This window comes from Perissodus microlepis, chromosome 8 (assembly GCF_051167445.1).
Source record: "Perissodus microlepis isolate ML-2025 ecotype Zambia chromosome 8, ASM5116744v1, whole genome shotgun sequence".
Lineage (NCBI taxonomy): Eukaryota > Metazoa > Chordata > Actinopteri > Cichliformes > Cichlidae > Perissodus > Perissodus microlepis.
Genome location: NC_140468.1, coordinates 21,298,753 through 21,421,413, shown reverse-complemented (window position 1 = coordinate 21,421,413; position 122,661 = coordinate 21,298,753). Strand labels below are relative to the sequence as shown.

The window sequence follows — 122,661 nt, the reverse complement described above, 5'->3', positions numbered from 1 at the left end:
TCTATCTGTTGATAGGGAGAAGGTGCCAAGTGCTTTCACAAAGAGAGGCATTGGAGTTTTCCTCTTTAATACTGTAGGGACTTGACCTTACTATATAAAGTGCCCTAGAAGACTTGTGTTGGGGCTATCCTGGCAAAACTGCATTTTAAAACAACACTTGCACTGTTGCTAATATACTGGAGGTTGCTTGTTCAACCATGAAAAACACATATTTGAAACAACAACCTTGTAACACAGAATTAGATATTACTACTGTCTTAGTGTTTACCCACATAGCAAGCAGGTCTGGCCCAGATCTGGTTTCAAGCCGGATCTGCTGGCTGACTTCTGGCATGATAAGACGTATGTCATCCAGATATGGGCCAGGCCTGGCATAAATGGCACTGTCTATGCAATGGCATGCCATATCTGGCCCGATTGTGGTTTGGTGTATGTGGCCCAGGCCCATAGAAAACAGGTCTTCCCTGGATCCGGCATCAAGCTGGCACTTTCTGACGGACTGGTGTCATGGCAGGGTGTATGTCAACCAGATGTGGGCCAGGTCTGGCAATGATGACACTATTTATGTTCCTATTTTTCTATTTTAGTTAGAAGACCCAAATGCCATTTGCAATACTATACTGCTATGGTAGCCAACGTTTCAAATGCAGGTTTGACAGGTTTGTGAGTGTACACTTTATCCAAAACCTAGTAACGGTTTGCTTATCTTTGCCAGTGGGTGGCTGTAGCTCAGGAGGTACAGCAGGTCACTTACTGATCAGAAGGTTAGTGGTTCAATCCCTGGATCCTCCAGTCACATTTGTCAAGAGAGTGTATGTAGTTAGGAAGCACTCAGTTAAGAGAAAGTGTTTGGTTGGGTGAATGTGGCATGTTTTATAGAGCACTTTGAGTTATCCGGGAGAGTAGAAAAGTGCTATATAAGAATTAGTCCATTCACTGTCTGAACAGAGTTTTGTCATGTTTTGCACGTTTTGGCACATGTTGTTATTGCATGGCTTGATTAAGGTACACATTAGGCTGACATCTGGGGCCAGCACAGGGCCAGCAGTGTGTCTACAACTGGGCCGTGGCTGCACACCACTTACACATGGCCCACATACTGCAAAGACTGACGGCCCTTCTGTGGCCCAGATCAGGTTTGCCAGAGGTAATCCACACATGGGCCAGCACAGGACCACTAGTGTGTCTGCAACTGGCCTTGTGTCTGGCCCATGTGTGGGCCACCTCTGGCAAACCAGGTCTGGGCCACCGAAGGGCCTTCATTCTTTGCGGTATGTGGCCATGTGTAAGCACATTGTGTGGGCCAGATCCAGGCCATACCAATTTTGCTATGTGGGTATATGTTCACTTCAGCTGCAGTCAGTTAGCCCTGGGTGATCAGAAAAATTGTCTTTTTATATCACTGGAAGCTTTATTACTAAAGCTAGATCTTCCAAGCTTAGAAAAGCTGAACCATGATGAGTGTTCAGACAGGAACTTCACTGACTGATGGCCGAGTCTCAAGGTGAAACACGTGTCACTTTGTTGCCTGATAGTTTCTTTTAGGCAGCGAGTAGCAGAAAAAAAGGAGAGCTGCTTTGTGTGTTTCTGCTGTAGCACAATGGTTTCCCTGTAAGAGACGTGCTCTCACCACCACGGGTCAGACATCCATTAAAATACCTCCTGCTGGTCCTTGAGAGGGATCACAAGGCACTCTTTGACACCACTGTGTCCTACATCAGAGATAAAGGACTCTGCTGGGACTGGGATCCCCTTCAGTAAAACAGTGGCGTGTTAAAAGGTCGTGCTGCTTCAAGAAAAGAGCCAGATAGTATCAGCCTCCTCCCAGAGAGTAATCAAAAGATGTTATCACTCAGCGTGGGGCAGTCTAATTGGTTATAATAGGGTTTGAAAAAGTAACATTGCTCTTGTGAGTCTTCTTTTTGTGGTGTTGTGGTTTTTGTGCCTCATTTCAAAGTAGGCATATGTGACTGTGAAAACGATCGGCACAGTTGTGTTTGTCCTCATCAGAAAAAAAGGTAAAAACATTAATAATTTGACCAAACACTTATCAAAACCCTTAAGGTGAAAAAAAAAAATAGCCTTGGCTGGATTACTATCTGCCCCCTCTGGGATTTACAGCCCTGGAATTATCTGGAAGTTGTTACAGTGCCACAAAACTGATGAAGAAGCAGATCAGTTAAGATGAATGGGGGCACAAAGTGCATGCTGCTGATATTCGAGACCACCGTTCACATTTAATCTGTTAGAAAGAAACAGCGGACCTGTGGTTTCTTTGAAAAATGACTACAGTCGTTTCCGACTTTTGGCCTCATAGTCTTGGTCGTTCAAGGGCTGTTTTCCATCAGGTGGTTTTTGGGTGGCCCCAACCTTTACGTGTTTTCTCACCGTGAGGTTGCCTGTTGAACTTCTTACAAGGCCATCTAAAGGTTTGCCTGAGGTTCGCTTTTTGGGGGATGTGATTGGTGGGAATAAATCCCTTTTTGCTAAAACTTGTCAGGCTGCTGCTTTTAACTTAGATTAATGAATGATATAAAATATAACCCATTTCCAAAAATGGAAAACAGTTGGTTGGTTTTTGTTTTTTTAAGTTAATGGAACTTCATAATGACACTTCATTCTACAGCCAAAACTTTCCCTGTTCTGATAACAATATATCTAGAAAATTCTTGCTTTAACCTAATGGTGTTTATTTATTTCATGTGTCATGATCATTGGCTCAGGGATCTGGTCGATAGTCATTTATCGTCCAATATTTTTTCACAAACTCCAGCAGTGTCATCAGTTTTCTTTCACCTGGCCAAAGAACCGACGAGTTTGCACCATGGACAGGCACCGTCATTCATCTGCAAAAATTCACTACTCCAGTCACTTGTCACTACCCCTCCTTCAGTGCTGATCAGATTTCAGTGAAACTTGCACACAATGATAACCTAATAATGGGTTTTCATATAAACCCTGCTCAGGGTCAGTGTCAGATGATTTCTTTTTGGTATAAATAATGTCTTAAACTCGGTTAAGCCTGCCCAAAAACAGGGCTTCTAGCAATTGCTGTAAAATTGATCGATAAAGCCCTGATCCCAGGCCAAGAGATCAGCAATTGACACTTTAAAAACCGGTTGCTTGGGAAAAGTGTTCTGCATCTGCCAGGTTGTAAAGAGGTGTACAATGTTGCACCAGTAAACCTCCTTGCAATAGAGCAGATTTTATACAAGCACCAGTCCTTTTAGTTTATATGTGGAAACTCTTGTTTACCTTCAAAGTAAAAATTGTGCCTCACTGCTGGAACCAACACTTTTTAAAAGGCATAACTTTTACTTTGACGCAAATGTTCTGTTTCCTGTTTGTGTTGCACTTTTATCAAGTTTTACTACAGCTTGGAGATTAAAAGGCAATTGTTTGCAGACTAGTTTGCATCTTCCATGCATAATACGTCACTCTGGCAATTTAGTAGTGACCACAGCAATCACTAGCATTAGCAGAAGCATTATCTTTGTGACCAATAGTGACAGCCATATGACATATTTTCCTTCCTTTCCTTTTATGGCCATGGTTTCTACGGGCGATGTACCCTGTGCATGACAAAAAACCTTCTTTCTTTCTTTCTTTTTTTCTGTACTACACATTTTATGTATTGTGAGCTGGATGAGCTACTACATAACTAATATTCTATTTAACTTTATGCTTTTGTCAACTCATGGTCCTTTCAGGTACAATAACACAAAGAGAGAAAACTCCACTCTGTCATAGAAGCTCAGTAAATTGTGTTTAATACTCACCTGTGTTATTACAGAATCTTTCTCTATCTACTGTCTTTCACGTCATGATTTGTGCCTTCTTACACTGAATACAAGGTGCTCATTGTGCTCCTCTTTTTATTTCTGGTGAACACTGAACACAGAAAGTGAGTCATTTCTTCTGAGGAGAATTTACAGTTGATTTTTTGACAGTTTTTGACTATGAAACTTTAAGCTCTATAGTGATGCCTGTGCACTGAGCCAGGACTGCTTCAGCACAGTCATTAGCCACATGTTTAAAGGTAATTTAAACCCCCGCCAGTGTTTGAGACACCTGCAGCAAAGTCTGTAAGAACCCTCATTCAACACCTTACTGCCATAGGAGAATTAAGAAAATCTTAGAGAAGACATACCTCTTCATTTTCTGTATTTCAAACTGTTCTATCCAATGAGCATAAATTCTCAGTGATTATAAAGTCGCCTCGTTATTGTGGATTTGCTGCCAGACGTCAAAGGCCCAGTGTCCCACACACGCCATCCTTATTAGCAGTAAGGCCGCTAATAATTAGGTGTTGAAGCAGAAATATTAAATGGGTTGACACTCTATATTCCACAAGGACTTATTTGTACTTGATATATGAATAAAGCAGTGGAATAAATATCCAAAATGTAATTTCCATTCTTTGTAGTTGTGGTTTTGGCTAAACAGAGGAATAGCTTGAGTTTTTTTTTAGGAAAAAGGCTAATTGTCTTTCTCACTAACAGTTATTTTAGAACACAGATCCTAGTTTAACATCAATAGAGTGGTGCCTTGAACATGCTTGCGTTTTTCATGAACATGAATGAAAACCTTTTTGCAACAAAACTGCGTGAAAGGGAACTAACATGCACGGTGAAGGTAGCTAGTTCAGAGTCATAGGGGCTAAAGCCTATCACAGGGTGAGCAGTAGGGTTCACTCTGGAGAGTTCTTCAGTTTGTAAGGACAGCTTCTGTTTAAATAAAAAATCATGTTGTGCTAAACTGAAACATGTTGAACATCTCTGCGCTCAATATGAAGCCTAAAGCCTAGACTGGCCTAAAGCCTAGACTGGCCTAGCTAAGCATAAAGGTTATGTGTGAGGTAACAGCTCATCTTGTCAAACCTGACAAACTGTGCCTGTCAGCCTATGTGAAGTCCAATAAGTATGAATTTATATGTCTTTTAATTTATTTGTGTAAAAACAGAGATGCAGAAATGTCCAACTTCATTTGTTAAGGGTACCCAAGACTATGGCGGCATAAGCATCCACTCAACATGTCTGACAAAAATCCAGTTCTACATGTGCAGGTGGTTCAGCTAAACTTTTATACACCATAGTATAGCATATAGCATATTCTGTTTCTTTTTTACAAGCACGTGGTTTATTTTTCTTTCTGTCCTGACCATTTACCTTCTTAATCCATAAATGTGGATTGCACTGACTTAGTATACCCTTCTACATATACCCTGTAGTATAAATATAATCATGTTCAAAGTCTGCATTTTATCCATGCGTTAAATAGCCTTAGAATAGTGCTAGGCTAGCTTGTCCTCTTTTCAGTCCTCTTGCTAAGTTACGCTAACAGCTTTAGCTTGCAGACAGAGAACAGAGAGCAGTATCAGTCCTTTTATCTAGCACTCTGAAAGACCTCGAATAATCGCCACCTTAACGTTTTGCATGTACCTGTGCATTGTAAGGGCCTTTGGAGGTTTTTCAGCAATATTGTAAGTAATAATTGTACAGCAATATAACTACCAGATGAATAAGCAAGCCAAAATTCACATCCTCTATTGCACACCGAGACTCATTTAACATTTTTCATTTGTATGACATCATCGATGAATCACCTCTCCACCACCTCCTCCTCTTTCTTCTGTGCAGGGTGAAATTGAAGTGTAGCTCCCACAAATATGCTCTCATTCACAGAATATTTGCCTGGGGTGCTCATCAGGACACGGGGAGGAGGACAGACGAGCCCACCATGTTTCTTTTGGCGTGAGACCCCATCCTTCATCCTCCCCCTTTTCCTCCCCTTGACTTGTTTTCATACTGCTGGCTGGTGCTGAATGACCATTCATGCTCACCGATGCTGGATGTGGCTGTTTGTGTTCGAGTGTGTGAGCGCCCGAGGGGCATGGCATCCCTTCATCTCATGTCTGCCAAGCCACACACAAACACACGCATTCACACACACAAACAGCATAACCCAATCCAGTCTGGGCTCTGTGTCATACCTCCCTCATAGCCAGCCAGAGTCATGCCACTTCAGCTCACATCAGCATCACTCAGACAAGAATGACAGGTCCACACACACACACACACACACACACACACACACACACACACACACACACACACATAGAAACCTCTTGCTCTCTGGGAGATATCCGGTTGTCTCATGCACAGTGGTGCAAGTAGGTGCAGCAGTGCCAGCTGGAGTCAGAGGGGAAATTTGACCATGACAAATTTACGGCTGCAGATCGCGGTACTTTGCCAAACTTTATGGTAAAAAAATAAAATAACTGCAGACATGTGAAGAGGTTTAAATGTCATTTGCGCATTCCTGCACCACCTTGCATCATGACAGAAAACCAAATCCACAAAACCTGCGTACGAGTCTGATGTTCACTGTGCATCCACAACATTCAGTTTAACTGTGTTTCTTTGACTGTTGTATTTTACAGTGTAGTCAGAGAGAACATAAAGGAAATCTTAGAGTAGGCGCAGTTGGAGGGGAAACAAATGGGATGGGACAAAGTTACATGATCTTCACAAGTTCAAAGGCTTTCAGTTTAACCAAAAGATCTCCCTTTTGAATGTCAAGAGAAAACAGAAAACATCAAGCTATAAGCTGAATAAAACCCAGAAGAACAGGGCACTGTTTTCCAGTTTAAGGTCTAATGATCAAAAGGCAATACGGTGCAAAATTTAATTATATTCAGTTTTATTTATATAGCACCAAATCACAGCAGCACTTACCTAAAGGCACTTTATATGGTAATGTAAGGACCCTGAAATAATAGAGAAAAAACCCCAATGATCAGACAACCCCCCTATGAGCAAGCACTTGGCAACATTAGGAAAGAAAAACTCCATTTTAACAGGAAAAAACCTTCAGCAGAACCAGGCTCGAGGAGGGGCGGCCATCTGCAGTGAGAGTGAGGGGAGGAAGCCAGGACAAAAGCCACACTGTGGAAGAGAACAAAGAGTTATGTATAGCTCCAAAACTGATCTATCTATCTATCTATCTATCTATCTGAAATTGAGTTATGCTGAATTAGTGATGCGGGTGCTATGCATAACAAATGTGTGTCATTACATATTTTCTTTTTTAGCTCAGCTGTATTAAAAATACTATAAGACGTCACCTGATTATCTGCTTTTTCTATTTCTAGTTAACCAAAATTGCCATCCAGTTTAATTTGAGTTGCTAAACCAAAATAGCTACCTAGTGCAAGTGGCCTAGTTCTGCCAGTTTAAACCACTTCTGCTGGTATATATTTACAAAACAGCTGTATTTAGCTTACCAGGTTTATTAGATAAGCTAGCAAATAGTTCTTACCACTAATTTAGGCCATTTTTCATTCAAACTTCACCTGCCTTAAAGGAAAATGATGGCTTTCTACAATGTGGACTGTGATTATCCAAGTAATCTGGCAATTTTGCCAGATGAGCTAACACTTACAGAATATTACACAAATTATATTACATAATCTTGACCTGTTTTGGCAGTTTTTTAGTAGTAATGTGATAAAGTAAATATAAAGTAAAGGGTAATGGGTTTTTTCAACATTTATCAAAATACCAAACTGCTCATTCACAGATAACCAATGAGCAGTTCGATGTTAAGCAGTCACACAACCTCTGCTGCCAGAAAAGAGTCCATTATACTGACTAAAAGTTGTGCTTGAATTCCCAGAAAGTCCTCCCATCACAGGTTCCCTGAACTGTGGTAGCTTCTTGTTCAACCTGCGCCCCACGATCAGTGTCAGCTTAACCCTGTGCCACGTGTCTGTCAGAACCACGCATGCAGACAGGCTCATTCATCATCCCACTGGAGACAATGGGCCTGATGACTAACCAAAGTAATGAGCAGCTCTCGGCTGCGCAAGGGCTTCCCTCCTGAGATCCAACTAGCATGTGCAGAATCCAAAACCACAAGAACCCCAACACACCCCATGCAGCACCACCGCCATGTGGCTCCACGCAGACAAGGCCAGCAATCAGCATGATGGATTTAAGCTCTGACACGCTTTCCCTCAAGCGACCCAATTAGAAAAAAAAAAAAACTTTTGCGGGTTGTTTTTCTCTTTTTTAACAAAGCTCAAAGTTCTCATTGTGTCTTCCTGTCTGATCCAGTGATAAATGTGCTGTGCTGGAGGAAGATGGATTGATTTTAAAGAGGAAATTAAGTTTCATTATGGTTCAGAATAAGGAGTTGGGGAAATCCCTTTGCACAAAAGGAAAGTGAGAAAGCAGATCTTAAGCTAGGTGCTGAGCTCCAAACCAAAGAAAGACAGGCACAAAAAGGCTTGAAAACTTGCAGACAGACCAACATGCAGTTTTGAAAAATGAGTCCAATATGCCGTCCAACAGCAGATTCCCAGTGAGGAGTCTCTGGGATTCACTCACTCTCACTAAGAAGACATGTCATAAGGAGTCCCAGACCTTACAAACTTTATCTAAATCTAATCTCAGTCTGTGACTGCGTGACAGACGAGACTCAATGTCTCCCCTGAGAAGACCGCTCATTAGAAAATGATGTTCACTCTTCTTGAGTGTTGTCAGGACTGCAATTTTCTAGAAGGGAGTTGTTTTGGCAATTCCTCCTCAGAGGCCCCTGTCTGAGAACAATCATCCAAGATGTGTTTGTCAGTTATTTGAAAAATTCACAACAATCTCAAATTGGACCTATTATTCACATCTTAGACTTCTGCACCAGCTGTATAAAAAAGCAAAACAAAACAAAACAGCCATGATTGCATCTCTCTCTGTGTCAGTAGGGATGTTTGGTACCATCAAGCTGATCTCAATGTGGCTCCACCTTCACATTAAACTGTTCTTTTGTCAGGAAGAAAGATAGGGATGGTTAACCCTGATGGAGCACACACTGTGAAAGCCAGTAATGCCTTATCACAAAATTTGGTTTGTGATAATTTTTTTTTTACATCCTTTGCATAGACAGAGAGGAAAAAAAAAAAAAGATGCATAATCATTAAAGTAAAAGTGGAAATAAAATATGCACACAGGTGAATAAAGCATGCTTTTTGAGTATTTTAAATTTTGTTTAATTAATAATTAGTCCAAAAATGCTTTAAGTTAAATTTTGATTATTTAGTGTTTCCCAAATGGTGGTACAATCAACCATAAGCATACTTATTTAGTGAATGGGGTATGTACAATTTGTAATGTTAAGTTAAAATCTGAAAAACACCTATAACGAGTTCAATAATAAAAGTGTAAGTCAGATAAAGTTTACTTTCTATCAAATATTCCTGTTTTCAGTTTAGTAATTAAGTGATGCAAATGATTTGTGGTTGAAATGTAAAACATGAAACAAATGAAAATCTGAACAAAGAAGTTAAAAAGCAAAAATATAGAACAAAATATAGTTTTTTTGCATTCATGTGATCATGTTGATTCAATGGATTTTAAAGACAACCCAACATTGTTTGACGTGCAAAATCCAAACTACATATATATCAATTTCCTGTTAAAACAATTACATTAAATCAAGTCCACGCAGCTCTAGCTGTTTATTTGACATCACATTAATGGTAAGACTCAATCTCGTGTTACTGTGGCAGTAGAAACTCAAGTTACAGGTTGTTTTGTCTACCCTACTCAGGCACCAGTTTTCATTTGAGATATTTGGCTGTACTTTATATGTTTCCCCTCTGAATGCACTGGAAGTGAGGACAACCACATACATTTCCTTTGTGATGCACTGTGATTATTTTGGATTCACCCCGTGCTGTTTAACTTCTAAACTGGCTCTGGATGTTAAATAAGTGTTCGTTTAGAGGCAGTGTGCTCTTTCTTTGCAGTAAGATGATGAACAACCCAGGATATTGGAAGTGTGCTACTGCTTGTTCAGCAATCATCAGTTAAGAGGTCTTTACACAGCATCCCAGAGGAAGAAAATATAGGAATTAGTTAATGGCTGAAATTTATCTTTGGAGACAGTCTTCTACTGGTGACCAGTGCTTAAGGCCACAGTAGATAAAAACCCTTTTACTTTTTTCACATACTTAGACATAATAATACCATGATGAAACATTCTACTCAGGTCTTAAATGTGTAACACCATACTCAAGTTTAGAGACTATGGTGGAGGACCAAATGGCAAGCACCTGGCAACCACTGGTTGCTAGGGAAAAATGAGTATTCCCTCACAGATCACGAGCAGCTGCTGTGCAATTGATTGCTAAGCCCCAATTGAGACCAGCCTGTGACCTCCTTGTAAGCACCAGTTGTTAAGGAAAAATGTGCATCCTCGACTGGTTGTTGAGTAGTTGCTGAAGGTAAGAGAGTTGGAAGAGTTGCAAAGAGATATATGGTCCTAAACCAAAAAACAAACAAACAAAAACCCATGCAATTGCCCTGGTTGCTAGCCGATTGCTGTTCAAATTTTGCATGGAAGATACCAACTTGTCTGCAAGCACTCACCAACTACTCACTAAGCGACAGTGAAACAGTAAAGAGTGTAATGAAGATTGGGCACTTGGCCTTCAGAGTATAAATTCCACCTTTTGAAATATGTTAGTCTTTTACTTTAAAGGTGAATGTTTTCAGTTTCCGGTTTGTGCCACACCTTTCCAAGTTTTTTCTAGTCACATTTGACTAGCAAGTTTATGAAAAGCAGTTAGCATCTTCTGTGCAAACTCTGGGCAATCTGCTAGCAAACAGGCACTCTCTTTGCAACCAATATCACCTATTAACAATAGCCACTCGCCAACTGTTTGGGAAACATTTTTCAGTTGTGACTGAAGGTTGTCAGGGGCCCAAATCTTACTTGCCCTTCAATTACTTCTTGTGTTAAATATATGACAAAAGCAAGTTATTTATTTGGTATTCTTACTAGTTAGTGGCAAACCTGAGGCCATATCACCATCTAACATGCACCCATCCATTCTTACAACTCATGTGCCAAGATCTACCTCTATACTGCCACCTTTTCCTGTTTCTCTGGGGGAACATCAAGATCTTATCTAGCTAACTGTTGGTAGTTGTGGGACACACCAACAAACCTCACCTCAAGACACACCCTAATCAATCACCTGAACTACCTCAACTGGCTTCTTGTAGAGAACCAGTGGCTCTAGAGTGAGTCCTGAACAGCCATGCTCCTTACCCTATCACAAAAGCTGAGCCCAGACAACATTTGGTGGAAGCCAGTTTCCACCACTTGTCTCCAAGATGTCACGACCCACAGGTTGTGACCACAAATGATGGATGCTAGCTCTATATTATTTAGTTCTACTACTTTCTTATTTTGGAGACAGCAAGTCATGCATGTACACACGTACTGTGTTCAGCCACTTAAGAAGTAAATGGAGGTTTTGTTTAGTTTTTCCTGTTTGATCAATAGCTAGGGTAAGGCTGCTGTTTAGTATAGCTTTCTCACTCATATGGTGCAGCGGTTAGAGAGCTGACTAACATGTTTGAGGTCACTGGTCATGTTCTAACAAAAGTGTGCATTAGTTTTATCCACAAGGGCAGAAACAACAGCCTGCATTAACCTTACATTGGTGCAGTGACATTTTCATCCTGGGCAAACGGACTGAAGCAGCAGCAGTTTTAACAGACAAATGTAAAGTTATCGGGCTAATACAGTTCATCCACTTTGTTGTGTTTGCTTTGGCTCGGTATTGCGAAATTGTGCTGTCTTTATCCAAAGACCCCGCGATGTTTATGCAACTGATGAGCTGAGAAAGAGGGAATGCTGCACTCTATCCACGCTTCTATACATCACTTCGAGGGCTACCCTACCGAAAGGGGCCATTTTCCCATCATCTCTCAGTCAGTGAGGCAGTTACTCTCCACATTAATGGACCAAACGGACCTGACGACTGGCACCAAGAGCTCTCAATCTTCCTCTCTCCCCCGCTCGCTTTAATACTCTATCTTTGTATACTTTTTTTCTTTCTTTCCCAGTCTGCTTATGGCTCTCTGCCCCCCCTCTCGCCTTTTCTCTTTGTCCTGTTTTCAGCATTTTGGGCCTGCTGTCCATAAATCACTTGTCATATCACTGTGACATACTCTGGCCCCACTGAGGCAGCCTGTGGTGTGATTTAGCCTCAAGTTGATTTTCGTGCCGAGTGATACTTTGTATGTCAGTGCCTCTGTCAGTCGCACACAATTCGGACGCAGCGAGTTTTCCAGCCAGCGCTCAACTTTTTATTCTCTTTTCATGCGAGAGAATGGAATTAAGTCGGTGCATTACAGACTTCAGTTTTTCTGGCCAGGCATATTGTTTTCCTTGGCCGCTGCACTTAAAGTCTGTTGAAACAGGCCTTTTTTTCATGTCTATAAATGGGCTCCTTTCATGAATCCATGAGGGAATGCTTGCTTTTTGAAGCAGTTTAAGAGGATACTGCACCGTACTCAGTCAGGGGGCCTAGATTTGCGCTCGGTATTCACACACTCCATCATATTGAGGTTAATATAGTATGGCAGGCCCACTGTATATGAATTGTCATGGTATTTATCAAAATGGCTTGCCAAAGTGCTGGAGACAGAAACAACTGGAGTGGTGATGAGAGGAGTTAGTGAATTGCTTCCTGTCTTAGAGAGCTGATGAGTGAAAGATAGGAGGAGGCACAGAACACAGATAGCAGGGACACAATAGCTTTACATGTCCTATCGTTAAAACAAATAGCTCAGCTTGAAACAATATGAGCCACAGTCTATTGTGTCTCTGACTACAACTGTATTCATTGTTGAGGCGTTCACACCAAAAAAGAGCTGTGGTGCATTACTTACTCTGAAGAAAGTAATTTGTTACACTACTAGTTAAAATATTTTGGTAATGCTGTGTTGTGTTGGTCAACCTCTAGTGCAGCGGTCGCCAACCTTTTTTGCGCCACGGACCGGTTTATGCCCGACAATATTGTCACGGACCAGCCTTTAAGGTGTCGCGGATAAATACAACAACATAAAACTAGTACCGGTACCGAAAAAAAGAAGATTTATTCATAACACACGGGAAAAGACCCAGGAAAACCGAGTAAACGATAAAAACGATAACAAAATAACGCTGAAAACCGATAAAAACCCTGAAAACCATACATTTCACACCTGAGCCTCAACTCTCGCGGCCCGGTACCAAACGACTCACAGACCGGTACCGGTCCGAGGCCTGGGGGTTGGGGACCGCTGCTCTAGTGGACCCGTAGACCCATAGACCCCAGAAGGTGTGCTGTGGTATCTGGTACTAAGATTTTTCCAATAGATCCTTCGAATCCTGTAAGTTACGAGGGGTGGCCTCCATGGATCGGGCTTGTTTGCTCGATTAGATTGCGATATGGAGACGTTGGAGGCCATGTCAACACCTCAAACTTGTTGCTGTGCTCCTCAAAGCGTTCCTGAACACTTTCTGCTGAAGGAGGATACAGCCATCAGGGCATACTAGTTCGAAGAAAGAGTGCACACAATCTGCAACAATGCTTGGGTAGGCAATACATGTCAAAGTAACATCAACTGAGTGGTCTGTGGCTATGCAGCCCTGTACTCAAAAACTGCATTTTGACAGCTTTCTATCAGAACCAGCGTTGGTCAGACTCACTAAAATCCTTACATTTGTCCATTTTTCTGCTTTTATCAAATCAACTTTGAGGACGAAATGTTCACTTGCCCTCTAATGCAGCGGTCCCCAACCTTTTTTGCGCCACGGACCGGTTTATGCCCGACAATATTTTCACGGACCGGCCTTTAAGGTGTCGCAGATAAATACAACAAAATAAAACTAGACATTAAGGATTTTTGATACTTGTTTCCAAACAAGAAAAGCAACACACCTTAGGAGGAAATCAATATATAAAACACCATAGCTGCTTACAATAGTTACTGATTGTTTCATGCTAAATTAAAATGGCCATAAAATGGCTTTTAGTGCTGCAAATACCGTACAGAAAGAATCCTCTGTCCAGGCCTGCATCAAAGCTGAGAATTTGAAAGAATAAGTAAAAATGATGCAATAAGAAGACATCTTTTAAAGAAAAGACAGAACAGCAATGACCCAATCCTGTATGGGGGACTTCTCATATCATTGGCAGCTATTGTTGTTGATTTTTACATATCATTGATCTACCTGTAGATTAATTGACACATTAGTATCAATTATAGGGGCTTTTAATTCTAAACATGGAAATAAAGAGGGAATTGAATGAAAAGGTAAGGAAATACTTTACCTCACAGGAATAAACGGCCACGGTTCTTTGGATGTAGCATACAAATGTCTCTCTGGTATCTTCTGTGACTTTCACCCTTAGCTAATCGTGTAGAATAGTAAAGGTTTACCAGACAGGAAATAAAAACTTAGCTACTTGCTTAAAACTTAAACCCTCTGGTCACCGTTAAGATGTGCTCGTCAAGTCCATGCAACGTCCACGTTCACGTGGGTAAAAACTGTGCAGCTTCACGACCTGCCTTGATCATTTTATCTTAAGTAAATATTTTAATCAATCATCACATAGATGTTTCGAGTTTCAATCAGCATTCATTTAGCACATTGTCTAAGGCAGGGGTGGGGAACTCCAGTCCTCAAGGGCTGTAGTCCTGCAGGTTTTAGATATTACCCTGGGTCAACACACCTGAATCAAATGATTAGTTCATTACCAGGCCTCTGGAGAACTTCAAGACATGTTGAGGAGGTCATTTAGCCATTTAAATCAGCTGTGTTGGATCAAGGACACATCTAAAACCTGCAGGACACCGGCCCTTGAGACCTAAGGGGAGTTTGGGAATGAACATAGAGCCATGCATGGCATTATAGTATGACGATTGAAGCACTATAAATAAATCGAAACTGGAATCTATTCTCATGACCCTTTCCATTGAAAACATACTCAAATATATACAGTACATATTGCTGGATTTACTCTTTAACCTCACAGGGCCTCATTCATTCTGAACTATCTCACCAGAAAGGAAGAGGAACAGCCAGCTCGGCTTTCTTCTCTAACAACTGAGCAACAACTTGGCACATATTCTGGGGCTTTATGAATTTCCCCCATAAACATACATGGAGCTGTGATAGACTGGCAACCTGTCCAGAGTGTACTCAACCTTCTGCCCTGTGTTAGGTGAGACAGGCTTCTACCACCTCGTAAAACCCAAAATTAGATAAGAGGTTGTGAAAACGGATCGATTGGATGGAAATACACACAAAAATAAGTGTTGCAAAATGTGTTTCTGGTAAGCTCTCAGTTTTTCTGGGAGCTATGTTTTAGTAGAAGCACTCCACATTTAATGTTGTGGTAGAATAATTAGAAAAATTATTTCCAAAAGGCGCAAATGAATGTAAACGCCACCACAAATCTGAACAACTTGGAAAGTCAGCAACACCTTTGGGACCTGCTTTGCCAAGTTGATTAAATGTAAAATTCACATATATTGTTTGCTAACATTTCATTTGCAATATGGTGTCAGGACCCCACCATTCACTGGATCTGAATCAGAAGAGCTATCGACGACACAAACACGCTGGTCAAAAAGAATTACTGCTCATTGCACAGCTTTTAAATCTGGACAAGTGAGCTAATACGTGTATTTTTTACCAAACAACAAGCTGTTCCTTTAGGGAGAGCATGCCACAGTGCATGAAAATGTCTAACATTACATCTGTCATCTTTATTGTTGAGCTCCACTGTTGGCTGGGAAAAAAGTAACTTAATACTTTTAATAGCCACATTCCTGCTGGGACTACTCCAATTGAACCTCTCCACAGAGACATTATTTAAGTTGCTGTTATATTAAGATGGGATGAACAACTGTAAGTCTGGCAGCGTTTTGACCTTTTGGGGGAGTTTGTTCATCTCCACGTGCACAAAGTCTGATGTGATTTTCCAGACTTCCTGTTCCTGTTGTCTGTCTGCCTCTCTTTAGACACTGCCTTTAACTGCTATGTATGTTCATTTTTATAAACTGTTTGAATTATAATACTTACAATTCACAGCTAATGGTCAATATTAAAGGTTTCCATATTATCTGTAGTTAAAGCTCAAGGATTGACCCTTTGTTATTGTGGCATAATAGAGCATTAGTTCTTGCTTTATTTGAATTTGGAAGATTTTACTGTTCTGATGTTAGTTTTTATCAGTTGTAGAATTGTGAAATATAGAATTTTTATGACTTTGTTTATTCTTGTGAGTTTCCTCCTTCTGTCTCATCTTTGCCCTCCCCTATCCCGCCTGGTATCTGGCATCCTGTTTCATCTTCGTGTATCTGTGTTTTACTTTGAAAGTTGGTTTTCTTTCATGCTTTACATTAGTTTTATTTCCCCTTTGTGTTTGTACTGATTGTGTTCACCTGTTTCTCCTGAACGTGACTTCCCTTTGTCGAGATGTTTGTTAAACTACCTTATGTGATCCCCACTTATACTCCTGTGAATTTTGCTTTTGTTATTTCTACTATAAAAGCATAAGACCTCACTTTTTGGCATTCTGGCTGCTAGTGTTCTGCATTTGGTTCCTCTATGTTGTCCAGTTTGGTCTTTAGATTGAGGAACTCTTACCGACTCAAGTGTTCTAGGAAAAGACCATGATTTGTGCTAAAACACAACCTTAATGTGTTTTAAACATCATTTTTCTAGATCAACAAGGTAAGTGTTTACCCATCATACTCTTACTATCCATCTTACTCCATTATACTATACGGCTTGCAGCTCTCTATCTCCAGCATTTAAGAATAGGCTAGTGTAAATCTGACCATTTCATCTGGGTGGACGTGAGTCGTTTGGCACCGGGCCGCAAGGGTTGAGACTTGGGTGTGAAATTCTTGGTTTTCGGGGGTTTTATTGGTTTTTAGCGTTATTTTTTAAATTGTTTTTATTGCTAACTCGGTTTCCCTGGGTCTTTTCCCGTGTGTTATGAATAAATATTTGGTTTTTTGGTACCGGTACTGGTTTTATTTTGTTGTATTTATCTGCGACACCTTAAAGGCCGGTCCGTGAAAATATTGTCGGACGTAAACTGGTCCATGGTGCACAAAAGGTTGGGGACCGCTGGTCACTTGATTGTACTCTACCTGAGCACTCAAAGTGCCAAAATATACTTGGCAGCAGACTGGAGCAGCCACGGTTCAAACCACAAACCTTCCAATTAGTAGGTGACCTTTTCTAGCTCCTGAGCTATACTCATACAATCAGTTTCAGGCGAACTGCACCTTGGGTAAATATGCTGACTACGATAACTATGGTACTGAAAATATGCCATTGTGTTCTCAGAATTTTGGTATTGAAAGGTATTTTAAGTACCATTTCTGGTGACATCGCTACATGGTTAGGATTAGGTAATAAAGCTACTTGGTTAGTTTTAGCTTACACTGATGATATAGAGAGATCTTCTTGATTGCCGGGATTATGCCAAAACCAGACTGGACTATCCATCCAGAGGTCTCCTACATGCTCTGAGGTATTTTCTGATTATCAGTTGCATGCTGGTTACAGGAGGGGACCTACTAGCCATATGCATATTTGCCATCACAATGCACATACTGAGATGGTACCATTTGAAGTAGGTACTTGCTTATCACATAAAGACTTGCTACTCAACTCTTTAGCATCTTTCAAAAAACTTTTTCTGCGACTCTGCTGCTTTGTTTGACTGCTACACCAACTGCAACTCCTCTTTCATTCAGAAAATACTTTCTGAATCTGCAGCACAGAGTGACAGTATTTAAGGTGATATCACTGTAGGGCTGTTTGTTGCCTTCTGCATCTGTAACTTTCTTTTTGTAGTTACTGTTCTGCACTTTCACTGACACTAATTAGCCAGTGTTGCTGTTGTCGTAGATGTAATAGTATGTAAAAGAGCCTGAACACATAATCTAATCCTTAAGAACTGACTTCAGCTGAGAGAAATTCTCATTCCAACCAAACTCGTAATCAGACTTCAACTTCACAATGCTGCTCCCTCTGTTTCTCTCTCCATCTCTCTCAGGTTGCCATTAATGATCACATGACCCCGTCCTGAACCTTTGATACTAAATACTCCAAATGCAGTGTGATGGGGCAGTAAAACCACAGCAGACTTTCCCTCACTCCATTCTCCCCCCGTCCTCTTTCTTTTCTTTCACACTTCCTGTCAGTCACTCAGTTTTCCTGTGCGTCAAGTGTGTGTTTACAAGTGAGGTCAACCTGCCGCTTTCTGCCAAACACCTTTAATTAAGACATTTGATATTGCTACCTCATATTACTGTGGGAGAGTGAAGAGGGACTTAGCTTAATGTGTCATTTCATAATTTACCCCACCGTCTGTCCCGTCACGAGACGAAGACTTGAAGGAATGGAAAATTCCATCCGAAGCATTAAAGACTAACATGTGTAACTAGTGTGGTTCAGTCTAAAATGGTCAAATATGATAAAAACACTAAACATAAGATTAATTAAAAAAATAAACACAAGTGTTACCAGGTAACATAGTATACTCTGCCAGCTCTTCGATGTGGTAAAAAGGACACAACTGCTAGAATGCAAATAAAATCACGAGTGTCCGTTTGATGTTTAGTTTTCATCAATTAAAAAAACTTAACAATAGCTACAAATATAACAGATTTTATCTCTAACACCAAAACAATTTTCATTACCTTTAAAGTTGGAATAAAATGTGATTTGACACAAAACAGAATCTTCCAAGTGTTGAAAACAGAAATTTGTGCACAAAAACTACAGCAGACTGTGTTCTGATTTAAACTAAACAGGAAAATCACACGTTTTCCACTTAACACATTAAAATGAGTAAACCAGTGCAACAGCTTACTATGATACATGAAATCTCAACCCCTATATCCTGTATGCACACAGTGATTTTAGATATTCCAGCTTTGACACGCAAAAAAAGACTTCATACAGTAGCAGAAATTAAAGATTTTTTTGCAGTCGTGATCGGCACCTTCATAAAAAGATAGAACAAAGACAGGGGGAGGCTTGGAGAACCAGTAAGTAAAATTATAGGACCTCCTGGTAAGTTCTTAAAATATGCTGCTGTAACTTGATCCCAAAGATCAGTTGTACTCCTTCTTCTCTCGTTGGCTTTTATGGGCAAATATTTGAGGTTTTCCAAAAATGCACCAGCAGCTGTATTCAGGAGTCTGAACACAGTTGGAAGGTTGATAAAGCATACCTAGGAGATTTTATAAAAGGTTAATAAATCCTTAGTGAATGCTTTATTAAACAGTTATAACCCCATTGCCAGATTATTAAAAAAAAATCTGAATATAGTTGCATTTGTGTTAATCAAGAAATTATTTAAAGCCAATTTTAATGGATATCTTAGCATGAAGTACATATTTCTGTTGGGAGTTGTCACTCGCATTTTCCCCCAAAACCTGAAAGCTGACAGGCCTACAGAGAATTACCCCACTTTTCACACCACTTTAGCATCTTTCAGCTCAATGTTTTGGTTTTATTATCCTTGTTTTCCAGGCAGCAGGTAAAGAAAAGCCTTACCAATGTGGTGAACAGCTTATTTATCAGCTAAGGAGCCAGGGAAGACAAAACTGAATCATGCAAAGGACAGAAAAGGTTTGCTATCATGCACCGTTTGCACCACTTTTCCCCTTCATAAATTTAAGTTTTCCACTGGAGCTCCAATTTCAAAAAAGTATTAAGACGTTAGGGGAGATTTTTTTGCTCAGTGTATCAGATTCAACCACGGTGTTGCTCTCTAAATCAGTTTTTCTCTTGAAAATGGGATCATTTTTTGTATCCTGTGGACACAGGTTAAGACCCCCCCCCCCACATCGTAAAATATGAAACCAAGTCGCTCAAGATATGCAATGTAAATGTGGTGTGAGGAACCCCAGAAGCCATCGCCGTCTGCCTCCCCCTGTTAAATCTGTAGCTTATCCTTATTTATGAGCACAGGTAGAGGTGGGTTTAGGAGATGACAGAATATGGATATCATATATGGACGCCGAAGCTACACTCGGCAGACAAAACCGACATCCACGTGGAAATGACCCAGACGCACCCTCTTCATCAGACGTCCAGGATGAATCCCACAAGCAAATATCTGTAGGAAACTGAGCATCTGTGCGTGTGTGTGTGTGTGGTGAGGATGTGAAAGAGAGTGATAGCGATTACAGGAATGTTTCAGATGCCAAATAAAATATTTGGTTATTGCGTTTCAGTGAAGGAGACTGACAGAGTCAAACACAGTTATGGTAAAGAACGAGAGAACATAAAAAGAGAGGAAAGAAGGAAGAGAGGTGGAGAAACAGAAGGAAAAAAGAGAGTCAAAAAAAGACAGATGCAAGCAGAGGCAGAGAAAGGAAAGCTTCCGCTCTTGCTTCATCTCATCAGTCAGACAGGTTCATGACTGATAGCAGCCAAAAGCCCAAGCGAGCAGCCTGTCCCCGCCGTCGTCCGCCCTCTGCTTTATTTCATTGTGAAAGTTTTATACTTGGAAAACTAACAGGACGTGGAGCCAAGCGGCTCAATGGTTGAAAGAAAAGAGAAAAAAAAAGTCTAAGCCCTGTGAAACAAAAGGCTTCTGTTGTTTCTAAATCAACGTTAATTTTTAACTTGGCGATCCCCCGCCTGGAGGAAGCTTGCGGTAAAGAAAAGAAAATGAGGGGGGTTATTTTCCTCACATTTGCCATCTGAGGTCCGGGGTTGTTTTTTATGCAAACCTTGTGGCTTGGCCTTAAAGTTTTGAATTTCACCTCTGTGCCCTCTAACACCCGCGCCCCTCCAAGCCCAAAACGGCTTTTTTGACCATGTGGGAACGAATGCAGTGATGGCAATGAATCAGAGCGAACGCTCATCCTGGGATTTGTCCACATCACGACAGAAGCCTTGGTGGAAACCTTTGTCCTGCATTTGTCTTCCAGATGATTTGTTCTTAAAGGCCCAGAAAACAGACTGAAGTCAGTGTATTTTAAATTCAGTCTCGGGCGCAAATGTACGGTAAAAGGCAGGATTTGAGCAGTCACAGAACATTTAACTTTATGGATCTTGGTAGGTTTCACAGAAGCAACAATAACAAAGAAAAAAAAGATACGCAGAAGGAAAACTCGAGTGGTGAAAGCGAGACGTGAAATGTGCATATTCCATATCTACATCTGTCCCTGAGTTGGCTGCTTTGACTTTCAAGCAGGAAGCATTGCTGTTTTAGTTGGAGAGTTGGTTTAAGTTAAATTAACTAGATGGATTAATGGACTAGTATTTTGCTAAAGTACAGATAAACAAAATCTGATCTGCATTATTCACCGTACACTACGGCAGTACGGGCTGGTGTGTTAATCTAACACTTCAGATGGGTTTGTCCAAGTCTTGCTGCTTGCTGTACCAAAACAAGGCAATGAAGATCATACACTGGGAAAACTGACTGAAAGAAGCCAAAATGAATATCTGAACTCAACATTGTCTGAATTTTCAGTTAACATTATTCAACTTTCTGTGATGAAGAAGTTAATAATTTTACATATTTCCGTCTTTCATGAAGTATAAAGATAATATACAGTTATCATTACAAAAGAGGAAGGAACCTCACTTTTAATATACTTTAAGTCCCCTAACCGCTGTCACTAACCTCTGATTAATTTCTGCAAACGGTCAGAGAAAAGAATCAGATGATAATTGCCTACAGATCTGCATTCTGCCTCCAGGTCACTAGATGGCGATAGGTGTGGCTTTTTGTCTTGACATTGGGGAAACACAATCACATGATCATACTGAAAAAAAAAAAGAAAAGTATGTCTTAAATCTTGATTGCATCGTTTTTCAGAAGGAGACTCATCTGTGGCATGAAGCTGCACAATCAGTGGTTAATTAAATGTCAGTCACAAGTCATCAGCCAACAAGTTTGAGGTTTCAGAGTCAGTCTTCATTCATTGTTTTTTTTCTGCAAACAAGATGGCGACATACGTTGAGGCTTCCAAAGAGGACTTTAAAATAATTCAAATGAGCATTCCTCCTAAATTACTGTATCTCTTTCGTGCTTTACCTATACCGATTCCTGTGAAGCAATTCAGGGAATGGAATAAACAGATTTCAAGATTCATTTGGCTCAACGAAAGACCAAGGATGAAGTTCTCTACTTTGCAGTCGCTGAGGGAAAAAGGGGGCTTGGCTCTACCTTCTTTAAGGGATTTCTACTTGTCTGCTCAGTTGAGATCTTTGGTGTGTTGGTGTAACCCATCTTATTGTGCAAGGTGGATGGCGATTGAGATGTCTCATCTCGGAGACACCGATCCAGTCTAGGCTTGGTCACGCAGCTTCTGAGTTGGACAAAATTTTGACAACCAGCCAATGGGTCAATTTGACATTAAAAACATGGAGGGGAGTGGTTAAGCAGGCACAACTTCAAGAGGAGATAAAACTTCTGAGGTGGCCAGCATAGGACCCTGAATTTTTACCTGCCTCCCATGACAGCAGATTTAGACAATGGGCATGGCATGGTATTACTGCTGTGTGTACAGTTATCGCAAAATCTAAAATTATGGCTTTTGATACTTTATGTAAGACTTACAACCTTGAGAAACAAGACTTCTTCCGATACTTGCAATTTCGTCATTGTATTGGTAAAAAAATAAACAGCTGTGTCCTTGGAGACTTCTCGATTGTTAACATCTTCATTGACGCTTATGACTCTGGGAGTAACAAAGCCCTGATAAGTAAACTGTACAAATGTATGATTAAGCTTAAAAAGGACTCAACAATTTACATAAAACAGAAATGGGAAAGAGAAATGGACATTGAGATTACAGAAGATGGGTGGACAAGGATTTGGGAAACGCAGTTCACCACAACTAATTCCAACACGTGGCGGGACTTTTGTTGGAAGAACATTGTGCGTTTTTTCATAACACCTAAACAAAAGTCTAAATTCAGTGCTACACCTGCGCTGTGCGGAAACTGTGGGGAAGTCATGGCAGATCATGGACACATATTCTGGTCCTGTCCGGCCGTACGAACCTTCTGGTTGGAAGGAATGTATGACTTTCACCCTGCGACTTCAGGGGGACTTGGGAAGGAGAAAATGGCTGGGCTTTACAAACTGTGGCAGCATTCTTTAATGCATAGAACTTACAATATATAGTTTTTATGTATGCATGTATGTGCAGATGTATATACGTGCATATATTTGTTTTCCCATGACCTCATATTTTTTTTTGTTTCCCTTTTTGCTGTATAAAAATTTTTCTAAATAAAAACTATTAAACCAATAGCTGCCTCCACTTTTTTAAACTGACTAAAATTTCATGATATCGCCTATTGATGTATGTATATCTTAATTTAGCTGTTAATCATTTTCGATCGTGGCTCAAGAGTTGGGAGTTTGCCTTGTAATCGGAAGGTTGCTGGTTTGAGCCCCGGCTTGGACAGTCTCAGTCGTTGTGTCCTTGGGCAAGACACTTCACCCGTTGCCTACTGATGGTGGTCAGAGGGCCCGGTGGCGCCAGTGTTCGGCAGCCTCGCCTCTGTCAGTGCGCTCCAGGGTGGCTGTGGCTACAATGTAGCTTGCCATCACCAGTGTGTGAATGTGTGTGTGAATGGGTGGATGACTGGTTGTGTAAAGCGCTTTGGGGTCCTTAGGGACTAGAAAAGCGCTATACAAATACAGGCCATTTACCATTTTCAATTCAGATTCATATTATTCCTGTTACACAAACTTAAATTACAGAACTAAATGTGGCCATGCGAAGTCATGCACGACACATTTTTAACATCAAACCCTAAAACTCACTGGATTTAAAATTGGGCAATTTAGTTTAACTCAACCCAGCTTACAGTTTACCAGTTTGATTCTAACCAGTTTTGGTTATTTGACCTTATGTTTAAAGGACACTGGGGTAAAATGAGTGTTGGGCTGACGGATTCCTGGAGGATTGAAGTAAAAGCAGGGGAGGCACACAGTCCTGCAGGCTTTGGCAACTCTAGTACTCTGGGAAGAAACCATAAAGAATTTACATATATGTTTTTTTAACAACCAGAAATAAAAAGTCACATGTAATAACAGTTGTAAAGAGTCAAAATTACCTTGGCACTCTATACAAGGATATCCTTTAAACTTTGTACAGTCACCCTGGGTATAGCTCTTAATATAATCTCCAGGTCAATGACTTTTCAGTATTTGGAAGATGGAAAGTGGTATTGGCCATTTTAAAACTTTAATTTCCTAATGACTTATAACTCTGTTATAAACTGACCTAATTACATTATCACTGTCGTCATACTGTTGGGTAATGTCGATGTGTTACCCAACAACTTTAATAGAATACAATGACTTGGTATTAAGATTTAAACCTCAACCATCAGTTTGATCAATCAGATGGAAAATCTGGTTATAAGTCAGCTGACCTATATAGTGTTAGCGCTATAATGACCCAAACTTAATAAAAGTGTGTATGTAGGTTCTTCTTATATAGATTAGCAGGGTGTAAACATGCTTTAAAAGCTGGACATTTTAACATGGGATTCTATGGGGACTTGAGCTTCAGGTGGCACCTAGCAGAACTTCAGTTTTTGTCACTTCATCACTGGCTTCATTCTTCAGCTACAAAGGTTGCCCCTAGGTTCAACCCTCACAGCTCCCTTACCTAAACCATAAAGTGTTTCCAGTCATGCAGTATTAGAAGCTGATTGTTTCCTCTTGTGTGAGAAAGGAAAAAATCCCAAACCGATTCTCCCAGAATTTATGGCTGTTCAACAATTTTGAGCGTAGACGCTAACAACAAGTCAGTAGATTGGTACGGCTGGCACGCCAGCTCAGTGAATAAGTAGCCTAATTTAATCCATAAGTGACTGAAGGAAGGACAACAAGATCAAACTTGCTTCTCAGTTATTTCCGCTTATCATATGCCAGCCTCTTTAGACATGATGTAGATGAATATGTATGGTTTGAGAATGAAAGCTAAACGGTAACAGCTCCATGAGAGGTCGCTATCCAAACATACTCTGTGTGAAAGATGCAAAGCATGACAGAGAGACAACAATGGTTCAGAAACGTGAGACAGAGTAGCATGAAAGAAAGCAAATATCTCGCTCCGAGTTCCGCTCTACTTTCTTTAAGCTTCGAGGCATAAAATGAGAAAATTCCACCCATTGCCGATGATAAAGACAATGTTATTGCAAGACTCGCGGTGTTGCGTTACATGATGTTTGTCTCCCTGGAAACGAGCCCGTTGGAGAGGCGGATGGGTTAGCAGTAGAGCTGAGATCAAAAACAGGTGAAGACTTTCTGCTGGTCATACTATCTCTGCACCTTCTGCCATATAAATTGGGAGCAATTGCATTCAATATGGTCAAATATGACAATTTTCCTGTCAAAAGCAGATGTGTTCAGTCTGCGTTCTGGGTGAAAAAGCATAAGGAGCAGCATTTACGTCATCACCAAACATCCGATAAAGTTCATATCTGGAGGCTAAGCAGATGTACGGTGACAGAATTCTGACTTTGTGTGACTGAGCTCGGCGACTGAGAGCTTTACCTGACTGCCATTGATCTCCATTTAAAAGCCAGGTCTGGACTTGATTGGGAGGTGAGCGGAGAGGCGGCCAATTTGTCATCATTTGGGTGACAACTTGTCTGACTGACACACTCCCTCGTTGACCTCTCTGTGCTTTGAACTGATAACAAAACTGCACGTGTGCGAGGAAAGGGCGGAAAATGAGGAAAAATGACAACAAGAAGGGAACAGGAGACGTTAAAGAGAAAAGCAGGGCTCCTGGGTTAAATTGTACAATTTCAAACTTTTCCAGACCTTCGTATCATGATTTCCTTTGAAGGTATTGATATTCACCGAAGTCTGTGTCGACTTCCATCGCATGCTTTTCCCCCACAAAGATAGATATGAAAATATGAGATCATTTGCATTTGACACCACATTCAATCACATTTTGGTAAAAATGTTTCACTTTCTAGTTTAATTTTATTTTTGGTCTATTAATTTCCAGACTTCATGCTGTTCCAATTTTTATTTTTAAATTTTGCTCTAATTGAGGAAACACTTAATACGCTAATGGCTTTAGCATTATGCCACATTGGGGCTATGTTTAGACTGTATACAAAAGATGGAAAGAAATCATGACATCACCCTCTGGTTTATGGATATTTAGAGCCAGAAGTGACCATATTTGAATGAGGTGAAGTGCTAAGTTATCAGCTAAGGCCAGCAAGCTCTCTCCAAATTTCACACACTGAAAATGAGGCAGTTTTTCAGCCCAGGAAGCTGCTGCTCAGTGCTACACACAGCTGCGCAGACACACATCTACATGCTGTAACTGGGTGCTGCCACTTGAGGGCAGTATCAGAAATATGTGGGACAATGTGTAGCCTGCTATGTCTGTGCAGTCAGAGAAGACAGATGTTACAAGATATACAAAGGAGTTCTTTACAGTGGATTAAAGCCAAGTGCTAAACACAATTAAAACTGTCCACTGCAGTCACTGCCTGTCCTTTAACACCAGGAATGTTTCATATCTGTTGTTTATGCTCTTTATGGTGATCTCCACTGTTTTCATTCCTTATCCTGTCCAAGCCAACTTCGCAACCAGTCCACAGTGATCCTAAGCATAGCATACAAACAGGCTGATGTTGGCTCACATGTGGAATACACACACTCAAGTCTCTCTGATCTATGTGTTGGTTGTATTCCATAATGGGGGGGTTTTTCTGTGTAGGTGGAAAAGTCTACAAATTGATGCCAACTCAGACCATAAATCACCCTTAAGGCAGATAGAGGAGGACTGCGAAAACAGTATTGCAAACGCTGGAGTCCCAAGTTAACCAAAGAAAACAACTTAAACAGAGTTCAGCAATGAAAACTTCAAGTTTGTATGAGTTTGTGCTAATAACACTGTACATTTTAGTATATGAATATTATGAACAACTGATATCTTAAAGGCTGGACACTCATAAATATCCACCAGTTAGTTTTTTAATCACATTTTCCAACAAACACTGATGTGTTCTCATAAAATTGAGTCATACATTCCAAAAATCTCATCATCTTGGAAACAGTGGCTGAGATGAACATCACCGTTCTGCATAATCACATTTCTTTACCAAACAATTGAAAACATGATGGAAAGAGAGAACACAATGGATAAAATGCCATCTTCTTCATCTTTAGCCTCATCTCGTGAAATGACGTCAGGGCTCTAGCACATGGAAATGTTCACAAATGCGTATTTATTCCAGATATCGTGGCACGTGCTTACTGCCAGCAGATTAGACATGTCCATCTCCGAACAGCTGACAACAAATCAACAACAGCTGGTTATAAGATAACCAACAGTCAGCTGTGGCTGTTAGGAGATACAGGCTAAATTTCACGTTTTTGATCTCTCTGCAGTGGCGACCACAGCACTGTGGACTTGAATTGGGAGGATGATAATAAATTATAAAAACAATGTGAAATCAGTTGCCCAGTCAGTCTAAGAACAAAGCCAGTCTGCTTTGTTGGCTTACCATCCTCATCCTCGACCTGTGCCCGTGCTGACAAAGCAGCCCGTCAGTCGCCGTTGGTTCTCCATCAATTTTTGTGTTAAAGGTGGGAGGAAAACACTTTATGCTTTACGCTCTTCAGCTACTGGTCTCTCACCTTTCAAAGTATCTCTAGGTTTGCCTTGCCTAGATCCAGTCACCCAGCTTGTTTCATTTGCTAGTTTCAAGACTTCTTTCAATACAGCACTCTTTTAATACACCATGAAGTTGATTTTACAAATTAAGAGTCCAATTCAGAGTAAAATTTGGTGTCCTCTGTGTAACAAATCATATGGACAGTGTCCTGTTTCTCAGTTAGATCAAAATATTCAAGATTCAAAGTGTTTATTGTCATGTGTCACAAGAGAAAAAAGTTGTTCAGTGTTCAGTTGTATTTGGAGTTACCGTAAGGATCTGAATGTTCATTTTTTCCCCCCTATTAATATTACCACAGTTAATAATAGCTTGCTACCCAAGCTAGCTGGCTAATTTGCTGATCATTTTCAAGCTCTCATCCACATATTTAACTCAGTTCAATTAAATTTTATTTATACAGCGCCAAATCACAAAAACAGTCACCTTGAGGCGCTTTATATTGTAAGGCAGACCCCACAATAATACATACAGAGGAAAAACCCAACATTGAGCAAGCACTTTGGCAACAGTGGGAAGGAAAAACTCCCTTTTAACAGGAAGAACCAGGCTCAGGGAGGGGCAGCCATCTGTCGCCACCGGCTGGAGTGACAGAAGGAAGAAAGAACCAAAGGCTGGGTCTTATCTCATCAAGACATGCAATGGGTAAAACTTAGCTTTAGCAGCCCCGAAACTGAGGGGTGAAGTCCCGTTTGTGTAAAACTTATTGACACAATCTGTCTTTTAGGCAACTTAACGATGGGGATGCCAGTGACAATAGAAATTAATGTAAATCAGAGATCTTATGATTGCCTAATTCTTCACAGGAACTCTGTGTAAAAGCTTTTTAAATACAGCGATGAAACAATTATTAACATAGCACAAGCCACAAGAGCACTGCTGAGAAAGTCCGTGTGAATGTTTATGTTTCGTGTGCCTTTGTTCATATTGGTAATTAAACTGTTTATGCATTAACATTTGCGGTTTGTGCTTTTGTTTGCTTTTTATTTTTGCCCATTTACTTCTTATATCAAACACTGTGCTCAGTCACTGTTTAGTTTATTGCCTGTGATTAAATAAACACATGCCCGTGCCCTATTACTCACACAAACAGTTCAGGACCATCAACGTCTAAATTAGAAGAAGATGACCACCTGGTTTTCGTAACGCCACGAAAAATCAACAGTTAATAAATAAACCAAAATCTGAAGTTGATTACGAAAGTAATGAGTTTTCTGTTTCAGAAGCAGCTTTTGTATTTTTGAATTTTTTTACAAGCAGTTGGTAGCTGTGCAAATAACCCGACATGGGGAGCCAGCCAGGTACTTAGATGAGGTTGCAGGCATTGTGAAAGCAGAATAATTACATGGGATAAATGTTTTTTTGGCTAACAGCATGGAATGGAAGATTAGCTCCCCAGGGAGAGAATTAAAAAGATCCAACCTCTAATACTGCTGGCTTGAGGACGATCGCTGAGGCAGACAAGATGTAAGAAAAGAGCCTTTTTCTACATTTCAACATTTTGTCTTTCTTAGATTTGGATGGATATATAATTTAAAGAGAACGGTAAACAAGAATCATGTGTGCACCAGCAGCTTTAAGAGTTTCCCACCTCTTTAAATTGCTCCACGGGTCTTTAGCGGTTGTTGCAGGCCAGCAAGAACAACTGATGAAAAGAAGGCAAAGTTCAGCTACAGCCAGTTGTGACTTAAAGTCAAATGACCTATTTAGTGCAAATTTGCCTTTTGAACATTTCTAATGGTGTGTAAAGAATTATAATCTGGGACTTCAGAATAGCCATTTATGTGTATACGCCCGTGTTTGCCTCTGCTACTGATATCAGCAAAATTAAGAGGATAAGGGACCAAGCGGTAGGCGTAGGCTATGAAATTTGTATAATTTTTTTAATTCTCAATGGCGTAGATTCAGCAGGGTGCTGGAACCATTCCTCACGGAGTTCGGTCCATGTTGATATGATAGCATCACACAATCGATGCAGATTTGGTCCGTTTCACATCCTCGATGCAAATCTCTCGTTCCACCACATCACAAACGCTCTATTGGAGATCTGTTGACTGTGGAGGTCATTTGAGTACAGTGAACTCACTGTGATGTTCAAGAAACCAGTCTGAGGTGTTATGAGCTTTGTGACATGGCACACTATCCTGCTCTGCGCAGTCATCATTAAAAGGGTACGCTTTGGTCACAAAGAGAGATTCAAGAATGTGCTGCTACACCACCACCAGCCTGAACCTTTGATACACGGCAGGATGGAAACATGCTTTCATGCTCTTTATGCAAAACTATTCGAATGTTGCAGCAGAAATTGAGAGTCATCAGTACAGGGGCAGTTTTTCTAAGCTTTTGTTGTCCAGTTTTGGTCCCAGTTTCCCACTCGATGGCATCTTCTTCTGCTGTAGCCCAGCTACTTCAAGGTTGTACACTTTCAAGTGATTATTGCCATCTTCCCTTCAGTCTGAAGCAGTCTAGCCATTCTCCTCTGAGCTCTGGCCTAGAGAACTCACCAAATATTCTCGCTTTATCTGGATCTTTCTTTTCAATTGTTTGTTTGCTTTTTTGGACCATTCTCTGTACACCTTTGAGATGGTTGTGTAAGAATATTCCAGCAAAAGTTTCTGTAGGTATGTAAATGAAAACAGTTAGTAGCTGCAAATACATTCAATACAGATATTTATTTTTGATATTTAGTGTTGATATCATATTATGCTTCTATGTTGTTGTTATCAGCTTGACGATTTGTCAGTTGCTTGATTTACTTGGTATTACTCTGTAGCACTAATAATTTTATTGGTATCAGCTAGGTGCAGTAAAAGAGCAGAAACATTCTGGAGACTAAGGTAAATGTCCTTTTTTAACCCTTTAAGGCCGGTTTTGCATAACTATTTTTAAATCCCCATAGAACCGGAACCACGTAAGCTAGCGCAATAATTTTTTTTTGCATATGAAACCGGAGGAGTTCTACTTACATCTTATGCCATCAGCTTGTCCTAGGTCACGGTTTCCCTCCACATATAGCTTTGCAAAAATTGCATAAAAAGCGGAAAAAATGCAGGAAAAAAAACATAATATTCCAGAAACACGTTTTGCCAATCCGATCAGCTGTTCAAAACACTTCCTACATTGGCTGTATCCCAATTCAGGGTCTGCAGCCTTAAAGGCCACATTTTAAGGCCGATTACGTCACAGCGACGCGACGAAGGCTGTCCCAATTCAAAGGCTGCTCGAAATGCAGCCCTCAAATACGTCCTTCATTTCCCTGAATTTTAAGGACGTGGCCCAACATATCCCAGAATGCATAGCGCGCCGGTGGGTGTGGATAATTTTGCCGAAAAAAAACGGCGGATGAGGGGCGCCCGAAGAGTAACTTAGTAAACTAAGTACTGAATATTATGTCACTTATTTATGTGCAAATGTTTAATAACGAAGAACATTAAAACATTACTGTTGGCCACATGTCGGCAAAGTTATGTGACATTAGTGACGTTTGTACTAACTTGGTTTTAAAGCCTTTACTTTAAAATATACGCCGTTCAATAGCTGACCTTAATCAGAGAACGATCAAAGCTCATGTAGAAACAAACAAACAAATGAACAAAAGATTTTCTCCTTCATTTCTGTCAAACAAAGCTGTATGAAACGTTTCCAGCTGTTAGTATCATGGTTGCTAGGCAACCTGGGCAGCGCAACGGAGGCTAGACCGTCCCATTTCACAAGCCTCGCATTTCCGGCCTTAGCGGTCTTTAAGTACGCGGCCCTTGAGGATCGTTGAGGCTGCGTACTTTAAGGCTGCAGACCCTGAATTGGGATACAGCCATTGAAATAGACTTTAGTGCGTGTCCGAAACCGGAAGTGACGTCATTTTCGCGGGAAATGTAGTTTTTTACTTGTAGGCCTATACTGCCTACTGGTGTTTTTAAAAGTCATGTTTGAGTTTATGCTTTTCTGAATAGTTGAATGAAAAAAAAACCAAAACAAAAATTTTTTTGTAGTTTATTGCAATGTTTTGCAATTTGTGTAGTTACTATGGACTTAATGCATACATATTATTAAAACGTGAAATGCTCCCAGAAATGGCACTACAGCATGTAAAAATATAAAGTAAGCTCTGGCGGACTTGGTTCTATGGTAGGTCTTAAAAGGTTAAAGGTTTTTTTTTTGAGAATTTTAGTGCCACAAATCCTTTTTAAAAAGTATTAAACATATATATATAAAATATTGGCCAAAAAGAATGAGGTTTGTGTTTTCAGCTTTGAAATGTGTGAAGACTGGCATGCACAGCAGTGTTGGGGATTAACGGAATACATGTACCGGCGTTACGTATTTAAAATACAAAATATGAGTAACTGTATTCTGTTACAGTTACCGTTTAAAAAGGTGGTATTCAGAATACAATTACTTTGTTGAAATAAAAGGATTACACGGCGGTCTTTTCCTGTTTCATATGTTAGATTGTGCCCTCTCTATTTGTTACAGGCATAGCCCTAGAATGTAGCCTCATGGGCAGTGTAGTCCAGTTGTAAGTAAGCTATTAAGACTCGACTGTACACTGTGTTCGTGTTTTCCTCCGAAACAATACGTTCTGTTGAAGCAGCCTTTCAACGCCTCTCTTTGTCTCTCGCTAGCAAAGTTGACCCAGACAAGAAAGTAAAGCTAGTTTTCGGCTACGAGCCCGATACGAACCCGACGTATTAGCCAGAGGTCCCTTTACTACGCTAACCTGTTTTATATACGCACGGAATAGTTTTCTATATGAGATCGCTGCAAAAAGTGAAGCCTTACCTAATGTCCACCCTACTGTTACTCATTTTATAATAAGATTTAAAAATCTAGTTGGTATTGGTATGACGAGTAAGCTTCAGTAATAGTAATAAATCACACAGCAATATAACACTGAGCAGTTCCACTGGGTTTTAATAAAAACTCACACAATGTGATCTAATCTTTATCAAAGTGAAAATAATACAAGCTGTCACAGTTCATCCTACTTGACTCGATTTGGCAATGAGATTCCTGTCAGGTTAGGTGTCTGACTGAATCTAAGAAGTTCCTTGAAAAACGGGCAAACACGCCTGTCATTCACAGGTCTCTCCAGCATCCCTCTTAATGACCAAAAGGTGCCCTGACCTTCTGTGGATATGTGTATGCGTGACACTTCACTGCCAGCCTCCTGCTTGGCACCTTTAGGGGTTCTTCTTTCCTCACTGGTCACGTCCAGCCTCCTTCACCTCCACCTATTCTGTCTTCTTCTGCCTCTGCTGCTAGTCCAGCCTCTACACTCCTCACTGTGCTCTTCTACATTCTCTGCTTGACAAAGCTGAACAATTTCATAGTTAATATTGATGTCAGCTTTGATTTTACATAAAAAGCTGAACGTTAGTTCCACATACTACCAAAAACGTGGTATTATAGGATACACGAGTAAACGCATGTTCAGCAGCATGAAGCAGAAACCACTGCTTTTCTGCACAGTTCAGTGTGCTAGCATGTTGAACAGTGGTTCTTTGTTAGAAGACAGAAACATTCTCCCTGTGTGATCACCACAGGCCTCACACACACACACACACACACACACACACACATACAAACTAATGGAGCTTATGCCTCAGAATAGTTGCCCTCCTATGAAAGTTTAATAAGTAGGGAGAGGGGCCAGTCAAAATTCACACACACACACACACACACACAAAACACACACACACACACACACACACACACACACACTTAATGAGGGGTGTCTCACACGTAGTGGTTCAACTGACGCCAGCAGTGGTGGGAGAAAGGAAGGTGTCTGAGTGTGTGTAAGTGCGTGTGCGTGAGTGTGAGTGTATATACATTGCGGTGGGGGTATTTGAAGGTGTGAATCAAACACTTAACTAAGCTTCTCCACTCGTGCTCTCCCAGGACTTACACAAACACCTTAGGCTGCCTGTCATATTTCTGTACACTGACTATATGAAGCAATTCCTGACTACATCACACCCCAACCACAGTTTTTAGTAGTATGCTCAGCTTGTGCTCGACTAAGCATAAGCTTAGAATAACCTGCAGTAGATGCACTACTGCACATTTCATTCACTCTATTCATTTCATGATGGGGCAGCGTAGAATAAGACTACTGGAGCATTTATTTTTATTCCAGCCCATTCATTCTCTTTCCTTCTTAGCAGACTATGCCTTCCTAACTTTGACAATTACTGAAGCTGGTCTCAAGTATTGCAACTGTATGATAAGAAGATTTTGATATGCGACGATAGGACTCGTGCCTACAACGCTGTGCTGCTCCAGTTTTGCGTATTACGACACAAGCCAAACTGAAAGTTTGATATGATGAAGTGTAAAATGAAAATACAGAATTCACTGTCTGGGAACCAGAGACACCTGACTGAAATTTAATGGCATTTTTGAGTCTAGATCAAAGCAGCGGTCTGACCAAAGCGCAGGCCAATACTGCTATATGAATCCAAGCTACAGTTATGTGAAAGAGAAGGTTTTCACAGGAGTCTATACTGAAACTAAGCTCATGCTCACGTCTAGAAATTTGGAGTAAGTAGGAGCCAGGTGCTGCTCATCAGATGCACTTCATTAACTGAGCATCAGCAAGTGTGAGCTCCTATATAAAAGCAGAGGTTTTGGTAGTTTACAGGTCTGGAGCTCTCAACTGCGTGTTAGCACAAAGCCACAATCAGTACTGGACAACACAGCAAACTGTGCAATGCTCGGAGAAACCGCACAAAACCTCAAAGCGAGACTGCACTGGTGGAGGGGTAATGATATGGGTTTGTTTCACAGCTACAGGGCCTTGGCACCTTTCAGTCACTGAAATGGGCAGACTTAAGAGCGACAGGACTATGTGTCGCTTAATCTTTGATTTTATCTATTTTTTGCTGTGTTTTACTTGCATCTATTTGAAAGAGTGAGTGTAAACACAATTTTTTTTTCATTTCATAAGCTCAAATATGCAGAAAATGGGTTTAAATGTTAAACAAATGTCTTCAAGTCAGAGACTGTTGCATATAATTAAATTTTTGCTTAATGCAATGTGCATAAAATTAAAAGATTAAAAGTAATAAAACGAGTTTTTAAAAGAGACTTTTTCATTTGATTCAATTTTACATGATGGATTATGCAGAAAAAATAGAATTTGGCTGAAAGGGCTGAAATTACTTTTGAAAAAAGGTAATCAGTAAAGTAACGGGATTACTTTCTTGGAGAAGTAATAAGTAATTAGTACCTAATTACTTTTTTCAAGTAACTTGACCAACACTGACTGGGACAAAGATCTCAAGCAAAAAGAAACGAATGAAGGTCGAAGTTTAGACCTCAACACGACTGAAACGGTGTGGTTGGACATTAAGAGAGTTGCATCTACTGAATCATTGGGTGAACTTTTTCACATGGCACTATCAGTATTGTTAGATCTCACAGGACAGTAACAGATTTTGAAAATGTTCAATAATCAAAAATATTTCAGATGCTATATAATGTCTTGGGACTACCACAATGGTTTTTGGGACATGAAAAAAAAATTCTTTATAAAAGTGTTGATTTTTCTCATTTCTTTATTGTTTACCTCTTTCAGTCGCCCTCTGATGAGTGTTTGCCTGTTTGATATACAATGCGGTGACTCGTGACGTTATAATTTCAAATGCATAACATCAGCGCACAATTATGTATTCACTGGTTTTCAAGCAAGCAAACAAATTTGGAGTGAAACCTGTCGACATATAGGAGCTTGTAGCCCGGAGCTTCTGGCGCGGTTGCATTTTATGGGAACTCAAATGATAATAATTAGTCGGCAGAAGAGTTTCTGATCTTCCAGAGAAAATGAGATAAAAGCTTTTGGAGCTTCTGTAGGAAAGCAAATACAAAAAGAAAGCGCTACCAAGTTCAGGTTTGTATATTTTGAAACCCTAAATGCATTTCACTGCTCCCGCTTCTTCTCCTGTCAGAGTTACTTGTTGAGTATTTGCCTCTCCCTCAGGCCTGAGCTGTTGCTGCAGCTTTCAGGATGTGTTTGTTGTTTCTTGAACTTGCCCAGCCAATTAAGGTTAATGTGACAGACATGATTTAAGTACATGAAAGCATCTGTGGCTTCCTGGTAAAATACCTCACTGGAGAGGTACTCCAAAGACGCGCGTGTGTGTGTATATGTGTGTGTATGTGTGTTAGGTAAGACACACGGGAGCTAAAACAAGCCCCGAGGTTGTAAATTATCAACGATCTCGGGAGAAAACTCTCTCTTTGATATAAAGACATGGCACCCAGGATTTGTGGAATGCACTGTCAAAAACTGCCTGATACATCCAGACATGTTTACTCGGTTCATGTCTTTCCACAAACCAATCAGCGGGCAATAATGTTTAGGCCCTGGGTAAACTGGGTATAGTGTTTCGGTTCATTTAGCTGTTGATCAAATGCAGATCTTGAATTTTATCATTAAAAAAAAGACAGTTTTCCATTTTCAGCATTTGTTTTAAATTTATGGTAAACACAGTCGTGGCATATTGAGTAAATCGTAAAACATGACAAAACAATATTAAAAAGATGGAAGAATACAAAGAGCAAACAAATCTGTCCAAGTTACAGTGGCTAGCTGCAACGGGCCATACTGGGGCCTAAATGAGCTTTGCAGGGAATGTCCAGTGGCCCATTTTCTCATAATGAGCATGGTTAAAAAAAGAAGAAGAAGAAGATTTTTTTAAAGCTACATAAACTGATTTATAGCTGTAAAGTTGCAGGTTTGTGAGCAAGGTTTGCATCGTGTATGGACCTTTTCAGTTTCCAGTTATTTTGCACTACATAGGTTTGGACACTTTCGCTAACTGATTGGGAAAAGGCTGTTTGGGTTAAAATACATCCCTTTAACTCTAGATGACATAGCACCAGGTTATATCACTGCCAAAGGACACTGAGACACACCAGTTGGTTTGGCATAACAGTTCCATTTAGGTGTCAGGAATGAGCATGGCTTTGGTTCTTCATCATCAGACTCTGGTCCATTCATTTACAAGATAGTCTGTGTAACTTCTTGGTGTCTGTGCTGCCATGCTCCTAGTGTGATCTCATCTCTGGCATTCATTAAAATCACACATGCAGACCCACCACATGTCCAGAGCAATGGTGGTCCACCGTCTGATGATCTGCAGCACCCGGTGGGAAAGTGAATCCTACACGGTGTGCAGGAGATTCGGGACTAGTCCAAGTTCTCACCTATTAAAACGAAACAAATCACCCCCTCAAAGAGAGGGCAAAATCCCCGCTAATAGCTGCAAAAGCCTGTCGTGGGCCTGCACATTCAGTCACTCACACATACACACACAGAAAATAGAGACAGTGATGAATTGTACTGGGAAAATCCCTGCTGTACGGATCCTTCAAAGGCTAAAACCTGCAAAGCTCTTCAAGCAATAGCCTCACAGCACTAAAAGTGAGCTTGCTTTCCCCCAGTAAAGGGAATTAGGCTGAATGAAAAGCACTGGAAAGTCATTCAGACACTTTATTAAGATCTCAAGTCATAAAGCCACTGGAAAGCCATCGGATCCATGGCCATTTGGACTCCGTCTCCTATGGACAGCAATCAAAACGTTTGATGCATACCGTACATCTGGCATAGTGCTTGAGTACCGTGTCTCCTATATTGGGGTCCAGTTAAGAAAACAATTGCAGAGGTGAGTTGCAACCAGTGTTTTCTGTAAGGCAGTGGAGTTCAGTTCACCTAAACAATCCAGCAGCTGAAACCTGGAAACTTTACCACAACACTCAATTGGAAATGTTGGACACATAAAAATTTCAGTTAAAACCAGGCCAAAGAACTCTTGGACACTCAAGGAGTCTCTAGATACAGTCATAAAGCATCAACATGTTATATCATGCTGATTGAGCCAGCATGGAAAGGCTGAGTTTAAAAAAATACTATAGATAATTTTAGTGGACTCAATGTTTTGTTTTTCTTTTCTGTCAATCTGAACATTACACATATATATATAACATCATGGCATTCATATACTACATGCTAGGTGAAGTGAATAACACAGATTATCTCTTCATCGTGGTACCTGTTAGTTGGTGGGATATATTAGGGAAAAGGCGATATTTTGTCCTCCAAGTTGACGTGTTAGAAGCAGGAAAAATGAGTAAGCATAAGGATTTGAGAGTTTGAAATTGTGTTGATTAGATGACTGGGTCACAGCACCAGAATTGCAGCTCTTGTGAGATGTTCCTAGTCTGCAGTGGTCAGTGTCTATCAAAAGCCATACAAGGAAGGAACAGTGGTGAACCAGCACCAGGGTCATGAGCGACCAAGGTTCATCGATGTATGTGGCGGGCAATGGCCGGTCCGTGCGGTACTCCCATGCCTCGACGGGTCAGGGCTGTTTTGGCAGGAAAAGGTAACCAACACAATATTAGACAGGTGGTTATAATGTTATTTCTTATCAGCATATAGTTCTTGTTTATTACACTTTTTAATCCACTTCCCATACATTTGCAATACAATAATCATTCTATCTCATAATTGACATTGGAAAAAATGTATCTGGAGTATGACTAGTGGTACAGTTAACAGCATGCACAGACATCAAAGAGTTAAAACTGAGCAAACTGTGTTAAAATTGTGGAAATTGGTGATGACTATTGATAGCAACTCAGCTAATCAAGTGTTTCTGGTAGCACAGGGTGGCCCAACACCTTACTAAGACAAATGCAAACCCCCAATAATCCACAATTTTTGTGAACAAACACACATCTATGCTGCTCAATTAACTTTAAAATAAGAAAAAATTCTGAATTGCTTAAATTTAAAGCCCTATTCTACACTTCCTGTACAAAGCTACACTTCCGTAAGCCATCACATCCTTCTATCCAAAGTCTTCTGACGTTCGGGTTGGTTACTGTAAAACAATATCTAATGCAGCCTGCATTTACAAAACCACTCATCTTCAAAGACTCATGCGCAGCTGTGATGGGAAAAGTCATTTCAGATCCAAACAAAGATTACAATAAAATGCAATTGTGATGTGAGCCTTCACATATGTTCAGACCTTCAATATCATGATGTTTCTTTCCATTAATTTCAATTTCAACTTTGTGCATCTGGCACTGAGTCATAGGAAACATACAAATCAACAGACAGCACAGCAATAAGTGGAGATACAGTTACAGCGTCTTGTGCTTACACAGGAAGTCTGTGCTGCTTCGGCTCCACTGGCTGACTGAAAACCTTTCATATCCTTGAGTGACGCATTTTATCTGTCAGAGGAGACAGGATGCCTTTGCAGTTATGTAGTGGCAATCTGAGAGGGTGGGTAAAGAAATGAAAATATCCTGGTGAACATCAGGCGTCAGACCAAGTCTCTCTCTTTGTTTACTTAAATAAGATGAAGAGGAAGGAAGACAAGAGGAAATAAAAGAAGAGACCAGAGCAGATAGTGTTGACGTTATGCTAGAAGTATAAAAACACAAGGCAGATGATATAATACAAATGATGGAGGTGGAAAGATCGATCCAAATATCGATAAATATCAATTAAAAAGTTGGTATTGGTATCGGCTCGATACTAGAATGATAGGATTGATATTTTAAGTACTCTACTCTAAATTTAGTCTGCAGTCCACTAAATTATGTTGATTACTTGTCTTGTCTTCCTCCCCTCACCCCCAACTAGTCACAGCAGATGGCTGCCCCTCCCTGAGTCTGGTTCTGCTGGACATTTCTTCCTGTTAAAAAAGGGGTTTTTCCTTCCCGCTGTCGCCAAGTACTTGCTAAAAGGGGGCCGTCTGATTGTTGGGTTTCTCCTTATCATTGTAGTCTTTAACTTACAATATAAAGCACCTTGAGGTGCTGTTGTGGTTTAGTGCTGTATACAAAATAAAATTGAACTGAATTAAATTATTTTTCATGGAAATAACAAGCCGTATGAAAAATGTCTGAACCTCTTTGTGTTGACTGTCACATCTATTTTATTTATAGGCTATGGCACATTTAACAAAAGACATTGACCCATAGTATTGCCTTTATAGGATCAATGCATCAGTATCAGCTGACCCTGTATATTCTTGGTATCGGATCAATACCAAAATTTGCAGTATCGCATTCCACTTACAAAAGAAGTGCCTTTTAAATTTCCTGAGAACTACATTCATTAGAATTAAAATAGAACATGTTAAATATGAAATATTATGAATATTGAAATATAAAAAAATGTAAAAATAATAACATTCAGTATAATAATCAAACTATTTTGTCTCAGTAACCCTGCATGTCTGCCATATGGACAAGCCAAGAAATATCAGTGGTGAATCGACGACTGCATAGAATTTTTTAAAAATTAGATGACCAAAAGCAGATTGTTGCAGTGACCAAATGGTTGACTAGACAACACTTTTAACCTCTGTGCGACCACTTTCGTTCAAATGTCTTGATGCACACTCAATCATCCAGGTAAGTAAATCTCCAAAAGTTGATTCTGTTCATCTGGGCGTAGCGTTTTCAGTGGGAGAAACATTTCGCCACTCATCCAAGTGACTTCATCAGTCTCAGCTGACCTACAGGTTTCTGAAGAAGTCACTTGGATGAGTGACGAAACATTTCTCCCACTGAAAACGCTACGTCCAGATGTACAAGTCAACTTTTGGACACTTTCGGTTCAATTTTAAGGAAGTTGCAGGAGTGGCATGGTGGGAGGCAACTTGTCTCCAAACAATTGCAGTCTGACTCAGACTGGCTGGTGATGGTTTAAAGACAAGTTGCAGTTGAATTTTTAAACCCAGACAGATGAGTGTAACTGATGTGCAACGTGTCACTTCACAATATGCAACCAGTTCAGGCCTGCATAATTTTGCAGTGAAATTGTCATTCTGCGGCAACTACATCAATATTTGTCGTAGAATATCTGTTACAAATCTACATGTTTTTAACTAGACTCTAAATGCAAGTTTATGTGAATTGTTGCTATGTTGATACCAACAGTTTCCACAACACAGGTGTAGTTTTCATCGTACCACAGTTTATCCATGTATTATCACAAACAGTTGCCAACTTTACCCTATTCAATCTCAAAGAAAATATAAAAGTTCCCACACGTGAGTCACACATAGCAGGAGGGGGGTTGGTTCTGGTTATTTGTGCTTTACTAATCCATTTGGTTGTAATGTTAAGTAATCGGTCATATCACAGCAATTAAAAACTTGGCAATTTCACACAGACGAAAACATGATTGCAGGAACTGTGGTCGGTAAAATTCTCCAGGACTTACCACACATACCTGCGGTTAGCTTCCTAAATTGTTGACTTCATGTTCGACAATGCAAATCTCATTAAACGTGCTGAGCTGCACAAAGACAAATGGGCTGAAGTTAACAAGGCGGAGAGCATCTGGTAAAAGGAAATCTTGGATCTTAACAAGGCCAAGCCACACAGACAGAGCAACGTGGTGTAAAAAGACGTTATATGGAGATAGGAAGAGGATAGCTTTATGGGACAGCTGTTTAACCCAAGAGCAGAAGGAAGTGTTAAAGGATGCTACCGAAGCGTGCTGGCATCAACAGTCCTTCATGACTTTATCCTGCATCCTAAAGAGTTTGTGGAATAGTTTGCCAGGATAATTTCATCAAGACTTTCCAGGATTTCTGGATAAAGACGGCACATGTTTCTACCTGCCTGCGTGACTTTGTTGAAGAGGGAAGACTCTAATTTTAAGTGAAATTACTGTAATTGAGAGTATTGTTGTTTAAAACATCTGAATGAAAATGATACTGATCTTCATGACAGCGTCAACATGGCTTGAAATGAATGATTCACGTCTGCCTACGAATTCAGATGGCTGGTTTCTCTCGGTAAATCTAACTTGAGGGAACCTCAAATATTTTGGCTGTTAATTTTACTGTTGCTGATTAGCATAACCCAGCGTGCAATTTAGCATGCAGGAGCAAATCATTCCAGCTTAACAATTTCCAGACACATTCAACATCTTATCGCACTTGTACACGCATAAAAGTGATTCTTCGGGATCTTTGAATCCCATAGCATTCCTCATTTCTTCGTGGGCACTGTAGCTGTTGTCTCCGTCTTTCCTGACTCATGGGGGCCGGCTGGCTGCCATGAAAGGAGGGAGGGTGCTGTCCTTCTCGTTAGCATTGGGACCATTTAAAGCTGATTATATGGAGCTGGCTGTGCCATAAAGCTTCCCTTCATGAGAGATCACCCAGGCAAACCGCACGTCCGACTGTCAATATGATGGCCGTTGCCGGGTCGGCCAAACGCAGATTGCTGGAATGCGGGGGTGTTTAATCAGAAGACAAATGCCATATTTTGTGCAGTTTGTTTTTAGGGCCCAGCAGGCGGGTGGTTATGTCTCCTTAAATTTGTGGTGTTATATAAACCTGCATTAAGCACATTTTTCTCTCATGCTTCTGTACTTACTTCATATTAATATACCTGTGTGTTTTTGTGTGTGTGTGTGTGTGTGTGTGTGTGTGTGTGTGTGTGTGTGTGTGTGTGTGTGTGTGCGTGTGCGTGCGCATGTTTGTGAGAGATAATTTGTGGCTGATTTTCTAGAAGTGAGAGAAAGTTAATGCACACGTGCTTAAGTGCACTGTGTGTATACATGCAGAAAAGCATAGTATGTCTAAGTTTGTGCAAGAGAGATATAAAAAAGGAAAGTACTTTGGGCACGTTAACATTTAATTATATGTGCATGTGTGTGCGTGTGTGTGCGTGCATGCTGTGCCAATGGCCCAGTGTGGCCACCCATGATGACTGTGGGGCCTCAGAGTAACACAGCTTGAAGCAACAGTGAAACAAAACACACTTGAACCCCGATGACTTTCTCTGTAAGTAGCCATTTAATGGTGCTGCCCTGAAAATACAAACAGCACAGTAGCAACCATTGTGTGAGACTGCCTTCATGCATCTAGCCTGTTTTGACACTTCTGTCCTCCATTCAGCAGAATGCATAAAGAAGGGCCATAGAAGAAATGTTCTCTGTGGGAAAACTGACCACAATTTAACTGCTGATCTGGAGTCAGATGTGCTCCTTGGAATTCTGTTTGTTATGCTAGCTAGCCAGCAGGGTTCAGTGTTTATGGCACTTGGATAAGTGCAGCATAGAAATGTACATTTAAAACAGTATTTTTTTAATGGTTTAGAGCACGTCACTTCAGGGCTTTGATGGAAATGATAATGCCGATCCACGCTTAATTTTCAATTTTAGTGATTTACACTGCTATTCAAATATAGATTGAATTCCTAAATACTGGGCACGCGTTTCATTTTAAACACTTGCTATGGTTTTATGGACCCTAATATTCCAGTTATAACCAACATAAAGGGATCTTAATGGTTTGTGGACTACCATTCTTAAGCCAAGAGTTTAGCATGTTGGCCATTGCCTTGGATATTTGAAATCAAAGTAACTAGTAGGATGAGAGGACGCAAACTCGCACAAGATAGATTGGTAGCAAGGTTCAGCCATTGCTCATTAATAAAAATCTACCAAAAACTAGGAAGGATTTTTTTTAGCTGAGCTGAACACCAAACAACAGGAGGGACCTGACTGAGAACTTGTGAGAGCATTAGTTATTTTTCACACGGTCGCCACAGCCTAAAGCACTGCCAGCTTTACTGTCCGTTCAGCACTAAATGGGACCAGAAATTAAATCAGCATCATACTTGATCATAGATGACACATCAGAGTTGACATTTGCAATCAAGACTATTAACTGTTCAGTGTGGAGTACATTTTTTTTAGTCTTTAAAACAATCCGGCTTCTTATCATAAGCAGAGAAGTCATTCCCCGACATGCACTTTGCAGCTTGGAAAAATTGGCGGGCTTTTGATCACAAGGTGATTGCACAGGTTGCAACCTGTCTCCAAACAATCAGGGTCAGACTGAGTGCAGTCACTCCCAGACAGATCGGTTTGAAAATAGTCTGATTTCTAAACACAAACAGATTGCTAAACATGTTGCAATCGATGGCTGGTTGTGTCATTGCAATGCAGCAAATATGCCTAAATTTCTGTTTCAGGTCTATGAGGTACTGGCTGAACTTATGATTTGTATGTACACAGCAACAAATTTGCTACAGGTGGCAACAGTTTTGTGATTTTAACCAATTTTTCTCAGTGAATTGCAGGATTATCACAAACAGATTGGATGTAATTGACAGCTTGACCCCATTCAGTTGCACACTGATGGCAGGCTGATTTTGGATTATTGCCATTTAATCGCAGTCTTGACGCACCAAACTCCCTTTGAAGACAGCAACCGAGCCCATTTTTCAGAGGCAATGGGATAGCAAGTTTATTGCACATGATTGGAATCATTTTTGATCATGCCGTGGTCTCCACCACCATATTGATCTTCTGTTGAGAGTGTCCTTTTTAATGGAAAAGTTTGCCATGTGTAGATTTTGTCCTTTTGTGCACGTTAACACTGGACTCAAAATCACATTGTGTGTAAATGTCTAATCCAAAATCTTTGATCAAAAATGAAAAATGAATGATGCAACTGGAGCCAAATTTGCAATCTGTAGCTTTCCAACTACAGTGACAATGACGACTGAACATCATTACAGAAAAGCCTCGGAAAAGCTACAATTACTTTTACTTTATTGTTTTAAATCCCTGTGCCTGGCACAGCTGTCATTTTCTTCACTCCCAGTGAACCAGACCTTGGCATTATGCATTTTCTGAAATGCATTTGAACTGGATAATAAAGTCGAGCATTTATCGCTCACGCTCATGTTTCATACTTCGTAAATCTCTGCGTAAAATGCATTAGAAACCCGCGGTTACGTTTAGTTTTAAGACATCAATAATAGTAACTCCATGTTCTGAAGAGAACTTAAAAAAGAAGTCATGTTTTTGATTTGTGTAGGATTACTTTTAACAAAAGACATCTGTCTTTAACCAAAAATGTGGAGTACCATTTGGGCATACATGTTTTATAAAACAAACAATAAATAAGGTAGATTTACACTGGATTAAAAACGTACATGACCTCTCCAAACACTAAATAAGAGCCGGGCTTTTGGCAGAGAGGCATTTGTAGGAGACTGTACATTTTGTTCCAGGCCTTTTGAAGGATGCAGGATAAATAAATGCATGAAGGTTTTCATGGCAGTTTTTCCTTAAACACATTTAAAAACCTGCGGGTGGTGGTGCCAGGTAGCCTGGGCTGGCTTCTGGAGATTAGGAAGACTTGTTATGTCTACCATTCGACTTTTTCATTCCGCGTAGCTGCATTTTGTTCTGTAATTGATTGCTGGTTACTTTGATTTGGGACAGACCTATGATGACGGCATGAAGAAATAAACCTGAATTTGAAGTAGAATTTCAACTGCTACCTCTATTACAGCCAGAGAATTAGAGAAAATATGCATTAAATATAATAATATATTATTATATAAATAATATGCATCCATGGTGAACATATAAACAGTATTTAGCATGATTAGATGCACCAACTCTAGAATGGATGTGGATAACTCAAGGCTTTACTGTAGAGGATTTTCTGTGTTGTCCAAACCTTGAACTCTACGACGTGATAAGACCGCATTCTGGCAAGAGACAACTTTTACTTGAAAATCTTTGTTGGAAACCATCCGGGTCAGTCATTCTTGGTCTCCTGGGGCTCCGGAGTACTCTTACCAACCACTACTTTGTTTCTTAAGTGGGGAAATAAATAACCGAAATTTGTGTCTTCCATGTCGATAAGCTCAAACCATTTAACAGGAATGCTGTTTTCCGCTTCTCGCTGGACCTCAGCGACCTCTGAATATTCTCAATGTGCATGAATCAAAAACCACGGGAGTTCAGCCAGACACGTACAACGATCAGAAATATGTAGAGGGTGACACACCCCAAATCGCTTGGAATGTCCTGCATTTGTGGGTGCAGTGTTTTGAAGAATGATAAATGAATGCAATCTATAAATCTAATACTCTTTCTGTATTTTTTTTGATCAGCGCGGCATGATATAACAATGTTTTTTCCACCTTCAAAAGAATCCATGTGCTCCTTTGCACTGTAGCTCACTGTGAAAACAAATGTAAGAGTGTCAGAATCTAACAGAATAACCATAAAGTGCACGAGTTGTGTTTTCATATCAGTAAATCATGAGATTACACTCTGCTTCCTGCCAGTCATTTGATGCCCACAGGAAGAAACCGAAGTGCTACAGGGAACGCTCCGTCAAAAATGTGCAACTTTATAGACCCTGGCACGTCAAGGATCCAACGGGGTCATATTAGTATTTTAACATAAACCTGCAAATGTTATCAAGTTATTGCAGAAAAAAGCAGCTTTGGTTCAGATGCTGTGCAGACCTACTTCCTTGTTATATAATTGGATGCAAGCAGTTAACAGCAATCCCCATGTAAATGCTTACACAGCATGGCTTGATTTCCATTTCAAAATTGGGTCTGATATCAGCAGTGCGTCAACCCTCTTAGTGCTTTGGTTTTATTCCCCACAGTAACTGTATTTGCATTGTTTCGTGTACTTTGTGTGGTAGAGCTATACTGTGCTATGCACATTACAAAACTGCTGTGAGATTGCACTTAATAGAAGGCTGCTGCTTTGGAATAACATATTTTTCTTCACTGAGTTGCAGAGTGCCAGTCTTAGTAGCTGCTGTAACCCTGAAATATACTTTTTGAGAGGCACATGTTCGTTACAGCATTGCTTAATTATGGGAAGCATTTGATAGCTTTCTGTGATGTGTGATTTGGAGACAATGGCACTAGTAAAAGACAGGAGGCCAAGCTGGAAATTAGAAATGAGTGCATCAGACAGGTGTTCTGAAGATAAAGTTAAAGAGGCAAAGTTGAGATGGTTTGGGCATGTGCAGAGAAGACAGAGTGGATACACTGGGCAACGGATGCTGAGTATGGACCTGAGGAGGAAAAGAGAAAGACCACAGAGGAAGTTCATGGAGGACATGCAAAGGGTTGGTGTTACGGAGAGGGATGCTCTCCCCTAAAGGCAGCAGCCCAAATAAAAAGAAGAAAAACAGCAATTTAATCCAAGTCTTTAAAAGGACGTATGAGAAATATGTGAGTGAATGAATGAAACTATGGATGTGCCAGTAAAGTCCAGTAAATGGGCTGTAATAGGCCCAAGATGTTATCCTTTAGCAATGAAAAATAAATGGCTTTGGTCACGTCTGTTCAACATTCGTCTTCCTCTTGCTGCTGCACTTTTACCCAGCCGGGAAACCACATGCATAGTCTATATGATCTAGTCCATATCTAAAGACAATACAGGATGGGCTTCCGTCTGGAGTGCCACTGGGGTTTTTGTATTGGCAGTCTGAAGAGATCATGTTTTGTATCCCACTTAGTGGTTTTGGGAGAGCAAAGACACTTGCGGAAATTAAAGAACTATTTTTTTTGTGGAAACAAAGATCATCTGTCTCTCGTCTTTTTCTCTTTTGACAGGAAAAAGAATGTCTGAGGGTGGTGATTAATGAAACCATGGCGAGGGTACAGTAAGTCAGGAAACATGCTCACACGCAGTCAAACAGAGCCCAGGCACCTGGAAGAGGCATGGATATAATATCCATCACAGTGAGAAAGGATGACACATTTTATGTAGTGAAACGTTAGCCTCCACCAGCCGGCTCAGCTGTGTGTCCTGGGGCATATGTCTTTGGCACACACACACACACACACACACACACACACACACACACACACACACACACATATGCTGGAGCTGAAGGAGCCTCAACTGTCATCTGAAGTTAAGGATGGAATCTTAGTTAGAGAGAATAATGGTGTCATTATTACAGTGAGGTCATCGCAGATGGAGCAACCAGTGTCACATCTACACACATTCATAAACACAGAAGCAGACAATAACCCACTACACACCTATTCATACGGAAAGACATAATAATAATAATAATGTATACTTTATTGATCCCCGTGGGGAAATTCCTCTCTGCATTTAACCCATTCACTCAGTGAAGCAGTGGGCAGCCACTGGGACGGTACCTTGCTCAGGGGTCCCTCAGGGTAGCCGTTCAGTGGATTCGAACCCCCGACCTTCCGATCATGGGGCCACCATAGGCATCCTTACACATATAGACCTGTCCACAGTCCACACACATGGGCCGCAATGGAAATATCACTTTTTACTGCCCCTCACAGGTTTGTGAAGCACCATGAAATGTTCAGGAAACAGAGCAGCAGCAACTGAGCGTGCTCCCAACCGCCAACCGCTAGGGTCTGGAAAAGCTGTGGTCGCTGTGGCTATCCATTGAGGTTTGATGGGAGAAACAGCAACTCAAGATCAGTGACGTAACCTCCCAGGTTTGTCCAGATGAAGTCCAGTAGGTGTTTTTTTTCACCAACTGTTGTGTTTCAAGTGTGTCTGATTCTGAACAGAATGCTAGAGGTTGTCCTAAAAGGGAAAACTCAGAGAAGCCTGTTAACCTCACTCAAGAATGGAGCTTTTTAACACATGTATAATGTAGAAAATCCTTTCTAAGGCTCTGTGACTCTAACCAATCGAGAAAATTTGGAACACTATGGGTGGCTGTAGGAGGTAGAGCAGGTCATTTACTGATTGGAAGGTTAGTGGTTCGATCCTGCCTCACTTTCTGATGCATCATCAAAGTATGGAGTTATTGAGCACTTAAAATCATAGAAGAAAGTGATTATGTGAATGGGTGAATATGGCATGTTGTATTGAGCGCTTTGCGTACTCTGGGGGAGTAGAAAAGCGCTATATAAGAATCATTCAATTTACCATAACAGTGGTGAACCTTCCCAGGAGCGGCCAGCCTACCAAACTACTTCAAGAGCACATCAACGACTCATTCGGGAGGTCACAAAAGATCCCAGAACAACATCTAAAGAACAGCAGGCCTCGTTTGCCTCAGTTAAGGTCAGAGTTCATGATTCAACAATAACAAAATGGCATCCACGGAAGAGATCCAAGGAGAAAACCACTGCTGACAAAAAACAACATCATCTCATATTTGTCAAAAAACATCTTGATGATCCCCAAGACTTCTGGAAAAATATCCCGTGGACTGACGAGACCAAAGGTGAACCTTCAGAGAGTTTGAGTCCCGTTAAAATTGGCATAAAACTGACAGAACTAACAGAGGATTTAATAAAAAAAGATAACAGTCAAACATGGTGGTGGTAGTGTGACGGTCTATAGCTGTGGTCAGGATGTGGACGACTTCCTGTAATTGATGGTCTCTAACAGAAATGCCTGAAAGAAATGTTTATGCCCTGAAGTTCATGCTCACTTGGGTTATGTGCAGGACAATAAGAAACAAACCAACAAGTCCACATCTGAATGTTTCAACAAAAAACTACATTTAGAGTGGTCTAATAAAAGTCTGGATTCGAATGAGATTTAGCTGTATTGGCATGACCTTAAACAGGCTTTTCACTCTTGAACCCCCCCCCCATGTGGCTGAATTACAACAATTCTGCAAAGAAGAGTGGGCCAAAATTCCTCCACAGCAATGTGAAAGACTCGTGGCCAATTATCATAAACGCATGATTGTAGTTCGTGCTGCCAACGGTGGCACAACCAGTTATTAGGTTTAGGGGGCAATGACTATCACTCACAGCCAGGTAGGTTTGCAAAACATTTAACCTTAATAAATGAAAGCATCATTTAAAAACTGCATTTTGTATTTATCTTTGTCTAATATTCAATTTTGTTTGATGATCTGAAACATGTAAGTGTGACAAATATGCAGTAAGTTAAGAAATTTCACTACACTGTACACGGATATTGTGATGATTTTTTTTAAATGTATGTTGGCCAGCATGTAGATGCTGTTTTATGTCACTGAAAACTGAGATTTTGAAAAATTGCAGGGTGAAGATTTTCAGCAACTCTATTTCTGCGTTTATGTGTGGAAGGAAAAACACAGATTCTCTATTGCAATGTCAAAGGTGTGCACTTGGTCTCCTTTTTGACATCAGACACTTCTCTATTTTGCTTTGCTCTTAACAGTACCTGACATTGTTTTTTGGGTTTTAAAGTGGCTGGAGATATTTTTCAAAAGAATACCAGAAAATGGCGTTATTTTAGCTACCAATTTTAGCTATTCGTTCATTCAGCTAGAGTGTATTACATATCATTAACATTACTTTGGCTAACATATATGCCACATGTACATACTTTTAATTCAGTATGTTTATTTTTATGTGAGCTGAAGACATATTGACTTACCATTAGTGAACCAGAATAATTGATTCCACTCTGGTTCCATCCTTGGATCCCCAATTAGGACGAGAGCACAGATTTTCACATAGAGTCACGCGTATGCAATTACACATGCACATCCGTGCATTCACATGCGCACTAAACAGACAGGAATACACACACTAATAACACATATACTTTACCAATCTGATGGTCTGTCTGCTCCGCTAATAGCCAAGCAGACAAAGACAGTTAGACTGATAGTTCCTGCAATTCTCTGTAATGATGGACAGAGTTGAAGTTATAGAACCTATAAAAAATTGAGAAAACTAAAGTAACAACAACAACCACAAAAACATACATACTTACAGTTATATTAGGATCAACTTCAGGTAGCGCTAAAGTTACATTCATATCAGTCTTGAGTCCTCAAGACTTCCAGAGACGCTACTGAGCACAAACTGGAGCACAAGATAATGTCAGGCTGTATTACTGACAGTAGCTGAAGCTCTGCACTGCCATCTTCTGGATTTGCATATATTGTAATAAATGGCAATGAGTTCATGGGACACATTTGGTTGAGAAACATGAAAAACAGCAAGGGCTGGAGAATCAAATGGAGAAATAACAGATCATTTATTATTCAAATATCAATGGCAACTTTAGAATTCTTCTCTCCTGCAAAAGCAATAATCACAGGCTTTATATTTTTTTGTATATTTCAATATATTGTCCTACCATACAGTAACAAATAAAGCATTAATATTTTTGATTGTTTTATTTTGGTCATTTCATGTCTGTTGATTTTGATCATCCTCTAATTCATACTTTTTACATAAATTCTAATATTGCCACCCTTTCTGCAAAATTATATGAAAAATAATAAAGACTTAAATTTGTGGTTTTGAAAGGCACCATATGTTTTTATACATAAAAGGAGAAAATACATATAAGGAAACTTGTTAAAATTAGAAAGAAGTACATTTCTGTATTTGAATGTGTAAAATGAATCTTGGTTTTGCTGCATTAATGACCCCCATATGTAGAGTCTTTATTGTGTAATCGAAGCTAACTTTGCTGATCCAGCTGAAGGATTTTATGCAAACAGACCCTTTCATCCAGGTTTCTTTCTATGGTTGAATTTATTGGGTATGAGGTCAAAAATCATAAATGATTCAGAACCTGCAGAAAAAGACTCTTTGTATCCGTAAATTCCCAAAAGGAAAAGCAACAGAACTGCCCATAGGAGCACAAATAAGAGGCGGAGATAGCTTGACCCCGCAGGTCAAAAGAACGCCTTTGCATTATGCAAAGTCGCTCTTTTTTCTGCACTTGCATGCGTGCATCCATCCTTCAATTCAAACCCCAGTCCACCTTGTAACAATCTGTGCATGCTGTGCATCAAATCATCCGTTCCGGGGAGTGATTGAAACAAGATGGACATCACACGGGGTGCACGATTTGTAAAATACATAGCAACAAATTATTTACAGGGATCTTTGCCACCCAAAAAACATTTACAGGGAGAGGAGTCTGAGTTTCTGCTGGGACGAATAAGACTTTTATGAGATGTGATGGACAGATACAAGGCTGAGATTTACGGCTCTGTTCATCCACGGGGATACATTAAGGAAGAGATGGAAAGGAGAAAGGAGCGAGAGAAAACGGCAAAGGGACGTGAAACGGGAAATAAACTGGAGGAACTAGAAGGGTGAAAAAAAGGGTAAAAGAGTTCTGTGGGAATTCCTTTCATTCACTGCCATTATCTTAATGTCAAATAAAAGAACAGCGAGGGCAGTGAGGTGTGGTCACACTACATTCCTCTGCAGTGTTTTATTTCCAAACCCCGAACATGTGGCTAATTTGCCCTCCAATGTTCGACAACTCTATTCCATCCTGCGCTGAAACTCTCACTATGTACACATTTCCAGTCGTTGACCCGCGTCCTTACTTTATATTACAGATTTGAATAGCACCGTGATCACAGCCCATCTGTTTAAAGAGGTAGTGAGAAGCTAATTGGGCTATCAGTTTGCTATAAAAGCATATGCTGTGCTGAATGGAAGCAAGAGAATCAACCACAGAACCACAATTTTAAGTCAAAAAGTAGCAGCAGAAGATAAAGTTGCTGCTTTGTTATCCTTAATATGGAGTTTGCCATAATATAGTAGCACAGTGACCAAAATCTCATATCCCAGTATAACCCAATAACATAACAATAATATATATAACAACATGGTACATTTTCTGTCAGTTCAGTCATTTAATAGATTATATAAAGACCACATGGAAAAAGCTATTTCTTTTATACATTTTTTAAGTATATCTTGAATCATCATATGTTTAATTCTGAATAAAAGAATACTGTATATCAAATGTGAAGCACTCTTCACAAACAAATGGTTAGATGTCCTAACGTAAAATATTGTGATCTAAAATACAAATGTAAAGATTGTAATTTTAAGTTTAAACGGTAGCAAAGATTCTAACGTTGACTTTTTTTTTTTATTCGTAAACTCTCTCCAGACTCTTTCATGTGGTTCTTGTGTAGGTGGTCAAAGGTTTGTGGTGTCTGAGCCTGTTGCTGGTGTGTGGCATGATTTGCAAGCACAGTTTTCTTGTCTGTGTCAAGCTTTCTGTAGCCCAAACCGCATCCATGCTGCAAGGGTGCCCACTCATTAAGGAACGAGCCTCTTGCTTGGCTAGTCCCACTCCTGGTTGAAGTCACCTGGTTTTACCTTATTTTCACTCATTATGTCAGTATTCACTTTTCTGCCTGCATCCGTGTGAGACTGGACGTTATCACCCAAAAATATTGCTGTCAACAGTTTATTTTACAACTCTGAAACAAAGGCATAACATTAAATGACACAGAGACCCAGCACTGACACTTGTCAACTCCATGTCTAGAATCGTGAATTGCATACAGTAAAAAACTAACAAAGGCTGATCCCTAAGTCTGGTTGTGCTGGAAGTTTCTTCCTGTTAAAAAGGAGTTTTTCCTTCCCACTGTCGCCAAGTACTTGCTCAAAGGTGGCCGTCTGATTGTTGGGTTTCTCTGTATCATTGTAGTCTTTAACTTACAGTATAAAGCACCTTGAAGCGACTGCTGCTGTGGTTTGGTGCTGTATAAAAATTAAATTGAATTGTCTGAACCTCTTCGTGTTGACTGTCACATCTATTTTATTTATAGCCTATGGCACATTTTCCTTCCCACTGCCAAAGCGCTTACTCATAGGGGGTCATATGATTTGGGGGCTTTCTCTCTGTGTATTATTGTATGGTCTAACTTATAATATAAAGCACCTTGAGGTAACTGTTGTTGTGATTCAATGCTGTATAAATAAAATAAAATAACCTGAATTTTCTGCATACCTCTTGTAAGAAAAATGTAAGAGGTTCAATATGCCAACCACTTGCTGTATAGATACAGTGTAGCTCTTTTTCCATTTGATGGTAGAGATTTCTGGCTGTATGGCTGTTTCATATGTGGAAAGAAAAGGCTCCACATAGAAGCTGTTACATTTTATTTTGAGAGCAGTTTAAGAAAAAACTAGAACAAAGAAAACATGCACACATTTGCCTTAACAGAGCCAAAAACCGTAATGCTTTTTAGCAGTTTAAATCATTTAGGAGTTATAAATCACAGGCAGAAACCTCAAATTTATGATGTGGTCACCACTAGAACTAGAATCAAAACATTTCCAATCTTTGGCTACTGCCCTGTCTAAGATCTTTTTTTTTTTTTCTTTAAGTAAAACCTCAAGCTGTGAGTGCTAATGGGCCCCAAAGGAGTGGTCTGACAGAGGACAAAGGGCCTTTGGGGGAGACGGGAGGGCTGATTGAGGCCTGGACAGAGAGCGTATTGGGCTTGTAAAACTTGTCTGGGGCTGATGCAGTCTCGCTTTGTTTCACTGGGGCTGATGTTAACTGCCCCAGCGAGGTGGAGGGTCCAAGCTTAGTCTGTTTCTCCTGGACACGAAGGTAGCCGGGGGCTTAAAGAGAAAAAGAGACAGCTCTAGAAGACACGGCTCTCACAGCAGATGGGCTGGCTTTACAGTACGAGTGAGAGTTGTACTTTATGGATTTGACCCTATACATTCATGTGGTGATGCCACCCGGATGACAGTTATTGCTTGAGTTATTGCTGGAGTCACAATAGCCCTCATTTACTGACAGTGCACATGCACCAATTACACTAATGTAATCAGTTATTCATTGACAGTCTCGTACCTGAATACGCTTTTACGTTAAGAACATATTTAGAAGTGTCTTAAACCATATGTTCAAATGAATTATGAAGGCCTGGCTGTCTTAGAAAATTTAAAAACATCTTTAAAATTACTACTACTACTACTACTACTACTAATAGTAGAAGTATTGCTTTTTGGTCAGGATTGATAGTTTTCTAAAGTACCATATGCCACAACATTCTCAGAATTACAGATAAATAAAAATAAATCAATTACACAGAAAGAATATGAACTGCTGCACTGAAAAGTGTGGGCTTTAAACTTTTAATTTAAATATATTTCAGTATTATTATTGTATCTTATCTTAAAGTTACAGTGTGTAAAATCTCACAGTTTTTGAAAGTAGTTCCAGTGAGCAGCAACGCCCAGAGGTTGAGTATGCAACATCGTCAACCCCTACTGATCGCTTTCAATTGCAAGGCAGTTGCACAGGTTCCTTGAGGAGAGGCAATCTTACTCTAAACAGTCACAGACTGAGTGCAGTATTTTTCATACAGATCAGCAAAGGTTTTGATAATAATTACCCTCTTATTTATTAACGCCTCCTGTCTTCCTTCTCCTACCCCAACTTGTCATGGCAGATGGCCCCGCCCCTCCCTGAGCCTGGTTCTGCTGGAGGTTTCTTCCTGTTAAAAGGGAGTTTTTCCTTCCCACCATCGCCAAGGTGCTTGCTCATAGGTCATATGATTATTGGGTTTTTCTCTGTATGTATTGTTGCAGGGTCTACCTTACAATATAAAGCGCCTTGAGGTGACTGTTATTGTGATTTGGCACTGCTTAAACAAAACTGAATTTAACTGAACGCAGACGGATTGCTAACAAACTGCAATCAATCTGAGTCAGTCTGCACCAATAAGTAAAACTTACTGGTTATATTCTTATGTAAAAACAAGGCTGCTATCATTCTGTTGTTTAATTGCTCTCCTGCAGCAATTATATTACTATTCTTCGAGGAGTTTTTGAATTTATTTCAAATCTGTGAGGTTGGCTTGACTCCCAATGTAAGTCACTAATGTAAATCTCTGTTTGATGTGAATTTCTTCGTATGCAAATGGAAACAGCTTTGCAACAGACAGTAACAGATTTGAAGTTTAAGCTGGTTTATAACAATTCATCACCATATTATCACAAAGTGCATGTAACTGGCAGTATGACCTCATTCTACTATAATGCCAGATGTCTGGGCACTCAAGTTAGCTGACAGCTAGCCAGCTAGTTAGCGTAACCTATCTTTCCATATTAATACTTTAACGTTTACACCAGTACTGTTTATTGGTGAATTTAAAGCAGTGGTCATGAGGGAAAAATTATAAAGAATGAAAATGGTTCTCATGTTTATTGTAAAGTTAAAGTACTGTAAAGTTCGTTTTTTTTTAACACAGGAGTCTACTGGATAGACTAGAATCCATCCCCATTTTCAGCACTTCCATACAATTTTCTCATTGAAGTGACAAATGTTTTTATTGTTATCAGCTATTAACAGCTGAATCGACGAAAGGTTAGCTTCATGCGTTTGGCTGAAAAAACAAGCGTGGCAGATGCATTTCAGACAGTTAGTCACTCCTGGAGTAAGGAACCAGAGTCAAATGCTGACCTTATTTTGGAAAATATACACTTTTACTGCCTATGCTACTGCTGCCAGTATTAGTAATTTAAAACGGCTGCTTAGACAAGCAAGATGCCAGACAGATTCATTGTTCATCACAATTCATTTCCTTCTTCATATCATATTTGAATCATATCCCCCCCTTCTTGACACACCTCATGTGTCAAAGGTAATTATTTTAAATTCAATTTCTAGGTTTAATTTTAAAGTGAGCATAAATTTAAAAGAACAGAAATCAAACAAAATTTCACAGTTTCACCATTTGACATTTTTCCTTTGTACTATTTTATTTGATTGACCTCTTGCACTTTTGGAATACAGTTTGTATCTAAATTTTGTAAATTGGTATGTTAACTTACATTCTTATATTATTCCCCCTTTATTAATGTAAAACTGGGGCAGATTCCTCTATTTTTTGGCAATACTGTACTCCTTCTTCTTACGTAAGTCTCATTAAAGCTTCTGGAAAAATGAGTTAATTTGTCACACAATACCTTATCCTTCTGGTCTTATCATCACTGTAAAGGGATTCAGGCAAATTAAAGTCCCATCACTCCTCTGTCCACGTCTGTAACGAGTACCATTCCTCCACCGCTGTAAGTTCATAACCAGAACGTTTGGCCTTGAAGCATGAAGAACACAAGGTCCTGCAAGAGAGACTGAGCCTCTTTCCTTTTGGCCACTTCATCCTTTGCACAGATGGTTTTCTTCTGGGAAAAGGTGTTGAGTGAGAGCTGAAAAGGCTGGTTTATGGCATTAAAAGAGCCCAAGAATACTGAAGACTGTTCATGCTGTTCTTCCAAGAACCACTGGGGCCAACAGTGCAATGAGCAACGCAACAGGAATGAATGTGAGAATAATTGGGTTTTATTTTTCTGTCTTGAGACCTCAGATTCACCATCTTTACATTTACGAATACAAATAATGAAGAAAATTTGGCAGCTCTGCAGTGTGGCACATGGTAAGTGAATTGGCAATGAAACAGCCGAACCTGGCAGTTAGCAATGCTCATTCACCACAACTTCTAAAAATTTACCTCTTGTTTTTCACCTTTACTTACTTTGCTTTTAACATTTGAACAACTTGCTAACTTTCTTTGTAACTTCTCAGACTGCTAGCTAGCTAGCACCAAACATTAGCACCGAGAGAAATACATGATAATCAGCAAATGTGCTGCAATATCAAATTTGCAAATGATGAGTTTTAAATGCTTTCGGAGAATGGCCTTAGGGTGAGCTATGTACTTGTCAAATGTCTTGCGAGCTGGACGTCCTCTTTAGCCACAATACTTTTAATTGGGCGTGCTGTTGATGTAGTGTGTAGCTCCCAGATGTAAATGGGTGTAACCAAGTGTGAAATTGGTGTTGCTGAGAAGGAACACATGCACGAGACACATTACCTTTCCCAGGATAGGTGGATCCCGTCAGTGTGTGGACAACTCCCACTGGGTGGAACTAAGAGAACATGAGAGCTGTAAATCGCATCTAATGAAGTAACTGCTGAACCCTTTGACACCAATCAGAGAGCTTATCATCATCCAGTAGATGTATAAACAGTCATTTTTGTGGTAGGGGGACATAAACAAGTGACAAACCAACCTTCTAACTGCCATTTGATAATGTTTAAATGCAGTATCTCTTTCTTCTTAGCTTTGACACATGAGCTATTGGATTCCTGTCATCAAAATGAATAAATCTTTCATGATCCTTTCCGCCTCATGGACTGGGGTCTCGTCGGTCCTCTCGTTAGGCTGTTTTGCTTTCTTAAAGAGATGTATGATGAGGATTTCCGTTGAAAGAGCTGCTGAATTTCTCCCTTGAGTTCCAGACAGGTTCGGGGCGACCTCCCACACCGAACGGTGTTGACACATTACGAACTAGCCGAGTAATTCTCCCATTTCCTTTGATTCTCATGCTTTCCTCAAAATGTGTCTGTGTGTGCACATATGAATACGCACCCACTTAGTCCTTCACCCTCTATTCATCTATTTGACATATTGAACTGTTTTTTTCTTCTCTTTTGACTGCTTCCTTTTTACTGACATCCCCTCCATTACCGTTTCAGTCTTCTCTGCCATTTTGACTCCCCCAGAAATGTGGATTTCTTTGGCAAACACCTCCATTAGGATGTGCAATTACCGATGTTTTCATTTTTAAATATTGTCCCATTTTGGTCAGGATATAATTATAATTAGGATTTCCTTTTTCCACTCGCCAGTAATAAGTCAAATTTGATGATTTCCCTTTTATATTTCAAGCAGGGCTGGAGGGCTTTTTCCAAGCACAGAGTTTGTGTCGCTGGATGCTTGGCACCGCAGCCATGGTGATGGATTTGAAACCGTTCTCAAAAACAACACAGCTTACCTTTAATCGCGGCGGCCCACTTTACACATTAGCACAATCAATTTAATTGGGGAAATAGCTGAGCGAGAGGTGACATCAAAGACGCGGGCAAGCAGCCAAACTCATGCAATCACTCGGCATCCATTGCTGCCTCTGGATGAGGCTGTGTGTCACGGTAGCTACAGTGGAAAATGTGAACCCCGCACAATGTCCTTTAATAGGCAAGAGAGGTCTTTGAGGCTTGCCAGCCTGCGTTACGGTGCCTATTTGTCTTGGTGGAGTTTATCAGGTTATTTTCAGGGCTATAGAACTCAAAGATGTGTTAGTCTCTCCACAAGAGACACTAACTGATGAGAGTGAAAATGTGCACCCTTTGAAGGTTAAAGTGTGGACCAGCTTTGTTTTCCAGGAAGCAGAGCTTAACCTTAAAGCAATAATACTTTTTGGAGCTTCAAGTGCCACATTATAAAACTGACTCTTAGCAAGCATGCCTGGTGTCATTCATTTATTGCCAAGTTTCTGGCCACACACAAACATGAACACAAACACACACAGTTTAGGTCCATTATTCATGCTCTGTTTTACTCCCCACCAGGTTTGGGGAAATATCTACTAAATGTTCTACTGCCTTCATTGGCTAATAATGTCCTTAGCTGCTGAACCTTGCCACAGAGAAGTGTGCAGAAACCATAAGATGTAAAAATATAAATGATTTTTTTAAGGAATATTATTTAGTTAGTTATTTAACCCATCTTTATTCAAAAGTAAAATTATTCTTTAACGCTATAGTTTGTGCTAAGTAAAATTCATGATATGATCAGGTCTGCAGCATAAAACTGTATATAAAAGATGGAAGTCACTACTATTGGTTTTGCATTGTCATTTTGAATTAAACCACCGGTAGTGTGTCAGAAATGTCACTGTTGTTTTTGGACTTTTGTTTCAAAGTCTCCAGTTTAGCATTTTGGTTCTTTCCATCAGCCTGGGGGGTTTGTCAGCTGACTAGCTAGTTTGGTTAGCAAAGCAGCATCCTTAACCTGCTGTTAAATGGGATGCTAACCTTTACCAGCAGGAAAAAAAGAGCTAAGCAGCCAAAACCAAAATGTACTCCAATTACAAACTGAATTGATCGTTTAATCCACCCCCAACAAGTAGTCATGGCAGATGGCTGCCCCTCCTGAGCCTGGTCCTGGCAGTGGGTTCTTCCTGTTAAAATAGTTTTTCCTTCCCACTCTCACCAAGTGCTTGCTTACAGGGGGTCTTCTGATTATTACAGTGATTATAGCAATCATAGTTATCACAACAAGCTTTAATACCATTTACACATTTGTCTTGTATGAAAAATTGACCATTCATACGATGTCACATGAATGTGGATATTACCTATATGACCAAAATTGGTTTAAGATGTTGGCTTTGTTTTTGTTTTCCACCTTTGGAGGTTGTCACTTGGTCATTCAGCTGTCGCTTTTTATTATGGGCATTCTAAGAAACTATTCCTAAAGAAAATCTAACAAAAGGGAGTTACTTTATTAACTTGGAACACCTGCTTCCAGAAACAGCAACTCTGGTAATGCTTTTATTGCTAAAACTGGGAAAGTCACTCATTAATGGTTGTTACCTTTTGTTTTTCAAATCCAACAAAGTGCGACTTAAAGAAATGTTCCCTTCTGTGTAGAGTCATGCACAAAATCCAAATGTATGGAAAACGTATGTGGAGGATTTTTTTTAAAATTATTAGTACACCACAAGACAAGGGTTAGAAAACATCTGAAAGGCCGCACAAATCCATCTCCAGCCCGTCTTTCACTGATCCGTCATCACCACGAGCAGTGACCTTAGCAGAGGCTGCAGAGGTCAAACCACGCTGTCCATCTCCGTTACTCAGTTCATGAATAAACAGAGGCCAGTGTATGGGCGTACACGTCTGCTAGGGTGATTACACGCACGCAGAAACATACGCATGCATGCTCATACATCCTCGTGCCGATTCCACTGGCATAATTAGAAACATTTGGGATCATTTGCAAAGAGAACACAAGCTCTGATGGGATCCAGATGCACTACTGGGTTTCACTGAAAATACAGGAACCCTTATTTATGAGGGGCCTTTGCTGGCTCCTCACTCAGGGAAGTGTGTGTGTTTGTGTGTGCTGCCCAGTTTGTTCATATACTAAATGGGTGTTTGGGAGCAGATCATCCGTATTCAGGTCATACTCAGTTTAATGGTTTTTGTTTTTGTGAGAAAATGAAGGTTTGCATTTCTCAAAATTTCACTCAAATTAAAAAAAGAAGCAGTTAGTGGATCACAGAAATGCCTGATGACGGTTACGTCCCTCTGAATGGAAATATCCTGTCACTTCAAGAGGTTTGCTCCAGTCATCTTCTTGTTTTGATGTCACCAAAATGTTTGCTGTGGAGAAAAATAAAACAAACCATAACCATTATGAACTAAGTCATAACCCAAGACTCAGTACTAGTGATCTCTGGTGCAAGGCACAGACAGTGTTGTTACATGTAGCACAATGCTTCCACCCTGTGGATAAGATATGAACAAACACTATAAGATCAGTGGGAGTTGATAGATCTCACAGTGAGGTATAGGCAGGAGAATTATGATGACGCGTGATAGCCAGTAGCAAGCTTCTGGTGCAGTTTTGGAGGGTTTTGGTCGATCTTCTTATTTAAATTGGTTGGTTTTCTGGCACCAACCAAGCTTTTAAGCATAGTCTAAAACTTTTAATAGGTTTGAGTGTGGGGCTTTTTAAAGGTCAATGTTAGTCTGCCTTATCCATTCCAAAACTGATGTGTGTTTGGGATCATTGTTCTGGTGGAAAACCCAGTTGTGTGCAGTTTTCAACCACCCAGCTATAAGAATAATGTGTGGTTGTGTACAGTTGTTTGAACCAATGATCTTAGAATCTGAACTTGTTTAAAAATGGTTGAGAGAGACCGTCCCAACCTGTGCAAAGCTACAGTTCTCCCTTTTATTCACTGGGATGCCTGGAGTTTCCCATTGTTCTGAGTATTGGTTAATCCAATAAATGCTGTCAAACATATCCTTTTTATGCTGGCAAAGAGAAACTACCAATAACAAGAAGTTAATAGATCTTGCTGAGTGAAATTATATGAGACATTATAGAACCTCCACCATGCTTATTAAAATACTTCAGTGGGTGTATTTATATATTTGAGCGTGTTTGCACACTTTTAATCCTCTGTCGATGAGGAAAAATCCTAAATAATTTTAAATTCTTGTTTGTTTCTTTTTAATGACATTAAAGATGTATGCTTTTTAATCATTCCATTTTAAAAGCATTTTACAGAAATGATGTGCACAGTCTGGGTGTAACAATCTACATCAATAACATTATTATTTCTCATTATCCAGACACTCACCTATACATCAGATATTCTGTCCAGAAATAGCCGTACTGTGTCTCCAGCCTCTCTGCTCTTCTATCCCGTCTTTATTTCTTTGAAAAACAAAGATAACCTTTCATTATTAGTTAGAAGCACAGCCTCTTAATCTAATAAAAGTTACATTCTTCATGTCATGGCACGTTATGTAAGATGTCAGTGTTAGCAACATTATGCCAAATTACAATGTTAGTTATGTAAGAGTAGTGTTTATCCCTGTGGACTATCAAACACCATTAAACAGACTTTCCAGTGTCTTTCTGACAGTGATAAAAAGTGACCGTGTAATCACATATGACAAAACTCCCACAGGCTTTTTATCACAGTGTTGCTGTCAAGTCACATCAGCTGACGCTGTGGAACATTCCTGACCTTTCTACGGTGTTGGAGTCCATTCATGAGATCAGCTTAATGTTCCTGTCAACTGATCAAAACAGCTTTATCGGCCGTTCTCCCTACAGTCTCCATCGCCACCTCCTGCTTTGTTCTAAAGCACACGGTTGCTTCAGACGATGCCGGCGAAGCAAGACGATGAGGTCACTCATGAGCCAGCGAACTGATCAATTGTAGGAAGAATCCCTGGTAAACAGGCAGACAAGTGGGTGAAGTCAGTGCATGTAGAAACGTGTATGTGCGTGTGTGTCAGAGTGCGTATTTACCCGGTGGAGGACGACAGAGGGTCAGCTGGACTTCAGGTGGAGAAGTTTTGAAAAGCTTTAGCACCTTCTGCAGGATGAATAGTTGATAACAAACAAAAATGCATGCAGATATTTTTGAGATTTTAATCATCGTATATACTGCATAGAAACCAAGTTCAGTAGCATTCATACAGCTATATAAAATCCATCGTATCGTAAGACTATATCTGATTTGAATGGAAGAAAATCAAAGCCCACTAACAAAACTAGCAAACACAGATGATTAAGCTTAAATGGACGGTTCACACCAAATTAACAAATCTTCCCTCTTGCCTGCAGTGCTGTTTATCCTACAGATTGTTTTGTTGTGAGCTGTCCACTTTTGTAGATATCAGCTGTAAAAATGTCAGCCTGCTCTTGAATATAACAGAACTAAATTGTACTTGCCTTGTGCTGCTCAAAGCACCAAAAAAGTACATTTGAAAAACTCAGCAGTGATGTCTCTTTCCAGTAATCATGACCCAGTTACTCAAAAAGATTCTCAAGTAAATCTCAATGAACATCTACCACAAAATCTACAGCCCCGAGGATGAATTTGCATTTGCACTGCCTACTTTAATTTAGCATCTCCACATACTGGATAGGACAACTCCTTGAGCGACTGGCCATTGATGGCCAGCAGGACATCTCCCTCCTGGATTCTGCCGCTCTGCTCAGCAGGCTGACCCGGGAAAAGGTGCTTTATCCGGACGAGGCTCCCAAAATCTCGGGTGGGCGGGTCCAGCTCACACATCAAGAAGCTGAAGCCCAGCCCACTCTCATTCTTGATCAGAGTCACTTCCTTGGTGTTGTCTTTGAGGTCGAGGATAGGGCCGGTAATGGGATAATGATAAGGTGAAACATTGGAAGGGCAAAGGAGAAGAAGAAGGAAGATAGAAGAGTGTGTAGTAAATGCCTTCATTCAATAACGTCTCTGTTAATTCATGTTGCTTAAATGCTTACGAATATGTTACACCAACTCCTAAAAGTTCACTTATTCACCTATTCCTTTTTCCTTTTTTTCCTCTCTGGAAGGATTATGTGATAGGGCAGTCTGAATCTGTATTGTTTGCTCTTCAGTCAAGTCAGAGTGATGTATCCTGTTTTCCCCACTACACCTTTTTGTGTAACAGTTTTTGTAAAGATAGTGGTCCAAAATCCCTCCTGACTAACTACATGAAACATCTCATTGATGTGCTTGTCATTAAGCATTTTGTATTAATTTTGTATTAATGTATTAATTTCTAAACCTGAGCTGAGGTGTCGTACCATCAGTAACAAAGCTGTACTCGTTGGGCCGATCAGATATCGTGTTTAAAGTAGTGCTCACAGATGAGGAGCTGTTGAGTCTTAGCTGGCTGGTAGATGAACTCAGGCTCGGATTGGATACAGTGCTGCTGGTGTCAGCAATAAGAGAGACCCTGGGTAGGTTGACCAACTCCCTCTCCACAACCAAGGACACTACCTATGATAGAAGAAGACAGGATAAGATTGGGATTTGGTTAAAAAAAAAGGGGGGGAAAGGAGATATGAGAGTAACAAAAGGAAAAATGTAAATGGATGGCCACGGTAGAACAGAATTCAGTTTGATATGAAGCAAAGAGATGAGACCGAAAACTGACAGGATAAATCCATTTGCACCTGGACTGCAATGGAATTCATGTTGGATTTCTACTAATGTGGCTCAGTCTGGACGCTGTGCTCGCTCATATCTCATCTTTAAGTGTCTTTGGAGACACAATGACCACAGGACGTAGAACTCAAATCCAGAATCATGGAAGTGAACTAAATCCATCTTTATACTGTCAGGGTATTATAGTTGGCACCATGGACAGCAGCATAGACAGAGTGCAGTACCGGCACTTTAGTGAGAGATTATTTTAGACCTTACTTTAGATCGCTTGAGATCCAATAAAGATACAAACTGTATCTAATACGAAGGCAAATGATTTTCAGGAGTTTTTTTTAAGTCTGAGCACACAAATCTGATTCTATAATTTTGGATAGTTCATCATGCAGTAGTTGTTTCTCACATTGACATCCACAAATCCACATTATTAGTATGGCTAAATCATAAGTCACCATCAAATGCAGACACTGGTAATCCTTGGTCCCTTGTAGTCGCATTTCATTAATTTACCTCCCCAGTTTTACTCAAGCACTCCACAGCCTGCTGGTAGGTGAAGCCCTGGAAGTTAGTGCTGTCGATCTCCAACAGTCTGTCACCTGAAAATGAAAGAGTTAAGAAACAGTTAACTCTTACTATAACACTTCTTCTTTTTACAATTACAAATGTGTGATATTGTAGTTTTGACTCCTTTGTGCCTCCATGTTATTTGCTTTTGGGTTGTTGTTTTTTTTTAAATTTATTTTATTAAACCATTAGGTTTTAGCATTGCTTGATTTAACACAGAGTGTAAGAGATGAGAGATGTTAGCTGGCAGTTTTACTGTGTCGCCTTGGTAGTCGGCAGCATGCAAAGTGAGAAAAATTAAATATCTTCATAGGTCCATCTAGCTGAACTGGATAATTTAAACTTAAATTATTAAAACAAACTAGTGGGGCTTTACACAGTGAGACCTGACCTGAGCATTATGATGATGATGATGAGATAGCCTTTATTTGTCAGTTGCAGTTTCTCACAACCGAGATGACAGACCTTGCCGACCGTACATACAATACACAAACATCACATTGGGGAGACAGGTCAGGCTAGGTAGCAAGGGGAAAAAAAACATTGAAATGTGTAACACAAAAGGATAATCCAGGAATGCACAGATATCAACACACCATAACACAATAAACCACAGACAAGCAACATACGAGAGTATTCCAGTGTGTACAGCTGATCTGGGACCGCTGCAATCTTCGATTGCGCCTCCAGCTGATCCGTTGTCCACATCAGATGGGAGGTAAGCAGGAGGCGTTGGATTCGGGGGAGGGAGGGTGATAGTGAGGGCGTATCAGTATCAGTGTACATGTTTCGTGCGTGTGCATGTGTGTATCCCGTGTTCAGCTGAGAGAAAGTGTCACCACGCCCGGTTAAGCGAAGGTCAACAGTCTCCAGTGGATCCAGGTGGCCTTGAAGGAGGGACAAAGAGTTCTGACAACAATCCTGTTATCATGGGAAGAATTTGTTGTTCCAGTCGGCTTCAACCTTGGCAGGACTTCAGGTGGCGCCAGGGGGGCCGCATGAGTGAAGATGATGAATGTTTTGGTTTAGTGCGAACAAATGCATCCAATTTTTACAGTTGGTCTAATGTCCATCACTGGTCACCAATTATCTCAATTCCTGTTGTTCTTCTCCAAGATCTTATCCATATTGCATTCAAAACACAGTCTGAGTACTCAAAGCCCTGCCAATCGTCTATCATGTCGGCCAGCCTTATGGGATTTTGAACAGCTGTAGCTGCTTCTTGTTCTTCGATAAACCAGCTCCAAGCCAGCTCCAAGCCAGCTCCAATCAGCCCAAACTCTGTTATCGTGGTTCCAAATTGGTAGATGTCGTTCATTGTCCTCCATCGAGAGTGTCGCCAGACACACGACGTAACCGACCATCGAGTATCCGGCAGCAAACGTCTCCGCAGGACAATCGGGCTCTCCCAAGCCTAGCAGGGTGTCAATTCCATTACGGGAGCAGTTGATCAAATCCATAATTCTTTAGGTTTTAGAGAACAAGACTGGGAAACTCTTTGAGGGTTAGAGTTAGACGAGACTAGACAAACACATAGAAGCAGCAGCAGGGAAGATAAGGGAGGGAGAGGGGAAAGATGCGTCCACCTCCTCCGAGAGCCAAAGAGCAAAAGAGTGTAATACCTATATGCAAACGTCCATCTCTCTCAGCGGCCCCTCCTGGAACAAGGCTCTTGATGTAGATTCCTCCATTAGGAAGGTTAGTGTTGATGCCACCCTAAACCATCATTAACAGAAGACCTTAGTTTAACTTGATGACAACATAGATATATCGATAATTATACTGTGATATACTGATAATAAAGTTGCTTAAAAAGGTTTATTTTGAATAAAATAGGAGAGCAACCTCTGTGACAAATTCTCAGCATACTCCAGTCAATCTGGGTCAGTCTCTTTGCAATGGAGAACTCAACTCAGCTGACTGTCAACTGGTTGTATCCTAGTTATTTTCCTAAATCGTCCATTCTGCATGTTTTTATTGAAGAACATTTATTAAAGGAGCTTTCACTACAAAGTACTTTACAGTGTGGTATTGCTTACTTTTCCGGTGCAGATCAGGTCAAGAAAGGTAACTCTCTCTAATCCTGTCAGACCATAGATGTTAATCAGATTGGCTGCAGTCTACTGCTGGAGATGAGCTGCTGTACTAATTGTCCTCCATGACTGTTAAGCCTAATGTTTTTAAACGAATTATTGCCTTCTTAACACATTAGTTAGATGCGTACAGGCTATTGAACGCTAATACCAAAAAAGCTATTTTCAAAATCTCAGTTTGTAGTCCACATCTTAAAAATGGGCAATTTCCTGCCCAATCTGTTCATTCTATATTCATTCATGTCACAAACTTACAGATATGCTAATGCCCAGATTTCCTGATATCTTCCTGAGCTCCATGCTGATCTCTTCCGGCTTCACGCAGTTCATAGATGATGACAGAGAACAGCTATCCTGAACATAACACAGACATTAACAACACAAAGTTCAAGCTTCGTCCTTACCTCACCTGAAGTATGCTTAAAGAAGGTTGTTAAACAGATATTTAGCAATTAACTGTGCAGAATTATCACAGTTTAAATCCCTAAACTGCTTGGATGTTACCTGTGTACTTTGAACTCGAACTTCAGGGGGGAAGTGTAGTTTCTTGCTGGTCTTTGGCGTCATCATGACTGACACAATCTCATCGAGGCTATCATCTCTCGATCGTCCATCTGTCATTAGTGTTGTCTGGGATATATATTTTCTCACCCCAGGAGAACGACAATTATTACTGCTGGGACTGCTGGGAACTGTGGATAATGGCAGAGACACTGTAAGACAGAGAAACAGTATTCAACGAATCGTAAATGAAAATGTACAGGATAATTTTGCAACAGCAAAGATGGTGGTAGTGCAAAAACTTTTTAAACCCTACTTTATTGAAAAAAGTAGGGTTTAAAAAAAGTAGTTTTTTTTTTAATTTATCTAAGCTAGCTAGTTGCTAGTTTTTACCTTTCTAAAAATATATATACATTGGGTACCAAGTCCCATGTACGATTGAAGGAGCGCTGAGTGCGAGAGCAGCTAACATGAAAGTTCGGATCTTGCGAAGCTGGAAACCTGGACCCACTGTAGACAATTACCAAGATCCCTACTGTAATCATCACCGAGACAAATCCGCTGATAGCAGTGATCACAGAGATGCTTTGCTACAAGATGAACAGCCACAAGGAGCAGTACCCTCCATGGAAAAACAGACTAGTGTCCACAATCACAAGGTAGCACGGAGGGAAGTTAGCCAACTGTTGGACTTGCAGAAAGGTGCAAAGAAGAAAAAAGGGGTGCCTAAGAAGTACAACAAGCTGCCCATAGCTGAGGCCTTGGAAACTACCAAGCAAAGACTCACAGCCTTGGCTAACTGCTTGACGAGATGTACCACGGAGATGGAAGACAGGAGAATAAACCAGCTGTAATCCACCATACCATCCAAGGTATACTCTCAGTGGCAGGAGAACAATATGAAAACAGCCCCACCAAGACTGGAGATGGAGAAATACTGGAAGAGCATATGGGAGAAGGACGCAACCCATAACAACAATGCTCAGTGGCTATTGGACCAAAGAGCAGACCATGTCAACCTTCCTGAACAGGATTCAGTGACCATCACAGTGGCATATATCAAAGAAAGGGTCCCAGTGTGAAGAATTACAGCACTAGGCCCTGATATAATTCATGCCTACTGGCTGAAAAAGGCTGACTGCACTCCGTGAGCATCTGGCAGCACAAATGAACCAGCTGCTTTTAGATGAGAGACACCCGGAATGGCTAACTTGAGGCCGGACAGTCCTGTTCGCCAAGGACCTCCAGAAGACAACGGACCCATCCAACTAGCAGCCAATAACCGGCCTCATTACCACATAGAAGCTCCTGTTTGGCATCTTAGCAGCTACGATGAACAGGCACATGGTTCAATAAATGAGCGGGATACAGAAAGAAATTGGCAGGAATACCAGAGGGGCAAAACAGCTACTGGTAGACCGAGCAGTCGCTCAAGACTGTAAGACCACATCCTGGATTGACTACAAGAAAGCCTATGAATCAATACCCCACACATGGATGCTGGAATGCTTAGAACTATACAAGATCAACAGGACCATGAGAGCCTTCATCTGGAACTAAATGGCAGCACTAATAATGGCAGCACAGTAGGGTTGGTCGATATAACGATATATATCGGATGACGATATAAAAACGTCTATCATTTCATTTTACGCTATCGTTTGTTTCGTGGTGTCGCAAAATAAACTGTTTACGGTAATATTTTTTCATCGTTTTGATGGTCACTGTAGTGGCTATATTAATTTCTTAAAGTTCTCTCTTTCTCTTATATTTAATATAACCACACTACGTACGGACAAGTGCCTGTTTTTATGCGTTTTTGTTAGCAACAACGACGGTAAAACCATCGTCCGCTGGTTTAGTTTCCACATAAAACTTTCACAATAAAGCTCAAGATCCTGTTGAGACTTTTCAAAATAAACTGAATCACGTGAAAGAGTATGCAGAGTGTTTAACGATGAGAAGCCAAAAAGAGCCGCCAGGTGCTAAAAAATAAACCTTAGACTCAAACGTTAGAACAGGCGTTTCCCCGCAGCACGCCGTGTAATAAATACTCACAAAGAAAATGGCGACCGTTACACCTTATGTCTAAAAATTAGGGGTGCAACGATACACAAAATTCACGGTTCGGTTCGATACTTTGGTGTCACGGTTCGATGTTTTTTTGATACAAAAAAAATGTTCATGCCTTTTTAATTTGTCATTTATTAAAATTATAAATATATATTTTAACTCAAAAGTACAGTTTTTAAATTTAATGTTGCTGAAACAACAAAGTAATAAAAAAAAATATATATATCTGATTGAGGAATCACTCATCTTTGGAAAAGAGAGTTTATTACAGAGAAATGGCTCTTTCCAAAATAAAAGCTATACTATACGCTTCTTCTGGGCTATATTCTCAGCAGCATATTAAACATATCAGGTCCCCATAAGGAGAATCCTGTGCTAACGGCTGTCTAAATGACTCGGGTAAAGTTTGTTGCATGCGTGCTTGTTGTTTTTGTCTGCTTCCACTTGTCTTTGCACTAGGATGATGTTGGAGTAAATGTGCAGTCATATCCGTTGTGTTCCCACTAGTGCTGTCAGCGTTAATCTCGTTGAAATGACGTTAACGCCACAACACGGCAAATCTCCGTTAACGAGCTAACTGCGCTAACACACTAGTTCCCACTAGGGTTGCCAACCGTCCCTTAAAAAACGGAATCGTCCCGTATTTAGAAACAAAAGTACACGTCCCGTATTGAGCTAATAAGGGACGCACTTTGTCCCGTAATACAGTGAGAATCAAAAGTAGTCTATAAATGTTTATGGAATTAACGCTTTGTTTGAAAACATAATTCCCAGCCCCTCTCCTGCTTTGTGACCAATGAGCTGACAGCACACTTATGACAATTCGAGTATGACAATTCAGATTACCGCTCATCTCATTGGTCGAGGAAAGGTCGCTTACGGAGAAAATACCGGAAGACAACAGATGACCACAACAACAAGCATGGCCAACAGGGAAACAAACGCTGACACTGCGGTGCAAGTCTCGGACGACAGTACACCTAAAGCTGGGCAAACACTGTGCGATTTTTTTCAGTCACGTTATTCAGCTCCTGCTCAAACTGCACGATTGACTCACAGGGGTTAGAAGTTGGTAGGTCACGATGCAGGGTCTCACACTATACTCTGATGCGACCTGAGTGCTCACACTGTGCCTCCATAAAATGAAGGTTATAACAGAAAATCTGTCGCTCGCTCTCCCTCACTGTCTTTCACTCACACAGACACACCACCACCATCAACTTTGCTAAATTGCTAATGAAAAACATTCATCAGGCAGCTGTGATTAAGCAGCAATGTAAATCCAACTATTTTCACGGTTGTTGTGGTCGTGATAATTTTGTGACGCCACATCGAAAAGGCTCGGATGAGCTTTCCAAAGTTCTACAAGTTGTGCCTCCATTGCTTGTGTCCAGATCACACGCTGCACTGCCGTGCTGCTCCGTCTTTTTCACCGACGTTTACGTGTTTGCACGTGAGCAGTGTGAGCGGCTGCGGTGACACGTCACGAGCGATTGATGATCGGGAGCTGGTCGTGAGGTGTTAATCGCTTCTCGTTACCCCACGTATACTACACGATGCACGATGAAGGCCAAAATCGGGCCGATCACCAAATCGGTCGCACGACTCAAAAATCGGCTCAAAATGGGCCAAAAATCGCACAGTGTAAGCCCGGCATTAGAGCAGCAATGTTTGTTCCCCTCAGAGAAAGAAAAAAAGGCTGCAAAAGTACAGGGAGGAATGGGAAAAGGAAAACACCTGGCTGGGAAAATGCACGATAACACCTATAAAGCGCACTGCACTGTGTGCCGGCGCACTTTTTCCATAGGCATGCTTCTAATGGTGGGCACATGAAGAACATGAGGGGCGTGAAAGCTCGGGGAACCCTTAACCAATTTTTTGTCCACCAGGCCACGGCAGAAGCAGATATGGTATGTAAACATTGGTTTGTTTTTTTAAACCCTCTGGTTAAGGTTAATATGGGCATGTGCAGTGAATATCAGCGCTATGTGGCCAGAAGTGTGATAATATAATTTATTTTGTGTAATAAACAACTGCAAGGATAGATGATTACAACAAATAGATCACTAATACATAAAAGTAATACATAGATTAATAATGATGATGAGTTATGATGCGTAATCATGGGAACAAGTGGGTTTACAAACAGGAGCAGCTGATTAGCATTAGAAAAGCTGAAATAATACCTCAACTGAAGCCAATTGTACTAAATGCACTATATGTGCACTGTTACAAAAATATTTTTCGTTCTATTGTTTTCTATTAATTTATATAATTTTAAGTTAAGCAGGACAGAGTTCTTTTAAAGAAAGATTTACTTATATTCTTAAAAGTTAAGCATGACAGGCTTCTGTTTAAGAAAGAGACCTGTTTTACTGTGTTAATGTTGTCATTTTGAGCTAAAAATAAATGGCTAAATGATCATTTGTTTCCCATATGGTCATATCACAAAGAATATGCATCTGCTTAAATCAAATTCAAGTCAAATGGTTAAAAAATAACTTCACACACAAAAAAAAGAGCTACCACACTGGGAAGGGTGAAGACAACTGGGTTGCCCGGCCCTGGCCATGAGGTGTCCCTTATTTATTTTTCAGGGAGTTGGCAACCCTAGTTCCCACCAATGTAATTGAGCATTGCGTGGCACATCCAACATACTGTTTTACTTTAGTCCATGATGCGCTTACCTTCAGGGTCATACGTCACATGAAAACCAAAATAGTTCCAAACGCCACATCTGAATTACGGTGGGGGAGGTTCAATTTGCCATGTTGCAAGGAGAGCTTAACTTCTGTCTCGCTAGCTTGCCCTGCGCTCAGTGAATCTGCGTTTGACTACTCCGCCTAGGCTGCACTGTCGAGCGCAGATCCACTGAGCGCTCAACACAGACAGCATCGACAGAAGGAAAGTTGATAAAATAAATTTAAAATTTTATATTGTTCGATACATATGCATACCGAACCGAAAGCACTGTATCGAACGGTTCAATATCGATACGAGTATCGTTGCACTCCTACTAAAAATGTATCGTTTCATGCATCGGTTAAAACACTCGACTCCAGCTACATGACGCACAGCTGGAAACACTTCACGCAAGTCGAGCTGCCCAAGAGTCACAGAATTTACAGAAAATGTAAGATTTTTGTGATTTATATCGTTATCGGGACAATAGATGTCTTATATTGGGATATGAGATTTTGGTCATATCGCACAGCCCTACAGCACAGGAACAAAATCTCAGCACAAGATCCATAGAGGCTGGGATCTACCACACCAGGCAAGACCCCAGGTATGGGCTGTGTAATGCCCCACATGCCCCAAAGACAATCCAGCACATATCAGCAGGGTGCAAGATGCTAGCAGGCAGGGCATACATGGAACGCCATACCAAGTGACTGGCATAGTACACATAACATGTGTGCCATGTATGACCTGGAAGTCCCGAGGTCAAAATGGGTAGTCAAGAATGACTGAGCTAAGATCCTGTGAGACTTCCAGGTACAGACAGACAAACTGGTGATGGCTAACCAACCAGCCATGCTAGTGGTGGACATGCAGAGGAAGATGGCTGTAGTGGTAAATGTAGCTATACTGAGCAATAGCAAAATCAGGAAGAAGGAACACGAGAAGCTGGAGAAATACCAAGGCTGAGAGAAGAGCTCGAGAAGAAGTCGGGAGCGAAGGCAACAGTGGTCCCAGTGGTAATCGGAGCCCCCTGTATTAAGTGCTTCTGTAGTCTCTTTTTGATAGCTAGGTCTATACAAGCTAGCACATGAACTGAAACCTGACTAGTAACAAAAGAAGTCTGTTGGGTACTTGCTAGTCTTGCAATCTGTCATCAAATCTGCTTGAAACTCTTGGACAGAGCAACAGTGGGCAGTTTCCCATTATAAATACTTATTTTTTCAACAAAGTTAAACAGAATCTGCTTGAAAAAATATTGCTGGTTTTAAATAAGAACATGTAATAAAATTATTCATTTACATTGATCTGAGTCTTAAAATCTTAACGTATACAAGCCATTTACGTAATCCTGTTTTATGTTTCTTCTTTTTAGGACTTTAAATGTAAGGCAAAGCAGAAAGAATGAAATGCTAACACATATTAACACTCTCAGCCTTAAGTCAAAATGGAGACTGCGGTTTTAAGCTTTTTATAGTGACAATGGAGGCTGGAAGGTGGAATCAACAAAAAACTGAAATGTTGCTAGCAGGCTAAAAGGTAGAAAAAATATAAAAAGCAGCTGAATCCTCAATATTACACATAAAAGTGGTCAAAGGTCACAAGTACTTAAGTATTATTACACACATACAGTAACCACACACACATATACATCCATCCACACATGCACACAAAGCACCTTTCGGCTGTGAGATAATAAGCTGCACCTCCTCTGGGCTGTTTTGCATGACCTCTGCTGCCTCGCTGAAGGTAACACCTTCCAGGCTGATGTGGTTCAGAGAGATCAGACGGCCACCTGTAGGCAAAGGTCATGGTGAAATTAAATGGTGCTAGTGTCCAGTGGCAGTACATGTACAGACTACATGTGACCTCAAACACCCCATAGACACCTCAAGTGCCATCTTTGTCCTCCTTTCTTCTTACATGCTACATATTCTCTGCATCATTTAAAAGACGATGCTGGATGAAACAGTCAGCATAATATATTGGAATCCGTTTTTCTTCTTTCTAAGTGTTTTATGTGGTGTTACTTAACTTTAAGTAAAATATCCACATGAGTCCATACCAGCTCTGATGCGTCCATCTTTATCAGCAGGTCCACCAGGCACAATAGAGGCTACAAAGATGCCCAAATCATAACGCCCTACTGTGTCCTCGCCAACTATTACTATACCTGTAAAAACATAAACCAGATGAACAGAGAGTTTGTTGGGTTGAACATATTCCAGAGGAACCATCACACATATTTATACAGAATAGTACTAATATGTAGCAGAAATGGCACAGTGATTGTATCTAAGATGTATTAGTTATGTCCAGTTGGTACTGAAAACAGCATTTTATATATACAAAGTGAGTTTAGCTTACCTAGGCCAAGCTTTGGGTCTTTCTTTAAGGAAACACATATAACTTCTCTCTCAGATGGTGTCCCCAGTTTAGTTGGAGTTTCTACAAAAAAATGTAGTTTAACAGTAGAGTTAACATGTGGGAAAAGCAGCTGTGTTTCAATGACTTGATGATGGAGCATTGAATCACAAGGCAACCAACCAGAATTAAACGTTTTTAAGATGCTGCTCTATCATAAGAGTACTTGGTGTAAACCACCTGTCATGTGTCGGTTAAAGTGGCTGAAAGTGTGTTTGGTTATATAGTGTACCTCTGGCTGCTGGCGAACCACAAGGGGCTTCAGATCCACTCCTCTGAGAGCACGATGGTGAGAGCATAACACTGCTGCTGCGCTGACTGCTAGAGCAAGCATTAAATAAGAAACACAAAGCACAAAAAAATTACCCGTGGTAACTTCATGAAAGCTTTAATATCTTTCCTCTTCTATTCACCTGTCTAGTACACTTTTATAAAAATAATAATCTAGATAAGGATTACATAACTGCAGGAGAATCACTGACATTCTCATGAAAGTATGGGCCATAAAAGCCAATTGCTCCTCTGTCGTTACTACAGTTATGAGATAAAAAGCTGATGACCCAAAACATTACGACCACCACTAGTTGGTATTCACGTTGCACTACCAGCACAGCTCTCACAAACCAAAGCATGGATTTCTGAAGCAGTCCTGTAGCATTAGGCATCAACACGACAGCAGCAGATCCTTTGTGTGACTTGGATCAGCATTCTTCCAGCACATCCCTCAGCATGCTCTCTCCAGTTGGAGGTTTGTCCCTGCCTTAGGTATCGCTGCCTGTAAGTACTCACCACAAGCCTTGCTGTTTCAGAGATGATCTAACCCAGGTGGCTGGCAGCAACCAGTTGGTTCTTGTCAAAGTTACTCAGCTCTTAACACCTGCCCATTTCTGCTGCATCCAACACATTTCCTACAAGAACCAACTGTTCACTTATCATCTAATATATATCCGTCACCTCGACATGCACAGATGCTGCAACACGATCAGTGTTCCTTAAGTGGTCATAATGATTTGGTTCATCTGTAAATTGAATGTTCAGTGCGGGAAACAGCGTTATGCTTGTAAAAACCGCTGGAAAACAAAGTACCTTTGCTCGTTGAAGCGCTGCTGTTTTATGCGGGCCTCGATCTTGGCTGTGACATCATCATACAGCTTGGTCATGGACTCATTCTGAGGCGTGGTCAGACCGCTGTCATCCTGAGGGGTCTCAGAACATGAGAAAGACTTAAGCTGGCTGCTCTGAGCACGGCACACTGCTGCGTACTGCACAATGTTGTCCTCTGGAGAACAAAGAGGCAGAAGTCATCTTTAGTATTTGGACAGCAGAGTAGACTTTATGGTTGTGTTTTTGTTCGTTTCTTCTGAGATTGGTGTATTTCTTCACTGAGACAGAGTAACACTGAAATAACTAACCTGACACCAGGCTGTGGCTTAGCTGACGGGAGTTCATCTCATTGTTAAACTTGTGCTGCGCTGAACAAAGGTTACAAAGGTATTTGGCTATCTTCGACCTCTCCGTGATGAACGTGTGCTTCTTCTTGCTGCCCCGGCACTCTACTACAAACTTATGCTTCTGCGGAAAAATGAAGGAAAATTTTCTAGACCATGAAAGGAAACCATGTGTCACTCCCATAGACTGTATAAAACATGGAGGAAGCTTCCAAGTCTCATTCCTAACCAGCAGAAGGCAACTACTCTGGCTGCAAAGAGATGTCTGGTTGTGTGGAAGTCTATGGGCAAATGGCCCTAAGCTCCTTTGATTCATGCTCTCAGTAAATATTTTCCCGCTAGGTTTACGGTCTTAATAACTAGTTTGAAGTATTATGAAAGTACTTTTTGAATTCCATTACTATCCAGAAGGATAACTCAACAGGTTGAGCTTAAGGTCCGGCCAACTTTGTGATGGACAAGCAGCTACCATGAAAGAGTATGGTTTCAAAGACCTAATACGGTGATAGCCAGAACTTATTGAGACTTAAGAATAGCTTAGCAAACAACAGCTCCATCCTTTACACAGAGTTTATGGTCACTACCAACCAATGGCGAAACCATTACTTCACTCACATAAGACGAGATGGTTGCTGTGTCCCTCCAGTAGAAAGTCTGAGCAGTGGATCTGCTGCCATCTTTCACCTCATAGACAATAACACCTTTGGCACAAACCCCAAGAATAATCTCTCCGTCTGAAGGCTTTTTCTCCCGTGTCACACGGTGGAACGAAACGCCGTACTCAGGCAATTGTTGACACACCTAAGAAAACACAAAGCGGTAACCACCATTTCTGTGAGACTAACAGTGGTCACAGCTATGAAGATATAGTAAAACACACTGCATCATTATTTAAATATTGTCACAATAAAGACAGGTTTGATACCTTTAGAAATTCAAGTTCTGATTCGTCGGTGAGCATTTGAGTATTGTTGGTGTGAAGTCGCAACAGCTCCCCCTGAATGTAAGGCAAGGCACATTTCTCCAACACGCTCTTGGAGACATACTGATCAGGGCGGTAGTAGCCCCTACCATATACCTGCAAACAACGACAGATAACGGACTTATGTTAATGCTATTCAAATAATTTCTGAACAGAATTAAAGGATAATGACATCATCAGGATCAAAAGCTAAACAATAATAATCAAAATATTCACCCCAAACTAAGGGTATGATGGATAAGCAGGATCTATAGAAGCACTCTGCCTGGATTCCAGCTTGATCCAATCTATATATGAGTTACTAACTAACTATAGTGACGGCATATAACTATATTCTAACTATAGTTTAGCTTCAGGTACAGAACCTCAGGCATGGAGTCTCCATACTCCGTCTGCAGGGCCAGACCTCCTAGGTACAGAGCAGTCTCCTCATGACAGGACAGCCTGTCCTCCAAAAGATCTCTCCTAAGCTGGAGGTAATACTGGTGTCGGGTCTGTTTGTGCCTGATGGAGAAGATCACACACACTCAAAAGTTTCTCCCTCAAACTAGAGCTTTTGGCAATAATCGAACAGGGGGGAAACAACATACAAAAGAAGAGAAATGTCGTTGATGAAGAATTTGACCCTGAAGAAAAGGACAAAGGTGGCAGTAGGCACTTTTTTCCAGCTATCTGGAGCAACTTTAGAAATCTTGGTATCATTGTCCACAAAGAAAAACTCATTATCTGACCAGAGAAGAGAGAAAAGAAAAAAACTTTAGTGACTTGATAACGTATCAGTTACAGCATACCCGCACCACACAAAAACGTTTACCATCAATGTAAGCAAGGCCGAAGTAGAAATGCTCCACAAGGTTGAAGTGAGCCACAATCATGTCAAAGACGTCTCCTCCTCTGGATTTCACCTCGCACCTGACAAGGATGCTCTGGCCATTCGGCATTACAACACTCAGCTCTCTTTGAGTGGTAGGAGATTTCCCTTTCTTTGACTGCAAAAATAGAAGTTTGAGAAGATCAGATTTTTATCTGTCTAATTAATCTAACAGGACTGACGGGTCAATTTTGGTTGTAGATGAACAAAATAGATTATGAAAGATATAATTTTTTAGATGAATAGACAAAATATTCACTCTGCAAAATATTACTCTTCAGAATTCTATAATGGATAGTTTGAAACTAAACTGATTAATATTCCATTCAACCAGAGACCAATGCAACTGAGGAAAGCACATCAAAACTGTACTTGAGTAAACACATTTAACAGTATTGTAGTATTGTGTGTCCTTGAAAGTAAATCTCCTAAAATATCAGGACTGTACTCACCACAATGGATCCAGGAAGTTCCAAGACAACCAGCGGCTCATCCAGCACTCTAATAAACTCAGGACCCATGTCCTGCAACACAGGAAAATGGAGAGGAAAATATAGTGTCCGCCAAATTTGTTGGTCTAGTGATTTCAAAACAATTTAAATCCAATATTTCACATCTCTGCCACTTTACAGATTTCTGATGTGATAAGTGACACTTCAGAATCCTTCATACATAATTTTGTGTTGGGTCTTTGGTTTACAAAGTGCGTTTAGAAGGATTTAAACCTTTTATTTAACTAAAAGTTATAATCATTAAGTAGCTCAATAGTGCACAAGCTGCATAATCAAGATATATTTAAAGCACCTTAAGTAAGAATACTCCTTACATAGAATGGCACTTTTCAGAAACATATACATATTACTGGATCATAAGTATTAATCCATTGTTGCTTGTATATCTCTTTAATGTTCCACGTGTTCATCATTCTTATTATTTGTATTTGGTTTTGTGGTTTATCTATAATAATGTAATTCAGCTGTAAAATAATAAGTACCCTTTAAGGTAAAGGGTACAAAGCATGACATTTGTAATGAAAACGTAAAAGCAGAAAGTGGCACAATAAATACAAAATACAAGTATAAATACAAATGTATTAAATTTAAACTTTATTAAAGTAGCTGGGACATGGGGGAACTATGGTACCTTGTAGATACGCCACTGGAGGGTTGTGCAACTGACAATTTTACTGTGTGATTGTGGTACACACAGGAAGTGTCCTACTCAGTTTGAGTCTGGATGGCGGCATATGTTGCTCCAAATCCTTATCCCTGTAACCCTTGTTCCTTCTCTAACCTATGCTAACAGAATATCCCATATTATTTTAATTTTTTTACTTTTGAAGACTGTTTTCTTCAGTCTTTGCAATCAGTGAACAAAAGAAACATTATAGCTAAAACTGAAAAATGTTCTCATTGTTGAAAATTTTGCCTACGTTGTCTTTCACAGACTGGTGAACTCTTCACTGTCAGCTTCGAAAGGACCTTGTTTATCTTGGGTGCTTCTTTAAGGTCAGTTATGTTTCTGATTCTGATCAATCTAACAATCAAAACCTGTTTAAGTCTGAAATCCATTTAAAAAGACCATATTTCTCAATGTGTTGCAGTAATAACTAAATATATAGATGATTCACAAATTACATACATTATCACAATTATTTTGGGAAACAATGTCACAAATGCACTCACCTTTACTTTCTTATCATTCAGACTCATTGAGGAGTCAAACTGTGTGAGGGATCTTGAGTTGGCATTTCGATTACCATCCATATAAGGACTACTGGGGTTGCGGTTCAGCTGCTGCCAGCTGCTGTACCTCTCTATTTGCCGGCCTCCCAAGGGAATCCTGGGGAAAATTAGATTTCCATTCTCAGTCTGATGGCAGGTGAGATCCGTCACTCATGAGATGATAGCTTGTGCACACAGGAGTAACATTTTGATGGAACTAGCTTTGTTAAACACTCCTTTGGGATTTGACTACTCTGCATGGTTTCTATGTGTTTTTTAGTTATTTTACCACACCTTATTTAAGCAAATACTTTTAACTGAACATGCCCACCCGTGACGCAAACAAAATAGGATTTAAAATATGGCAGAAAGCTGTTATAAGATGTGTAAAACACATTTCATACCCTGTGGCATTAGCTGAATAAGATACCCCCGAGAATGTTCCGGACATCTTCTTCTTCAGCGACCATGTTGAGTTACTAAAAGAGCTCCCTGAAAAATAAACATGTATGTCACATAAAAGCTGAATATTTTTTTTTAAATATGCTTCTTAGCTTTCTTGCAGGGTAAAGACTGATACCACTCATGTCTAACATGTAGTTAGCTTAGCATATTAGCTTAGCCTGGAAGCAGGGACAAGCTCTGTCCACGGATCATGAGACTTCCGTGTCTCATTAATAAACACATTTTATATCAAAATCTATACTTTATCTATGCTTTAAAAAAATCTCAACTTTTGTTGGTTTTAAAGAATAATGTAGTTAGATTTACTGAACAAATTAGTTTTTCTTCAGTTGAGTCATTTGTGTTGTTTCAGTGAAAAACTGCACCCGCAATCCTCACAAGGACCAGCAGAAGAGAATGGATGCATGGATGGAGGTTATGTAAAGGTTAGACTGTGTTTTACTCAAGAAACTTATGACCCACCTGTGCAGGCTTGCTCTTATTTATTTTTATCTCTTTATACTATTTTAATTTGGTGTATACTTACTTCTGTACTGTAAAGCAGACGATCCTGGAACAACATAGTAAATGTTGTTCCAGGATCAACATTGCAAGTGACCAATCACATTGCTGTGACGTTATTCTTTTGCGCACCAAGCCATTCGTGCATTTATGAAATTCCAATGTTGCAAGGACAATATCAATTCAGCTTAGCGTTTATTAAACGGTTAGGGTCAGGGTCCGTTGATCGGCGGACAGAGGCGGTTTCTCGCAGCTTAAGTACAGTTTTTTGTTTTACGGCGGTTTTTCCCTAAGTCGCAAAAGTATGACGTCACAACATTCTGATTGGTCACTTGCAATGTTGATCCTGGAACAACATTTACTATGTTGATCTGGGAACAACACCAACACGACGATATCAGATCGTGCACTGTAAAGCACTTTGTGAATTCTGCTCTTAAAAAGCACTATATAAATAAACCTTACTTACTCTAAAATGTTAAACTGATTTACTGAAAAGCCATTGAGTTAACCAGCCACAGTATTCTGCTGAAATAACACAAATGACTCAAGTAAATTTATAATGTTGCTTGGGAGTTACTTAACACAGTTATGTGTCTCTAGGACAGTAGGAAAGGGGATTTCTTTCAGGGGGCCCCGAAGGAACAACATAACTTACACTAGTATAACATTCTCTCTTTTGTTTACTTTAATATTTAGCATAAGTTAACTCAGCAAGCAGAGCAGTGCACACAGTCAGGAGTCAAAATTGGGACACTGGCACTTGACAGCTAGCAAGCTGAAAAAACGTAGAATGACACAAATCAGTGAGAAATGACAAAACTCTTAGTGTACCATGGAAAAAGTTAGAGAAAAGTGGGACAGACCATAAAACGTGACTCATCTGAAGAGTACCTGTCCTATCAGTGCCACTAGAGGAGTATTGGTTCAGCACCAATCAGCACTATAGTTAGGACTGACATCATTCTCATGTTATTGTAAAGCATTGTTAGGTAGTGTACTTTGACCAGACCTTTGACAATCAACATTAAACTCTTTTTTTCCTCTTCAGACAAAGTGCTAACTAATGAAAGACCTGCTTTCCCCCTATTAGGTGGACCTCAGCTAGATCTACACTTTCACTAATGAGCACTAATGAACTATACCTGCTGATTGCAGCAGCTTTACATTTAATATACAGACAAGTGCTATTGTTTTTCTAATGCTTTAAGCTAATAAGACTTTTCAGAAACATTACATTTGACAATTAGAAGCACTTTCTTACTGTGTAATCTGTCCCGGACCACTTGACTGCGGTCTGTTAGCTGGGATCCATTATCAGCCATGGAGACGTGATCAGCCTGTAAAGAAATCATTGTCAAACCCAAGGAAACAGAGTTATCACAAAAATCAAAACCAGACATGATCTCAGCTAACCAGCGGAGCTTCAACCTAACCACTTAACCACTACTCACCGAGTTTCTGTAAACATCCTCCACCAGCTGCCTAATGAGACGCTCTGCAGGAGGAAGCATTGAAGCCTTGTGGTGTAGCTCACAGGTTTCCAGCACCGTTAGCAGGTCCGTCCTTCTCAACATCATGTCCTCGCACATGCTCAGTAGCAAACCTTCCAGCTCAGCACTTATTTGGACTGGCTGGGGAGAAAAATACAGAAGAAAAGCAAAATGAATGGCATGCAAGTGCTAAGAATAAAGAAGAATGAGATTACGGGAAGATATAAGAGGAGGAGTACCTGGTTGTGAGGTAGGTGATAGTCAACACACCAATAAAGAGTCATCCCCAGTGAGTATACAACCATCTGAAGAGTGGATACACACCAAATACGTGACTACTAAATAAGTTAACCTGATATTTCATTGTTATCTACAATTTAGAGATAAAATTTTTTTAATCCTACGAGGTATCATGCATGATTTCCAATTATGGTTTTTCTTTTGGTCAGTGCAAGATTTTCCAAATTTAGTCAGCTGCATATTTAGCAAATTGGCCACAGCTGTGCTTGTGGAACATCTGTTTTTCGGAACAAGCACGCACTGCAATATAAAAGACCTCAAAGCAACAACAACACACCTTTTCGACTGCAGTCCTTGAGGAGGCGGTGTGACCCTGCTGGACTTCAGGGGCTGTGAAGGAGGCCACGTCTTCATTTCGAGCACAGCTTTTGAAGGCCAGACTCCCGTTGGCTGAGAGCAGCACTGAGCCTGGGCTTAGCACGCTGCACATGTTGCCTGAACCTAAACGGAGAGCACACCACAAGCTTGTCACCAGCTCGAGAGATTTGATAAAAAGAGATTTCTTTGAATAAGAGCATGCTTCCAGCCACAGTGTGTTTATTATTGAACATTACTTTTGGACTAGAGAAAGAATATCAGAGATACTAAATGTAACTTTCAGATCTGAAAAGGGGGTCAACGAGAAGGTGACTTCTTTGGGTTCATGGGGAAAGGGCCCTCAGTTTAAAACATCAATAAACTTTCATGTATGGAAGCATTTACAGTCTTGGTTGCTAGTTTCAGGTCCTAATAATTACAACATGATTTTCATTTTGTACATTATGAGCTTCCTTAGCATCAAAAGAAAGAAAAAGTAGGATGCACTGTACAGCTGTCTTACCTCCTAACTGACTCCTAACTGACAAATAGTTAGTCTATGACTATGAGTTGTCCCCTGGTTTCTTTGTAATCATCTACATCGACCGTTTCACATCGAAAACACCATGGCAAACGTGAAAGGTTTCAAAATGGGACCTCATACACTAATGAGTACAGTGGCTATATCCATCTTTATTGTACAGTCTATGTTTTAAATCAAGCCCTGTCCTTAAACAGTTGTGAAATTGGGAAGGTGATGAAGGAAGGTTACCTTTTTTGGAGATTTCGAGTAAGGCATCAGTGGTGGCAAGAAGCAGACACCAGACCTCATCCTCATCCAGCGGTGAGCCCCGGGCCTCCAAAACCTCTGCCAGGGTCACAAACGTACCCATACTTCTGGGATACACAAGCAAAAGAGACAAACCCAAAGCACCCCATTACCAAATTTTTATTTTATTGCAAGAGAATAAGGCTCTTTGTTTCCTTATGTTACAACGTAAAAGTTCAGATGTTCATCTACACTACATTTTGTGAAATAGTCTCATTTTAGATGAAATACTCAATCAAATGCCATAGAAGCTTTCTGAAAGTTGATTTTTCCTTTTTTGTGTCAATAGAATTAAATTTAAATGAAAGCTCTTGTGACAAGCACTTAGTGTATTTTCTTAACAAATCATACTGATAAGCACGTCTGAAGATTAAATGAAAGATAAGGAAACAGAAAACGTTAGATGTTGTAAGTGTATTTTTGAATCAGTTTCTTTATCAGCGCTAACTAAGAGCCTGCTGAGCTAAGCGTGGTGATCAGCACATTTAAAGCACTTATGTGCTTAGGTTAAAGGATTTCTGAAGTGCTAAATTACCTTGAGAAGCTTCCAGTAAGTGAAAACATCCGGTGTACTGAGCAGGAACATGAAACACGGCTTATTGCTCATCACTATTATCATTTTCCAATTCTATAAATTTAATATATGTATTTTAAACAATACATACTTAATACAGTTCAGGAAGATATGCAGGATGGGTCACAACTGAACACATTAAAATGCAATAATCCTTGATTTTTACCTGCTTATATTTACTTTAACATTGGCTTTAAAGTTCCTAAATGTTATAAAATCATATAAAATACATTTTGAGTAAGTGGGATTTCTTAAAGGAAAAAATTGGCATTACTAGAAGAAGTTTGTCCCACTCAGAGCTAGAAAGGCTTTCTTTCCGTAAACAGCCAGAAAAAAGGCAAAGCTTTTGTTCTTGGACTCGATCAGAACAGCCCTGCATGACTCACCGTTGAAAAAAAAGGCATCTTATGCTGGGTACTACTGTAGCCCCTCAGCCTTTTTATCTCCTCTCACTTTAAGACCGCCCGTCCTAAAAGGCAATCTTCTTCTGATTGGCTGCCTGTCAGGAGGGTGGGGCTCTCAGCATCTCTCACTGACATCACACAGACTCAAGAGCAGAAAAAAACTGTCTGAACTTGAACCTTTAGTGCTGTCTGAAGCCTGAGCTTATGGCTTATAGGGATTACTTGTACATTCTGTGACATCATTATTTGAAACTTTGGCTATTGTAACAGTACGCCATATGCATATGACAGAATTTAAGGGAAAGCACAAAACTGTTTATACACAATTTTTTTTTTTTTTACAAAAAACTTATCATCATCAGCAACAAACCTGTCAACAAACTTTGTAGCAAATAACAAGACGAAGGAGAAAACTAAGTTACTATTTCATTATAGTACAGGGAATATAACAAGCTGTAATGTAACCAGATTAACAACCTAAGACATTTACACAACTCTTAGTAACATTAATAACTTATAAGGTTTCCTGCTTTGTTGCCACTGCAGTATAATGAAGGAATAAAAGCGGAGGCATGGAAAGTTGTCGAGGCTTTATATATTGTTTTCACGCTGGTGTCTTTAATTTACTATATTTATTCATTCAGTTTATTTTTAGGTTGTGCTGGTGGCAGGTTCTTTGGCTGGACGAACTAAAGTTTGGCATACAGTTTATTCCATGACCTTCCTGACACACGAACAACATTAAAACAGTGACAGAAAGCAGACAAGCTTACTGTGCCGAGCCTGGCAACATGATCGATTGCCAAGTAACCCAAGCTCTGTTAATCAGGTTACGTGTGCTTTGATTTAATTCAAGATGACCTAGGGTCAGGCGTCTGTGTAGAAACAATTAGTGTGGCCCCTTTCTTACAACATGTCTATTAAAGCCAGGGCGGTATCCCAGTCATCCACCGTGCACAATACCAGTAACAACTGGAGAACTGAAGAAGCTTAATGGAACGCAACGAAAATGCCTTTCATTTTACCTGCAAGTCATGTCAAAAAAATTCAGAGCTGAGCACAGCTTATTGTTCATCGCCACTGTCATTTTCCATCCCTATTCTCGAGATAAGGCAATGCTGAGTTTCAAACGATCATCTAGGCAGCTCTTAAGGCCCTTTGCAGACACGATTCAAATAAGTTTGGGCTGTAAAAGGAAATAAATGATGCAGGACTTTTATTGTACACTGCTTCTTTACTGCAAATTAAGCACTTTTTTTTTTTAGCATACTGTTCTCTCCCTGCTGACCACTGTGAAGCCATGCCCAGGTAAAGTATTTGTCAGGCAGCCACTGCCTCACACTTGACCTTTTGGAAGTCAAGGGTGGGTATTGCTTAGTGATCATGTATAGGGGTGATTGGGGATCAAGCTGTCGTTCCTCAAGTGTATACATGACATAACTGAAATTCTTGCTTTCTGCAGTGAATGGTGCACTTTTTCAGATTTATGTAGAACTAACGTGTTTATTTCTTTAAATAATGTCGGTTTTTCTGTTTATTTCTTCAAAGATTTACTTAACCAAACTAGCTTACTCCATTGGGGTGGCTGTAGCTGAGGAGGTAGAGCACTAATCAGAGGGTTGTGGGTTTGCATGCCAAATATTCTCGGGCAAGATACTAACCTCAAGTTGCTTTCAGATGCATCAATCAGAGTATGAATGTTAGATGTTAGTGCTCTGAGTGCTCCGGAAGAGTATTGTAGAAAAGCGCTTTATAAGACTTTACCATTATGTAGCACTTCTGTTATTCAGCTTCTTCCAACATGTTTGCAAACCTATACTTTCAAAGTAGTTTTACCCAACACTGAAAATGCCTTCAATGAAAAGCCCTCTTTTTTTAAGATGTTTTTATTGGCATGCAGACACATTCGTTGACACAAATAACGGCAAAGTACATCAGTTGATTTAAAAATCACAGCTCCAAATAAAACCTCCTGCAGAGAAAGTAAGTCACTGCAGTGCTGACATAAATGACAAAAGTCACAGTCTTTCTCTTCACACAGAGCACATGATGAATGACTTCAGTTGCTCTGTGTCACTTACACACAAACAGATAAAAATGAAGGCGGCTCAGTAAAATACTCCTGTTTTTCTTATTAATAAGCTGTATCTCACTCACTGTGTGTGGGATTGAAATGGGTGTTTTCTGCCTTCCTCAACCGCTCCCTGTTCTGCAAACTTACCAGGACTGTTCTAGAATAGAAAGTGAGTAGCTATAGCAGCTGACACGAAGGATAAAGTACAAAACATGCTGACTTTTGGTGACAAACTGTGTGACTGTACGCAAACACACACTTTTACACCAGTGGGTTGTCGGATGTCAGGCTATAAACGATAAAACCTGCATTCCACGCATTATGGAGCCTACCTTATTTCATCCAGTATCTGGAGAGATTCTTCTTAAGTTCCTTTCTCTGAACCTAATCCTTCCTCCTCTTATGCATCCCTTGCTGCCGTTCCACCCACCTCTCCCTCATCCCGGCGCTCCTGTCTGGCAGCTCGTCATACCCCAGTCATCTCCTCATCACAAGAAAAAGAACCCATAGCACAAATTTCCCCTGTGCTCGCATCTAATGACGTGGCCCTTTTCCCTTATTTTCTACTATTTTTAGACCGGGGAAACTAAGAACATAATTGGATTTGCAGGGCAAGCTAACAACAGATGGGGCAGCAAAGCACCAATCCATTGTAGGCAGCACTGTGTTAATCTGATGCTTCAACTACTAGTGACACATTAGGTTAAAGCAGGACTAACCACAGTGTCTTCATGCAGCTACTGACAGCTTCATGTGACTTCTCTAAAAGTGATTTTCTGAAACTTCGATTTATGCATCTGTGGACAGGCAAGCATTATGTTTCATTGGGCCCAGGTTCTTTTGTTTAAAGTATGCTGACAATGCATCATCAGTAGTGAGCTTTGCGTTTAAAAACTTGCAAAATAACAACTCAGTTGTAAATGATGTAGGTTACAACCTCGGATATCTCAGTACTATAAAGTCCTGTAATTAGACAGGCTCAAAAGTTAAATATTCCTTGAGAAAACTGTGTCATTTTGGGGAGGCAGTTTTATATGTTTTTTTTGTCTGCTTAATTACTTCTTTTATTACCCTAACATATAAAAGAGCACTTCGTAGAGACATCTGCATTTCCCCCATTCTCTGCCAGAGTAAGCATTTTTTTTTTCTATATAGACAACAGGATGACGTGTGGAGACAAGGTACTGACAGGACATGGAATGAAAACAGTAGATGTGATGTGTGAGGCTCTATTCAGTCCAAAAAACATGATATCATTTAGAAAAAAAAAATGATTTAATAGACGTACTATAATAGAAAAAATGATAAACAGCTAAATAAAAGAAGGTAATTGATGTGTAAAGCTGTGTATAATTATATATTAGAAAATGTGGGGCTGGAATGATAAATATTGCAGTTCATAAGCTATGAAATAGCGATGAAATATTGAAGTCCACTGTGTGATTTCTTATTTCGAGGTGTTGATCTGATAATTGGGCATCACTGATTAGCGCTGCTGCAGTGAGCAGGTCAGTGAAAATGGCAAACAAAGATGGAGATAGTGAGCTGTGGTGTGAATCTTTGTGGTGTGAGCCCGTCTGTGTACCGTTCTCTTACTCAATGGGAGACTGCCTCTCCAACACCAAATCTGTGTAGGGTGCTGAATAAAATGTCATATGTATTTTACTTATACATAATTTAATTATATGTATGGCATATATGTTGATTTTGAGGCCTTGATAAGTCAAAATGTTACAAAGTATGATGCTATGGACCAACTTTTGTACTTTTAATGAAAGGTTTTTATCTAGAAAAGTAAAGCAAAGGCTACACCGCATAAAAGTAGTCTATAAATACCTTTAAATTGTCATTCAGGACAAAATTATTTTCATTTGCCGCTTTAACATGTATAAGATTAACTGGAAGTTATTTTTTATGTGAACCTGTCTTACATTTGCTTGATAGCTAGGTGTAGAAAACAGCTATAAAACTGATAATACTTTGTTAGCGCTATTTTAAATGTTACTCGTCACTTTTGTATAACGTTTTCAGTAGAAGATGAGTAGTTGTACCCTTCAGGTTTTTAAATAACCCTTTAGCAAGTAGTTAACATCCACCCATTCCCATTGAACGCGACATCATTCCAAAACGTTGCAAAACCGTCGCTTCCGCTTTGCAGACGTAGCCGCCGGGAACGCGCAGGCGGTTTTGAACGCCCCCCTGGTTCTCATTGTGCAGCCGAGGAAACATCGGAAGGTTTCGACGACGTTGGTATGAAATGGCAGAAACTGCCTGGGTCGCGGAAGCACTGAGACTAGGTTGCGTAGAAGCTACACATGTATCTTGCGGTGTTCCCAGCCTGCTAGTGTGACGAAACGGGAGTGTAACCGGAGGGAAGAAAGGGATTAAAGCGCTGTTTTCCTCCTAAACACCGTCCAGCTTGTGTCTCCGGCAGCAGGCAGCGAGTGGCGACTGCGGGGTCGACACTGTTGGAATTAACCAGAGAGGGGTGAGCTCGACATATGGATTTTTTTTCTCCCACTGAGACATGTTTGACGTGTTATTGTCAACTGCTGGGAGGGGAACGGACAAATGTGGGTCACACACGTTACTCTAAATAGGTGTCACCATAACGTATAGGGTGACCAGCACCACAGCAGGCAGGACAGGTCTGGCCTAAATGGTACAAGGCAACCAGAGTGAGCGGCTACACTGGGAAGTATACCTATCCATGTCATTAGCACAGCTTACACCGCCAAGCGTGAACCGGGTGGTGTTTGCCACTCGTGAAATCCTCAAGGAAACCGCTATGACCTCCAGCTTGTGCTCACCTACATCCCCAGTGTAAACAGAAATCACTTATTAACGCCTTTGAATACACCCTGTTTTTATTCAGCACCGGTTTTCTGCTTTTTTTTATGTTTTGTGTTTGGCAGCATAGCTGTACAGCTTGTAACATCACAGAGGTATATAAGTATCAGGCTCAGACTGCAGTCTTTGTGCTTGTGTGTGTTTTTAATGTGATGATTTAACCTGCAGATTGACAAATGTACTCCTTTTTTTGCCAGTTGCATCAGTGTGAGAGCATTTCTTAGCTCCTGTCTTTATTATAAACAGGGATGAGATCAGAGGATTGTGTGTTTCTTATCTAACACACGAGATTATTAGCTGTATTAAGAATTTTATTATATGACCAAAGTTGGGTTAGGCAGAAATCACCCCAGGTTGCAGCTTGTGCACTCACTATGTGCATCTTGGTTACACTGAAGTGCTTCTGTCGTCATATTCGGGCGATGCAGCTCTCACAGTGCACTGCACATTGCTAGCGGGGCTTTTGGGAACAACCTGCCAAGAGGACAGGGATGGTCAGGCCAAAAGATCCAAGAAATCTGATTCCTGCACCAAAAGCAAAAGGTAGCCTGCAGAGCCAGGATTATGAATCCACATCGAGCCCACTCTGACATCTTGATACTGAAATGTCCGAGGGATTATAAGCCTCTTAACTTATGAATTTTACCATGTTTTCAGCTGATTTGTGTTGTCTTTCTGTGACAACTGTTTGTATCTAGACACCCATCAGCAGGCCATTTTATTAGTAGACACAAGTGTGTAGCATCATTTTTTTTTTTGGAGAGTGGAGTCATTGTTTGACATAAAACCAGTCCTCACGGTAGCGATGCAGTGCTCGTCCTGCTTTAATTCTTCTGCTGGGACCAGCCCTAACACAAATACAACAATTAACCCAGCACGTCACAGTTCAAACAGTCACAGCTGAGAGCAGAGACGGTTGTGCCTCTCTGCACTTTTAGATTATGGACACAAAAGGTTGGTCCATATTGCTTTGTTTTTGCCTACAGAGGCCCTAATATCATATACATTAACCTAAATAAATTAAGCTTCTTAAAAGAAGGGCCCAGAATTTCTGAGCAGGAAAACAATCATTTTTTTGTACATTATGAATTGTGACACGTCCTCTTCATTATCTGCAACATTTTACACACTGCTCCGGTCGTCGGTTGTTGTTTTCAGACGGCGTCTGTGATTTGACATCGCTGTCACAGTGTTTGCTACTACAGTATTAAATAGTAATGTTAGACTGTTATCAGTTATGTTTACATACTTGGGTTGTGGACGTGCGGTCTCATATAATGCATTTATTTACTGTAAACAGCATGCTGATAAGACACTTAAGCGGAGCCAGTTTAAAAATGCTAAACTAGCCGACAGGGTGGGGGGAAAATCCAGTCTGTCAGCAGCTTATCCAGCTGCCTGGTTCGGTACCTGTAGATTGTCACCATTCTAAAATTTTCATCATCATCCATGAGCTGAACTTCTTATATGTTGGCGACAACTATGATGACGCTACCTGCAGGTCCTAATTGAAATTGGCTTTCAGGCTGTCAAACAGTGCACTCTTCAGTTTGTAGGAATATTTTGTGTTTGACCAGGCGTTTCCTCAGATTAGATGTATTGCCTTGTATTGAATTTTGAGCTACAAATAATGCAGAAAGCACTATTTTGAAAAATGGAATCACACCTGAGACTGCTTTCTGCTTTCCACCGCCTCCTTTTCTGCGCATGTTGTTCTTCTACATGTCGCAGAGGTGGCATCGGATGCTTTAGGTCCCTTTGTTGTTCTAACCCAGTTTTTTTATTTTTTTTATTTTATTTATTTATTTTGATACTGGCAGATACCTAAAGCCAAGGTATTGGTATCCTATCAGCACTGGAAAAAGCTGAATGAGCGGATCCCCAGTCTGGAGCCTAGGGGATGGGTCTATTTACTGGTATTATAGCATGTGCCCCTCTGCTTTATAGATTGGTTAAGCTTTTCTTGTGGTGTGTTTCCTGTCTGCTACCATGAGGCATGTGATACTCACACAAATTATCTGCCTGTTTTTTTTTTGTTGTTGTTTTTCTTTTTTAAAATTTTGGTTTTTCTTATTCAGAGTATTGTCAATTACTTGATCAGCAGTTTGTCAGACAGCTTGAAATCTAGGCCAAGATTACAGGAAGTTTAACAATAAAGCCCTCGTGGTTTGTGTCTGCAGACGGCTATGAGAGAAGTGTCATTCAGGGCCTTCATTGGTACCAGAATTTGGCACTGAATAAGGCCTTGTGAGCTCTTATCAGCAGCAGCTACTTTGGCTGAGTGCGAGCGCTTTGAAGATAAAAAGTGATACTGCTGGTGGAATCGACTGTGGTCACCCAGATAACTTGGAACTGTTTGATATTTGCAAGAATCTCGCGTTTATGGTTTTTCTTTTCTGGGTGAAACGGAACAAAGGTAGACAAGATGGGAAAAGAAGGATCAGCTCCCAGCAGTGACAGCGTGATGGACAGCTGTGTGGGAGAATAGCCATATCTGCTACTTTTTGACACAGTTATCTGTTTAGTTCTGTCTGGCTGTCAGAGACCTTATTTGCCCACCACCAGTGTGTCAGTGGATGGCAGTAGCTGTGCCACGTGTGCTTAATTTGAATTCTGATACAGCTGCAACTTTCATGTGCCACATGTGTTTATAAAAGCGGGTTGATGGGTTTAAAAATACTGTAGTGCTGTAGTATTGTCATTTATTTTCAGATTAGCATGTACAAACTAATCCTAATTGATAACTGAGCCAGTTGTCAAAAAACCTGCACCACTGCTATGGCAATTTTTCTTTAAAAAATGTTTTAAACCTTAGTTCTACTGAGCTGCTTCAGTGTGTTTTCACATGTGTAAAAACATTTATCATTAAGAGCAGGATAATAACATACATTAGCTAATTAAATGGTTGGAGCTGGTGTCTTAAGAAAACATTCCTGATGCTTGAGCCTGGCAGAGCGTTCAAAAGCCAGCCCGGCTGTGGTGAGAGCAGCTTACATTCGGAGTCCTGCTTGATTTTCATCTGGAAAGCTGCAGAATCTTACCTGTGCAGACTAAATAATTAATAAGCTAGTTTAACAGCTTCTTGCACAGTTAAGTATTTCCTGATTCATGTTGAGACAGAGATGATTGCTTTTTTTTTTTCCATTCAGTTATATGTAGATCTTGGCCCATCTTACCTTTGTGGTCGTCTAGGTTTGTGCTGTTGTGATTATAATTTCTTATTCAAGTGGTTCAAACCTACCTGTGTAGGTTGACTTGATTTGCAGCTCCACAATTCCTTTACATAGATTATTTTATTTTCTTGCAGGCTTCCACACATGCACGATTCGCTGCTTTCTAACAACTGAGGTTGATGGGGCTGATAGCTTGATACACTCCATCAGATTGCTGAGTTCCATCTTAAAAGCTGGGGATTTACCTGTCTCACAGGGATCCTGAAAACCTTTGCACTGCTCTTCCTTCACATAGGAGAAATGATCATGTACCATTTGTTTAGACATACTCTTTGCAGCGCTGGGATAGAGCTACACATACTAAGTAAAACAGAGCTTGAATACGCCCTCTCCCTCCTGTGTGGCCTATATTTGATATGCTAAATGATTTTTTCTGAAAAGCATGTCCAGGAGTGTTTTGCATGGTATTTCTGGTCTGTGCGCAGAAGGATACCTCTGGCAAATAAAGCTGACATTTTTGCTTTGTGGTGGATGCGGCTAAATGTTGTACATGAAAGAAGCTGAGCTCATTTGGATTGAACGGGGAACTGAATATGAAAGTGACGTGGAGGCCTCAGAGTATTCGCTGTCAAAGTTACGCTAGACATAATTGTTCTAGTAAATTCTTGCATAGTTGCTATAGTAGTCTAATTACATGATTGAAAACTGAATCCTTAAAACCATTGCTGTTTCATACTTAACTTCATTTAAGAGCTGCTTTGAAGAAACATACTGATGACAATTTCTTTTCCTCTGATTCAACAAAAGCTGGTCAGCTGGCAGTTTTACTGTGTCGCCTTGGTAGTCGGCAGCATGCAAAGTGAGAAAAATTAAATATCTTCATAGGTCCATCTAGCTGAACTGGATAATTAAAACTTAAATTATTAAAACAAACTAGTGGGGCTTTACACAGTGAGACCTGACCTGAGCATTATGATGATGATGATGAGATAGCCTTTATTTGTCAGTTGCAGTTGCTCACAACCGAGATGACAGACCTTGCCAACCGTACATACAATACACAAACATCACATTGGGGAGACAGGTCAGGCTAGGTAGCAAGGGAAAAAAAAACATCGAAATGTGTTACACAAAAGGATAATACAGGAATGCACAGATATCAACACTAGGGATGGGTATTGATAAGATTTTCATGATTCCGATTCCATTTTTGATTCTGTTTAACGATTCGATTCTTTAACGATTCTCTTATCAATTCTTTTTTAAAAAAAAAAAGGAGAACACTAAGGTCGATTAGCTTAGAACTTTGTTTTATACCTTCTCTTTGAACGAGATAGAAATTTAGGAGTAACATGGCCTTACAAACCCAACAGTGACATCTTAAGAGATCCACAGCCTACGGCTCTTCAATGGGGTTTCACGGGGTCCCCAGGAAAAAAAAATTGTAAATGTAAAATAAAAAAATAAATATTCTTCTGTAGTAATTACACAAGAATATCCAGTAATGTCCCTGCCTACAATTAAACACATTCACTTACCGAAAATCGGGGCATCTGCTGTAGCAAATGGGTGCAAGCCTTTTACCACAAACTTAGTCACTGCTCTGTGACATTCGTCTATCCTGGCCTGAAAGGAGACGCTAACGGTAGACTGCAGCAAGAACTGCCAGCATCTGAGGCAGCCAGACTCTGTCTGTCTCTCTCATCATGGTCACCTAAATGCACAGTAATGGCAGGTTTTGTAATAAGGCAGATCGCGCTAACATAATATGCACTGTTGATTATTTATCTGCCGCATTAACGGGAAAGGACATGCAAACGTTACCGCTGCTGCTGGGTTGAGATTCACGAGTCCGGAGCAGAATTAAAAACACGACATTCATTTAAGGTCATCGCGTGTTTTGTGAGCAAATGCTTTTGCATATTCATAGTGTTTCCTCTCTTAAATGAAATATCTACTTTGCAAGTATTGCAAGTTGCCCTGTTGTCAACCGTTCTCGTAAAGTATAACCAAACTTTTGAGCGTTTGAGCCGCTTAGGCGCCGTGTTTCCTGCCAGGTAAATGATGCTCCGCAACGTGGTGACGTCATTCGGGGGAACTGGAATTGATAAGGGAATTGTTTGCAAAAATGGCAAACAATTCCAAGGAATTGAAACAGTGGGAACCGGTTCTCAACAAGAACCGGGTTTCGATACCCATCTCTAATCAACACACCATAACACAATAAAACACAGACAAGCAACATGGGAGAGTATTCCAGTGTGTACAGCTGATCTGGGACCGCTGCAATCTTCGATTGCGCCTCCAGCTGATCCGTTGTCCACATTGGATGGGAGGTAAGCAGGAGGCGTTGGATTCGGGGGAGGGAGGGTGATAGTGAGGGCGTATCAGTATCAGTACATGTTTCGTGCGTGTGCATGTGTGTATCCCGTGTTCAGCTGAGAGAAAGTGTCACCACGCCCGGTTAAGCGAAGGTCAACAGTCTCCAGTGGATCCAGGTAGCCTTGAAGGAGGGACAAAGAGTTCTGACAACAATCCTGTTATCATGGGAAGAATTTGTTGTTCCGGTCGGCTTCAACCTTGGCAGGACTTCAGCTGGCGCCAGGGGGGCCGCATGAGTGAAGATGATGAATGTTTTGGTTTAGTGCGAACAACTGCATCCAATTTTTACAGTTGGTCTAATGTCCATCACTGGTCACCAATTATCTCAATTCCCGTTGTTCTTCTCCAAGATCTTATCCATATTGCATTCAAAACACAGTCTGAGTACTCAAAGCCCTGCCATCGTCTATCATGTCTGCCAGACTTATGGAATTTTGAACAGCTGTAGCCGCTTCTTGTTCTTCGATAAGCCAGCTCCAAGCCAGCTCCAAGCCAGCTCCAATCAGCCCGAACTCTGTTATCGTGGTTCCAAATTGGTAGATGTCGTTCATTGTCCTCCATCGAGAGTGTCGCCAGACACACGACGCAACCGACCATCGAGTATCCGGCAGCAAACGTCTCTGCAGGACAATCGGGCTCTCCCAAGCCTAGCAGGGTGTCAATGCCATTACGGGAGCAGTTGATCAAATCCATAATTCTTTAGGTTTTAGAGAACAAGACTGGGAAACTCTTTGAGGGTTAGAGTTAGACGAGACTAGACAAACACATAGAAGCAGCAGCAGGGAAGATAAGGGAGGGAGAGGGGAAAGATGCGTCCGCCTCCTCCAAGAGCCAAAGAGGGTTATGAACCCAATCCAGCATGTAGTTGAGCCAAAGAGACCAGTGCAAAGAGAGAGATCCTAAACACAAGAATAACCAAAACAATCTGACTGTGTGGTTCAAAGGCACACGAGTTAAAAGGTGCGTTTGGTTTCATTTGGTTTAGTCTGTGGACTGAAAAAGACATCGACCATTGGGCTTGTTATCTGCACTCAGTTCAAACGCCTGCATCACTGATGGTATGGGCTGCATTAGCGCCTGTGGAATCAGCTTGCACATTGGAAAGGCACCATAAGGGCTGTAAGGCTCAGACTAGTGTCGGTTGAAGCATCGTACAAGAGCTGGTTGGAGTTTAAGGGAAGGATGGCTGCAGGTTTAATGTATGAGGGACATTGAGTGCACAGTTGGATACTATTACGTCACATTAACACAGCAAAATGTTGCATTTTCCTTCAGCTGAAATGCCAATCCAGAGAGCCTGTGTAGGTAAACTCTGATTAAAAATGCATGAAGACTGTTATTGAATTTAGCAGCTAGCACATTTATTATTGTTTCTCCTGCTGTTTTGTTGTGTACCCTTTGTTGTATACACTGTGTGTCTTTTTGTTAAACATCCAGCAGCACACTTCTTGCTTGTGTTCAGGGTTGTTTGTAAGTTGTGCTCTGTATTCATCCCTGTACCTCTTCGCCGTCCGGCTTAGATGCCGAATTTTGACAAGGTTTTGCAACGGGGAAGAGAGATGTTCTGATCAGAGTCAAAGAGAATAATGCAGCAGGAGAGGAGAGGGCACAGATGAGGAGAAGCAGAAAAGACAAAACACAAGCAGCGCAGGCAGAGCTGTGTTTAGAGCAGGGTGGCATGTGAGCCAGTATAAACATCCATTTCTGAATGAATCTGTTGGTTTCTTGTAATTCGGGTTTGCTAGTTTTAATTAAAACTCAAAAGATACGTCTTCAAACAGACGCGCATCTCATTTTTGATACTTGGAATTAGAGCCAACAGCTATATGCAAAACAAATAGTGTATTTTTAAGAATGTGGCAGGAGGCACATTATTTGACGTGACTACCGCCGCGTTTGAAGAAACGCAGCAAAAAGAATGTGACCCCGTGTGACGTAGACCACTTCAGAATGTGGTCTACCAGATCCAATCTCAGTACGTATTGGGTGCTTTCACACCCGTCACTTTTGGGCAAGCGCAGTGACTCAGTTCCTTTCTGCACTGCGTCTCAGATGTGACTCAGGTTTAACTGAGGTGTTCTTGACTTCAGTCCTTCAAAGCAGCGTTGAAACAAAAGTGAAGAAAATGAGATAAAGCTGAATGTTCTAGCCCTCAGCAGTTGGCTGTGTTTTCTTCTGTTCTTTGAAATGCACCTGTGTTGGTCACGTGGAGGGGCAGCAGCAGTAATCACTGTTTGTTTGACTGAAAGTGTGTTCTGGGTTTTATACTTATGCATTAAATGTGCCATAGGTACTTGACCCTTCTGAAATCCTACACTGTGCTGTATCCTCATACACACCTTCTTAGATATACTACATATCGAGTCATCACAGCCATACCACATCTGTTCGGTACTGCTGTTTCTGCTACTTATGCCTCTGCTGCCATTTTTCAAATTGACTGGAACAGAATGATTCAATTCCAAGAGAGAGACCCCATGACTAACTAATGCTTCAGCAGGGAAAGGATAGAGCAACACAGGCACACTACCCCCAGGTTTAAAAGCTGGCACTGGTATCGGTCACTTGCTTTCTAGATTAATCTTAGTAAGTAATCACAGAATTTAAGATGACTCCACTGCTGTTATAAAGGTGTTTTTTCCCAAATAATATCTTCCATACCAAAACAGTATTTGTTGTTGTACTACTCTTACCAACGGAGTGCTTTGTTTAATAGGATTTTGTTAATAGACATATTTCTTTGAAAGCTATCCTAGATAATAAGTTCTTAATTTCTGTGTATCAAACAGAGTAGAGGAGGTTGGTGGGCTGACTGATACTAAAAAGGAAGAGGGTGGGGTGTGGTCTGCCTGCAGTAGCTGGAGAAATCCAGTTCAGGGAATGACCCGTGGAACGTACAGCTATCACTACACAGCCAACCTCCTCAGCACAATGCTCCAAATTCCACTAATGATTTGTCATCTTCATCCCCTGCACGAAACCCGGCTTCCTTCTTCCTCTGTGCCTTGATCACTGCTCCCGTCGCCCTGACCTTTGGAATTTATATATGTGTGCGCAGGTCCTCTGGGCTATAAGTTGGATTGCAGAGGCTTAGTTGTCATTACAGTTGATGAAGCTTCCTTTAGGATTCAAGACACGGCTGGTTTGATTTTTCTGAGATTAATGAGTTCTTCCGGGTTTAACTGGGGGGGGGGGGGAAGAAGCGGAAGAAAGCAAGACAGGATTGGTACCATTATGTTTTGCGCTACCGTAGACCTGATCACTACAAGTCAATTATTTTCAAGAAATAAATCTGATTTTGTTTGATACAGATAATGATCCTAAATATTCATTATGAAAGGGTCATACATAATGCTAACACTGTGAACATTTGATTAAATGTAACCGATAAGATAACTGCTTCCTCCTGGCCTGTTTGATTGAATTAACTAGTAGCCATTGTAAGATAATGAACTGTGTCAGGCGGCCTGTATTGTGGGATAGTGTATGGAAATACTTTCCTGAGTGCTTCAACAGAAATTCTTCAAATATCAGTTTTAAATTCGGTGCAGTTTTCAGAAAATAGTTTAATTCTGTTAGGGCAGAATTAAAAGAACAGTAATTAAACATCAGGTGGTAGGAAATCTATAAACTGTAGATAAAAGATGGACATAGCCACTGTCACATCACTCATTAGTTTTGAACTTTCAACTTTCGTTTTTGTTTTTTATTTCTTTCAAAACAGTATAGCCCCTTTTCCATTAATACTTACTCGGACTCGGATCGACTGGTTCACAACCCAGTGTGCGTGCTTGTCATCATAGCAACACGTCTGGGCATCCAGCGATGTAATTAATTTGCAACATGAACGCTACAACAAAGGTGGACATGTGGCTTTTTGTGAGACGCGGGGAACACAGCCATTTTGTTTTTGTTTTTTGGGAGGGGGGGGGTTTGGTGGCTTCAATTTTTGTGAACGAGACGCTCTCATGACTCATTCAGTGATACTACTGCAGTGTGGCGATGTCACATTTTAGTACCTGCACGGATCGCTTGGAATCCCGGTCGAGCAGGTATTAAAAAAGTACCTGGTACCAGGTACTATGACCTAATGGGAAAATACTGAAAACCGTGGCGAACCGTGCCGAGTAGGTACTACTAGGATTATGTGACTGTCAACTGGAAGAAAGGGTACCACAGAGGAGTGATCAACTAATATATGTTCCTGCTACCTAGCTTGGTTAGTAACCTGTGTAATTTTGAGCGCCAGAGAAACTTAAGAGCAGACTGTCGCTGTGCCTTTAAAGCCAAATCTATTTGTTTATGTGCTGTACAGTTGATCTGTGGGTATGGACTTTTGGAACTAGTCCCACATGGTGACTGAAGTAACTCCAGTTTTTAGAACTTGTTTACTTGCATTTCCTGAACAGGAAAGCCTTGAGAAAAACACTGTTGAAAATTTAGCTTTTCAGTTTTGTTTGATGTAATGAGTCAGTGAGGGTGGTCTTTGCTGAGATCTGATAGATTTGTTCCTCCAGTCTCAGCACAGTACAGTGTGTATCATTTACTCGATGATTTATCTGCTTAGTCTGTCAATTGTAGCATTTACAGACACGCGGAGATGCATTTTCAACACTTTTCTGCTTTGTCATTCACATTTTTATGCACAAATTGTAAATTTGCCAAAAAAGAAAAAGGACGGTGGAAAAATACTTATTGGCAGAGATAACAAACGGCAACTTGGATGCTGGTAGGACCTGTTCGTATACTTTGCCTGGAGACAACTATTTATGGCTCACTGATTTTACACTGGGCTTTAAACATAAAGAGGGTATGCTGTAATGCACAGCTATAGTGTTTCTTGATTGAAACGTGTTCTAGAAATCTCTATAGTCTGATCTCCTGTTAATACTTTGCAGGTCTTGAGAGGCGAGCTCCATTTGGATGCCCAGTCACCGATTTTGTCCAAGACTTCACCATGAACCGAAACAAGCGTGAAAGGGAGTACTACAGTATAGATGTGGGCGATTCAACTTTTACAGTTTTAAAGCGCTACCAGAACCTAAGACCCATTGGATCCGGAGCACAGGGAATTGTTTGGTGAGTATATTTACTTTCTGCTGACCCAGATGACAACCTTCACTTGCAGATTGGTCACTTCTTTACTCAGCGAAAAGTTAGATTTAACTTCACCACCAAAACCTGTCTAACATTTGATGAAAGCTTGAAAAGCACACCTTGGACTTTGCCGGCTGCCGTTGACGAAAGTTGATAAGAACAGATGTAAAAAGAGCAGCATAAGTTGCATACAACACAGAAAATCGATGCATAATATTCTATTTGTTGACAGCACAGTGTGGTGTTATCTTTCCTGTGAAGTTTTGTTGATGTGAGAGGGTTAGGTGTTGGAGTGAACTGATCCACACCACAATTGGTTTCTAAAATTTTCTAGGGTTTTTTTTTTTTTTTTTTTTTTGGTATTCTTTCCTATTTGCAATGAGCCGTGAATAAATAAATAAATATATATATATATATATATATATTTGTTTGTTTTTTTTTTGTTTGTTTTTTTTGCTTATGCATCAAGTGGTTGGTTGATTGGCCCATCAAAATCACATGAGCTGTCAGAATGAATCCATTTCAACTTGTAACATAAGATGAGCTTGACGAACTCATCTAGCGTCTTTGCTGTCATTAACCTTCTCACTTCCTCATACCAGGTAGGAATACCAGAAAACTGATGCACAACACAGTTAAGAGTGTCAGCTAAGACTTTAGCTTGTCATGTAAGAACTTGCTGGCTACAAAATCTCAACAACTGCAGTGCTTAGTGCTGGAAAAGGATTAATAGTGGGCCTGTTAAACGTTTCTTTATTTTCTGTCCCAACTGTAATTTTACGACGCCGTGAGGTCGTACACACGTGATCAAAGTTTTGTTTAAAGTAATAAAGTCAGGTATGTACAAGTAATCCCTAAGAACCAAAAGCTCAGGCTTGACACTGCTCTAAATGCTCAATTTCTTGTCTGTTATGTCAGGGAGAGGGGATATTCCTAATATCATCAATTCAGGCATACAGACCCACTCACATGAGGGGTGGACTACAAAGCAATTACAACACAGAGCCCTTTTTAACATGCACGTTCTGCTTCAGGCATTCTGCACACTCACATTTCTGCACCATCTGACTCTAGTCCTCACAGAATGACACAGTTGAGTTCCACCTACAAGAGAATCCGCTCATATGAAGCTTATAAAAAATATTACTAGAAAATCCTACAGAGGGATGCTGCATAAAACAATTGTAAATGTGTTTGTTTGTACACTTGTTTGACTATTCATTTTATTTCTATGACAGCTGCACAGTGGAGCTCTTTAACGTGACATTTAAGAGCATTTGCTGACATTTTAGCAGTATTAAACAGAGCAGCACAGCAGGACTAAACATGTTCGTGCATTTTCTACAGTTATAACTAAAGTTCCTCTGACAGTGTAAAGCATACTTGGCATTACTAACGTACATCTCTGCATATGAAACATCACTTATGGCCTGCATTGACAAGAAAAGAATTTGGGTCTACGTGGTGCTTTATCCAGCCAATTATAAACCTAAGCTCATTGGCAGCGATGTTGTTTTTGTTTTTTTTAACAGATAGAGTAACCGACCTCAGTTTAAAGTAGGAGGAGACATTATGGGCTGTCCGAATGTATTGCTCAATAGACAAAGTTTGCTGACTCATTCTGCATAGAAATTTCCGCTCCTCAGTTTATCAGTTATTACCAACTAAATTTGTTTCTTTTATTTAAAAGGAAACCATACGGTGTAAGGATTTAATATTTTGGTTGCAGAAATGAAAAAAAAACCAAGCTTTGTTGTTTAAATAGTGTAAAAAAAATAGGTCTCCCTCTCTCTTTCTGAGGCCTCGGGGAGCGTGTTATATGTTCTATTAGATGGATTTCTAAAATTCTCTCAAACCACATATGGTATATTTGGTCAGGTTTAAAACCGAGGAAGGCATGCTATTTGTCAAATGATTATATTAAAAATGCTTCAAAAGGCGCCGCAAACGTGGTCAAGACTTCAGGTCGAGTGGTTCTGTTACTGGCTGTGAAGCTGTAGCTTTCTGTAACCTTTAAACATACACAACATCAAAACCTTATTTGATGATTTATATCAAAATGTAGTTCGTGTATGGCTTTCATGACCAGGGAAATCAGTTTTTGGTAATGGGATGTAAACATGTTTGTTTCTATTGTAAAGCTGGTCATTTAACCCAGGGGTCATTGGGCTTTATGGCAGTTTGCAGAACTACAGATTTTTGGACTTAAGTGCAACACAAGGGATAACTTTTTAGAGACTGCCACATTCAGTATAGCTCCCCCTTAGGTGTATATTATGGGCAAAATATTAGCAACAGACTTGGCTCACTTTAGTTCAGTGGTTCTATTTCTCTCTTCCTCTGCTCTTCCTTTCCTGTCAGTCTCTACTGTCCCTAATAAATAAAGCTGAAAAAGGCAAAATCTTCATATTCCTTTGGCCGTCAGGGAAAAACAACAAAAACAAAGAGCAATTTTTGACATCCATTATTGCTGACTGAATTTCTCCTGTGCTCCTTCACCCCAGTTCGGCGTACGACCACAACTTGGAGAGGAACGTTGCCATCAAGAAGTTGAGCCGACCCTTTCAGAATCAAACTCATGCAAAACGGGCCTACAGGGAACTGGTGCTAATGAAATGTGTCAACCACAAGAATGTAAGAGCCAGAATTTAATGGCATTTGTGTTTCTTTTTGCATGGTTTGAATGTTTTGGTCTAATTCTTTAGACGTTAGAGGATAGCCTTACCTTTTGACTGTATAGTGTAGGTGCATTTCATGTAGATAAACCTGAGCATTGAATAGAAGTATAATTTAAGCAGGAGCAGAGAATGTACAGTAGAAATTAAAGGGGACAATTAGCTTTGAAAAGTGTTAGCAGGATGCATTTAAATGCTATTCTCATTCCTGTCCATTAAAGTGATTTAAGTACTGATCTTTAGAGTCACTATATTCAGAGTTGTGTAAAGTATGAGTCAGCAGGGAAGCAAAAAGAACTGCACAATATGTTGGTTTTAAAGCAGAACCTGCTGAGCTCCACACATGGAAACGAACCATAAAAAATAGTGTTTTGAATGACCACAAACTTCTCGGTGCTGCTGCCTCGGAGGTGTGAATGAGGAAACTATCCTGCTGTTATTCATAATTAATGCTAACGCTTCCTCGTTTAACTTTTCAAATTAAGAGTTGGCCTTCGTGTCCAGGGACGTGGATGTGAAGATGTTGTCAAATATACAAAACAACTCCAGCAATTACACTTTTTTTGTTGTTGCAGATTATCGGGCTGTTAAATGTATTCACACCACAGAAGACACTGGAGGAATTCCAAGATGTGTGAGTATCAGCGAGTCAAATCGCAGCTGCTCAAATCAATACAGGATACAGAACGCCGGGGGCTTAGATGATCTTTTTGGGGGCTTAGCCGGATCTCTTGTTGTGCCTCACGTTAAATACTTCAGGGAAATGATGCTTTATAGTCAGTGAGATGTCAGGTGTGCACATTTCATGGTGAATATTAGAAAAGCACAGACTGAATCAGCTGGTGACAGGAATGATCCAGTTTTCAGGCTGATTGGCCACAATCTGTCACCACCCTGACACTCACCTGTCAAGAGCTGTAGCTATACTATATATATATGTGCCATGTATGCATGCACTTTAGCTGCCCTGGATGCCCTGGATGTGTTTTGAAGTCGACAAGATGTCGGTGTAAGTAGCTGTAAAATCAGAGGGGAATGCTGGGATGTGGGGGAAGTGATGGTTACCAAGAGTATGATGGGAACGAACATGATTAATGCCATCCTTTTGAAGCCCAGAGTGTGTATACACATAGGTGTGTGTGTGTGTGTGTGTGTCTCTACACTTCTGTGTTTGCCTGATTGGAGCTAAAAAGGAAACTGGACAAATTGTAGCCAGAGGGTAGCGGGGCCATCGCAGAGTTGGAGGATGAACACTGCATTTGCTTTGGTGTTTGTTTACTTGAATGTATACCGGCACATACATATGTGTACCCATACTGTTGGTAATGCATTGTAGCCAGTTTCAGTAGTTTATAAGCTGTGTGCAAGCACAAGTTCTGCTTTGTAAATGATCGTTCTGACACAAAGATGTTGCTTTGTTTTTTGTTGTTGTTGTAACAAAAAAAAAAAAAATCTGTCAGAGGTTTCTTACTCCATGTAGTGACTGATGATGTAACAGCTGACAACTGTGATAACGTCATCACTGTTTGGAGGAGATACCGTACTGTCACTTCCAAAATGCCAGGCAAATTAAAGCTGATTGGGTGAGAGAATCTCACACTTTAATGTAGCTTCATATTCTATTGGCATGTAGGAAACGTAATACAGAGTCAGGCACGTGCACATGCTGCATCTATACACTGTAATACACCCACTGAAACAAACATAAAAAGCCCCTGTGTTTGTTTGTCTCTGCCTGTGTGCTTATTTGAACCTCTTTCCTTGCAGGTATCTAGTAATGGAACTGATGGATGCCAACCTCTGTCAGGTGATTCAGATGGAGCTGGACCACGAGAGGCTGTCGTACCTGCTCTACCAGATGTTATGTGGAATCAAACATCTGCACGCCGCAGGGATCATACACAGGGTAAGCCATACCAGGGGGGCCACATATGCAGCTGTACAGATGTGACTGGGAGCAGTTGCAAGCTGAAGCTTACACTGAGTTAAGTCCGTGTTTTTATGAATTAAAAGTTTCACATCAAAGGAAAAATATGAGACTACTGAAAGATATCGAAGTTTAGTAGTGAAAACACAGTAGGGTGGTTGGAGGAAGGCAGTGATGGTGGTACGTTCTTGCTGACCAGTTGTGCAAACCAATGCTTAAATCATCTCTAAGTAAAATGTGATGTAGTTTAACTTCCTGCCATGATATACACTATAGAAGGCATGCTTGTGGGCTAAGCTTTATGGGTTCTTGCAGCTTCTTTAGTGTGCAGACATAAAGGTGGAACCTTCCAGCCCGTCCACAGGATAAGTGTGCCTGCTAAAATGTCAAGGCGCTCTTTTAAAGCTGCAGTTGACTGGATCTCATTGCATTTACTGACGTTTCTAACATGAAAGCACCAGATAACACAATCACACATTTACAGGTTGCAGTGGAGACATACACTGCACACTTGTCGTTACCTTGAAACATCACACACAGAATGACAGTACACACCCTGAGGCATCAACAGCTGTATGAATAGGTTTTTCATATGGACACACTTACACAGAGTGACTGGCAGCCTCCTGTCAATCACCCTCAGAGAGATGTGCTCCAGTAGATTAGCAGAGCTCCTCTTGCTCTGCCAGCCAGAACTAATTGAGCCGCAGGCGGAGCTAACCAGCCTCGCTCACACTGGCACAGCTTGGCACGCGAAGCTTTCATCAGGTGAACAGATGCAACGTGAGTCACGGATCGCCAGAGATCGTGCTCTCGTTTTTTGGGGGCATTGTCTCAGTGATCAGAGCTGTCTGGTCTGTTTCAGCTGCTCAGAAGCTACCTACGGAGGAGGCAGTATGACTGACTGTGGTTTAGCTCTCCAGTCTGATGTTCTTATGATTAACAAGTGATGATAATTATTATCAGGAGGATTTTCAGCTGTAGCGCATTAAAGATTTCCTGAAATTAGCGTTTGCCAGTGAGTACCCTTCAGGTGTAGTCTGTTTATTCTCTTCTCAAAACCAGACGAGGCTCATTAAGATGTTATCAGATTAGCCTGCATGTAAATAAGATTGAAAGGGGGAAATTATTGCAATAAATCACCTGGCATATGGCCAGGTTATAGCCATAGGCAATGAGTCTTTATCGCAGGATTGCTTATAGTTCCTCTCGATTCTGTCGGGTTAGCTTCAGAAGAGAGGAGATGGGCTGTTTTTTAAGTTCTTGTAAGGAAGCATTGCCAAAAAACAGCACACAGGGAAACGAACACACTGAACTCAAGAGAACAGATAAACAAGGATGAAATGGTGTAACCAAACAAAACAAAGACTTTGTGGTTACAGTGATTCATCATCCTCTCGGTGGGTATCAGCTTTTCATTTAGTAGAGGAGAGAATGATCGCCTCTTCTGAGGGAAAACAAACCCTGATATTTGAGCCCCGTTACACCAGCGACCGTGTTTCCCATATATAGACATTTCTAGGAATATTTGTCCCCACACCAAAAAAAAGAGTCTCCTTGCAAAGTGAGTTTGATTTTCAGTCAAGTCTTTTAGTTGTCTTTTGTGAAATGTTTAATCTATGTCAGGTTGTAACTTTTGCGGTGGTGTTGTGTTTGAACAGGACCTGAAACCCAGCAACATCGTGGTAAAGTCCGACTGCACACTGAAGATTCTGGACTTTGGTTTGGCCCGGACGGCCGCCACTGGTCTCCTCATGACGCCCTACGTGGTGACGCGTTACTACCGCGCCCCTGAAGTCATCCTGGGAATGGGCTACCAGGCCAACGGTAAGTGCAGGAAGTGGATGAAGCGGCTTCTTGACAGCGACCGGCTAATGAGGAGCTGCTGCCTGGCCTGCTGCATGGCCCTCACCCCCTGAGATGTTTCAGGATCACTTCCCAAACACTCTCTCCCACACACAGGCGCACACTCCCTTTTCCTGTAAAGGTTACGCTCAGGGGGGGGGAGTTGGCATGTGTGGCATCGGTGCTTTGTGGGGAACTTCCTGTCTGAGGACTGTGGTGCCCAGCAGTGTTTTAGCATGTGTTTGATGTTTTATTAACAGGTTGCCTGTCCTGAGCTCAGCTAGGCTAAGCCAAAAAGTAAACCTCAGTATGAATACAGGCACTAATGCATGCTTCAGCAGTTTCACCGTGCACCCCTGCTTGAAACACATCACAGTTTGAGCAAGGCAGTCTGAAGCGCAGAAGTTGATGTATGGTATAATATGTCATATTGATCCATTAGATGCCAGAGCACCAATATCATATAGTTGAGCAGAAAGATTAGTAGAGGACTAGGAGGACTGTGCTGTGAATTAGTGCAGCCCAAAGCTAGCAGAGATGAAACAAAGCATAAGAGATGTACTGCGATATGTGATTAAAACCTATCACCACTAAAACCTCAGTTCTGTATATAGATAAAAATCTATAACAGTGCAGTAAAAGCTAGGGAGACGCATTGGGTGCAGCTGTGGTGCCGGTGGTTTGTGTTAGATGAGCATTTCCTTTTAAGAAGATGGCCTTGTTGTGGGAAGTCTGAGATTCTCTGCTGTGATTGTGTGAGACATTGACATTATCAGCACTGAGCTGCAGACACTGTAAGGCGAATGCCAGCACAGCTCATTAGGTTACCGTAATACTGGACATAAAATGTCTAGAGAAGCCCATGAGTGGAACAGTTTTGTTATAATGTTCTGTCCCAGTAAGGAAATAAAGACTGAATTCATTGGTACAGACAGCAAAGGCTAATAACATGCTTAGAGTCAGGTGGAAGCAAAAACACTAAATGTAATTGGAGAGCTGCACTGTTTGTTTGTTACTTTTAAAATTCTGTTGATTTAAAGTGTACATATTCCCCTACAGCACAGGTGCAGGTAGTACAAGTCCCCTCTCAAAAAACAATTAGAGGGTCTCATAAAAACTAATGCTCATCAGAAACACTGACCTGATTCTTTTATTTTTTTTTCCTGCTGACTTGTTGCATCTTTCTTTCTTATTTTACTTCATTTTTTTGGGTTATTCTCTTCTCCCTCCTTTTATGCTGCGCATATGTAGTGGATATTTGGGCTGTGGGCTGCATTATGGCAGAAATGGTTCGCCACAAAATCCTTTTTCCAGGAAGGGATTGTATCCTTGAGCTGCTTGTAGCAGTGTCTGGCATTTCATGTGAAATGAAGATGGCCTCAAAACAGTCACCTTTTCAGATCTTCTTTTGTTTCCTGATTTTTTTTTTTTTTCTTTCTCGTCAAATACATCGCAGCTATAGAAATTCTGTTTCTTGGATTTGCCTGACACCTTGACTTGCAGCCGCCCACCTGCTCTTCCTGCAGATCCACGGGCTCGACTCCCTCCTCACTCACTCGAGCAGCAACACTGTTGCTTCGAGCACCATGACTGTCACATGAAAGACCTGAAATAGAATTAATAGTTTGCTCTGCCATAGCTGAGAAGTGAACTGCATAAAATGCCCTCCAGTATCCTCGAACTGCTTAGCGTATGGCTTTTGTTGTAATGTGAAAGAAAAACTGTTAATCTAAAATTTAACACAAAAAAAGATTTCTTGGCGTCATTAGATGACACTTTCCAGCTTAAGTTGCAGTGAGGATACAGAGAACATTAAATTGCATTTTTGCAAAAAAACAAAGTTCTCATAAATCTTAAAAGTCATGATCTGAAGGAGAAGTAAACATACATTTTTGCAGCTATGATGGAGACAAACACCTGTTAAACACTGATCCAGGTGTGAGAGTGCTCTCAGATGCATGCAGGTCATTTTGCGTCATGTGTCACCTTGCACGAACATCATCGTGTTTATGGATTATAATTTCCCCTCTCGTCTTGTTCTTATTTTCATTTTTGTTTTCCATTTGGTTTTCAGTCCTGCATGCTAATTCGGTGGTTGTCATTTCATTTTTCAGTTGATGTCTGGTCTGTTGGCTGTATCATGGCTGAAATGGTCCGGGGTAGTGTGTTGTTTCCAGGCACTGATCGTATCCTTAAGTTGAACCTCCATCCAAACCCCCGTCCTCCTCAAACGACCGTTGTCCCATCCTCTGTCTGACATCTTGTTCATATCTTTGCACACAAAAGGGGGAAAAAAACCTGCCAAACCTGCTGTTTAATGAGCGATGACGACATTGCGCTCAGGGTCGACATTCATCACTTGCAGTGGCAGAGCTGGAAGAATTGTAGCCATCTTTCATGGCAAATGCTGGTTCCTTACAGCAGGCAAAGTACAAGTTTAATTATGTGGTGACAAGAATAATGGCTCCAATCTATTTAGGTGACCCAGTAAGTCTTATTACACCAAGGTTAGCACTTCTATTATGCTGTATCAGACCCTGTTCAATATAAATGGTTATAACAAGAAAGTAAACATGCACTACAACCCTATTTGATCCCACTAGAGAAATTGTGAAGCAGTGGAGGGAAAGAATACAGGCATTTTATGTCCTGATTCAAAAAGGTCCCTATATAACAACATATTGTTAAAGAGCTCCCTTGTTTAGTAGTTATGGGTTTTTTTTAATGGGCTGATCATGATATCACCGACTAGTTCCTAGTCTGAAACTTCAATACGATATTAGAATTTCATCATCTAGGTGTGTTATGTATCAGACTGTAAAACTGCACATTCACTGACTACCAGTCCGCAGTTGCTAGAATATCCTAAACAATCCTGCTTTCTGACACTTAAAGTAACAAAAATTCACATAATGGACTTAAAGTTTTATTCAGAATAAGTGACTGAGCCCATAAGATCAGGAAAGTATTTACCGAGGTTGGGACCAAGGCCCCTTACTACAAACTTTCAAACAAGGCTTTTTGCAAACACCAGTATCGCCCCCTGTTGGACACTAGAGAGAATGCTGGTTTTAGGCCCTCCCCAATTGGCTTTAGTTTAAGATCCAAAAGCCAGCTCCACCTTTTATGTGAAAAAAGGCCACTCTGTAGCTTTGTGTCAATGCCATCCTCTTTAAATTAAGTCAAGGATGATATTGTCAATTGATTTGTTTTTATCAGATCTTTTTAGCAGTGTAGGGTGTTTAGTTGAAAACATGGCTTAAAGGCTAGCTTCTAGGGGTGGGCGATATAAACCAACGGTCTCCAACCTTTTTTGCGCCACGGACCGGTTTATGCCCGACAATATTTTCACGGACCGGCCTTTAATGTGTCGCGGATAAATACAACAAAATAAAACTAGTACCGGTACCGAACAAAAGAAGATTTATTCATAACACACGTGAAAAGACCCAGGAAAACCGAGTTAACGATCAAAACGATAACAAAATAACGCTGAAAACCGATAAAAACCCTGAAAACCATACATTTCACACCTGAGCCTCAACTCTCGCAGCCCGGTACCAAATAACTCACGGACCGGTACCGGTCCGAGGCCCGGGGGTTGGGGACCGCTGATATAAACGATATACGATAGAAACTATATAAATTTGGCCAACGATAGAGATTTTGACTATATCGCTCTATCGCGATAGCGCATGTTGATGATGTCATCAAGCTGCGCCTGTTTTGGTCGAAAGCATCGCAGCGGCTAAAACCATTATCATCTGCAAATTATGGCGGGCGACAGTCATAGCAAAGAGTTGAAGCACTTTTGAAATATGGGGAAAGCCAAAAACTGCGCTTCCTCCTCTTCCGTAACATTGATTCATTAATGTTGAATTCTCTCGCAGCTGTTCTATTCCCATGTTGTTGCAGTATATTAATAACTAACCTCGTATTGTTCTCCTGACTGAAGTTTGGCCCGTGTATAGCATCCTGCTATGCGATTGCATTTGTCCCTGACCACCAGAATCCCTCACGTTAACGTTTATTGAGTGGAAAAAAAGTTGGCGTTCATCCTCCAGCTTCACTGTGCTAATGTTATGCTCACATAGCTGTGTCGCTAGCAATCACGTAGCACATCATTATATACCAGGTAGTCCAACTTCAGTAACCCTGCAAACGCCACTGCTGTTTAGTTTTCTGTCTTCATTTATGTTGGAAGTGGTAGCAGAGCTGTACGTTTTAATTAGTTTCAAAAATCTCTCAGTCAGAACATGGTGTGAAATGTTTAGGTGTAAACTAGCGAGCTAACTTCCTGCTAACTTCTAACTCCGTTAAATTTAATAAACTCTGTTTTCATGGATGCATGGATGTTAAACTCAATTGTTACACCCGATAAAGCAGCAACGCTGATGATTTAATTAAAGATGAAAGAATTTAGACCGTTTTTAACATAATGCTCTGACAATCCATCAAGCAGTGTGGCTTACCAAAGTTGTACTAAAACATTTTTTAACAGATTTCTGCACGCCAAAATCGGTTCGAGGTCAGTAAGCACAACCAGAATTCATACATAAGGCACACTCTTGATTTTTGAGAAAATCAAAGGATTTTAAGTGTGCCTTATAGTGCGGAAAATACGTTATACAGAAGAAAAGAATATATCGTGATGTATATTGTTACCACACATGCTTCAAATTATATCACGATATGAATTTTAGGCCATATCGCCCAGCCCTACTAGCTTCCTCATTAGCTTACTACTAGGATGCTAGCAGTCGGTAGCTTCGATTTGTCTTTATGCAAATTATTTACATTCACAAAAGCTGCTAAACAACAGACTAAAGGATAAAGAAAAAACCAAAAAAACCAAAACAAATGTACTTTGGCATTAGGAACTTAACAACCAGAGCTTTTTGTTTTCTCAAGGCTAGGTTTCTCCTTCTGTTTGTTCATTCATGTTTGAGGATGAACAAAGATGTGAACAAGCAGTCTGAATGTGTTATCTGTCCTTACATGTGTGTGACTTGTATTTCCAACATCTGGATGTCTTACAGGTGAACCTCACATTGCTTCACTTGACGTCTAGCTATGCAGAGTGCAGATGTTTGAAATATATGTGTGTGTGTGTGTGTGTGTGTATTATTTTTTCAGATTGTGTGTATCCCACTCAGCCCATCCTAACAGGTTTCTTCAGGAATAATGTGCAAACGAAAATCGTTTAGTTTCAAAGCTGTGTTGTAGCTATTTGTGGTTGTAGTTATTTGCTTTTGTTCTTTTGTTTTGTTTTGTTTTGTTTGAGCTTTCTTTATCAGCTCAGTATTTGGGGAACATGTCCAAACCAGATCAATGCAGCCCTGTCACAAACATTCAAACTTCTCTCAAACTGGAGCATCTTGTTTTCCAATCCAGCCGTACGCTTTTCTTAACACTATAACCAAAAGATATTGACCAGTGGAACAAGGTGATCGAGCAGCTGGGGACGCCATCTCAGGAGTTCCTGATGAAGCTCAACCAGTCCGTGAGGACCTATGTGGAGAACCGGCCACGGTATGCTGGCTACAGCTTCGAGAAGCTCTTCCCTGATGTCCTGTTTCCTGCAGACTCTGAGCACAATAAACTGAAAGGTAGGGGTGTCTTGTAAATTCTTACTCAAGCATAAGAAGGTAATGAGTGTTGAAACAGTTTTGGTGGATGGTTGTTAGTAGGAACAATGAGGCAGTCATTAGTTATGCCACAGTGTGTTTCAGTGTTACTGCTTGAAATCACTGTCAAGAATTTATCATCTGTGACTTTTTAGAGGTATTTGTTTTTTTTTGGGGGGGGGGGGGGGTTGTTTTTGCATTTGGAAGTGTAACAGATGAGTCCGTCAGTGAGTACACATTCAAGGACGTATAGATATGAACTTCTCCTCCACATGTGCTTTGGGTTTGCAACCTAGCAAATATCTGCTGACAGCAAAGCCAAAGCAAGATCACTGCTCGGCGGCAGTCTTTGTTTAACCACTTATTCTAGAAGCCGACAGCACCAAAGTTGTTTCTTCTGTGAAGAGGAATTCACCTCAAGCGTGTCTTTCTCTGTAAATGGAGAGGTGGTGACAGGAACACTCACAGTGAGTGCCACAGAGCTGTTGTAAGATGTCGCAAAAAAAAGTAGTTCTTTTTCAGTCCTTGTTACTTCACAGAGGTAGGAAAATGTGATGACAGTGTGTTCCCCCCCTCAACAACAATATCAATTAGCTGTGATGACTCACTCTGTCAGGTTTCATACAGAATGTGAAACAATGTGTGATAATCAGGGCGGATGTCCTTGACAGGCTCAAATGGAGACAAAAGTGGATACATGTTCTCTGTTGAAAAGGCAAAAACCTCGGTGAGTTTCCCATCTTGGATAGCATCGGGGAGCAGTGTTTTGAAAGCTGGCTTTATTTGTTCTAAAGGCTTTGTGCAGTTTTTTTTCTAGTTTAAGGTCTGTGTGAGTCAGTGTCAAAACCCTAAAATAGACATCACAGGTACAAACCTCTGAGTGAGCAAATAAGCTCGAACCATGTACCGTTCAGACTTTTTGCTTGGGAGGGGTAGCCAATCACAAGAAAGTTTAATTCTCTCAGTCATACAGGATTGGTTCATGACTCCCTATTAACCTCCGTTAGTTTAGGGTAGAATATGTATTCCCTGGGTAAAAATGGTCACAAAGACTACGCTGCACCAAAAACCACCTTGTGATTGCTTTGATTGCTAGTAGATTGGCACAGTTGCCCGTGGTTTGATGCCCAAACTTGCTAGCCAATCAACAAGCAGTAGTGAAACTTGAAAAAGTGTGGCGCAGAGAATTTTAGCCCTGAAAGTAAAAGTTGTCTTACTGCTGAAATCAACCAATGACACAGCTTTTACTCTAAAGCTGAACGTGCTCTGTTTCTGATTGGCATCTCACTCTTCAGTTTCACTGCTGCTTAGCAACTAGTTGGTGAATGTTTGCAAACAAGTTGGCAACAACGAGCAAACTCCTGTAACCCTTCACAATTAGTAGATTACAAGTGACCTCTGTGTGACTAGTCTCTATGTGAGTGAGGCCTTAACTTAAAAAGGAATGGTCAGTGTGATTCAGATAGAGGCAAACTTAGGGTCACAGAATAAGATAAATGGGGATTAATCTCAACTGTGAACCTCCAACCAATTTTGGCAGATGGCCTCCCTTTACCTGAGCCTGGTTCTGCTGGAGGTTTCTTCCTTTTTAAAGGGAGTTTTTCTTTCCCACTGTCACCACCTGCTCACTCATAGGGGGTTGTCTGATTGTTGGGGTTTTCTCACTACTATTGAAGGGACCTCACAATATAAAGAATATTGAAGGGACTGTTGTGATTTGACGCTGTATTAGGAAAGAAAATGGGTCTGAAAATATACATTTGGAGCTGAATATAAGCAGAATTTTTCATTTATGGAAAAACAGGACTTTATAAGTGGTACCACGAAAATTATGTTATGAATTTTTTCCCTTCCTCATGGATGCTCATTCGTTTACATTTCAAAGCGGTTGCTGCCTACATTGTTTCCTGCACCAACATCCCATCTCAACAGGCAATGCATCTCATCAACCAAGCCGCACACTCCTGCATATTTTTTATGTTCAATTATTTCCTTTCAGCGAGCCAAGCCCGTGACCTCCTATCAAAGATGCTGGTAATAGATGCATCAAAGCGGATCTCAGTGGATGAGGCTCTCCAGCACCCCTATATCAACGTGTGGTACGACCCAACTGAGGTGGAGGCAGTAAGTACTTGAGTTTCGTGTATTTTCATTGCATTCCTGTTTGAGTGATAATCACATGGAAGTGATTATCACTGCTAATAGCATCTATGTTCATTGATTATGGCGATCACACCTGAGCTCTACCCATTTCAGACCTCTTAAAAAAAATCCTTAATGTGCAACATCAAAGCCGCTCTAAGTGTAATATAATTTGCTTTAGGCTGGAATATATCCCTCATATTGAATAGCTGATGGGAAAATTCGATTTAAGGGTCTTTTGAAGTTTAGCAGGAATGCCACAATGTAGCTTTTCTCTGTAGAACATTGAAAATTTTCCTGTAAAATAAGTTTAACACCTTTCAAATGCCATTTTAAGCTCCCTTTTCTGTCTCAAGACTACAAACTGTAAAGCTGTGTCTTTGGCTTCAGTCTCTAAAATTGAGATGGTGACAAATGTGAAGCCTCTCCTTGGAAACGCTGTGACTCAGCCAGTGCAGATTGATTTTTGACTGCGTTTTGGCAGATTGGGAAATGAGGCGAATTGTTGCTTTTCCTCCTCTCCCCTGCCTCCTGTGGATTCCTCAGAGCTGACGGTGCATCCTTGAAAAGTGCTGATTTATACACAGATTGCGCTCTTCCATTACACAACTGCATCAAATCATATGAGCTGTTCTGAAGGCCGACTATAACTCATGAGCTTGTTTGTTTGCTTGTGGTTTTTCTGGAGTTGTGCATCCTCCTGGTCTCCCAGGTTTTTACCCTTTGGCCATAGAAGGCTGATGGGTCAGATGGGTTTGAGTCTCAGTGACCTCTGACGTCATGGTTAGAGGTCAGGTTTTATGAAAACCTTGTGAACACTTGAAGAAGGTGATGTAGTAATACCATAGGTGTGTCTAATAGGAGGCTGAGGGATACCGCTTGTAGTCGCCAGTATTTTTCAACTCAGGATTCACTGAGTCTGAGACATCCTCATACACCTGCTGTATGTGAATGACTTCTGTAAATTTGACCTCTGGTTTGTCTGTGAAGGTTCTCAGTCATCCAGGTCATCGTAGTGTTTGCTTAAAGAAGTCCAGACGCTTTTCTTTGCAAGCTCCTTTGACCTCTGGTTTGGTAACACTCATAAATCAGAAGCTACTAGTGTCGGCGTTTGTGTCTCTTAAAGAGGCAGCATCAGCATCTTCTCTTTGCTCTGTTAAATGTTAGAAAAGGGAGAGGTTTAAGCTATGGCCCAAGTCTAACATGTGTGCGGATGTAACCTTTGTGATAATTTGTCAAATGCAGCATTTCATCTTTATGCAGATGATACAATTATTTATTGTTCATCCCCTTCAATAGCACAAACCCTGCAATTTCTGCAGTCTGCCTTTGATGTCGTTCAGTCCCATTTAACTCAACTTAAGTTGGTGTTAAATCCAGAGAAATCCAAGCTCATGTTATTCTCAAATGGCAAAGAGTTGTTAGCTACATCTCCTAAGATTAAAACAATTCAAGGATCTGAAATTGAAATGGTCACATCTTACAAGTATCTAGGGATCATTATAGATCAGAATTTGTCATTTAAGACTCACATTCAAAGGCTTGTGTCGAAGTTAAAACTAAAACTAGGTTACTTTTTTAGAAACCAATCCTGTTTCTCCCTCCAAGTGAGAAAACATTTGATTCGTGCAACCTTTTTACCTTTATTGGATTATGGTGACCTGCTTTTTATGAATGCACCTGCCCACTGCCTAAAGAGGTTGGATACTGTGTACCATTGTGCTTTACGTTTTATTACTGGCTATGGAAATCATGTACATCATTGTTCTTTGTATGCTGCTGCTAAATGTCCATCTTTGCATATTCGCAGACTCTCCCATTGGTTGATCTTTATCTATAAATCTCTCCTTGGGCTGGTTCCATCTTATTTATGTGTTTATATGTGTAAAAACCACAACCAATACAACCTTCGTTCGAACAACATCATACAATTGATTGTCCCAAAAATCAGAACAGAATTGGGGAAAAGGGCTTTTAAATACGCTGCCCCTGCTTCCTGGAATAATCTGCAGAAGGAACTGAAATTATCAGAATTGGTTACCTTGGGAGAGTTTAAGTCTGTCTTAAAGGAACGAGAGAACAGCTCTTTTACTCAGTGTGATTGTTTTTAATGTACTCTTAATTTGATCTGTTATTGTATATTTTACACATGTTTGTATGGGATATTGTATTTGTTTTAAATGTTATATACCTATGTGGTATGTGACTTTTGTTGCCATGATGCCAGGTCTCTCTTGGAAATGAGATTTTTAATCTCAATGAGATTTTTTACCTGGATAAATAAAGGATTAATAAAAAAAAAAAAAATGTGATATGAATGTGTGACCATTTGGTAAAAAGACACATTATTCTGTTTTTCTTTCCAGCCACCACCGGTGATCACAGACAAGCAGCTGGATGAGCGGGAGCACACAGTGGAGGAATGGAAAGGTAGGAAGGATCCTCTCCTCTCCTGTCATAAGTACTTAGCCGTTTACAGGGTGATGCATAAGGTTGGTCTAGCTTTGTGCTTCACAACCTGTGGGACATTTAATCTTTGTTCTGGAAGGGAGTTGCATGTTTTCCTCTGCACAGTCTGTCAGAAACCATAAATGCTCCAGTGTCAGACCCGTAGTCCTCATTTTCTGCTGAAAATAACTCTGTGTCCAAAGCAGCATATTTCCCCCGTTGGTCCCCTCGGCCAGAACATCAGAGGTTTACCGGCTTGGGAGAAAGATAGAAAAGAAGGAAAAGCTAATTTACATTTGGTTTTTGTTTAGTCTAAGTCTGCAAAATGAACGAAAGCTTTCAAAATTAGTGCAGTTCATTCTTCACGGTTACTTTACAATCCCCGTCATCTGTTTTTAGTCACAAATACTAAGGTGTGCAAACCTGCATCACCTTCCTGCTGGGTCTTTATTAACATAACTGTTCCTTTAATGTGAAAATGGTAAATGTAAAGCCTGTTTGCTTCATTCACAAAAATACATATTCCTGGATGATGATGCTTAGAAGCCTTGTGGGTACAAAATGAAGCATATGCTGAGGTGCTAAATGCTAGAGTTGCTTTATACTGGTGAGAAAATACCCACAGGCTACCATGTTAAAATGCTCATCTTATGCATACAGGTTCAGTTCTCTATAGCTAATTTGTCCTTAATGACAAACGTTTGATTTTAGTGGTGTTAAGCCTTAAGGATGAATGGGTGGGCACAGTGTAAGTGCTGCATTAGCTAGCACGACTCTTACATTTAAATACAATCATGTCTGTTTTTATGAAACAAAACAAACTGAAAAACAAGCAAAACAAGTTGAACCAGTTTTTCCTTAAACTAATATGCATGTTTTATGATTCAAATTAATTTTAAATGCCTTAAAAACTAAACTGAGTAGCTGTTTTTCTTGTGTCCAGTCACATGTTTAGATTGAGCAAAATGGTGACCTCATCACTTTAGGTTCAGCTTTTTGGAAATACTTGAGCTTTTTTAGATTTTTTTAGTAGTAAAAGAGGCGTTTTCTCCATGTTAGTGTTCCTTTGAATATCTTTAAGCTCCCCTGTCCTAGCAGAGCAGTGATAACAACAGGAGGTTCACACCTGAAAGTGTAAATGTGACACACAGATGGCTTGAAGACACACTGTCCCATTTCTGTCTCCTTGGAGTGAAATGTTCCCGTGTAAACTGGGCATTCATTTATTACCATTTTTTAGTCTGAAGCTTTTTGCCAAAAGAAGAAAAACATTTGTGCATGACCTCGTCTTAAAACTGTCTTTCACCCTTTTTTTTTTTCTTCAGTTTTTAAAGTGATCTGAATAAATGGCTTTCATTGTGTTTGTTACAGAGTTGATATATAAAGAAGTGCTAGACTGGGAAGAAAGGACGAAGAATGGCGTCATCAGGGGACAGCCGGCGTCCATAGGTTGGTGGACTTTGTTATGTGAGAGAAGGTTTTAAAATGAGTTTGTAATGGAAGAGGTGAATATGTTTGCACTGCACAAGACGTCTGCGCATGATCACGGCTGCTGCACTATATTGCAAGTGATTGTAATGTATCTGAGACAAAGATGCTTTCCTTCAGATAACATTTGCAGCGCTTTGATTTCATTTCTGTAATCGCTCTAATGGGAGCAGATGCGAACAGCGTTGGCCCTGACGTGACCCGCGCTCACATTTGTGTTAATTTATTTATTATTTCGGTGAATCTTCAAAGTCGTGTGGATAAACCGGATACATTCAGGCATTTATACGGCATGTGGTTCAGAATGAATCCACTCGTTGGTTTGTCAAATGTAAAAACCAGGCTTCACCATCCCGTCTTTATTAGATCAGCTGCTAAAGCACAATGCTGTTCCGTGACTGACCACAGGCCCATCCCTGCTTCTCATAGCACAGGTGCAGCAGTGAGCAGCAGCCCCCAGCAGCACCACCAGCACCATCCCTCCACTTCTTCCTCCACCTCCGCCAACGATGTCTCCTCAATGTCCACCGACCCGACCCTGACCGACACCGACAGCAGCCTGGAGACGGCGGGCCCTGCCGCCGCCGCTGCTACAGCCTCCGGCCCAATGGGCTGCTGCAGATGACTATCGCCTACACCTGGTTCTGGGCTGGGCCACACCACCTGGTCACATTCAAGACCACCAGCCCGACACCAGCCCCTAGACCCACCCGCTGTGTTTGCCTCCCCTCCGTGCTCGTCTTCAGTAGTGTAGCTTTAACTAGCTAGCTGTTTGAAACATTTCTGAAAGGACAGATCTTTTTCTTTTTTAATGAAAGCTGTAGTCTTTTTCTTTTCTTTTTTTTAAAAAAAAAAAACAAAATTAGGATTTCTTTTCAGTTGAGTCCTAGCTGTAATTTATTGTGGAATTTCTTAATTTTTTCAGAAACCTGAGATGATCAGAGAATTTTTATCATTTCACTATATTCCAGTTTGTATGAGCCAACAGTGAAAATTTAAAGAAATATCTGTAAAATGTTTCAATGTGATTTTTTTTTTTTCCACTTGTTAAGCTACTGCTTTTACAATTTGCCATATACATGTAGATTGAGTTTGTACAGATTTTATTGTAGATGTAGTTTTACTCTTCGATACAAGTTTGCAGTGAGCCATTGAAAACCTAATTTAATTGACAAACTTTGTCTTAGCACTCCCCCCGTTTCTATTCTCTCTCCCATAATGTGGATATTAGATCATATGTATATCCTTTTATTTCAGCTCTTTTGAGTCAGTACTACATTCTTCATTGTAAATTTTAACTTTAACGAAAGCTTTATAATCAACGTATTTTTCCCATCATTTAAAAATGCTGACATTTTCTCACCATGTGATTGATTTTTTTTTTTTAACCTCTTACTACAGGATTGGTTATGGCACAGTTAGGTCCTGCAGGATATCCTCTCGATGACTGTCTTCTGTATTATTTTTAAGTGCTTTTAAAGTACCTCTTATCTGCAGATGGCTTTGCGACACGTTGGACGTAGATAGGCGGAATAGTTTCGGTATCAATTCAGGACTTCAGAATGTTCTTCATTGTGCTTCGGGAGGTTTTTGTAAGACGTAGAGTAGTTTGAGGTTGTGAAGTCGGCGATGGCGTAAGTGGAATGTGTTTCGGTCAAGTAGGGCGACGTGATATTCGAGAACGCATGCGAACGTGTTGATATTTGGCATCTCGGAGCGACAGCGGTTAGGTGTAAAAGGTGTGTGCCTCCTTACTCTCAGATCCCGTTATTAGTAATGTGTTTTTGTTTTTAATTTTCAAATTTTTTTTCGTAATAATCAGCGAACACTTTGCGAACTAGACTTGCCTGTAACTATGAATCAAACGAACTATCTCTATATAACCTAGCAGCACAAAAACCAGAGTCAAAAGAAACAAATTTTTTCTTACTGTATGCAATAATAGCGTCCTGTTTTAAGTGTATATGATTTTTGTGTTGAAAGGAAAAGTGCCTGTTGTTTGTCATTCATTCCTGAGTGCGTGTAGGAGGGAGCATTTTATCCGTCAGCTTCTGGATAACAACAGTAGTTTCCATGTCAGAGCGGTGACGTGCGAGGGGAGGTCGTAGTTCTCACGAGCGTGTTGTATATTTTTCTACTTGTTTTGGTTTTGGACTGTTGAGCAAGAGACTGCGGTGTCTTGCAGGAGTGGGTGGTGGTGACGTATGCATTGAGGTGCTTATGCATTTGTTGGAGTCATTTCAGAAGAAGAGGCAGTTTTATCAAGGTCTTTCATCAAAGTAAAAAGAAGTGTTTCTTTGCAGTGACAGCAACCAACATATAGAATAATGACAATTTTTATACATGTAATTTTCTTTAAGTAGTTCATTTAATTTGTTGACTGATGGACAGAAAAATTAAGTGCTGGATCAAACTATATGAGCAAACTCTGCGACTGAATTCATGCTAGTATTTTAAAAAGCTTTGGATAAAGTTTAATATTAGAAAGGCAGATTGACACTATAGTAGAAAAAAGGCAGAGCCATGCAGCCACATCCACAGCGCACATAACACTTGTATTAACTGAAAAAAATGTCCTTGCCATATTGAATCAGCTAGCCATATTAGCTTATTTCCTGCAGCAAATCTGCCTGCCACCAAATGTTTGCATAATATTTATTTATGCGATGCGCTCTCACGTGGTTCGTGGATGCTGACAGCAGAGGAGTACATGCTACAGTGCTAGGATTGTCAAATTGTGTAAGACAACACCGTCTGCATCCTGTTGTTTTCAGTGGTGACGTTATCTTTAGACTGTAGCATACACTGTAGCTCCACTCAGGCAACTTCTCTGCCAGATATTTAACCATTTATTAACGGCATGATTTCTCAAATATTAACACCACTGAGGGCCTTGTCGGTGTCAGGTTCTGAATTCGCACCCTATTCATATGTTATTGATCTATAATAACTAGTAACTTTACATCTAGTGGTTTTTACTCAATCAGGTTGAACCATAAAATATGTCTAAATAGCTGAAAAATTATCTGTAGTAAGATTAATGTAAACGCCTAATATTGCACCAGTCTGTGATGGCTAATGCTTGCTAATAGTCCTAAGCTGGACATATTACATAAGCCAGCTAGTTATCCAAAAGCTTATCAGATCCAAACTTATCAGATCAACAGTCACACATTAGTCAAAACAGATTTTCCCAAAGGGTGGCATGTTTTCTTTCCTGAGCTAGCATGTAATTTATTAGCGAAACAACTGTTTGTATGTTTGGGGGTTGCTTTTTTTTTTAAATACACATGTCATGTTACTAGCTTCGCTGGTGTCATTTAGCTACACAGCCAATAGTATTTCATATATCAGCAGACAAACATGGCTATCACTTAGCTACACAGTTGTTAATATTTTACATTTCAAAGCAAAAGCTGGCCCTATCAGTGAGCTACAGGACAGTTAGCATCCAAAATAGCAGCCTGGTGTTAGCTTAATATCTGGTGTGTTAAGAGGCAAATGTTAGCGTTTACACTGAGCTACACTGTATTAAAGTATAAAAGATGGACGCAGTCTCTGTGATGATGTCTACATAAAAACAGGAAAGTGTTTACTGAGGTCAGAGCAGAGTGCTGTTTCTCCGAGCTTTATTTTTAATAGCCGACTCGTGGCTATTAAAAAGATTGCAAGTTTAAGGACAAAGTACAGCGTTAGCAGCTGTGGAGCTTCACCCATACAGCACAAAAAAATCAACCTGCAGTCATTTAGTTTCTAACTAAATGTTGTAAACTAAAAATTGCTTTTTTAAATGACACAGTTAATGCAGAGAAGCAGTGGTATGCATCAAATTGTCATATTAGCTGAAAAGAAAGATGATGTTCTGTAAAGTGCTCTTAATTTTCTTAGCCCATCGGTAGGAACAAATAATTGGAGTATTTTCTTCTTCTGAGGTTGTTGTTGTTTTTGTCATTATTACATCTCTCAACCACTTTCATTCTGATTCAAGTCAGCTTTGATGAACTACCTCACGCTGAATTTCTGCCTGTTCTTGCATATAGTCGCCTGCAGAATTAGCTATCGAAGACATGTGAATAACAGATTCCATTATTTATTTATTTGAAAGTGTACTATTTGTCGGTTTCAACAGACTTCTAGTTTTGTACATTATGTATACTTCACCTAGAAGTAAGAGAATTGTTATATGTATATTTTTTTTTTTGTTGTTTTCTTTTTGTTTTTGAACTAAATGTGCAATACCTTCAGCAAACTGTGCGAGTAGTATGTGATGGGCCTAGCCTTTGTTAGCTGTCTCCTGAAGGTAAAGAAAATGTTTGGTACTGTCAATCCATGTTTTGATTTTGGGTTTTTTTTTTTTTTTTTTTTTTTTTTTAAATGAATAAGATCAGTTTTTATTTCTGTGACTTGTTTATAGTCAAAATGTTACGTATTTGGTCTTACCCGTCAAAAAACAAAGAAACAAACAAAGTCTTTCACCTGGAGTTTGATGCAGAGACCGAAAGTTCTTTGACTCACACATGGGTGACAGATTTTTGATTTGGGGACATGCTTAGAATAATATTGTTAAGAAACTCACACAAAAAATGAGTCAATACCTACGAGAATTCATTATATGTATGGTGCTGGTTTGTAATGTTTGCTAGTGAATCCAGCCATGCAAGTAGTTTTAAGATTTCCTGGATCTGCGACACCCAAAAAACCGCAACCCACAAAGAAGTGCACTACTAGAATACATGCATTGAGATCTGATGATGCCACCTCTTAAAAACTCAAAAACGGAAAAAAAAATGAAAAAAATAAAATATACTGCAAATAAAACAAATACACTTTGATTCTTTCATTGTATGTCTGTGTCTGTGAATAAAGACAAATGCAGTTCTTAAGGGTACTCTCAGTAAATCTCAGTAAATCTTAGTTACTTCCTCCCAGAAGTAACTAAAACTATCAACAGAATATGTATATTTGGTATAATCTTTATTTAACTGTGAAAGTCATTAAAGACACATTTTGCCTGGAAAAGGGTGACACAGAAAGTGGTG

General features: G+C 40.4%; 2 protein-coding genes across 9 annotated transcripts; one reads left to right on the top strand and one right to left on the bottom strand.

The window, feature by feature from the left end:
• Positions 1-61,734: 61,734 nt before the first annotated feature.
• Positions 61,735-86,507, bottom strand: frmpd2 (FERM and PDZ domain containing 2). Of its 5 annotated transcripts, none has more exons than XM_084938183.1 (28): positions 86,301-86,507; positions 82,860-82,984; positions 82,068-82,231; positions 81,730-81,795; positions 81,452-81,631; positions 81,262-81,337; positions 79,436-79,523; positions 78,993-79,149; positions 77,760-77,831; positions 77,251-77,425; positions 77,027-77,162; positions 76,802-76,940; positions 76,380-76,532; positions 76,070-76,255; positions 75,419-75,578; positions 75,093-75,285; positions 74,239-74,327; positions 73,950-74,030; positions 73,648-73,755; positions 73,261-73,377; positions 66,831-67,039; positions 66,582-66,680; positions 65,856-65,949; positions 64,180-64,265; positions 63,309-63,504; positions 62,638-62,852; positions 62,022-62,088; positions 61,735-61,941 (listed from the first exon to the last, which is right to left on the bottom strand). In XM_084938183.1, exons 2-28 carry the CDS (start codon positions 82,978-82,980, stop codon positions 61,904-61,906), a joined length of 3,465 nt encoding a protein of 1,154 aa, XP_084794309.1. In that variant the 5' UTR covers positions 82,981-82,984; positions 86,301-86,507; the 3' UTR covers positions 61,735-61,903. The 5 variants fall into 5 exon arrangements, with proteins under 5 accessions (XP_084794309.1, XP_084794311.1, XP_084794310.1 ...); XM_084938185.1 differs by having other exon boundaries at positions 66,831-67,018; XM_084938184.1 differs by having other exon boundaries at positions 74,239-74,324.
• Positions 86,508-88,153: 1,646 nt separating this feature from the next.
• On the top strand, positions 88,154-122,454 carry mapk8b (mitogen-activated protein kinase 8b). 4 transcript variants are annotated; one of them, XM_084938180.1, is made up of 12 exons: positions 88,154-88,456; positions 99,272-99,452; positions 101,975-102,104; positions 102,721-102,779; positions 103,913-104,051; positions 105,734-105,899; positions 108,032-108,103; positions 111,344-111,526; positions 113,544-113,668; positions 116,053-116,116; positions 117,506-117,583; positions 118,057-122,454. In XM_084938180.1, exons 2-12 carry the CDS (start codon positions 99,331-99,333, stop codon positions 118,245-118,247), a joined length of 1,329 nt encoding a protein of 442 aa, XP_084794306.1. In that variant the 5' UTR covers positions 88,154-88,456; positions 99,272-99,330; the 3' UTR covers positions 118,248-122,454. The 4 variants fall into 4 exon arrangements, with proteins under 4 accessions (XP_084794306.1, XP_084794305.1, XP_084794307.1 ...); XM_084938179.1 differs by lacking the exon at positions 108,032-108,103 and adding an exon at positions 107,169-107,240 and having other exon boundaries at positions 88,155-88,456; XM_084938181.1 differs by lacking the exon at positions 108,032-108,103 and adding an exon at positions 107,169-107,240 and having other exon boundaries at positions 88,156-88,456; positions 118,052-118,175.
• Positions 122,455-122,661: the final 207 nt, after the last annotated feature.

Excerpts from the sequence above, each read along its gene's own strand:
- frmpd2 (XM_084938188.1), bottom strand. The coding sequence starts at position 83,523 with ATGAGCAATAAGCCGTGTTTCATGTTCCTGCTCAGTACACCGGATGTT. Across the intron at positions 73,378-73,647 it reads AGATGGACGCATCAGAGCTG|GTGGCCGTCTGATCTCTCTG; the intron begins GTATGGACTCAT and ends CTTTGCCTACAG. Across the intron at positions 62,853-63,308 it reads GTACAGCTTTGTTACTGATG|ACAACACCAAGGAAGTGACT; the intron begins GTACGACACCTC and ends TCGACCTCAAAG.
- mapk8b (XM_084938182.1), top strand. The coding sequence starts at position 99,331 with ATGAACCGAAACAAGCGTGAAAGGGAGTACTACAGTATAGATGTGGGC. Across the intron at positions 111,527-113,543 it reads TGAGCACAATAAACTGAAAG|CGAGCCAAGCCCGTGACCTC; the intron begins GTAGGGGTGTCT and ends ATTTCCTTTCAG. Across the intron at positions 116,117-117,505 it reads CACAGTGGAGGAATGGAAAG|AGTTGATATATAAAGAAGTG; the intron begins GTAGGAAGGATC and ends TGTTTGTTACAG.